At 49.8% G+C, this 136,220-nt stretch overlaps 10 protein-coding genes and 1 long non-coding RNA gene across 20 annotated transcripts in view; 5 read left to right on the forward strand and 6 right to left on the reverse strand.

Moving 5' to 3' along the window:
* Positions 1–1,599: 1,599 nt before the first annotated feature.
* LOC122184700 (scavenger receptor class F member 1-like) lies at positions 1,600–11,583 on the reverse strand. Of its 2 annotated transcripts, XM_042879846.1 has the most exons (13): positions 8,391–8,468; positions 8,046–8,145; positions 6,676–6,973; positions 5,965–6,026; positions 5,578–5,679; positions 4,963–5,488; positions 4,373–4,591; positions 4,161–4,289; positions 3,987–4,090; positions 3,754–3,865; positions 3,554–3,678; positions 3,314–3,451; positions 1,600–3,003 (listed from the first exon to the last, which is right to left on the reverse strand). In XM_042879846.1, the coding sequence occupies exons 2-13, from the start codon at positions 8,134–8,136 to the stop codon at positions 2,027–2,029; spliced, it is 2,883 nt and encodes a 960-aa protein (XP_042735780.1). In that variant the 5' UTR covers positions 8,137–8,145; positions 8,391–8,468; the 3' UTR covers positions 1,600–2,026. The 2 variants fall into 2 exon arrangements, with proteins under 2 accessions (XP_042735780.1, XP_042735782.1); XM_042879848.1 differs by lacking the exons at positions 1,600–3,003; positions 3,314–3,451; positions 3,554–3,678; ... (6 more) ...; positions 5,965–6,026; positions 6,676–6,973 and adding exons at positions 9,764–9,886; positions 10,015–10,181; positions 10,257–10,448; ... (1 more) ...; positions 10,962–11,085; positions 11,335–11,583 and having other exon boundaries at positions 7,556–8,145; positions 8,391–8,474.
* A 112-nt stretch (positions 11,584–11,695) lies between these two features.
* On the reverse strand, positions 11,696–29,574 carry PRPF8 (pre-mRNA processing factor 8). The gene is made up of 42 exons (XM_042879701.1): positions 29,465–29,574; positions 29,217–29,385; positions 28,441–28,605; positions 28,128–28,346; positions 27,353–27,565; positions 26,955–27,080; positions 26,772–26,877; positions 26,145–26,335; positions 25,838–25,957; positions 25,571–25,760; positions 25,284–25,403; positions 24,832–24,966; positions 24,514–24,643; positions 23,938–24,134; positions 23,624–23,830; positions 23,371–23,534; positions 22,924–23,050; positions 22,603–22,795; positions 22,075–22,262; positions 21,612–21,850; positions 21,382–21,528; positions 20,924–21,134; positions 20,530–20,646; positions 20,191–20,438; positions 19,822–20,001; positions 19,202–19,337; positions 18,805–18,974; positions 18,388–18,517; positions 18,075–18,221; positions 17,696–17,856; positions 17,219–17,410; positions 16,485–16,722; positions 16,120–16,248; positions 15,431–15,544; positions 15,114–15,287; positions 14,662–14,855; positions 14,237–14,476; positions 14,012–14,153; positions 13,506–13,646; positions 13,093–13,232; positions 12,735–12,937; positions 11,696–12,019 (listed from the first exon to the last, which is right to left on the reverse strand). The coding sequence occupies exons 1-42, from the start codon at positions 29,562–29,564 to the stop codon at positions 11,865–11,867; spliced, it is 7,008 nt and encodes a 2,335-aa protein (XP_042735635.1). The 5' UTR covers positions 29,565–29,574; the 3' UTR covers positions 11,696–11,864.
* Positions 29,575–30,778: 1,204 nt separating this feature from the next.
* Positions 30,779–34,630, reverse strand: TLCD2 (TLC domain containing 2). 2 transcript variants are annotated; one of them, XM_042879922.1, is made up of 4 exons: positions 34,075–34,630; positions 33,515–33,597; positions 32,877–32,959; positions 30,779–31,973 (listed from the first exon to the last, which is right to left on the reverse strand). In XM_042879922.1, exons 1-4 carry the CDS (start codon positions 34,422–34,424, stop codon positions 31,596–31,598), a joined length of 894 nt encoding a protein of 297 aa, XP_042735856.1. In that variant the 5' UTR covers positions 34,425–34,630; the 3' UTR covers positions 30,779–31,595. The 2 variants fall into 2 exon arrangements, with proteins under 2 accessions (XP_042735856.1, XP_042735857.1); XM_042879923.1 differs by having other exon boundaries at positions 34,143–34,617.
* Positions 34,631–39,668: 5,038 nt separating this feature from the next.
* Positions 39,669–45,490, forward strand: LOC122184729 (apoptosis-inducing factor 3-like). The gene is made up of 18 exons (XM_042879921.1): positions 39,669–39,808; positions 39,967–40,076; positions 40,159–40,268; positions 40,822–40,866; positions 40,948–41,029; positions 41,164–41,276; positions 41,651–41,737; positions 41,867–41,958; positions 42,184–42,314; positions 42,835–42,950; positions 43,302–43,373; positions 43,703–43,766; positions 44,159–44,235; positions 44,317–44,434; positions 44,531–44,629; positions 44,878–44,953; positions 45,149–45,253; positions 45,362–45,490. The coding sequence occupies exons 1-18, from the start codon at positions 39,747–39,749 to the stop codon at positions 45,450–45,452; spliced, it is 1,650 nt and encodes a 549-aa protein (XP_042735855.1). The 5' UTR covers positions 39,669–39,746; the 3' UTR covers positions 45,453–45,490.
* A 1,904-nt stretch (positions 45,491–47,394) lies between these two features.
* On the reverse strand, positions 47,395–49,195 carry LOC122184733. 2 transcript variants are annotated; one of them, XR_006180612.1, is made up of 2 exons: positions 49,141–49,195; positions 47,395–47,741 (listed from the first exon to the last, which is right to left on the reverse strand). It is a non-coding gene; the product is annotated as an uncharacterized LOC122184733 (long non-coding RNA). The 2 variants fall into 2 exon arrangements; XR_006180613.1 differs by having other exon boundaries at positions 47,395–48,259; positions 49,141–49,160.
* Positions 49,196–50,017: 822 nt separating this feature from the next.
* Positions 50,018–60,953, forward strand: WDR81 (WD repeat domain 81). 3 transcript variants are annotated; one of them, XM_042879676.1, is made up of 11 exons: positions 50,018–50,137; positions 51,146–54,721; positions 55,073–55,180; positions 55,258–55,448; positions 56,932–57,122; positions 57,354–57,519; positions 57,699–57,864; positions 58,157–58,855; positions 59,010–59,155; positions 59,358–59,537; positions 60,423–60,953. In XM_042879676.1, the coding sequence occupies exons 1-11, from the start codon at positions 50,059–50,061 to the stop codon at positions 60,747–60,749; spliced, it is 5,829 nt and encodes a 1,942-aa protein (XP_042735610.1). In that variant the 5' UTR covers positions 50,018–50,058; the 3' UTR covers positions 60,750–60,953. The 3 variants fall into 3 exon arrangements, with proteins under 3 accessions (XP_042735610.1, XP_042735612.1, XP_042735611.1); XM_042879678.1 differs by lacking the exon at positions 50,018–50,137 and adding an exon at positions 50,462–50,547; XM_042879677.1 differs by lacking the exon at positions 50,018–50,137 and adding an exon at positions 50,556–50,645.
* Positions 60,954–62,195: 1,242 nt separating this feature from the next.
* SERPINF2 (serpin family F member 2) lies at positions 62,196–70,755 on the forward strand. 3 transcript variants are annotated; one of them, XM_042879682.1, is made up of 9 exons: positions 62,196–62,368; positions 64,397–64,460; positions 65,144–65,206; positions 66,192–66,591; positions 66,881–67,024; positions 67,208–67,411; positions 68,219–68,361; positions 68,915–69,119; positions 69,700–70,755. In XM_042879682.1, the coding sequence occupies exons 1-9, from the start codon at positions 62,358–62,360 to the stop codon at positions 70,023–70,025; spliced, it is 1,560 nt and encodes a 519-aa protein (XP_042735616.1). In that variant the 5' UTR covers positions 62,196–62,357; the 3' UTR covers positions 70,026–70,755. The 3 variants fall into 3 exon arrangements, with proteins under 3 accessions (XP_042735616.1, XP_042735617.1, XP_042735619.1); XM_042879683.1 differs by lacking the exon at positions 62,196–62,368 and adding an exon at positions 63,217–63,325; XM_042879685.1 differs by lacking the exon at positions 62,196–62,368 and adding an exon at positions 63,876–63,940.
* A 3,179-nt stretch (positions 70,756–73,934) lies between these two features.
* On the forward strand, positions 73,935–80,771 carry SERPINF1 (serpin family F member 1). The gene is made up of 8 exons (XM_042879686.1): positions 73,935–74,048; positions 76,583–76,668; positions 77,084–77,282; positions 77,362–77,517; positions 78,278–78,481; positions 79,277–79,419; positions 79,792–80,002; positions 80,359–80,771. The coding sequence occupies exons 2-8, from the start codon at positions 76,591–76,593 to the stop codon at positions 80,616–80,618; spliced, it is 1,251 nt and encodes a 416-aa protein (XP_042735620.1). The 5' UTR covers positions 73,935–74,048; positions 76,583–76,590; the 3' UTR covers positions 80,619–80,771.
* A 483-nt stretch (positions 80,772–81,254) lies between these two features.
* Positions 81,255–87,225, reverse strand: SMYD4 (SET and MYND domain containing 4). Of its 3 annotated transcripts, XM_042879679.1 has the most exons (10): positions 87,057–87,225; positions 86,848–86,989; positions 86,607–86,696; positions 85,027–86,185; positions 84,582–84,764; positions 84,125–84,288; positions 83,296–83,428; positions 82,746–82,862; positions 82,261–82,384; positions 81,255–81,574 (listed from the first exon to the last, which is right to left on the reverse strand). In XM_042879679.1, the coding sequence occupies exons 1-10, from the start codon at positions 87,185–87,187 to the stop codon at positions 81,424–81,426; spliced, it is 2,394 nt and encodes a 797-aa protein (XP_042735613.1). In that variant the 5' UTR covers positions 87,188–87,225; the 3' UTR covers positions 81,255–81,423. The 3 variants fall into 3 exon arrangements, with proteins under 3 accessions (XP_042735613.1, XP_042735614.1, XP_042735615.1); XM_042879680.1 differs by lacking the exons at positions 83,296–83,428; positions 84,125–84,288; XM_042879681.1 differs by lacking the exons at positions 81,255–81,574; positions 82,261–82,384 and having other exon boundaries at positions 82,776–82,862; positions 83,296–83,382.
* A 134-nt stretch (positions 87,226–87,359) lies between these two features.
* Positions 87,360–108,733, forward strand: RPA1 (replication protein A1). Its single transcript, XM_042879734.1, has 17 exons — positions 87,360–87,447; positions 87,662–87,709; positions 87,797–87,875; positions 88,839–88,947; positions 89,708–89,796; positions 93,625–93,711; positions 94,719–94,851; positions 95,681–95,783; positions 96,878–96,946; positions 97,091–97,283; positions 98,459–98,598; positions 100,233–100,381; positions 101,614–101,746; positions 102,790–102,966; positions 104,183–104,290; positions 107,316–107,402; positions 107,720–108,733. The coding sequence occupies exons 1-17, from the start codon at positions 87,415–87,417 to the stop codon at positions 107,825–107,827; spliced, it is 1,845 nt and encodes a 614-aa protein (XP_042735668.1). The 5' UTR covers positions 87,360–87,414; the 3' UTR covers positions 107,828–108,733.
* Positions 108,734–133,056: 24,323 nt separating this feature from the next.
* Positions 133,057–136,220, reverse strand: part of RTN4RL1 (reticulon 4 receptor like 1) — a 27,093-nt gene continuing 23,929 nt past the window's right edge. Inside the window, exon 2 of the mRNA XM_042879441.1 lies at positions 133,057–135,163. Within this exon, the coding sequence (XP_042735375.1) occupies positions 133,827–135,163 (1,337 nt within the window). The 3' untranslated portion in view covers positions 133,057–133,826. The remainder of the gene's footprint in view (positions 135,164–136,220) is intronic.

Consider the following 136,220-nt stretch of genomic DNA (forward strand, 5'->3'; position numbering starts at 1 on the left):
AAACCCCAAAATGAATTGGGAAAGAAAAATGTATCCCTTATGGAGCCCCAGAATGAATGGGGAGAGGAAAATGCATCCCAAAGTGTCTGGGGGAAGAAAAATTGACCCTTTTTGGAACTCCAAAGTGAATGGAGGAAGGAAAATGCCCCCTCTGTGGACCCTCAGAATGAATGGGACAAAACCAACCCCATCCCAACAGGCACGGTGGGACTGTGATCCCACCAGCCCCATCGCTTGGGCACTGCCTGCAGCAATTTCCCAGCTTCTATTATCTTTCAGTGGCCCTGCTGCCATCTGAGGTCCCATCCCCAGAGAAAACACCATGGGGAGGGGGGGATCTGTTGGCCAAACGGAGCTCAGAGCAAGGAAGTGTCTATGGGTTTGTTCAAAAAAAGCTGAAGGTCTGGATGGACGGATGGATGCAGAGAGTCCAGACAGACAGATGTGCACCCACCAGTGCTGATGGGGCTGCGGTGGGTGTGCAAAATGAAGCTCCCTGCTGGGGAAATAAGGTTTGTAACAGCGGGACGGTGGCTTTGGGCCAGAGCAAATAAAGAGAAAAGGCACAAATCAAACAAACAGAGCTGTGCGGGGCTGGCGGGAGGGGGAGGGTGTTGGTGTGAGGCCACGGGAGCTCGGAAACACGGGAGCTGTGCTGGAGGGAGCGCAGCAGGATTTGGCTCTGCTGCTCTGGAAGGAAACGAGGAGCTGTGGGGTGATCTGCTGCCCTCTATAAATACACCAGGGAATGAGTAAACAGCGGGGAGGGAGGGAAAGCAGTGCTGGCACAGAGACCTTGTGACACGGAGTGACTGGGGCTGAAAGTGGGATGTGGCATCCTGGCTGGCTGGCTCACACCTCCACGTCCAGGGATAAAGCTTTGTGGGGCATTGGAGAGCTGTGCAGGGCTGTGCTGTGGCCAAAATCTGCTTGTCTTCCTCGTGCCATCGCTGTGGGGTGAAGGTACCTCAGCTTTGGGTACAGCAGTGTGCAAGCTTTGCAAGTAGCAGTGATTTCTCAAAGCGGGACGCTTTTTCCTGCACTGGGAGATTGCCAGCTGTCTGCAGGCAGTGCTCAGAGCGGATCCCCAACATGGTGGTGGCTTCAGGCTGAATGTATCCAACTGCTAAAGGCTGCATGCAAATAAACCGTGGGTCTTTCCTTGCCTTAAAATAGCTTCAAAACAAGGAGTGGCCTGAGCAGAGCTGAGGGCTGCACGTCCTGTCTGTGTCGCAGAATATCTGGTGCTACACACACGATGGTGAGATCCTAGAGAGGAGGAGTGCTGGAAGCTGCTCTGTGTGGGCCTATGGGGGTCTGGTGCCTCACACCACAGGCAGGCTCCCATGGGAAACAAAAGGAGAAGAAGCAAACCCCACTCTGCACAGCAGCTCCTTGCCCAGCTGTCCCGAACCCCAAAACCCAAATCAGCAAGGTGTGCCCTCCCCTGCCCCCCTGTGCTCTCCATCCCTGTTACTGAGAGCTGAGAATTGTTTGAGCGAAACCAGAAAATGAAACAATAAAACAAAAGCCTAAAGGAGCTGGCAGCTGCCCTGCTTGGGGGAATATTCCTAACATGGTACAGCTGGGAAACCAACCTCCTTTGGTAACATTTTATTTCCACGTTGCGCCACTTGAAATAACAGAAGGACGTGCAACAAAACTTGTAGCACCTATATACATCCGAACCCAGCTCCTGGGAGGGCTGTGGCTCCTCCAGCACCCAGCAGCACCCTCACCACCTCTCAGCACTGTGGTGATGCAGGGCAGGGCACCCACAAAAAGTCATTTCGCATCCAGCTTTTGTGGAGGACATAGAATGGAGGAGGTGGAAAACAGCTCCGAAGCACCACGACCTGCTGGGGCTGCACACAGCTGGATGCTGCATGAAGCACGGCACGAAGGGAAGGGCAATAAGGGGAAGGCTCCACATGCCCAGCTTGGGGAGGATCTTGGCTCCCCCAGGCTGGGGACAACCCAAAGGGTCCTGTGGGTCACCTTGTGCCTCAGCCTCAGGTCTGGGGGCTCAGGTGGTCACAGGGTTGGTTGGTGCATCCTCATTTCTGCTGCTCACATTCTCATATTTCGGCTCTTCCTCCTGGGCAACCTGGCCTTTCGTTTCCACGCTTAGGGCCAGCTCAAGGCTTTTGCCACTTTCTGCAGCACCCAGGCCCTCACCAACCCCATCCTGGCCCCCAGTGCTTTTTGTTGATTCCAGTGGGAAGGACTGTCTCTTCCCAGGAGGATGCTGCTGTTTTCCAGGGCACAGCTCACTGGGAGCCCCCGGCACACTCTCCCTCTGCTTGCAGCCATTTGCCGAATCCCTACGCTGTGCCAGGGCCCGGCGGGGTGGTTTTTGGATGCCTTCCATGCTCCTCCTCACCATGGGCTCCTCCTTGGCAGCCCACTTTCCTCTCTGCAAGCTGCCCAGCCGCTTCAGCACAGCCTGCACCGGACCCTCAACACCCCCCTCAGCTTTGGGGTCCTGCCCAGCCGTCCCCACTGTCATGTAGATGGTGGTGACGTTGGGCTCTTTCCTCTTCCCATCCCAGCTGCCCCTTTTTGCAGCTGCTTCCAGGGCTTCTACCCTTTGGGCCACGTGTCTGGTGCTGGTGACCATCCGTCGGCGGCCCCCTGGTGTGGCCCGAGGTGATGGCCGGTGGCTTTCGTCCCCTTTGCTGAGGGGATCAGGGCTCTCGTAACCATCACTGCCTGCCTGCTCAGCAGGGATCTCGGTCCCCACATCTCCTGCTTGCAGGGACAGCTTGGATGGCCCCCACAGGGCTTTTGGCTTCCGCCCAGGGCTGGGGGTCTCCGCTGTGCTGAATTTTGTCCCCTCAGCAAAGGAGACAGAGGGCCGCTTGGCCTTGGCGATGCTGGAGGTGCGGGGAATGGTGAAGGGCTGCGAGACATCCTCAGAGCTGAAGGTGGTGGGGTCAGGGAGCGCCTCGCTGGGGGGGGACATCCCGGCCTGCAGCTCGGCCCCTGACAGCAGTGGGACCCCTGTGGGACAAGGAGCGGGTGTTAACCCCTGGGGTGGGGGCACGGGCAGCCCTCGGCCTTGGGGATGGGGATTAGGGCTCAGGGATGAGGATGCTGGTGCCATAGGGTTGCCTCCAGGAGCGCGTTAGGAAATGGGGCTGCAGGGCACATCACACTGCATGAGGCCAAGCATGGCCTTGGCTCGTCCTTGTGGAGGGGAAAATGAGGGAATGAAAATAACAGCCTGGGCTGAGTGCATATCCTTGGAAAGCACAAGGGCTGTGGGGAGGAGGACTGTGCAGCAGGGAGGGGATATGAAGCCATGTGTCACCTTCTCTGGGAGGGACCGAATACTCTGGCCCTTCGTTGTCGGTGTCGAAGGAGGAGAAAGAGCTGTCTGAAGCCCATGCAGCTGATGGAGACTCGATGAAGCTGGGGTTGAAGGGGATTTCTGCATCGTGGTGGGAAACTGGGGAGGAGATAACAAGTAGTTGAGGTCTGGTGGCCATGCAGAGGGGCCGGGCAGGCCCCATGCCACAAAACAGGGCTGGCAGCAGGTCTGCTTTCTCACCTGTGACTTTGGGAAGCTTGGAGCTGTTGAGGGTGAAGCAAGGCATCATAGCACTGATATTGGCCAGCACGCCCTGCACGTGGTGTTTCATCCTGGCCACCACATCATCATCCGGCACGGCCGCCCTGTGTGGGGATGTGGCATGAAGGGGAGAAGGGGAAAAAAGGTTCGACAGTGAAGGGGAATACCTGCACTGATACCTGTCTCTGGCATCCGCAGGGCCAGCACCGCAGCAGCAGCAAGCAACACAAAGCAGCAGCAGGAGGAGAGGGATGAGGATGGCAGCAGCCAGAGCTGCGTGGTCTGTCACACCTGCATGGGGAAGATGGGATCAGTGTGTCCACGGATGGATCCACCGCAGCATCCCTGTCCCAGGTAAGGATGTCACAGACCCTCACCCAGCACCAAGGAGTGACTTTAGGGCTGCTCTTACTCAATATGCAGTTGCCCTGTGCAGGGTGGCAGGTTCCTCGTGAGCACTGGCAAGGGGAGGAACAGTTCACCCCAAAAAAGCCTTCTGGGCAGGTGTCGTTACAGCTGAAAGAGAGAGGAAAGGAGGAGAAATGCCCCCAGGACCAGCAGCTCCCAGCCCTGCTCCCCATTTTACCTGGCTCCCCAGTAGCCAGCCTGGCAGAGGCAGTCACCCGACACAGGGTCACAGCTCCCCCAGACACACTCGGGGCACAGAAGCTGGCATCCATCACCAAACGTCCCTGCAGGGCAGGAGCTGTTACAGCTGATGGGAGAGAGAGAGAGATGTCACCAGGACCCCCATCACCAGCACCAATGCCCACATTCTGCCCCTACCTGCTGGGTTACCTGGGTCCTGTCCAGCCAGGCTCACAGCGTGGGCAGGAACCGGTCTCTGCATCACAGATGTCCCCTTGCCGGCAGTGTGGGCAGGGCTGGAGGCAGCCTTGGCCATAGAAGCCAGGCGTGCAGCGTTCCTTGCACAGGGTCCCATTCCAGCCAGGCTGGCACTCCAGGCAGAAGCCATCCACAGATGAACAGGGCTGGTTGTGCTTGCAGTTCCCACAGCTGTGTGGTCACAGGGGCAGTGAGGCCTCAACACCCCCCCCCCCAAACACAGTTCTCCCCCCACAGTTGCATTCAGTAGCACTTGGGTTTTTGAGAAGACTCCTGACGGCATTTAAGGTTCTATAGTAACCCCAGGGCAGAAGCCTAGCAGGGATAAACACTGTATTATTGCTCTAGGGATGGTACTAGGATTTTAGGATGATGCCAGAGCTCTCCTTTGGCATTAGCAGGATGCTTCTTAGGGGCAACACCAATGCTGCAACCACTCACGGCTCTTAACCTCCACCTCCAGATGCATCTCCCTGCACAGCCAAAGGGATGGATGCAACCACACCGACCCCCACCCCGTGTCCCTGCTGTCACCAGCTCACCTGTGCACGCACTGGGACCCATATGTCCCCGCTGGGCAGGGGTCCTGGCAGCTCCTGCCCTGGAAACCTGGCTCACAGCTGCAATGCCCATTGAGAGGGTTGCAGGAACCACGCAGACAGTCGCAGTGCCACTGGCACGCTGACCCCCAAAAACCAGCCTTGCATTTGCAATTGCCCGTCTCCTGGGCGCAGGGTGAGAGGTTGCAGGAGCACTTGAACCTGCATTTCCTTCCCCACCAGCCCAGCCGGCAATGGCAGTGCCCGGTGAGGGGGTCGCAGCGCGAGGTGGCGAGGTTGCACTGGCACTGCTTCTTGCAGTCAGGACCCCACCAGCCCGGCTCACAGCGGCAGGCTCCAGTCGTGGGGTCACAACGGCCGTGGGGGCCGCAGGGGCAGCGGAACTGGCACAGCTCTCCCCAGCGCTCGGGGTTGCAGGTGCAGCGCCCGCTCTCCGCCTCGCACGTCCCACCGGGGTGGCACAGACAGCGCCGCTTGCAGTCGTGACCCCAGTACTGCGCAGGGCAGGCTGGGGAAGGAAGGAGATAACAATAAGGAGATGACGAGGAAGCCCCCAGCACCCAGGGCAGGCTGCTAGGAGGGGGGCGAAGCACTCACGGGAGCTGCAATCTGCACCAAAGAAGCCGGGTTTGCAGCGGCACAGCCCAGGTCTCACGCACACTTCTTCCGGCCCGCAGGCTTCCTCCCCTTCGCAGAGTGCTGTGGCATCAGGGTTAGCATGTCACAGAATCACAGAATCACAGAATTGTAGGGGTTGGAAGGGACATCCAGAGATCATCGAGTCCAACCCCCCTGCCAAAGCAGGTTCCATGTCACCGGGTGGGACCCCACCACCCCATCCACTGCGGGGTCTTCCCCGTTCTCACCACCAGCACCAAGAGCACTCGGGGCTCCCTGCAACGCTGCAGGGTGGGCAGCGAGGAGAAGAAACGTGGGGATGAAGATTTTAGGGGACAAAGATTCCAAGTGTCGCCCATCGCTTACCAGTTGTGCACTCCTGCCCTTCCTGCTTCCAGCCGGGGCAACACGCCAGGTTCACGGCAAGGCTGTGGGACAGAGTGGGGCACATCAGCCATTGCCCAGGGCTGGGGACATTGCCTTCAGCTTCAGGGCTTTGAAAAAGAAGCTGAAGACGAATGCTCTCCTCAGGCTCGGCCTCACACACGGGGAAGCCATGAGGCTGCGGTGGCTCGCTCAGGAAGGAAGCCAGTAAAATAGAAGGAAATTTAAGTCGTTGCTGAGCTTCAGGGCTGGGTTCTGGAGCAGCAGTGCTTAATACTGCTGCCACTGCAGCTACAGAGCCCAAATGGATCCCCCAGTGTTTTGGGAGAGCTTTGCTAGTACCTAAAAACACTGACACAAATGCGTTGTACTGATGGAGATCAATGAGAGAGGAAACACAGCCATAAAGCAGCACGGCCATCTGCCCCAAACACCATTTGGGATTTGCTTCCATTTTGCATTTTGACAGCGTTAATGGTGATAGCATTACCAACACTCCCACGTTCCCCCATTGTCCCCAGGCTCTCCTGGAAACAACCCCACGGAGAAGGGATTTGGGTGCCCAGAGCCCCCGACATCACTGTGCTCCCTGTGCCCATGAGCTGCTGGGCTCCACCCACAGAAGGACACACGGAGGATCCCACCTCACTCTACCTGAAGGCCCAGGGACAGAGGGGATGCAGAGTCACCTACCTGCCCACCTTGCAGACATTCCTGCCGTTGGGGTCAAGCTCCTGGGCAGAGCCCTGCACCCACAGCCACAGCTGCAGGCAGAGCAGCAGGCGGGTGCTCGCCATCCTGCCGGGGCAGCAGCGTCTGTCCATCCGTCTGTCCGTCTGTGGGTTTCTCTCCTGTGGCTCAGCCTCTTCCTCCCGCCAGCCTTGGTTTCTTCCTGAGGAAACGCGGGAGGAGGCGTCCCAGCCCCACGCCAGGGGTGCAGGGGGAAGGAGGAGGCAGGGAATGCCACTGCCTTGTCTGTTCCTGACCTTTGCTGCCAAGGGAATGCAGGGCACAGGGCTCAGCCCCCTCACACAGGGAACAGCACCCACCGGGCACTGCCCCATGGCCCACCCAACTGCCCCCTGAGGCTGTTTGAGCCGATGTCCTTCACGTCCCCCAGGCATCCACCTCCCCTCTGCTATCCACCCCAGGGCACAGCCAAGCCCTCTTCTGCAGTCCTGGTCCAGGATGGAATTCGGTGTCCCCCAGGAACGCAGCGTGCCCTGGGTTGGCCTAAATCCAGGCAGGCTCCAGGACCTGCTGCCGCTGCTGGCTCCATCCCACTGCACGTCCCACAGGAGCTTTGTGTCAGCAGATGCACAGGAAACACCTTTTTCCTTCCTGAGCACAGCCAGCCAGGGTTTCCCCGTATGGGATTTAACTCATGCACCTCCAACGCTGTGCCCCAGTGGCCCCAATTCCCACCATGGGTCATTAGGAGCACCCAGAGCCTCTGTCCCCAGCCCAGCTCTGTGTATGGGCTATGGCACAACCACAGCTGTGCTGGGGAAGAGCCCCCAAAGCCCACCGAGCTGCTTGCCGGGCTCCTTCCAACACAAAGACAGAGCAGAGGTTGCAGTGGGCACCTCGTCAGAGTAACAAGAGCCCAGTTTATTTTTGACTCCAGTCCCAGAGCTGGGAAGCACCTGATCCATGCGGATAGCTGTGCCCCCGTAAACACGAAGACTGCTGAACTTGTCCAATTTCCAGAAGCAGGAACAAGTCCCAGCACAAAACCAATTCACCCCACATTCAAAACGTGCTCCCAAAGGCCACCCAGCCCTCACCAGTGCGTGCTCAGCCCGGCATGGGGAAAACAGGGCAGCACCCAGACAGCTCTTCATCTTCACATTGCAGGGATGGGGAGATGTTGGGAAGGGATGATGTGAAACACCCACGTGGGGCAGGATGGGGCAAGGTGCCCGGAGGTGCCGAGCTGCTCTGTGCCAGCTGAGCATCCCAGCCGTGCACCACACTGTGCTCTGTGGCTCCCGGTGATGCCACGGTCAGATCCAACAGGGTCAGAGTGCTGGTGCACCCCGGTCTGGTTTGTGCTCTCCCACCTGCTCCTGCTGTGTGTCCAGTGAGTCGATGATTTCCCAGGTTCCGGAGCAGCTGGGCACGGGGGGGTCTTTGCTGCTGCCCTGATACCATAACCCAAAGCTGTGGAGAGAGCAGATAGCAGGCGTGGGGGAGAGGAGCCTTTCTAGGAAGCAGCTGCATCCCATCCTCCCTCCATGTGCACAGCTATGTGGCAGCCCCAAGGAAAGGCACAACCCCAGGATCCAAGCACACCCGTTCTGCAGCAGTGTCCTGGGATAGGCGCTGAGCTGCTCAGCAGGCATCGGGCACACAGCTGAGCCAAAAATCTCCACCCCACCAGCACCTGAGTGTGGGATGGAACTTACAAGCTCCTGATTTTGGATTCTGGAGGCGGAGCATCCACACAGTCTGCACCTCGAGCCGGGAGCCAGGAGCCTTCCTCTTCATCGCTGCAGCACAGAGTGGGAACAAAACCCAGGCTGAGTGCTGTGCTCCCCAATCCCTCACCATCCACTGCTTCCCAAAGCCACTGCTTTGTTCCCAGCCCACAGATTTCTTCTCAGAAGGCAGCTCCAAAGCCCAACACTTGTTCAGCAGCTGCTTTGTCCCAACTGGCCGCAGCAGCAGAAGCCACAGCCCACGCTGCAGTCTGTGGGCACCCAGCCCTGGCACACTGCTCAGGGAACTGTGGCTGCTGCCATTGCTTTGAGGCATTGAGGCTGCAATAGGGCATCCCCAGCCCTGCAGAGATGCCAGGGCTGTGCTTGAGCTCAGCCTCAGGGGTACCATCAGCAACACCAGCTGCAGCATGGGGTGATGCTGGGGACAGACCTGCAAACAGCAGGATGGCACCCCGAAAGATGGCAGGGAAGGAGCTCATAGAGCAGGAGCCACACTGGGTGGGCAGGTGGTGAGCAGTGTCTCAGACTTCTGGGCATACAAGGGCACAGCTCCCACCAACGTGTTGAGGCTGCACAAGGAAAAAACAAGCTGTGCTGACTGGGGGAAACCCCTGCTCTCCTGAAAATCTCGTTCTGCCTCTCCCACAGCTCTCATAAAAGGTTTGGGCAGGTGGGGAGAATCCATCCCTACCCTAACCAGCCCAGACCGGCAAGTCCCAGCCATGAGCGTGGCCAAGCAAACCTGCCCTGCTTGCTCCAAGCAGCACCGACAGCAGAGCCAGGACCACTACGGGCTGGGATGTGGCCTCAGCTCCAGCCACAGATCTGCTCCAGGCCGCACAGACCCCCCTGCACCCCAATGCAAGCAGCAGCTGCAGGAGGTTGGAATAGCATAGAAGAGCTCAGCCCTCTTGAGACCTTTATTAAAACCCACGCAATGCAGTGAGATACAGCTCCGCTTCCCCTCCTGGTGCTGAGCAGATCTGGAACAAATGCTACCCAAAGTTGTCTTGCAGGGAACATCCCCAGTGCTATTTCCACAGCTCACAGACTACGTGCCCCATCACCTTTCCTCCCCACTGTCACATCCATACAAGGAAGAGCAGCACACATGGAGCAGGCGTGTGACATGTGACAATGATGTGAAAGCATCAGCAAAGAGCCCAGCCCCGCAGCACCGGGCTAGGGCACCCAGCACAGGCATTGAACCTTTGCCCTCTGGCGGGAGGCAGGGACAAGGCCAGAGCCCAGGGCTGATCTCTCACAGGTGCCACAGTGCACGGAAGCACCAGGGGCAGTGTGCAGGAGGTTCCAAAGCTGCCTGCAGCTCGACTCACCTACTCGCTGACTCCTCCGCCGTCCCCAGCATCTTGGCTCTGATTTTTCTTCTCTGCTTTTTGATTGTCGACTTCATCGCGTCCAGGAAGAAGCTGGGGATTCTCTCTTCGTTCAGCAGCTCCCTGGAACAGAGAGCCCACGGGTTAGCTGAGAGCTTTGCAAGTAAATGCTGCCTGGGGCTGCCAGGAGCACTCTGATGGGCCATAAGGTGCTACAGGGACAAGAGGGACGTGGCTCTTGGAGGGCTCACCGCTGGTAATAGGCCAACTCCTCCTGCACCAGGAACAGGTTGGTCTTCAGCTCGTTCCGCTCCTGCAGGATCTGCTGCAGCTCTTCCATGGAGAAGCAGCACTGAGCCGGGCTCCTGCTCGCATCCTGGCACGGCGGCTCCTCCGCAGGCAGCGGTGCTGCTCCTTCCTAAGGATGGGCAGCATGAGGGGCGAGCGCAGCCCCCAGAGCCGCGCTCTGGCAGCCCCAGGTCCCCCAGCTCACCTGGCTGGGCTGTGGCAGCGGTGCCTCGGAGGCAGCCCTGCTCCTCCTGCTCATTTCCCTCTGGGTTTGCAGCACAGCGGCCTCCAGGTCCGACTTCTTCTCCAGAGTGCTCTTGAGCTGCGCCTGCACCACGGCCACTTTGTGCCGCAGCTCCTCGTTCATGGACATGAAGCGGTGCAGCTGCTCCTGCAGCTGAAAAGGCAGTGACAACCAGGAGTGAGGCACAGCAGCACTGCTTGGCCACCACCCAGGACCTCAGCGCAGTGTGGGAATGGCATCTGCCCCAGCGGGATCACGAGTAGCAACAATCAGCCCCAGGGGAGGTGACATGAAAGCAGGTCCCCAGGCACTCACCGCCTCCGTGTCTCGGCTCTTGCAGACAATCTCATGAGCCTGGGCACGAAGCTCATCCCTCTGCTTGTCCACCACCTCCTTCAGCCGCAGCATCACCTCTCGTTCCTTCCGCACGGTGCTGTCTGTGCCCAGAATGGGGGAAGGAGTGTGAGCGGCTCCAGGGACCCAACGACATCCACGGGATGCCTGTCCCTACCACCCTCCTGTCACCTCCTGGGATCTCAACTCATGCCAACGTGATTCTGCCCCAAAACTTATGGGAGTCTTGAGGACTCCATGGCTTGCAGAAGGCAGCGCTCCCATGGGGACAGGCGGTGGTAGGAGAGCACCCCACGCTCACCAGACACCCACCTTCCTGGTGGTGGCTCTCTGCCAGCTGCCCCAGGAGCTGCTGGTTCTGCTCCTCCAGCTGGGCCAGGCGGCCTCGCAGGGCTCGCTCCCGGCGCTCGGCCTCCCACAGCCTCTGCTCCAGGTCCTGGGGGACAGGGACAGCCGGGTCAGGGCCAGGCTCAGGGGGGCTGGCGACAGCTTGATGTGAGCCGCGCCAAGGAACGAGTGACAGTCAGCTCTAAGCCAACCCCAAGGGACGGCACTGCCCCCAAGGACACCGCCACGAGGATAAACGCCGCCAAGGAAGGAGGGCCACGCGAGGCATTTGCCCGCAGGGACGCGGCAGAGGAAGGCAGCGGGGACAGCCCCCCGCTCCCAGCATCGCCCCGCTCACCTCCGCATCCTGCTGCTCGGCCAGCAGCGCCTCACCCTCGGAGCCCACCGGTGCCACCAACGCCTCCAACAGCTCCAGCAACCGCACAACCGGCGGCACCAATCCGGCCACGGCGTCGGGTCCAAAGCGGCCCGAGAGACGGCGCAGTTCGGCGCCCAACGCCTCCGCCATGCGGTAGACGTGCGGCGGGGCCAGGCGGCCCGGAGGCGTTCGCCACAGCGGCTCCGTGCCCTGCGCTGGCTCCGCCATCGGCCCCGCCGCCACCGGACGTGGCCCCGTGAATGCTCCGCCCCGTCCCGCCCCGTCCGGAGCCGCCCCGACGAGGCGGGCGCCGTCCCACCGAGCTCCATAGGCAGCAGCGTTCAGCTTTGTAAAAAATTTATTAAGCCACTCTAAGACGGTACAACCAACGGGACGTCGCGGCTGGGACAGATGGGGGGCAACGGAGCCGTGAGCACGCGAAGGGGGGCACGAAAAGCAGGAGAGGATGTTGAATATCAACAGTACTAAGAGTTGTCGGGGTGGCAGGATCAGGCGTAGAGGTCCTCCCTGTCGGCGGAGTAAACCTCCCCCTCCTGCAGCAGGGCGAAGTTGAGGAAGTGAGAAGGACGATGGACCTCGTGGTAAAACTCCTTGGGGTTGGCGAGCTGCAGCTCGTACTTCATGTTGGGGTCGTGGCGAACACCTGGAAAAGAGTTTACATGTGAGCCAGCACCCCAGGTCCCTTCCAACTCGGGATGTTCTATGATTCTTCATCCACCTGGAAGCTCCTCCCGTCCTCGCTGCCCATCAGGAGCTTAATGGAGCCCTCTACACTCGTGAGAGAATTTTAAAGCAGAACAGCTTAAGCAGGAAGTTTCAAGCCCACAGAATCATCACACACTGCGTTCCACAGCTCCCCCCCTCAGAGATTCAGAAGCAGTGACCCCATGATCCGTTCTAGTAGAGGAAGTCGAGCATTTTGTCTGCCCAGCTCTTCATTTCTTGATCCCCTCTGCAGCTGTCTGTGGTTCACCACGCTGGTGTACTCATTCCAGGACCCCCACTACCCTCCCCTGCTGGGCACAGCTTTTCTTTTGCATTTTCCATTATCATCTCTTCTTCCTGACAGACATTAATTATTCAGTGGCAATTTACCAGACACTACAATCCAGCAACAGAAGATGATCTCAGGTCTGATTTTTACTCTCTTGCTGTCTCAAATCATTAAGAACTGACATCCCTGTACGGCCACCAAGGGAAGGTCAGACTACAATGCTAATATAACCCTGCCAGTTACTTAGAGAAGGTCAAGCTTCAGGCACATAAGGAATGCTCCCCTCAAAGAGCTATTTCCTTCTCCTCCCCCAAGCTATTCAGGCTGCCTCCCTTCCTGCCCCTTCCCTGGGCAGTCAGCTCACCCATGAAGTTGTAGTTCCAGGATCCCTGTGCTGGAACCATGAAGAAGCCAAGGAATCGATCTGACAGCAGCATCTGCACCCTCTCATAATGGGATGGCAGGTAGCCCTTGGGGTTGTTCCCTTTGTCTGTGTTCTGCCTGCCCCACTCGTAGCCACTTGGGGTCAGTTTGTAGGCTGTCAGTGTGCAGGAACCTGGTGTAAAACTGAAGGAGGGCAGAGAGATGGTGGGGGTCACGTTAATTTGAGACAGAGGAAAAGAAGAAACGAGTAAACAGACCCTTTCTGCCACGTTTTTAGATTGAGATCTTAGTGTGTTCCCAAGAAGGAAACGCAGCACAGAAGCCCTGCTGCCTCTCACCTGCAGGTGATGATGATAGTTTTCTCTCCATCCCAGGAGGGGTTGTCAGCCATGACTTTGGCATGGGTGGTGACATCCTGCGGCGACAGCTGCGGGGATTCATTGGGTTGGGTATGAATCCACCCCAGAGGTTCCATTTCCTACAGAATGGAAAGTGAAAATCATTTACTCAACAAGAAGAAACTGAAAGCCACGAGAAAGATGTGCTTGATTATGAGTGCTTAAGCACAGTACAAAGTACACAGGGACTAAAGGCTTCACCCTTTCACCTGATCCCAGATCAGGCAGACTTCAGAGGCGAGTTACTGAGGCAAACACACTGGAGCTGAGTGGCAGCAAGACTCCCCTGTCACCTGGATCTGCTATGGAAGTGATGACCTTCCACCCTCCCCGGGAGCAGAAGCTCAACTCACCTTGAGGTACTCGTGCTGAGGCAGCTGCCCTGGGAGATGCACAGTCTGGTGTGTTCCCCACTGGGGTACCATCACAATGCACCGGATCTCCTTCACTTGGGGATTATCAGGAGGACTCACTCCATAAAGGTAACCTGCAATCTAGGAACACAAACAAACACCCACTTTACAAGCCTAGAAGAGACCTCCTATAACCGTGTGACAGTTGGTAGGCAAAACCTTAGATCCTAAAGCAAATTTCTCTTGCCCAGCAGCTCCTCACTAGAGTAAGGTCACATCATAGTTATGTTACGTTCTGGACTGAAAGCTCTTCAGGCCACCTGAATCTAGCCTAAAGAAGCCTTTTCAACCTGGGATGCACTCAGCCACATAATGGATGTCTACCTCCAGCCCAGAAACAGCAGCAAGCTCCCAGCCTTTCACCACAAGGCCCTGGGAGCTGCCTGCCCAGGACTGGTGCATGCACAAGCTGCACAGACACCCTAACAGCCTTGATGCACACTCACCTGGGCTCGCAGATCTGAGATGCAGATGAATTTCTTCAACACATTCTTGGGAAGAATGTACGTATAGCCTGTTTCCTTTATGTCATCTGATGAAACATAAATGTGGTTTGTTCTCAGGTGGAGGTTGGCAGCGGAAATCGCTCTGTGAAGAAAAGGAGATGATTGTAACAGGGCCCACAGATCTCACCTTTTCCAACTGTGCAACAGCTCTGTCCTCCCTCCTACCTGACTCGCCACTCAGTCTTGGAGGAGAAAGTCTGGGTTTCGTAGTTGCTGGTTGTGGAGGTGATGATTTCATCCCCATGTTTGTTAACAGTGCGGGTCTGTGTGGCCGTCAGCTGCGACTGCTCCTTGGTTTGCTTCTCAATTTCTGCAATCTGCTGTCTCTGCTGAGAGGGGGCAGAGATCTCCATGCCCAGGATGATGTCTCGGATCTCTGATTGCGTTAGGGATGCAACGTTCACACTGAAAGAGAAAACCCATCGTGTCAGCACACATCAGATCCATCTCACAAATACAAAAGCTCTGAAGGCACTACAGAAAAATGAAACAGAGACTTTTTAGGACAAGCGGAAGGGCAAAAAAAAAAAATCACATGATACAAAGATAAGGAAAGGCTGATGGGATTCTGCAGCAGGACAGTAGCTTACTTGTTCTTCTTGCCATAGTCAGCAAGGATCAGATCTTTCAGCTGCACCTCCACCTTGATCCACTCCTCATCTGTCAGGGTTGGCCAGATGTGGTGAGGCTCTGTTATGGTTGTCTTGTCTGGTTTCAGAATAACTTTGGCTCTGTCATTATTCACATGCAGTGCTCGGAGAATGAGAATCAGACGTGAGAATGCCTTGGAGAGAAAACAAAACAAAACAAAAGATGCAGCTTGTCAGAAAGAGAGCAGTGTATTTGGTTTTCTTCCATCACACCACTCTTCTGCTTGGGTGCAATGAGAGCACGTGAGAATTGTCAGTAAATCAATGTGAAGAAGAATTCAGGCAGACCAAGAGCAAGCTTTCTGGGGCAAACATGGGAGGACTTCTGAAACCTTGGCTCTTATTTTGTGCCCGTGGGAAAGCAAAGTGCAGATTATGCATGACATCCTCACCGTGTAGGAAGAGATGGTTTTCAGCCAGTCATCGTAGAGATTGAAGAGAACCATCTGAGGTTCAGTAGCCTTCAGGATGAGATCACCAAACTTCTCCACTTTCAGGCAGGCCTGGAAAGGCAGCTGCAACTCGGAGCCTTTGATCACAATATTGGGGAAATCCAGCAAGTGCACCTGGAGTTTATTGAGAAGAGGAACTAATTCACAACTAGTGCAGAACATCAGTCCAGATTAAGCCCTTCCCAAGAACACAGAACTGTTCTGCAACCTCACAAAGATTTTATAATGTCCCTGCATTGCACTGTGTGCTTTGTTACCTCAAGTGGGTCCAGCATGCCCTTTCGAGTCACTATGATCTGCTTAGGCTGCTCCTCCACAGGAAGCGAGCGGATCAAGGCAGCCACCTCTTCAGCAGTCTTCCACTTGGCCAGCTACAAAGAGACAGTTGGGTTAGAAAAACATCTCTTAGCTAACAACAAACTCTTCACACCTCTTGGAATCAGAGACGCCCAAAGCAAATTCTAAAAATACAACATAAATTTATGGCTTGTTTCAGACTGGTGACAAGGCCTAACATTTCCCTCTCAGTGAACACAGAGGGCAGTTCCCATTCCTAGAGTTCAGTTACTCCTGACTGGCTTGCAAAAACAGCTGATTACACCACCTCCCTGGCTTCAGCACCTCAGTCCTTGCACTGCACAGGATGTTCGGCCAAGAGCAATGTGATTTGCTGTACCAGTGAGCACAGCACCATTTCTCAAGTGCTGCTTGACACAGGCTCTTTACAGCTCAAAAACATCACAACATCAGTGTCTGCATTCTTACACTTTACCTCATGCTACTGGTTGCCAGAGCACAGGTTATGCACCAGCAGCAGGGGCTCCAAACTTGTTTCAAGGCAGGAAGAAAGACCTTCAGCAATGCTTTCTGCTCAACTGAGTATTCCAAAACATCAGTGCACGTCCCTGCCTCACTGCCAAAAGCACAAAAAGCAGCCAGGTCCCACCTGCCCGAGACGCTTCTGTCCTGCCCACACAGATGTGTGGATGATCTTCAGGAAGAGCTGTCCAGTCCTAGGGTTGAAGATGAAAATGGCTCCATTGATAGGTTTTGTGGTCAAATTCCCTTCAAAAGTCTGAGAAAATATGAAGTGGAAAGTGCAGTGAGATGAATGCAGCCTATCCAAGCGTTTACACAACAGCTGACTTGTTAAACTACGCTGGAAATGCAAGGACAGCTCTGTGCACACTGCAGAAGATTTGGGTGCACGTTAATTCCTGGTTTTCCCTCAGGCACATCTCCTCAACCATCCTGAGCAAAGGACATTTACAGCCCCTATCCTTCCCCCTTAAGATGCAGCTCTGGCCTTACCTTGTGAATGGTCACTCTGTACACATTGGTGTCGTCCACAAACCAGATGATCTGGTTGGAGAAGAGCTCCCCATAGTTCTGAGAGGAAAGGTAGGGTTCTGTGGGCTCAGATGAGTACAGCTGCAAGCCTTTGCGGATTCGTTCTCTCAGCACATACAGGGCAGGATTTGCTTTCATAATTTTAGCCATAGCCTGCTGGATCAGAGGTTTGCTACCAGGGAACCAGTTCCCATATGCGCTGAAGAGGAAAACAGAGACAAACAATCGTTGCCATCAGGTCTAAGATGAAAGGACAACAGCACAAGTCTTCACGTGCAGTGGAGAGGCACCTTTCTGCCTGCTGTCTATTAGTAGATGATTTCTTTTGTGACATTCTTGGAGCTGTTCAGCTACAGCTTTTCCCTACTCTTCCACTCAGTGGGAAACCACAGCACGCACGTGCAGCAGCCCCACAAGAACTGCATCTTCTGCAACTGTCACACTAGAGAGGTCTGCCTGATGGGACACCTCTGCCTTGCTCTTTCATGAAGGACAGCTGTCTCCTCTTACAGATGGCCTTTAAACAAGGCCTGTCCCTGCACCCCATCTGACAGAGATCTCTTAATAAAACATATTAGTGAGCTGAACCATTATTACAGCAACTCCTGCCTGGAACACAGCCCAGTTTGAAGATGCACTACGAGACATCCATAAACTATCAATTACAGCTAAAATACAGACAGCGCAGTTCTTACCTGTGTAAATTATAGGCCAGATCAATGGCAATGAGCACGCCAGTGGGGGATGGATAGATACTCATGTTGTCTGTAGTGTAGTCCAGGAACTTGGCTCTTGCATAGCGCTCAATATCATGGGAATCATAATCTCCCCAGCGCAGCTGGATATCTATCCAGTACTTCTGAGTGGTGGTGCTGTCCATCACATCTCTTAAGAAGAAAGCAAGCCAGAGTAATTAGATCTTGCATAGAACTCTCCTGCAGTTGCTGCACATCTCTTTGGCAGAGAGCCCGATCACTGAAGCCAGGTACAATACACATACCCTATTGGAAAGAGAACATCTACCCATACCAGCCCTGCACTTTCCAGGCATGACTATATCCTCCTGGGTACCCAGAGAAGTATATCAGCCCTGGGCTCCCCAGATATAAGGCCTTTTGCTCAGGGACAAGCTCAGCAGCTCTTCTCTGCAGAGATAAAAGGGAAACACTCACTTAGAATCCGCAAGCAATGATGGACGTGACACGTTCCATTTGTAGGAAGCAAAGAGGAGGATATCTGCACATGAGGAATTCATCTTGTATGATTTTCTGGGATGGATTGTCTCCTTCTGCACTGTCTCAATCTCTAGAGCATCCAGCTCCTGATCAAACACCTGGGGAAAAGGCAGTCAAAGGTGAGCTGTGTTCAAACAGTTTAACTAACAGAGCCTATCCACAACGCAGACATAAGCAGGCACCCAGGAAAATCCACTTTCGTCCCCTTCTCTGTCAAATTACTAGAGGAGCTGCTTTGCTATGGTCATGAGCAGGAGGCTGTTAGTACACAAGGAGTGAGTGTGCACTGAACAAACCCAGTGAACACACTGCTCACCTGACACAAATCCATCACAATGCTCTCGTGGATCTTCTGCCACAAGTGAGCTCGGAAAATCTGAATGAGAGAAATCTTCAGCGTGGGGATCTTGCCATGCATGAATATACCTGTCAAATCCAGCTGCACCTGAAAGCCAACGTATACCTGCAAATGGAAAACAGGTGTGAGAACACATAGCAGCACAATTGGTGAAGTTTAGAAAACAGAACTGCTGCTGTTCAGAAGGCTTAGATCTACAGTTCACCCAAAGAACCAGTTTAACTGCTCTCAACTCAGCACAAGTTCCTAAAGGCTAATTCCAGATACTCACATTGGCTCTGTTAATGGTAGGAGACCACCACAGAGTAAATCTTCTGTTTGGAATCTGATTCAAACCCGACCTCTGGGCATTTGTCAACTTCTTCCACTTCATGGACTCCTCAAAGCCACTGGCCTTCTCCCTAGAAGAGACAATCAACTGTGTCAGATGCTCCTAATCACAGCTGATTTTCATGCACCAATAAAACAGAAGGGAGGCAGAAGCATATAAGGAGCAAGGACTGCAAAGAACTTCCATGGAATCACATGCATGAATCTAGTTATAGTTCAGTTTGAGGGTACCTGGCATGGCACTATATGGTGTGCTCCTGGAAAACAGAACAGCTCAGCAGAGTAAGTGTAGCTTGAGCCTAGAACTCCTCCTGGTGCACCACTAAGCTCCACAAGGCCAGATCAAGGTTGCTCTTACCAGAAGAGACCCTCCCATGTGGGGAAGTAAGTGCCCTTGAACAGAGTGTGCTCCAGGATCCCCTCCACTCCACCCAGTGCCTGGATCATATCAGTGCGGTAGTTGTTCAGGTTCCACAGCTTCCCATCGTGGCGTTGATGTGTCCACCAGAATGGGTTCTGTTTCAGGACCTGTAAACAACAGCCCACCAATGAGCAGCTCTGCATTCACATCATTTAACCACGCTGCATTCATTTCAGGAACAAAGCGATGTCAGCTAACAAGTAAAAAGCCTCATACACCCACTGTGGAAGATACAGCTCATCTACAGGTTTGGCTAGTACCTAGCAGGCAATTCAGACTGGGCAGTATCTAAGATGATGCCTGAAATTCACACTGAGAAATTCCCTGTCAGTACCTGGTATTGCTTGAAGTCAGTCCTGACTCTCCATCCTTTATCATAAGCTAGGGTATGCCGGTCCTTCTGGAAAAGGGTATTAATACGAGGAATTCCTCTGTCCCAAGAGTCCTCCAGATCTTCCAGTGTCAGCCGCCTGAAGAAAAAAAAAAAACCACCCCCACACTCTGTTACCTCTCAATTTTATGGCAGTGCATTCATATTTCAGGCAATGAGATCACAGAAAGAATACAGACTTCAAGGCTCTAGCAGGAGAGGTTCTAAAATGACTGACACTCAGACGCTCAGAAAAGCACCCACAGCCATCACTATAAACAGGCTGATGTCAAACAGCCAAAAGGAAAAGCCTGTCCTTGTAAGAGAGCAGAACTAAGGGAATGGGCCTGACATCAGCTTTTCCTGGCACCACCTGGCCTATCATTTGCCTTCAGTTGTGCCAAGGCTGTACTGCTTGCAGAGTCCATGCCCTCCCCAGAGGTAAGAGCGTGCTTTGCAGGCAGTTTGTACCACATATCAGAGGTCCAGCAAGGTCTGCAGAACTCAAGCAATGCAAGGCTTCTCACCACTGTCTGCTCACCCCCCCCAGGCACACACAGATCTAACTGAACACAGAAATATACCTGTTCTGGGCTATGGCCTCCTGTCGCTTGAGAGCATATTCTGCCCACACTCTCTGTGAGTCAATGAACTCACTCTCCCACGGCTGGATGTAACGATACAAATTTGGGATGAGCTGGTCCTCCTCGTGACTCATCCCTGAGCGAAAATGAGTAATGCCAACATCGGTCTGCTTGGACCACCTGGAGCACAGATGCAGAAGAGTGAGGTAGGAGCAATGGGACATCACCAGTCACATTGGTATGACCTACAGCAAAGACCTGTCTCTGTAACAGGTTGTGGTTTAACATTCTCAAATATTTTAATGGGAAAAGATACCTAACAGAACTCTTAAATCACGTGGGCATTTCAGATAGGGCAGTATTACTCACCTCAGGTCAGATTGTGGGATGAGAACATGTCCCATAGAGAGCATGCCCAGACCTCCCAGCTCTTTAGGGGTGTAGAACACCACAGGTGGAAAACGGCTAGGCATTTTGGAATTCAGACCAATTTTGATTCGAGTCTGGATTTTATTCTCACACTTCACCAGCAAGTCAAGCAGCTCCTGAGTATTTACAACAGCTTCCCGGAAATATGTCATCAGGCCAATCAGAGCTGTATTCCACTTATTGACAATCTAAAAATGGAAGGCAAGGGATCAGTTTGAGAACTGATCGTTCTTCAGGCATCTGCAGGAAGTTCTGTCACACAGCTCGCTTCCCCCTTACCTTGGTGAAGGTTGTAGAGCCAGACGCCATGAGGATCTGCCTCACCCTGTTGTGAAATCTCTGCATAGACTCATCATCAACGCGCAGGAAGCACTGAGCTGTGCGCTCCTTGGTGACCTGCAAGGGCACAGGGCTATGGGTCACTTACAAAGCACAGGAGGGGAAGAGTCTAAGCAGTTTTGGGTCCTCCCTTATCACTCCCCAAGGATTTCCCATCCCTTGCAGGAAAGAAAGCTCCCGAATTCATTTTAGTTCTACCTGTCAACGTGCTCAGCTACACAGCTGCCAAACACACGCTGCCAAGTGCTCCTCCAGACAGGTACGAGCCTTGCTTTGATGCTGGGTACAGACAAAGCAGGGACTGCTTTCCCAGCCTGCCAAACTCTCCCCCTACCTCATTCTGCAGGTTCCAGACACCATCCTTGTGGGTGAACTCCTCATAGCTGGTGCGACACTTGGGCAAAATGCGACACTCAAAACCACACATGTTGAACAGCAAATTGGGGTTATCCTTGCTGTAAACAGACACGAAGCTGTTCTCCCACTGCACCGTGGTGACGGATCGAGGCAGGCGGTTCTTGATATCCCAGAACACAGCACGGCCACTGAAACAGAAGGCATGCACAGTGAGGCCAGGCCCTGGAACTAAGGTGAAATGCAAACTAGACGAGTTCTCACTGCTTTCTCAGCACTACGGTCTCTCACACCGATCGCTCTCTGTCAAAACTATGACACAAACCTCCCCATCTCTTCTTCCTTTCCTGATTACCCGCCTGTCAACCTCGAATACTTATTTATCACAACTGATTTTCCCACCACTCTGCTCCTTGTGTTTCCAGGCTCATCACTCACAGGTTGACATCGTGCTTCATGAGGCGCATCCGAGCATCCCGAGGCCAGCACTTCTTATTGTTGTAGCCTACAATGTTCTCGTTGTTGGGATCCGGATGCTCTGTCAGGTACCGTTGAATCAAGTCCCTTGCCTCATCTGCTGTAAACCTGAACAGAAAAGGACCTGTGGTGACACAAACATCTTCCTCAGACGGACTGCCCACACAGATGAGGACCCACAGAGCTCTCACCTGAAGAAGATGTGAATGCGGTCGATGTATCTGCAGAAAAGGCGAATGGGATGGGCCACCTCAGTTGCAATGTCTTGGAAGCTGAGGAAGTCATTGGGCATCTGGGGAGGTCCAGCCATTTCACTGGCACGGTGCAGACCCAGCACCAGCAGGTCCATCACGAGCCCATAATACTGGACAATGAAGGAAGCAAACTGCAATCCACGAATAATCCCGTAGGAGTTTGTGTGATTCATGTCCTGAGGAAAAAGAAGTGTGAGAAACCTGACTGTCACAAACCCCAAAAGCATTTATCTGAGCAGCTGCTTTTCAGCAGGGCCCAACAGGGTTTTCTTACTCCCTAATCACCTCTTTCCCCAGCAAGTCTTGTATCCCAGTTCCCCCTTCAGCGCCACCACCACCACCCATGGGTCACAAACCACTCAATTATACAGTCCACGCATTTTCTGACAGTAATCATCACCTTGTAGTTGATCACCACGTTGTTTTTTGCTGTCATGTAGTCAGCAATGTTGTGATCAACAATAAGACGCAGCAGCCTGTTGAGTAAGGTCAGGTCAATCTTCTCATACATCTTCTCAAATCGAGATTCCAGCATCACATTGCATTCACCTTCACTTGTTTCCCACACATCTTGCAGATTATTAATGCCTGAGGAGACAAATGAATGCGTCCTGTTATGTCATGTGAAGTTTTGAGTGCAGAAGCAGATTTCCAGGCATAAAATCAGCATATTTTCTCTAGTGCTTTTCAGCCTCTTTTTTCCTTCCAGTCTACCCAGAAATTGGAACAGAAATATACATAATCAACCACAAATGTTACAGAACTTCTCCAGTGTTAACCTACAAAATACAGCCTCGGAGTGCAGCAACAAATTGTATTACTGCTGCAAGTATGAAAATTCAGCTTTTGAGTGGACTCTTCAACAGCAAGCTCCTGATAAAAAAACCAAACAAACTCATTTTACTATGGAACACAAGACCTCACTAACCTTGGCACCACTTGTACACTAACAGCGGAGGAGGTTCAGTGTCAGCAGGCTTGATCCAAGGAGGGAAGAGTCTTCTTTTATCAGCCTCATACCACAAGTACTGATCCAGATAAGCATCTGTGATTTTCTCCAAGGGTTCAACATCATAAACAGGAACCAGGTGGCTGTACAGATCCATGAACTCAATGCCAACCTAGAAAAGAGATGGTAAATTTGAAGCCTATACCTGACAGAGAACACTTTTGATAGCCTTGCTGCCATTTTGTACCTGAACACAGTGCAAGTTTTTTTGTATTCTCTGGTTTTCACCACGATCCTTACCTCCTTGAAGGCTCTCTGAGTTAAAAGGTGTCGTTTGATTCTGGACAGAGCTTCGTGAGGATTGTCATAAGCCTGTTCAATCAAGCCCAGCTCCTCCCTCTGTGACTGATTCAGACGAGATTTCACACTGAAAGTGAGAAAGAACAACAGTTTGTGCACTCAAGCACAAACAAATCCCTGCTGCATTGAACTGATGAAAGATAAGTGCTCAACCAAGCTGCTCAAGACAAGATCTCTAATTCCTCACAATTCACAGTCAGCCCCAATTGGCAGAGTCCATGAAGGCAGCCTTGGCAGTACCATAACCCAGGGGCTCAACCTGCCCATTCTGGGTAAATGTTACGGTGCACTCGATTCCAGGAATAATGGACAACAAAATAGTTTCAGAAGCCTTACCCAGAGCAGATGTCTGACCTTTAGAGAAACTGGTCACTTCCCAGTGCTTACCTGTAAGCTTCCTTCAGCCTTTCCAGGGCCAATATGAGCAACTTGGTATCGTGCTTGTAGGACAACGGGGGGAATGGAATGGGTGAGAACCTCCTGCTTTCCAGCCAGTGCACTGTGGTTGTGTACACAGCAACGGCCTCTTCTGCGGTGATGTAAGGCCCATCCTGCACAACCACAACACCATGATTAGTCAGTGAAAGTTTGCCTGTGGAAACAGCACCAACTTGGGCAACCTCAGGCAACACAGAAGTACCTTCAGGTAATTATGCTGTCGCTCCTGCTCAGCTTTTAAGTAGAGTCTGGTCAGCCGGCCCAGATTCTTCTTACAGACAGTCTTGTCCACAGTGGCACCCCGACGGATACGCTCTCTGTTGTAGTGAGCTGTGTTTGTCCACCAGTCAGCTTTTGCCTTCACATACCTCAGGATCATGTTCTCAATAGGAGTTGGCAGCCCGGGAACCTGGGAAGGGAGAAGTAACATCAGGGCAGAAGGAGCAGGAGCCTTTGTCAGAGCAGTTCAGCCAGACAGATGTTACAATTGAAAGAAAGGCTAAAAGAGGGACTTACTTTCCAGGGGATATTGGCCTTCCAGCACCGCCAAGCCTCACTCAGATGCTGCAGGATGGTTCTGGCTTTGTTCTGTTTGATCCCTTCTGGCATCATGTCCAGAATGTCATGCATAACAGCTGCCCTCAGCTCCAGGTCAAAGTGAGACTCCACACGCTGCTTTGTGACAGTCTTTGCTACACCCTTTGAGTGACGGCCTGCAAAAAGCAAAATACTTCAGCAGTTCAGACATTACTGAGCAGTGCTGCTCTTCTTTGTATTAAAGGAGCGTCCTCCAGAGGTGCAGGATGCCAGAAGAAATTCAACTGCTACACCATTGCAGAGGTTGGAATACATGATCAGGAGGCTATTGACCCCAGGGTGCTATGGAGCAGGGAATCCCATTTCCATTTAGAAACTACTGTGGATACACTGGTGTTGTAAGAGCTCTAAACAGGACAATAGCCATTGGGACTGATGTGGAATATAGGCACAGACCACCACTTGGGAGAGAAATCTGGAGTTTAAGCTGGCAAGCAAACAGCATTAATCTTTACCAGACACCCCTCGTGTCCAAGATTTACACAATGTGCTGACCTTCAAACTGCCTGGCCAGCAGATTCCCCAGCCAGCGTTCCAGCAGTGGCGTGATGCCCCTCATGAAAAACAGCCACACTCTCCAGCCTGGAGCCCAGAAGCCGCAGCCTGGACCTTTGCCCACAGGCCCCTGGAAGAAGAGAGACATTGAACAACAACTCATAGAGAGACATGGTAACAACAACTCATAGAGAGACATGGTAACAACAACTCATAGAGAGACATGGTAACAACAACTCATTTGCTGACACTCCAGAACACCCCTCTTGTTGGTCAGTTTACTTGGAGTCACCACCTGACTGGAAAAGCAGAACTTACTGTGTTAAACCTGTAGTAGATGAGATGTTTCAGGTCCTTGCACATACGAATCTGCCTCATTAGTTTGTACTTGTATCTGTACATCCCTGTCAGCTGACCGACATGGGCAAAGATGTACTGCAAGCCATCTGCCAACTGGAACACAATGAACACAGTCAGAGATAACAATAAATGCTACACACATTGCCTCAAGAAGCCAGGCTTATTGTGTAGCCAGGAGTAGAGTGCATCAGGCTGCCCAAAGCTCCTACCAGTCACTCATGAGATAACCAATTCATGTAAGCTAAGCTAACAGCACAGCATTTCACACAACACTGCATGCTTTCTCCACTGCCTTCTTCTCCAAAACGCTGCAACAATCAGTCATTCTGTGCATCCTGTATAACCCCATCCTGACATTCCTTCTCACAACTTCCCACCTTTAAAAGAAAAGAAGAAAGAATCAGGCCTACCTGAAATGCATCTACATTTCCAAGCCTGTACTGGACGTGGCTGTCCACCACCAATTTAGTCAGCCGCAGAACCTCTCGGCACAGATGGAAAGCATTACCAAAACGGGACTTTTTCCTTTCCTGGGAAAGAAAAAGATTCAGCATTTCTGTAACAATGTTGCCTAAGAGTCAAACAGCTCCAATTTAGTCTGAACAACAACAGGACAACTGAGTCATTGCACTCAGTATTACATTAGCTACCACTTAAATCTTCAAGTAAACTTTACTGTTAAGCACCCAGGTTGTACCTTAGTGGTGAGGGTCTTCACTGGCTTCAGGTTAAAGTTGTAATCCAAGTGAAGGTAGTTCAGGTTCTTTCTGTGGATCAGCAAGTTCAGCATATTGTAGCCCTGGCGACACACCTGCAGGCCTACTTCCACCCAGTCCAGCTTTGTTGACTGGAAAAACTTCGTAGCCTTGAAGGAGCGGAATAGGTACCTGAAGAGAGAACAGTCTTTAATTAGCTGAATCCCTTACATAGCTCAGCAGTTCCCCACTGAATAGGTCCCATTTACCTCTTCTTCTGGGCCTTAGGGGGTCTGTGCTTGAGGGCATTTAAAACGTAGTATTTCAGCAGCTTCTGATAGGAGACTCGTACTTTCACTGGCTGGCCAGCTGGGCAGTGCTCACGATACCTAGGGGTGAAACAGACTTTAAATTTTCAGATAACTTACATTCCTTCAAAAACGAGTCTACAGACTCTACTAACAACTCTAGAAACCAGGCAAACTTCACAAGATCACTTTTTTCCCCCCACTGTAGCATAGCACTAATACTAAGGTCACAATCACTAAATACACTGTCCCCACAGGCAGAACTCACCAGTTCTTGACCAGCGGGATGTCAAGAGCTCTCCGAGTCCTCCCAGACCTCAGATTGAATGGCCGTGGGGCCCACAGCAGGGCAATGCCATTGGCTGTGTTGTCTGTGTAGAGTGGGGTATCCTTCAAGAAAGGTTCCACAAACTCTGGTAACTCAAACTCTTCATCATCATCAGGCAGCGGCTCCTGACTCTGAAACCACAAACCACACAACGCTTGTTTCCTGGATGATTCAAAGCTTCAGCTTAATTTTCTAAGTTAACCGAGTAAAAAGCATTTCTTTCTTGTCAGGGAATAAGTGCAACAGTGCTGATTATCTGAGAAGCAAAAAACACTCTAGAAGGTGTCAACAGAATTACCTCTGGCTACCTGTCAGAAGACCATAAAACAACACCGCAGTTTAGGCACTGAACTTTATCCTAGAGACCACAGGACACAGCTTTGAGCAATTACAGAAGGCAGAAAACAGCTGATAACTGCGTGAAGTTTTTCTTTGTGAAAGCACTTGTGCTTTCTCCTAAAGAGGCATGCATCCACGCTGTTATCAGAAACGAGGCTACAGAAAGATGCCAAAGTCCCACTGTCTCCACACAGGTTTTATCGTAGGTTCTCCTGGACAGTGACTCACCTTAACAGAATGCCTGTGTGAAATGGGGTTTATCAGCGGGTCGAAGTAAAATGCTGGGAGATCAGGATCTTCTGTTTTAATGAAAACAACGTTTGGAGTATGATACCTGCAACACATAACGAGTATGAGGGCATGCTGGTGGCTTCTCCCTCCTCTGCTCACCCTTGAGACTGCTGCGCTTACCAGGTCAGGTGGACGTGGTGGGGAAGGTTATTGTACAGGTATGGGAAAGCAATTTTGTACTCTGTCCTGATTGGCTGCCTGATGATAATTTTGTTGATGTCATTAAACTCATTCCAGTCTTCATCCCTCAAATAAGGCAAAAAGAAATTGTCACACAAGCAATTGGGGGAGACAGAAAGACAAACATTCCTGACCAAAGATGCAGCATCAGTGCCTTTCCTTTCGCTTATTCTTCACAGTAAGAACCACTGTCCAAAGCAACAAGCACATCACAATGCTAAAAAGAGCAAATGCTCAGAATTAACAAACCCAACGAAAGGTACATGACCACGGATCAGTGACCCTCGTGATCTTTTCCCAGATAACTGCCTATCTTTACTCCGAGATTTAACACTCACTGCAGATTGATGTCTCTAACAAGAGGCTCAAACTTGGGACCTCCAGGAATAGCCATGTTCAGCGCCTTGGAAGTGAAAAATGCTTTCAGGTCAAACAAATAGAAATAGTTGTCATCCACAAGGTCAGTGAGCAGCTGATTGGCCAGCCGATACAGCGTGGACATCATGGGCAGAGTGAACTGCCAGCGCTGGTAGGTAGAACCATTCACATACCTGCAGAGAAACAAAGCACTCGTTAAATACAGCCAGAAGACAACTCATCCTTCACCTTTCTGCTATTTGCAGAAAATATTAAGGACAGCTAACTCTTGTCCCCCTTGAGACAGGAAAGTAAAATTTACAGGCTTGTTGAAGATTTCTATGGGCTACATCTGCCCAGCTCCCCTCCATCTCCATATCCAAACTAATGTCTGACAAGATTCAAGAGCCTCCAGTGTGCAAGCATACTCTATATTTAAAATATAAACTCAAATATAAACTAGATGATCCAGGTTTTCATCTTTATGGCATGGCAAGAAACTTTTACCTGCCTGGATAGAGGCCTTGATTGCCTTCCCTCAACACTGAAGACAGGGGGATGATTTATAGCACTCAGTTTGCCCCTCCTATCCTTGAGGGAAGGTCTTCTCATCCCATCAACACCACTCATAGACCAACATTACACAAGCAAAAGTAATGCATTTCTGCATACATGTAATTTGCATCGTGCATAAACATTTTGTTGTTTGTTTTCTTAAATCCCCACAGTGAATTGTGCTACCAGGCAGACACATACTTTCTATTGTCTTTCAGCGGCTGGTGGTCATAGAACCAGTCCAGTACTGGGGCATCTTCCTCTGGATCCAGTTCAAGCTGAATTGCTTCCAGGGGCTCCACATCTAGGATGTTATCAGCATAATCCAGTGGAGGTTCTTCATCATCAAATGGGGGAAATCTCATTCTCTTGAAGTGACGTCTGTCCCTTTTTTCTCTCCTCATCATAATCCACATGGACCTGGCAGAAACCAGAGACCATCACATGCTGCCTTTATTGTGGAAGCACAGTTATTCACTCACAGCACCCCCCCAGTTAAGGAAAAAGCACTTACCCCCACTGGGCAATGTACACTGGCTCTATAACCCACGGAATCTCATTCACAAAAGAGATGGCTCCTGTGATGTGATACAGGACTGGAACATCTCTGATTTGCTCCCAGGGCATAGGCATGTTCTCCAAGAGCTTCAGAACAGCGTGAGGCATGTACTTCAGAGCACTACAACCAGAAATCAAGGAAGATCACAGCTCGAAGGCATGTCCAGAGAGCAGTCGCCTCTCTGCAGCAAGTTCAGTTACCTGTATACCTTCCACTCCTAAAGACTGCTCAGCTAACTTGCTCATAAAGGCCTTCAGTGATGAACCCACAAATTTTCCGTACTATCCTTCTGCTTCACAGATTTCACTACCAAAAGGATTTTTCTACTGGTTGGCTTCAGAGAGACTGTTACAAATTATAAACGTTCAAGAATAATAACACTAAAAAATACTGAATGAGTTTTTATGGGTAAAAACTACACAAACGCAACAGACTGTGTTTTGCACAAGACAGTTCTCTGGGCCCAAACAACAGAGAAATGCTCACAGAACATTTTAATCACGAAATAAAAAAAAAAAAGCTGATTAGTTCATAATCTCCCCCCAAAACCTCTTTTAAGCTACATGCTATTCAGAACGATGCTTTCCCTTAAGAACTCCAAGCATCGACTTCATCAGCTCATCCTCTCCTGCACCCCGCTGACATCCTCGCGCTGCGATGCTGCTGTCTGAGCACAGCTGCCCCCGGGAGCCCTGCGCTGAAGGCGCTGCCCCTCAGGGGGAGCTCCGTACCCCAGATAGACGCGCTTGTCGTGGCGGAACTTCCTGTTGGTCATGTCGCCGTGGTCGCGGATGATTTTCCGGACGTGTTCGGGAGGCATGTCCTCCTTCTGCGCGTCCACGAAGCCGAATTTCCTCTTTTCCGCATAGCGCTTGGCCTGCAGCTGCTGCCACTTGCGGGCTGCGGGGACAGAGAAGCAACGGGATGCGGTCAGGCGCGCCCCGTTCAGCGAGGCGGGATGGGGAAAGGCCTCACGCACCTTTCTCCTGCAGCTTCTCCTCAGACATGTAGTCGGGCAGCGGTGCCATCGGGGTCGGCACCGGCGCGCAGCCGCCGCGGTACGGGAAGACGGCGGCCATGGCGACGCACCTGCGGAGAAGGGAGAACGGGATCAAAGCGGGATCGCGGCTCCCACCGGACCCTCCCACGTCCCTGAGGCCCGCCCCACCCGCACACACCGGCCGCTCCGACGTCCCGCACTCCCCAACAACAATGGCGGCGCAACCCACCGCCACCGCGCCTGCGAGACCCGGATGTGGGCGATGCGCGCAGCCAGAGGGCTCGCCCAATCAGCCTTCGGGTAGCCTGACAGATAGGGGGAACAGCCTATCAGAGTGCGGAAAGGGCAGGAGGCGGGATCAACTGTGGAAGAGGAAAGGAAGCTGTGCCTAGAGTACACTTCCGGTTGAATGCTACTTCCTTTCCAGTCCCGCCCTCTGCCTATTTTGATTGGTGGAGAGGGATAACGGTGACAGCACGACGCCGGCTCTGATTGGACAGCCGGGGGCTGCAGACCCCAGCTATTGGGCCCAACAGCCCCGAGGCCGTAAGGCCGTCTGGGGTTTTCCTCAGGCAGCCCCCTCCTCGTACCTGGGTTTCCCTTGTGAGAGAGAGGCCATCCCTTGTCCTTCTGCCTCTGTCCCCACAGGAGGGGAAGGTTCCTCTCCCAAAGCTGGCCCGTTTCCTTCAGGAGAGACACACAGGGCATTCCCACAGTGTGTTCCCATGCACTGGGCTGTGCAGAGCTGCCAGGCCACCACTGTGAGACATCCTTGCAGGCTCCCAACCAGGCCCGCAGTGTGAGGCATTGGCGTGGCAGCAGGAATGTGGTGACAATCGGGGCCTTGAGCAGCAGTCGTGGTGTGGGCAGCCAACACTGCTGACAGGGGCACTCTGAGCAGTTTCAGCCTCTTCCCACAGCTTTCCAAAGCAAATGAGTGGTTTGGGGGTAAAAAGTTGCCTGCTGTGCAGAGAGCACGACAGATCTAGTGGATTTCTCAAAGCAACTACATGCGGCCCTGTGCGAGGTGGGCTCATACATGCTGCTAGGCTGATGGGAAGGGTTCTGTGTATGGGAATCAGTGGGAAATGTAAAGGGAAACAGCATTCAAACCTTCCAATTCCTTGCACCAGGAAGCTGCCCCGCTTTACTGCACACAGCATCAGGCATGAGCCAGCACACTGTGTGTTTTTATCCCAGAGCAAGGAGATGGAGGACAGGAAGCCAGTGACACCTCTGGAGCAAGCTGAGATGCAGAGTTTTTCTTTCCCTCTAAGCCTCTTCCACTTGAGCTCTTTCATTTGCTATTTATTGAAAGCCTGTGTTAGTAAGAGCTCTTGCTGCTGCTTGAGAGCATTACACCGGGCTCTGCAGCAGGACTTCTGGTTCCTCATAGATGCCCATATCTGGCCCATCTGAAAACATCCACGGGAAACAACTATCACACACCATCCTGGTCTGCAGCTCACACATTCCCACACTCATTTATGGGGACTTAATAGATCTGGGAAGAAAACAACACTAGAAAATCTCCAGTTGTCTGAAGTTAGCAGCAGTCCCCAAGTATGGCACTATGGCTCCCACTGTCCCTAGTCCAGCGCCAGCAGCATCTGACAAGGACAAGTCCAAGCCTTCATCTCTCACCTGGCACAATCTCATCAGGGATGGGTGCAGGATTTGGCTTTTACCAGCCCTGGCCTCAAGGGCAAAGCCTTGGAGCTTCTCTTGCCTGGTGCTTTCCCATGGGAAGTGCTGGAGGTAGCACAGAGTCCCTTAGGCAATAGGACCCTGCAGGGTGCAGCACCTAAGAGGTTAGAAACTCACAGTGGTGTTTGCATATCCAGAAAAGCGATGGGGAAACAATGCTCTTCTCCCTGCTCCCTTCTCAGTGGTGTCTCAGCGCTGTTAGAGCCTTCAGAGCTTCTCTGAGCAGCTCCTGGTTGTTCGACCACATCATCCAAAGGTGCTGGAGAGCAGAGCCCCAGCGCCTGGTCCACCAGCACCTTCTCTGCCCAGGATCCACAACCTTAAGTCCAAGCAACACTGAAATAGCCATTCTTATTCCCCACCAGCTCTTTGCTGTCCTCCATGAGCTCATAGCTGCTCCATGCTATTTCTCCTTCTCCCTGCGCGTGTCCCGGCTGGACTTGAAGAAATCACTACGTAGCAGGCGATAGAAGAGGATGATGTTCATGGGGGTCATGATTGCCATGCCAACTGTGCCCACAGTGTATGTGGCCAGGGGCACGTGCTGCCGGTTGAGGAACAGCCAATGTGTCATCCAGGCCAGCGTGGCAATGCGGAACACCACGTAGGTGCCCAGGTTGATGATGCTGTTGAGGCGGTAGCAGGCGGTGTGCACCAGGTCGGCCATGAGCAGGATTTGGCGCAGGTGGAGGAAGATGGAGTTAATCTCCACCAGTAAGGCCACGAGGGCAAAACCCACGTACTGATGGAGCAGCACTGCAATGCCAAAGCAGACAATCACCTGGGAAAGAGAAAGAAGAGAGGCTGAGCACAGGCACTGCTTGCTGTGCAGCCCTTCATGCTCAGGCACAGTGGTGAAGCAGAGCTGGAAACAGTTGTCATGTTGGAGCCAAGCCACTGGTCACCACTTCACACAGCTCTGCAGCCCCATAAACAAGATAAAGTCTCCTCACCATTGCACAAAACCTTAGAATGTTGCTATTTTCCAGCAGGCCAAGTGGAAAACACTTCTATAAACTCCAGGTTGAAAGAGGAAATCCAACAGCCAGCCCTAACCCTGCCATTATGGCCTGGGGCATGCAGTGGATGGTGGCCCAGCAGGTTTTTCTGCACACTGCAGTAGGGAGGGAGACATGTAGCCCAGGGCTAGAGCTGCTGCTGGCTCAGAAATCCTCCCTGAGACAGGTACACTGCAAGGATTAAATGGCTTTGCTGCATGACAGCCCTTGTGAACTCCCATCAGGAAGCTCTGGGATGCCTCAGGATGGAGCTGTGGGGGCAGAGCGGGTACAACTCCTGCCCTGCATCCTCCCTGTGGTGACAGGGGACAGGCTCTGCCTGCCTGTGCCTTACACCACTCAGACTTTTCTTCAGTTTATACCATTAATGCTGTTCTGTGTATTGGTTCTATAATGAGATTATCTGCTTGCTAAATCACTGTCTCAGCCTGAATTAGCTCTATTGTGTGGATGACCTTTTGACTCATGAGTTGCAGAGTTGCAGGGCTGAAAATCGCCTCCCCCAGCTGCGTCCCACCACCACCTCTCCTGTTTTCCCTGCCTGGGCCCTGCAGAATCCTGTGCCCCCTGCAGCCTGCTGGAAAATTAAGGTAATGGATCTGTCTGTTCCTACTTTACCATCTCCCTGGGTGTTCCCCAGACCCACTCCCACCCAGCAGACTCACCACGGAGTGATGGAAGAGCAGCTCCCAGGACTGGTGGAGTTTCTGATTGCATAGCATGTCCACAAAGTCTTCTAGGAAATAACCTGGGAACGGAGAGGCTATAAGCAAGGAAGGGGGTGGCCAGGAAGGTCTGTAGGGCAGCACTTGTACCCTCACCCGTGTTAGTACCCTAGGGTTGGATCCCAATTCCTTGCGGCATGGAGGATTTACTGCCACCAGAACAACCCCACATCAGCATTTCATGTACTTAAACCTCCTTGCTGAGCCATAGCGGTGGTGGGGATCTTGCTAGCACTGACCACATGGCTGGTGACAGAAACACAAGGTTACAAAGAGAGGAATGGCTATGGGACTCAAAACTCCTAGCAAGTTCAGCACATGGATTTGCAGGGAAGCCACACCGATCACATATCACAGACAATTTTGGGATGCTCCAAGCCCTGGCTGCCCGATGAGGATGGTGATGGGCAGCTCAGTACCTCCCAGCTCTGGATGTGTGGGCACAAAAAGGAGCCTCTGTCCTTGCCAAGAATAAGGCAATTGTCTGTGGTGCCTGAGACGTCGCTGCCCGGGACGTGGGTGGGGGGCTGGCATTAGGCACCAACAGGGACCCCCAGAACCACGTTCCCCCATCTCACCTACAGACACGGCCACCAGGCTGTGTGCCCCAGGTGGATGTGTGCCCACCAGATCCTCGTGCAGCCCAGGGTAGAGACAGAACCTGTGGGGAGATGGGCTGTGAGTGCCAGGCAGTGCCTTTGGCTCCCTTCCCTTGAGGAAGCCCTCAAGGCTTCCTTCCACTCTGCTCAGTGGGCACTGCTGACACCCTAGAACCCTTCTTTCCCCTTTGCCTCCCCCCATAGCCATGTTATCCTCCTGTCCTCCACAAGTCTTCCTATCGCCTGCTACCCCAGTATCCCCTTGCACCCCTCATTTCCTCCTCCATCACTCTGTACCCCAGATTACTTCCCCATCTCCACATCCATCCCTTCTCCACCCTGCCCTCCTACGGTTCCATCCACCCCATCCCATTTCCCTCTAGGATCTTCTCCTCAGCACCACCCCATCCACCCCATCCCCATTACTCCCTAGGATCCCATCCATCCTTCCCCAGCACCCCCTAGGGCTCCATCCACCCCGTCCCTCCCCCTCCCCCAAAGCCCTCCCGACGCCCTTTCCCCCTCCCCATACGCACAACCTCCCTCGTTGTCCCCTCGGCCCTACGTTCCCATCGCGGTCCCTCGCTGTCAGATCCCGGCTGCTCACCCCACCAGCGCCCCGCCGCCGCTCAGCACGCTGTGTGCCAGCGACGTCCAGATGTTCCGCCACTTCCAGCGGTTCCGCCGAGCCGAGGGCGGCGGGGGCATCAACCGCTCCACCCCGCGGTTCAACAAGCGGAAAGCGGCGAAAGAACCGGCGACCAGCAGCAAGTCCGGCCCCAGAGCCATGGGCATCCGTTGTCTCCCATGGGGGGCACCGAATGCGCTGACCGACGGCTCCGCCTCGCCCCGTAGCCTCCGCCCCGGGCACCGGCACCGCCCCAGGCATCGCATCGCCTCGCCCCGTTACCGGGTATCGCCGTGTAATCGGGTGTCGTTACCGGGTATCGCCGTGTCCCGGTCCGGAAGTGAGTAGAGGGAAATGCGAGAATGAAAGTGAAGAGAGGAGCTGGGGATCGCGGCACCAGAACTGGGGACACCGGGAGGTGGGGACATCTGGAGATGGGGACGCTGGGATGGGGACAGCGGGTGATGAGTACACCTGGAGATGGGGATATCTGGAGAGGGGGACGTCTGGAAAAGGGGAACAGCAGGAGCTGGAGACACCTGGAGACAGGGACACTGGGAGGTGGGGATGCTAGGAGCTGAAGATGCCTGGAGATGGGGATATCTGGAGACAGGAACATCTGGAGAGGGGGAGACTGGGAGATAGGGACACCTTCCTCATCCTGCCTCCACCTTCCTTCCTCCTGCACCCCAATGGCACCAGGGGACTTAACAACATCCACCCCCAATGCTTCACCCCGAAGTATTCCTGGTGCTTCCCCTCTGTACCATCCCTCACCATGGGCACAGATTCTATGCAAACACCACATCTCTCTGTGGGTTTATTGACCAAAAAGCTCCAGTCCTTCTGCCAAAAAAAGAAATATGAATGCTGCATCCACCACACTGCTGCCCTCCATCCCTTTGTCCTACATCCCATCCCACGAGCAGCTCCCTGTTCTCGAGGCAATCCAGATCTGCTCCGTGTAGAAATTCAGGGTCACATACCCACACTTTCCTCAGCTCCATCCCACCACGGCACTGCTTTTCCTGCTGCTCGTGATCTGATGATCTCTTGTTGCTTTTTGATGTCTCCGCCAGGAGCGAGGATGCCACGCAGACCTTATTCAGATGAATCACTGCATGCACACTGGGTGATGTCAGGGGCTGCCTCTCCTTTGAGGTATTAATCTGAGAGGAGATCATCTGTTCTTTTTGCTTAAGTACAAAAAGCGTGGAGTCTGAGCTCACTGTCACTGCTCTGTCTGGGGCAACAGGCACTGAAACTGCAACAAGTGACGGGCTGATGGGAGAGATGTTGCAGAGGGAATAAATCAGTGTCAAGGGAAAGGGGTGAGATAGTCCCTGCTGACAGGAGAGCATCTCGTGCTGCAGAAATTTGCTTAAAAGCCAGAAAGACAAAGGAATTTTATCACAGTTGAGTGGAGGGGGAGACACAGCTTGGAGTAATCCACAGGAGGTTATATATAACCTCATGCATTAGGACAGAGGGATCACACAGGCTAATCAGCAGTGGGAAAGCCAAGCACAGAGCTCATTCTGCTTAGCATTAAGGGATGCAGAGGGATGGGTGCATTGCCTACGCCCAGATGGAGCTGCACACCCGCTGGGCTACCAAGTAGGAAAATCATTTACTGACAGTGTTTTAGCCTCAGAAAAGCTGTCTGTTTCCAAGGGGAAACTCTGACCCTGCAGTGCCCCGGCCCCTGCAACGCTGTGGGTCTGGCACTGCCTGTCCTGGTTGTGACGCTGCCCCACGTGCTGCTTTGTTCTCTGGGTTATGAAACACTTTGGCCCCGTTCAGGAACAGTGAGCGTGTCTCCGGGCGCTGGAGGGCTCTCATGGCCACTTCCTCGTGGAAGGAATTTAAGCTCTGATAATAGCATCTCTGATTGCGGGGCTCTGATCCCACTGCAGAAGCACCACCAGCAGCCACACACATTCTATCTTCCAGCTACTTTTAGCTTTTTAGGTTTTCCTTGATTTTCCAAAGACTTGCCGTGGGATTTCCTACAAATCCCCTGTTTTCAGCCTTGATAATGCTTTTCTCCCTCTTTCTGCAGCGATGCCATTAACCAGAGATGGTTTGAGTGACAGAAGTTCCCAAGTCCGGTTGCAAACAATCCTCTGACGCCGGATCGGAGCCCAAATCGCCCTCCGTGCCCCGCACCCGCACCGGGCTCGGGCAGGGACAGGCGCTGCCGCCAGAGGTCCCCGCACACCCGCAGAACAGCCGCTCGCGGCGACGCGCTCCGAAAGCGCTCAGCATCCATCCGCACCTTATTTGGAGATATGGCCTTTTTTTCACCCAGATTTAGCGAAGTTTTCCATCAGTTCCTTCGAAAGCCTCATTCTGCGCCGGGTCAGCTCACACCGCACCGCTCCCAGCAGGGCAGGGACTCCCTAGGGGACTCGGCCATCCCATAACGCTGTGGGGACACAGCTTGTCCCACGGCAGGGACTTCACAACAGCAGCTCCTGACACCCCAAGTCCCTCTGGCCAAAGCCCTGCTCCCGTTGTTGGGAAGCTTTGCTCCCTTCATCTGCTTTTCTCCAGCCGGAAAGGTGTAAAGCCTGTCTGCTTCTCTTGGCTTGCAGATTATAATTAGTTGTCATCTTCTATCCTCTCCAAAGTGTGTCACTGCTCTGCTGGCTCATAGGAAGTCAAATGATGCAGGAAAGCTCTGCATCCACCACTCATCCCTCCCTTTCTACCTGATGGTGAGTGGTAAAGCCCAGAATTCGCCCTACCAGACCTGAATGCTCAGGAAGAATACATGAAACAGCACAGATAATGATTTTTACCCTATGAGCAAATCAATTCCTACTAAATATTTCCTTTTTCATGCTTCTCCCCCTGTAAGCTAAATATGCTTTCTGCGCCGGGTTTACAATTTTCAAGCTTAAGCCATACCTGAAGCCATATCTGACAGATATTGATGTGCTTTCTGGTGACATTGTTATGGGGTATTTATGAACCTATGTTTTTGGTGTTTTTTTTTTTAATTTTTTTTGCAGTTCACACAGGTTCAGAATGAGCCCTGCGAGGTGCAAGCACTCTCTCCTTGCACATGGCATGTTGCAGAGCCCACTCAATCACTCCTGCATTGCAAATAGAACTTCACAGCTCCTGCTGCTGCCGGCTGCACAGCTGGGCACGGGGCATGTTCCCTCCTGAATTCTCTCATTATTAATATCACAAACCAAGCTGCTCTGAGCACAGTGTCCCATTAATCATTTTAGCTCTGCTGCCTCCCCACCTCGCTTGCGCTCTGTTCTTCGGAGGTGTTCAGCCCTGTGTGCTGCAAGGAAGGGCCAATGTGAGCATGATGGGGGTGAGAACACATCTGCACAGCCACAGCTGCATTATGGCATGCTAGAGCATGCAGCAGGGGCTCAAAGGGAGGACAGGCCTAACAAAGAGCCAAAAGATGCTTACAGAGCACCTTACCAATATGGCATAACATCCTATTCCCTGAGTCCCCCAGGGATGTATTGCATGTTCCTAGGCGTGAGCTGTCAGAGCAGCATCCTACAACAACCCCAAACCTTTATGCTCAGCGCCCTTCCCAACCTTCAGAGCGGGACGAGATCCTTTCACCGCCACCTTTGCACCAGCGGAGGTGGGGATTCTGCTTTGCTTTTCGAGTCCTTTGCCAGGCTGTTGGGTTGCATCCAGCAGCCTCTCAGCCCCACTGTGTCAATGCCACCAGGCAGCACTGTGTCCCACCTGGCTCTCACCCCTGTACCTTTGCACACTGCAGCTCCCATCCCCGAGCAAACACTTCCCAGCCGTTTCTGCTGAGTCAGAGAATGCCTCTGTGAGGGCCGCTGCCGCTTCTCCACGTGGGAATGCGCTCCCGGGGAATAATTACAGGGAGTTTAAACAGGGCCGTTTGGCAGCCAAATTGCTTCACGCTCAGGCGCCTGGCCAGCAAGGCAGAGTCCAAAAGCAGCTTTTTGGCACTGCGAGAAAACACTCTGCACCTGCACTCATCGTGGGTGTGCAGCACCCATGGGCTGGGAGCGCTCCTGGCATCGCAGCACCCAGTGTCCTTATTGCTCTGTGGGCCCAACAGAGCAGAGCACTTTGCTGGGTGCAGTTGTACACTTACTGAGCATCCACGTGCACATCCTCTTCTCAGGGTTGTGCCCATCTCCAGGAGGATTTTCAGCTCCCCTGCGCTGGGTTTGGGAGCACGTTGCATGGCAGGATGCTGCTGCCTGTAATGGGGATGATGACAGAGCCGGGGATTAGTCCCCACTCTGCGTTTCGAGGCATATTTAAAGGTTTTGAAACATCTTGACTGTGAAATAGAGATAAGAACTGGAGGAGACGCAAACTGCGGAGGCGTCACTCCCATTTTTTTCACAGCTCCCACCCGGCTGCAAAAAATAGCACCATCAGCAGCACCCAACCCCGTGCAACACACACACATGGACACAGCGGTGCTGGGACGCCCAGAAACCAGCACACACTCACACAGGAGCAGAGCAAAGTGCAGCAAAACCAGCGGGCACTGAGCGACAGCTCTTCCCACTGAGAAACAGGAGGAGTTTCTCAGCATTGACTCAGTTTGTTTCCGAAGCGGCACAGCCCTCAGACCACACCTGCCCCATCAGCCCTAACTGCCCTTAATTCCTCGGCGAGCAGTTTCTAAACCTGAATTAGGAAGGAAAAAAAAAACAATAAATAAAAAGGAATGAAGTGGTGGAGTGATTGCAGTAATCAGATACACCGCGTCCCCGCTGCCGCCCATCGGCCGGGGGTGGTGGGCACGGCCACGAGAGCATCGCCCAGCGTGGGCTGGGGGAGCTGGCTTTGGGGACAGACACACGGACGGGAAAGAGCTACATGGATGGTGGCAGCTCCCGACGAGGCTGTGAGTATCTGTCAGAGCTTTTCCCTGGGATGAGGGGTGGTGATGGGGGAATTTGCTGAGGTGTTGGGGCTGGTGGTGAAGTTGCTGCTGTCTGCCATCCGCTTGCCTATGGGAACGCCACGAGCAGCCCTTCTATCTCCATTTTTTTCCTCCAAAACAGAGTGGAAAATCTCCAAACACACAGCAAACAGCCAAGGGGCCGTGCAACAGCAAGAACCAAGATTTGTTGCTCCTTCTTCATCAACTTCAGGCAGGGATTGCTGCTTTTCATTACGATTATTATCCTAATTCCTTCTTTACTTACCCCAGTACCACCTCATCACCAGCATGGGAGGGATTTTGGAGGTGCAGACCCCAAGCCTTGTTGACAGCATCATGCCCAGAGTGGCCATAAATAATTTCAAATCATTTTACTGATTTCTGGCACAACTGCTGGAAGCCTTCCTTGCTTACTCACAATACGATCTGAGTTCAATGGGTTGCCATATGCAAACAAGAGCTGGCTGAAATCAGAGAAAGAATGGCTGAATGGATGGGTTGGGAGACCAAAAAATGAAATAAAATAGGGAAAATGTGTACTTTCTGCTGATCATAGCCTTTTTATTTCAGCTGAGCGTGGAACCCTCTGAGCGGCACTGGCTGCACATTTTGGGGTGGGATCTCAGAGGCACAGAGGCCGACCCCTCCCTGTGTCCATCAACATGGATTGCAATGACATCGTCACTGCAGAGGTCTGCAAGGAGGACGACATCGGGGATGGAGAGTGAGTAGCCCATGGAGAGCCCACCACCATGAGCCATGCAGGCCGCAGGGCCAGCGCTGCCATGGCAACCGCCGCCATGTTGGCTGCCGCCATCTTGTTGGTGGAGGGAGCATCGCCATGGCTGTGAGGGGCTGATCCCCGCTCCCTGCCGTGCCCAGACTCTGCGAGGTGATGGTGGCTGGTTACCCGGTGCTGCTGGTGAGGAACAAGATGGAGTTCAGTGCCCTGGGCAGTAGGTGCCCGCACTACGGCGTGCCACTCAGCAAAGGTAGTGCTTATGGGGGGCAGTGGGGAGAAGCCATACTGGGGGGGAAGTTCTCACCAACTGGCTGAGGGGGGTTCTATTGCAGGGGTCTTGAGAGGGCACAGGCTGCGCTGCCCCTGGCACGGCTCCTGCTTCAACATCCGAACTGGAGATATTGAGGAGTACCCTTCTCTGGACTGCCTGCCTTGCTTTAAGGTAATATCTGGTCTCTTCCCCCCTGCTTGGTCCATGTCCCCTCTGCTATCCACTGCCTACAAGCATGGCGATTGAAAAGGCCATGCCCTGGCCACAGTGCTGGTCACACAGAGCTACACATGGAATGACTTCAGGCATCCTATAGAACCTTTCAATCAACTCATCCCGATATCCCTCACAGCCAGAAAAGCTCGTGAGCTCCCCAGCACCAACAGGCACTCACTTGACATTTAAAAACCCTATGTGCCGCTCTTGATGCATCAGAGTTTGCTGTCCTCCAACAGCTCAACAAATCAGGACCATGAGTTCCTGTTGATGCTGATTCTCTCTCCTTAGAGCTGGGCTCCATTATCTTTCTGCAGTTTTCCACCCTTGCATCCTACATCCTTTTCCAAACAGACCCCAAATTTCCAGACAGCTCGCTGTTACCAAGACCCCCAGACTTGTTCTGCACAAGCTCTTAACACACCATCTGAACAGACTCTCCCACGAGAGCTCTTATCACCACCCCATAAGCACAGTGCATAAATGTACTCTTCTTCCCCCCCTCCAGGTAACAGTGGAAGATGGAAAGGTGTTTGTAACAGCTAAAAAGAAGGTACTGACCATACCTGCTGCCAGTAAGCACCATCAGCACCATGGGTTGGGTACAATTTAATTATCTCTCACTTTATTCTAGGATCTTGAAAGCAGCCTGAGGGTGAAGGACATGAGCAAACGATGCCTTCTCAACCGGAACACCATGCTTCTCCTGGGGGGAGGTCAGTGAAGTGGTCTGTGCCACATCCTCACTACAGACACTGTGAGCTGCCAATCTCATCCCCAAGGAGGACTCATCTTCTGCCTCCCACTCTGCGGTGATGCATAACAGGGCTGAGATGAGCATCTCTCATAGGTGTGGCTGCCCTGACCTGTGCAGAGACACTTCGCCAAGAGGGCTTTACTGGCAGGATCATCATGGCCACCAAAGAGAAACATGCTCCATATGACAAGTCCAAACTGAGCAAGGTTTGTTGGTGAGAAAGGACTGTGCCTGGGTACTGTGTGTGAATTAGGGGCACAGCCCATGCTCAGAACCAGGTTGAGTGATCAGGTGATCCATTCTGGCAAGGCAGCTATCAGGCAAGAAAAATGGGTGTCATTTCCAGCTAGTGTCTCACTTCCTCTTGATCAGAGTACATCATTAGCAAATGGTTTTATCCTCTGGCTGAGTTCTTCCCACTTTGAGGAGGAGCATGGAACTGATGGGGATGGGACAGTGCGAGTAGCCGTGATGTGCTAGCGCAGGATTTGCTTCTAATGCAAACCTACTTCCCAGTAAACTGCAAGAGCATTGCTGACTGTAAGAACTGCTTTATTTCATACTTCTGCTTTGCTTCCAGGAAATGAATTTAAAAGCTGAGGACATCTACCTGAGGAAACCTGAATTCCTGTGCGCTCATGGCATAGAGCTCTGGACAGAGAAAGAGGTGCAAAAGCAGCTGAGATCAGTCCTCAGTGGATGGTTCTCTTCCTGCCATGAGGAAGAGAATTGATGTAACAGGACAGAAGTGGACCAGGAAAATGCCTCCTTGATCTTTACCTCCTGTCTCCTGCAGGCAGCATCAGTGGATTTCCAGAAGCAGAAGGTTCGCTTCATGGACGGATCCTCTCAGAAGTACAACCAGCTGCTCATTGCAACAGGCGGACAGTGAGTGCACAAAGCATTTGTCACATGCACCTTTTCTGATGGGACAAAATGGTTCATTTGTGGGGATTGGAGCTCTTCTAGAAACACACAAAAGGGAGGCAGTAGGAAATGATAGAAAATGATGGGATCAAAAGGCCAAGAGGCTGCATGGGGTTGTGTGCTCCCTTCTTATCATCCCAGTTTTATTTACAATCATAAGCCATACCTTGGTTCTCTCTCTCTCAGCTCCAGCTTCCTCAAAGTCCCAGGTGCAGACCTGCAGAACGTGTGTCATCTTCAAACCCCAGAGGATTCTAGCAAGATCTTAGAGCTGGCAGCTGGGAAGAATCTTGTGATTGTAGGAGCTTCATTCGTAGGTACCACGCTGGAGGGGCTATTAGGTCTTGAAAAAGTGGGCCTTGAAATGCACTTCTGCTGTGTGAGCTTTTAAATTAAAGGTCCTCAGGGAAGGGAGTCATCCACTGCCTGTCTTGGTCCCACACCGGAGTTCTGTACCTGGGGCTTTATGAGTTACACAGCAGAACCTTTCTCTTGATGGCCAGAAACTTTGAGCCATATACAGTTCCTGGACCAGGGCAGAGGGAAATGTGCCTTGTGAAAAGGTCTGTCAGAGGAGCTGGACTGTCCAGAAGCAAGGGGGTAAGGTACAGAAGGAAGCTATGCAGCTAGGAGCTGCTCTTTGTATTTCCTAATAACTGGGTCCATAGTGCACAAGAACAAAGTGAAATATAACAGCCCATAAATGCAAAGAAAAGCAGTTAAGCATTGGCAATCCATCAGATCTGTTCTTGTCTGGAAGGGGTAAAGATTCCCCAGGAGGAGGGTGCAGGTTCCTACTTGCAGCAGACTTACCTGGAACATGCCATTCACTTGCAGGAATGGAGGCAGCTGCCTTCCTCTCAGACAAGGCTGCTGTCATCTCGGTGGTGGAAAAACATGAATTCCCTTTCCAGAAGACGCTGGGTCCTCAGGTTGGAGGCGTTGTCTTGAAGGTTAGGAAAACCCAGTGCTATCCAAACAGCCCTGCTATCCACCACCACCCAGGAACTGCAGCCTGGTAACGCCTGGCCACCTTGCTCAGAGCTCACATGTAAACCCCCAGCTTCCCTCATGCACACGTTACACATCCTAGCTCAATCCCTCCCTAAGCCCCATCTCATGCTGGTGCTAACTGGGATGGCAGAGCAGAGGCAGACTCCCAGCGCACCCTGCAAATAAAACCTTCCTGCAGCACGGAGCAGCAGCTGAGCTGTCTGCCTGCGTTCTGGCTGGATGCTGCTGCTGTTTTTACGAGCTTGGAATTTCCTAGTGAACACTCAAAGCAGCTTCCTCTTCCTTTTCAGATGCTGCAAAGTAAGGGAGTCAAGTTTTACATGAAAAAAGAACTCCGTGAGCTGAAAGGGAAGGATGGAAAGGTCAGTCATGCCACTGAGGTCTCTGAACTTCTATTTTTAGGGGACACCCCCCTCAAATTGAGGTGTATCCCAGTGCCTATGCCTAGGCTAGCTCCTCCCATGTCTAGACCCTCATGTTTCCTTGCACTGAGCACAGCTCTGAGCTCAGAGGGCAACAGCATGCTGCTTTCCTTGATTTTCTCTTACGTTCCCAGCAACACACATTAGCTGGACAAGGTCATCTCAGCCTGAGAAAGACAATAGAGAGCAAAGAATAAGGCAGCGGAGAGGCTACAGGGATGAGGACAGAGTTTTTAGCCCTTTGTTAATGATCCTTGCTTCTTCCCCAGGTCACAGAAGCCATTCTTGCCAGTGGAGAAAAACTACCTGCGGATGTGGTGGTGGTGGGAATAGGTAAAGTGAGCCCAGCTGGAGAGGGAGGCAGCTCTGGAAATGGGGAGAGCATCTCAGTCTGTTCTCATTACCCAGTCCTTCCTTTTGGTCCCACCCACTTGAGGGGCTTATGAGCAATAGGCATGAGGAAAGGAATGACTTACAGCCTTGATATGACTTTGGCACGCTTGCTGAGCTCTGTAGGTCACTGCTGTGTTATCAGAGCACGCCTTGTTCTGGGTCCTGGTTTTATTGTCGCTGGGTTAGCTCAGCACCAGCCCTGGTCACTGCTGTAGGCTGCCCTGGTCCAGGCAGGCTGAGAAGTACCAAGGCCACACGTTCACTTCAGGGCCAAAATTACTCCCTGCCTTCACAGAGCCTTGCTGCATTTGTCCTTACTCCTTTCCTTGCAGGGGTGACCCCCAACTCTTCATTTCTGAAGGGCACCTCCATCGCCAAAGACAAAAGTGGTGCCATCCTGGTGGACCTGGTGCGTGCCAGCTGAGTACCCACAGCTAATTCTGAGTCCTTTCCTTTTCATTGTTGCATTAATGGTTTTTTGTCCCATTAGCACATGCAAACCAACATCCCAAACGTCTTTGCTGGGGGGGATGTTGTCTCCTTTCCCGTAGCGCTGCTCAATGGGAACCACTCCAGCATCCATCACCAACAGGTGGCAGAGGCCCATGGTGAGGCAGTGCTTCCCAGCTCCCCTCAGACAATCAGCAGCCATTTCAGGACCTCCAGGAAACAAAAACGTTCCCACTGATGGTCCGTTGCCACAGGTTCCATCGCTGCCTTTAACATGTTGAAGAAACAGAAGGAGTTGCACACCGTCCCCTTCTTCTGGACCACGATGCTTGGGAGAAGTATCCACTATGCAGGTAGGATGGGGCAGAGAGAGAGGAATGAAAGGGCACAGTTGTCCCTCTCCAAACCAAGGAGGAACTTGGGACCACGTGCAGTCCTGCTCCTCTGGGTCAGCTTTGCTCGGCCAGAGTCTCTCTGCCTGCTCCCAGCCCCATGCAGAGTCACATCCCCTCTCCTTCTTCCTGCACTCCAGGTGCCATTGAGGTGGGGTGGGTGGCACTGCTGTACCAGAGCTTCCTGACCCCATGACCATCTTCTGCAGGCTGTGGTAAGGGCTACACAGACACCGTTCTGAAGGGCAGCTTGGAGCAACAGAAGTTCCTCATCTTCTACCTTAAGTGAGTGGAGCTGCACTGTGGTGTAACAATGCAGGGACCCCGGCACCCACCCCCATTCCCTCTGCCCCACTGCTCCCATGCCTGATGCCCCATGTCCCCCTGCCCTAAGCTCTCCTCAGCCCACTGTCTGCAGGAGGATGCTGCTATGCTATGTCACGTGCACCAAGGAGCTCTGCATCCTTCTTTCTCTTCCAGGGATGGCTTTGTGACAGCAGCTGCCAGCCTAAACTGTGACCCCATAGTGTCTCTGATTGCTGAAGTTTTATACTTGGGGAAAAAAATATCTAAAGAAGAAGCAGAGTAAGTGATGCCCTGAGCAGCAGGGTGTTGCCTTCCCCTGCAAACACAGAGCCCATAAGCACAGTGCTGAGCACAGTGCTGGAACTCCCAGTGCCCCTCTTGTTGCAGGGCCTATGATATCAACAACATACCCTTGCGACAGCAAGCTAAGCTTCATCCGTACACTGCCACGGGGAGCACAGCATCAACCAGGAATTAAAGCTCAACTTGTTGCGAGAGAAATAAAGTGGAAGCAAAGCTGGATTGAGCACATGCATCTTGTGTTCGCACAGCCCTTGGCTGCTCTTTGCACTCCGGGGCAAAACAGGTGTGCTTTTTCCTAACCAGGGACCTGCTGGGCTGGGCAAGAGGAGATCACACAAGGCCCCCAGTCCACCGCCTCCATCCACCACCTCCAGCTCACTGCTGGCAGGGAGCATTCATTCAGCACACCCCCGGTCACGCTGACCTTCTGCTTTGCAGAAGTACATTTTCCCAGCGAGGGGAACTCTGAGCGAGGCAAGCTGCTCTCACAGCTGGGAACAAGACAGTCTGTGTGCAAGAGCTGATGCCAAATAACTCACCCCTAAGGACAGAAGGCTGCGAGCCGACCTTTGAGCGAGCAGCACCTGCTGGCATTGCTACAGCTGTTGTGAATATTGCATTAGCTGCTGCAGCGACTGCTTCCCAATCCAGCAACCCCAGCCCAGCTGCACGCAGCATGGCATCCCCAGTGCTGGCTGCTTCAAGGAGGAGGGTGGATGCTGCAGGAAACGCAGCCTCAGTGCTGGAGGAAAGAGTTGCATGGTTTTGCAAGGCAGCAGCAAGTGAGGCTGTGCACTCTACAGGAAGCACTGCACTTACTCACCGGTCACATGGCACTTCACAGGAGGAAGGGTGAGCTCTGAGTGTTAGGCAAGTTCCCACAGGGACACTGTGTCAGCCTCAATCCCTCTGCTTTTATGCTCAGTGCAGAGCTGAGCCCGTTTGCTCAGCAGGTGAGATAACATTGCACCGTTTTTGTGTAAAACACTGGAAGTTGCACCCCAGCACCTTCTCACATATGAAGCTAGAACAAAATCCCCGAATTCTGTGGGTTCAGTGCTGCCGTGCAGTGCAATTCTCAACCCTGAAACTGCCCCAACTTACCCAAGGGGAGCACATCACAGCAACAGGAGGAAGCAGCGACCCTAAGCACTCCCCACGTGCTGACACACAGAAGGGCAGAGACGCAGTGGCAGGAGCACACAGCTCCTCCATACCACACACCAACAGCTCTGGCACAGCCATACCTGGGAGCTGCTCATCCTCCCGCCCCATGCGCTCACTGCAACTGCTTTGTGCCCCTCATTTTCCTCTGATTCTGTAGGAACTCGCCGTTCTGCATCTGGGCTGGGAGAGCACAGTGCTGCCTGCAGCCAGGGGCATTCCTCCATCATCCAACACTGAGCAGGAGTTGGTCCAGGGGGGCTCAGTAACCCTGTTCCTTGCAGTAGGCAGCAGTAACTCCCCCCCCAAAGAACTCCACTTCCTGCAGCCATCAGCAGATGCACGCCAATTTCTTATCAGAATGAAGGACGTTGTGCAACAGATTCACCCCACTTCTGCCAGTTAAGGGACATCAAACTGCTTTCTGCACATCACCAGGTGCAGAAATCCAGCAGCAGCCTTACACCCAAACAGGGAAATTGAACCTGAACTGTGCAGCCTCCAGCACGAGGCTCCTGCTCTCCTTGCTGGGTTCACACACAGATGTTTTACCCCATTATCTTGGATTCCTGAAGGCTTTACCCAAACCCCTCCTGGTGCCACCATCAGCTGCTCAAGCAGGAAAGGCACAGCACACCCAGCATACCTGAAGCCCTGGCACTGCCCCAGCACAGGCCATAGAACAGGGCAGCCATTCCCTGGGCTGTGCATGACTCGGCCCTGAGTCAGCAGCTCCGCAGCCCATCCCACCCAGGCAGCCCCATCCCACCACCCAGCTCTTTGCACTGCCAATCCCTGTAACAGCACAGATCAGCCCTGCTGTAACTGAGACGGACCCAAAAAAACAACCGTCTGCCCACTGACCCCTGTGGGACAGAGCTGCCACCCCTCCCTGCCACCCCACAGTCCAAAGTCACCACCATCCTCCCACCCCACAGGCAACGAATGAGTGGTTCAGGAAAACACAAAGTTTAATGTCTCTGGCCGTCTCAATTCAATGCCATCCCACCATGGGGTGGGACCCCATTCCCTGTTTTATAGCCCTGGCTTTGCCTGGAGGCTCCTCATCCCCACCAGGCTCATCCTCAGCTCCCTTGGGGTGCCTCCATGGGATGCTGTTGGCTCACTCATCCCGGTGGCTCAGGGCACAGCTGCAGCTGACATCCGACGACGTTGCAGCGATGAGCGTGGCTACATTCAACAGTTCTTCAACTGGCAGCTTTAGCTACTAGAGAAGGACATAAAGCTTGCCACTGAAGAACTGCTGCCGGGCAGCCAGGAGCGGGCAGAGGAGCAGCAGCTGTGGAGGAAACACCACATCAGAGCCAGCACACAGCACTGCCTGCACCAAATGTACCCTCCCAGTGCCCTCCAAAGCCAGGGCTGACATCCCATGGGGGTACAACAGCCCAGGGAACGCGGGGGCAGCTCCATCCCTCCCTTCCCCATAGCCAGGTGCCACAGAGCAATCCCCTTTACCACACAGGGAACCAAGGCCGTTCCAGCTGGAAAACACCAGATAAGAAGCCCGGATCATAGAGGCTGCCACAGAGATGGGGCTGTGAGGTTCTGCGGGGAGGATGGGGTGGGTATGGTGTTTCCCAGGCTCTCACCTCCAGCACCGTGCTGGCAGGGTCCCACCAGGCCGGGGGCCAGCAGCATTCAGCCAAGGGAGAGATTTGGTGCCAAAGGAGCACCGGGGGAACTTCAGAGTCACCCAGGGGGTGCGTCAGGCCCCAATTCTTCTCTCTTCCAAACGGGAAAATCCCTTTTTTCCCCTCACTTTGTCTGAACTATAGGGCGAGCTCTGGGAATCCCCTAAGCAATAGGAGGGCAGTCAGTCCCAGTTTGAAGATAACCGGGCTTAAGTGGGGGGCAGCACACGGGGAACACCCCCCAGCATCCTCCCACCAATGTACCCCCCCAAAAAACGTCCCGGGGTTCCCCACGGGGTCGGGGTGTCCCGGGTGGGGGCGGCGGGGCCGCGGGGATGCCGCGCATTCCTGGCGTGCCGGGTACATCTGGTCCGGATTCCAGCGCCGGTCCCGGCCCTGCTCCACCCCCGCTGGGCCGTGAATCAGCACCCGGGAGGGGCCCCGCCGGCACCGGAGGGGGAGGCTCTGCCGGTAACGGGAGGAAACTCCCAGCCCAGGAGGGGGTTCAGCAGGGTTCGCCCCATCTGTAATCCCCACCGTACCCCCAGCGGGTGCCCAGCTCCGATTTCACCGGGCCACCCAAGCCCGGTAAAGACAATCCCCGCAGCCAGGACAGCTTCGCCACCCGCCCTACGGGGAACCCGGTTCCCTCCTCACCCCCCCTCCCCTCCCCCGGGAACCCCACGGTCCCCTCTGCCCCCCGGGATGCTCCGCTCGGTGTCCGCCCGAGGAGCGGCCCCGGGTCAAAGTCTGCCCCGCCCGAACCCGGACTGAAGGTCACCCCCGGGGGCGGCCACCGCCCGGCGCGGGGCGGCCCCGACCACAGCCCCGCCCGCCCTACCGGGACCCCCCGCAGAGGTAACCGCGCCCCCCCGCACCGACGCGGGGACGGCGCCCGCACAGCCCTACATAGAACCGAACCCCATCGAACCCCCACGCTGCACCCCGGGCAAAGGTGACCTTTCCTAGGGAACAGAACGGGGCACAGAAAGCCTATCACACCCCGGCTCCGTACAGCGCTCCCCGCGGTGCCGCCGGACCCACCTGCGCGGAGCGGCCCAGCCCGGTACCGGCACACCGCGGCCCAGCCCGGCCCCGCCGCTCCCCCCACCGCACCGCACCGCCGCCGCCGGCTCCCGTCTCGGATCAGCTGGCGGAGTCATGACGCAGCCACCCACCGGCCCCGCCCTTAACCAATCACCGCCCGGCACACCGCTCCCGCCCCCTCCACTATCCCTGCCAATAGGCAACGCGTTTAATCCGACACTCAGCCAATAAGGAGAGAGAATCGGCAGTCCGCCCCGCCCACCCCGCTGGGCGCTGGCCGGCGGTTGCCTAGGGAACCGACAGCCCCGCCCCGCCGCGCGGCATGCCGGGATGTGTAGTGCGGCGCGGCGCTCCCGGCATGCCCCGCGTGCTGTGAGTTGGCATTTTCCAGGGGGTGAGGAGGCGGCGGGGAGGGGGGGGGTCTTAAAGGGCCCGGCCCCGGCGGGGTGCGGAGCTGGTATTGGGCCGCCCCCTCCCTCCCGGGGCGGCACCGCCTGCGCCTTTTAGCGCTCGCGCTGGTGACACAGCCACGATTCCGAGAAGTTGCTCCAAGTCGACGGCCAATCAGAAGTGAGCGCACGGTCCGCGCACCAATGGGAGCGCGTGGGGGGCGGGGCTTCGGGAACCCGCCTGACCCCGGAGGCTGGCAGCGCCGCGCGATGACTGGGCAACTTCCTTAAAGGGGCCGCGCCCCGAAGCTGGGAGTGCTGTGCGGGCGGCGCCGCGGTGCCCCTTTAAGGCAGTTTCCTGCCCTTCGCCCCAGTAACAGCTGATTGCAATGGAAGGGGGGTGGGGAGCCAATACGCTGCTTCCACGTCCCGCCCACGTGACTCCCACGCGCGACATGCGGCGGGAACCTCCCGCGGCCTTAAAGGGGCCGCGCGGGGAAAAGCTAGGGCTGATGCCGGCTGTCGGATGCCTTTAGCAGCCTCGAACACCCGGAGGGAGCGGGCTGCTGGAACGTGCCCAACCCGGGGGCACCCCGGGGATAAGGGTGAGGACTAGGGTCGGGGCCACGCAGCACCCGGTCAGAACCAGCTCCGCAGCGTTCCCCCCGGCGGTGTTCGGGGCACGGACCTCAGGGCAGGGGGCTCGGGGCCGCCCCGCACTCACCTGCCGCCGGTGGGGTCCACCCGCCGCCTCCCCCCTGCGCGCCCCCTTTAAGGCCGCTGCCCGCCGGCGCGCCTCTCCCCGCTCCAGCTGACGGCTCGCGGCGCTCTGACGTCACCGTGACCTCAGCCGCCGCGCGGGGCCGCGCCGCTCTGCCCATGTACGGGCACCGCGCCCCGGCCCCGCTCCCCCCCCACCGACGGCGGCGGCTCCGCAGGCGGTGACCGCTGGAGGGAGCCCGGCCCCGAGCGGGGCTCCCCCCGGGGCTGTTTCCGTGCTCCTGAGCCGAGCCCGGTACGGGATGTGCGGGGGGTACGGGCGGGCACATGGTGCAGTGGCGGCCGCATGTGACCGCCGTCACCTGACCAACATGGCCGCGGGGCCGCTGCCAGGTAACGGTGCGGGACTCCCCGGCGGCGGCGGAGCCCGGAGATGCGGAGGAGCTCCGGGAGTGGCTTTGTGCCCGGCTCCGGCATGCGGCTGCCTCTCCCCGTGGGCCCTTTCCCCAGGGGGCTCCTTCGGTGTCTGCTGTGTCTCCTCTGCGTCCCTTCCCAAATCCCCCAGATACGGTGCTTTGGGCCACTTGTAGGGGGCGGGAGGGCAGCGAGAGCCTCCCCGGCATCCTGTCCACCACCCTAATGCTGCCAAGGTCCTGTGGTTCGCTCATCCTCTCCTGATCTCCGTCTGAGCCTCCCCTGCCAGCCCCATCCACCGCTGTTAATGCTGCCAAAGCCCTGTAGCGTCCCCATCCCCTCCTGACTCCCTTCTAACAACACAGTGTTTGGGTGGGATGGGAATTTCCCCCTTCCAGAGTGAAATTTGGGGTTTTATGGGGTCGGTGCTGCAATCTTCCGCTTACCCCCTGTGGTTTTTTTGGGCTTCCCCTCTTCAGGAGCCACCATGGATGCCCTCCTGCACAGCGTGGAGAAGGACCTGAGCATCGACCACTGGCAGCTGGCAGCCGCCTCCGAAGGCACCCACGTCACCGCTCTGGTCCCACACAAATGGTTGGCCAGCCTACGGGAACGCCGGGCGCTGCCCGCTCTCTGCCCACGTCCAGAGGGGCTGAGCGAGGTGGAAGTGAGGACGTTCCTGCAGCGCTCCGTGCAGAAGCTGCCGGCAGGATGGACCCGGGTGGAGATCCACGGGTTGCGCAAGGAACGGCTGATGCGGCCCCTCCGTGTGCCGCCTGCTGCGGACCCACGGGGCGGCAGCGCCGAGACCCTGCACGGCTTCATGCAGCACGTGGCATCGCAGAATTACCGCAACCTGTGGGGCCGGGCTCACTGCCTCTACGTGCGGCCCTACCGGCACGCTCACACACCGCCTGCCGTGCCGGTGTTGGATGCACTCCGAGCAGCCCTGCAGAAAGCATACGGCTGTCCCATCCTCCAGGTGGGCAGAAGCGTGCCTTGTGCTTCCCCGGCCAAGGCGGTATCCTCCGTGCCCTCCTCCTGCCCCAATGTGCTGCAAGCAGAAGCTCTGCTGGAGTCAGCTGAGATGCTCTATGTTATCTATCCCTACGTCCAGTACTGCTTGCATGACATTGTGACTTTCAGCCCAGCGAAGCTCACCAACAGCCATGCCAAAATCCTCTTCCTGCTCTTTCATGTGCTGCAGGCCATGAAGGCATGTCACCAGGCAGGGCTGGCTTGCGGGGCATTCTCCCTTCGCGACGTGGCTGTGGATGAGAAACTCTGCAGCCGGCTCCGGGTCAACTTCAGGGAGTATGAAGGTCCCAGGAAGGAGGAAACAAATGCAGAAGCCGATCTGGAACGAGTGAATGAGCAAAGCAGTGCTGGGATGCGAGGGGACACGGCGAGGTGCTCCACCTGCCAGCAGGAGCTGCGGGACCTGGTGCTGCAGTGGGTGCATGGCCGGGTCAGCAACTTTGACTACCTTATGCGTTTGAACAGTTTGGCTGGGAGGAGAATGGGAGACCCCAATTATCACCCGGTTCTTCCATGGGTGGTGGACTTCACAACCAAAAATGGCAAATTCAGGGACCTCAGGAAATCCAAATTTCGTCTCAATAAGGGAGACAAGCAACTGGATTTCACCTATGAGATGACCAAGCAAGCGTTTGTTGCTGGTGGGTCAAGTGGGGAGCAGCTCCATGTTCCCCACCACATCTCTGATGTCCTTTCAGATATCACCTACTACGTGTACACAGCTCGCAGGACACCCAAGTCAGTGCTGTGCTGTCATGTGAGATCCCAGTGGGAGCCCAACGAGTATCCAGCTAGCATGGAACGCATGCAGAGCTGGACCCCGGATGAGTGTATCCCAGAGTTCTATACAGACCCATCCATCTTCAGATCCATCCATCCTGACATGCCTGACCTGGACGTGCCGTCGTGGTGCAGCTCCTACGAGGAGTTCATCGAAGTCCACCGCATGCTGCTCGAGAGTCGGGAAGTGTCTCAGGACCTCCATCACTGGATCGATCTCACTTTCGGGTACAAGCTGCAAGGGAAGGATGCTGTCAAGGAAAAGAATGTCTGCCTCCATCTGGTAGACAACCACACGCATCTGACGACTTATGGGGTCGTACAGCTCTTTGACCAGCCCCATCCCAGGCGCATGGTGGGACCTGCCTACACTCCTGCTGAAGCTCCGGCCATTGCTCGGCCTCTCCTCCAGAATATCAAAGAGACTGTGATTTTGGAGGACATCCAGTGCCCCGTGACTGATGCAGTTAATGGGCTGGTCCTGGAGGCTACTCCTACTGAAACCACTTGGTCTGGGGAGAAACCCATCGCTGGTGAAGATGATTTAGAGCAAGGCACGGAAGCACTGGATTCCATTTCTGTGAGTAGCAGAGCTCCTGATCAGCCCAGCAGCTCTTCAGCACAGCCCTCCATCATCCCTGCTTATCCCACTGAAGGTAAAGCCTCGGGTGCCCGACCCCTCCGTCGGAGCAAGGCGGGTGCTGCAGATCAGGCAGACAGGGATGACATGAAAATTGCACTCCCTGAAGGCTTCAATCCGCTCCAGGCCTTGGAAGAACTGGAGAAACTGGACAATTTCCTGGTTAAAGGCTTGAGCAGCGATATGCAGCTGATGGAGCAGCCTGGGGAAGAGCCCCTGCTGGGTCTCTCTGACCTCTTCCAGAGGGATATGCAAGCACTGGGTATTCTGATTGCTGAAATAATCTTTGCACCGAGGATCCGTCCTTCAAAGCCTGACGCGTCCCTGCTGGAGCGGTTCCTGATGGTGCGTAACCTGTGCCGCTACCACCCCAAGGAGATCCCGGCCCCGCTGCAGCACGTGCTGCACATCCTGCTGCAGCTCAGCGTGCCGGTGGAGAAGCTTCTAAAGACCACATTGGGCAAGGACACTGTACAGCTGTTTGAATACAAACCCATTTCCCAGGGCCTCCCCCCGCCTTGTCCCACGCAGCTCCTCAGTCCCTTCAGTTCTATCGTTCCCTTCCCCACATACTTCCCAGCTCTGCACAAATTCATTTTCACCTATCAGGCGAAGAAGATAGAAGATGAAGGTCAGGGCCGGGAGCTTGTTTTCCAGCTGTGGCAGCAGCTGGAAGGGATTCTTTCTGAAATCACTCCTGAAGGCTTGGAGATTCTTCTGCCCTTCATATTATCTCTGATGTCTGAGGAGAATACCGCTGTCTACGCGGCGTGGTATCTCTTTGAACCTATAGCTAAATCCCTAGGTCCAAAGAATGCCAACAAATACCTCCTGAAGCCATTGATCGGAGCCTATGAGACCCCCTGCTCCCGACACGGCCGGTTCTACCTGTACACGGACTGCTTTGTGGCCCAGCTCATCGTACGCCTGGGGCTGCAGTCCTTCATCCTGAACCTGCTGCCCCACATCCTGCAGATTCTTGTTGGCATCGAGAGCTCACGGGAGGAGAGCAAATCCCTCCTCGGTGCGGCTGAAGATGACGAAAGCGGAGGGGGCAGCCCCATGTCGTGCGTGTTCGGGGAGGAGATCAAAATGGATGTGGAGCACAGCTCCGCCGCGCTTGACCTTCTTGACTATACCTCCGGGGTCAGCTTCCACGACCAGGCCTACCTGCCTGAGAGCGAGGACTTCCAAAGTGGTCTCTATGTCGGGGAGTCCCTGCAGCCCCAGGAGCAGGAGTCGCTCAGCCTGGGGCGACTGAGTGATAAAAGCAGTGCTAGTGAGGTGTCGCTGGGAGAGGACAGACCTGCAGACGGGGACTCACAGAAGGACAAGAGCAGCCTGAAGTCAGTGGACAGCAGCCAGGACCTGAAACAGAGTGAGGATTCGGAGGAGGAGGAAGAGGAGCGCGAAGAAGAGGAGCACGGTGACACTGGGGCTGATGCAGAGCAGGCAGGGGCTGTGGATGTTGGTGTCTCGGTGGATGCTGGCACCTCTGTGGACGTCAGCATGGCTGATGACGGCAGTGAGCCAGAGGATGGAGAGGGAGAGGAACTGCCAGATCACTCGGATGACAAAGAGCAGACAATACTCCTGGGTAAGGCCCTGCAAGTGTTTTGCTTTTCTGCTGGGTGTGGTAAAGAGGACTGGGAAAAGTGAAGAGCCAGACCTGTGGGGGAAGAAGTGGATCCAGGTCTGGGGGGTGTCTAGAGTCCCATCTTGGGGACAGCAGTGAAACCAGCATAAAAGGTCCAATCCTCAGTAAAGAGTGCAGGCTTTACACGGCTGCAGGGCTGCTGTAGGGTGAGAGCACAGCTCTCTCCAGTTTGCCAACAAAGCGGAGACCCAGGGAGCTGCCCGCGGGGCAGGCAGGGTCTGGGAAGCAGCGGGCAGCAGCTAATCTGCACCGTGCCAGGCTGTTGTCCTTGCGACTGGTTTTGTTTTGCAGACACAGCCTGTAAGATGGTGAGGTGGCTCTCGGCCAAGCTGGGCCCCACTGTCACATCCCGCTTCATCGCCAGGAACCTGCTCCGTCTGCTCACGTCCTGCTACGTCGGTAATGTCTGCTCCTGGGGTGGCTGTGCTGGGTGCCTCCTGGCTGCTGCTTCAGCTCTTGCTGTTGACTCCTTGCAGGCCCCACCAGGCAGCAGTTTGTACCCAGCAACGATGAGAACGGCCCCCTGAGCACAGGGAACATCTACCAAAAGCGCCCGGTGCTGGGAGATCAGGTGTCCAAGCCGGTGCTGGCTTGTCTTCTGCACGTGGCATACCTGTATGGAGAGCCCGTCCTCACCTACCAGTACCTGCCCTACATCAGTTACCTGGTTAGTGTAAGCTCTTCTCTTTCTGTGCCCGTTGGCATGTGTGATCCTGGAGAAAAACTGTGCTTTGCAGGGCAGCTGGCGTGGGGTGGGCTGGTGACCGTGGGCAGTCAGAGCAGCTCAGGCTGCTGGAGCAAGCAGGGTTAGATGTGGGTAGATGGGACAGGCTGGGAGAGGTTAAAGGAGGGTTTTCAACTGTATTTAAAAAAAAAAAATACTGGCAAGGTTTACAATTTTTTCAGCTTGAAATTCTTTGCTGAATAGCGAGAAGAAAATGTGTGTAATGCAGCTGGTTGAAAAACAAACTGATTTTTCATTAAAATTTTTCTTTGAATGTTTTAAACAGGCTTTTTTTTGTTGTTTTTTTTTTGTATTGCTCCTTTTTAGCGATTGCAAACGCTTTGGTTGCTGACGCTTGTTTAAATGTGGGGGGGAAAAAAAAAACCCAACACACTTCAATAGCTTTTTGATCATTTAAAACTTCGAAGGAAAAAGGCCACAGCTGTTCATTGAAAGAAAACAAAAAAAGCACTGTCAGTTTTTCCAGTGTGGAAGGGGAGACTTTTGATGGGGTGGGGGAAAAAATCCCATTTTTTTTTTCAGCAGAATCCCTCTCCACCCAGTTGCAATCGTAACTGCAGCTGTTGTGCTTTGCTTTACTCAAGTTTACTTGGGGGTGATGGGGGGTTAATGCTCCTGTGAATAGCATTTGGCAACCTGATATGAGAGCGATGAAGCTGGAGGATCGCAGATAGGATAAAGTCAGTCCTTCTTGGAGCATTTGGCAGAGTGGATATTTTGCGAGGGGAAGAGCCTCTGTGATGAGCTGGAAGATGGCAGGTGTACAAGAAATAGAGAGGAAATGGGGAGTTGTTTGTGGCTTTTGTTATTGGCACTCTTTTCTTGGGTGTTTGGTTTGTTGAGGAGTTAGGGATGAGGACAACGCAGACAAATGTTCTGGTCTGATATTGTGAACTGTTGGGCATCGCTGTCATCAGTGGTGGATCTCAACCAAGAAAAAGAATGTGCTCCTGGCTCACAAAGTTCTTAGCACCTGGATTTCCAGAAGTTGGTACGTTTGCCCAGACTTTGCCTTGGATATTTCATGCAAGGACTGGTCCTCAGCAATCTGTGTGTCAGGCTTACCGTAGCACGCGATGAAGACATTCATTCTTGCAGCGAGGCATTCATTTGTCATAGGTTTGCTCTGTTCCTGTGTTGTCCAGGCTGGTGGTGGTGCTCTGGGCTGGTCCAGGATTGTCTATGAATTTCTCAACTGCAGGAACAGCCTGCAGAGAGACTCCCCCCAGATTATGCATGTGATTTGTAATTCAGCTCTCTCCACGCTCCTTCTTTTGTCCTGACATCCATCCATCAGTTCAGGCTCATCCTATGAGTGCAAGCCTTAAAATTGCTGCTTGGGTTCCTCTCCCATTACCACTGCCATGCTGGATTTTGAGTCTGAGCTCAGATGATTGTTTTGCAGGTTGCACCTGGTGGTGGGTCCAGCGGCGGCCGGCTGAACAGCCGTAAGGAGGCAGGGCTGCTGGCTGCTGTGACACTGACACAGAAGATCGTGGTGTGTCTGTCAGACACCACACTCATGGATATTCTCCCCAAGATCAGCCAGGAGGTGCTGCTCCCGGTCCTGGGCTTCCTCACCTCCCTGTCTGTCGGGTGAGTGCTGCACTTGGCTGTGCCTTCAGCCCCACTTTGCACAAGCTTGCACCCAGATGAGCGTGTCCTTGCTCTGGGATATGGTTCATTTGTAGAGCCTGTGCTGCTCAAGACCTTCTGATAATGCCAGAAAACACAAAGCAGGAGGCAGAGGAGGGGAAAAGGGATGTGTGTAGGGCAAGCTGGTAATGGATATGTGTATAGCAAGCTGGTAATGGATGTTGTCTTCAGTTTCCCCAGTGGTGCCCAGGCCCGTGTTGTCCTGTGCGTTAAGACAATCAGCCTAATTGCCTTGATCTGCCTGCGGATCGGGCAGGAGATGGTGCAGCAGCATTTGAGTGACACGGTGAGAAACTTCTTTGGAGCGTTCTCACTGCTGCAGGAGCTGCAGGACCAGGTCAGTGAGATGCACAGGGTGCTCCTGCCACATCCCAGCACACGGCCGCAGAAATGTGGTGGGCATACCTGCTGCATACACCAGCACTGGTATCAGCAATGCCCAACCCAGGCTGTGCTTGTGTAATGATGTGGTTTGAGCATCTGATCTTGGGAATATTCCTGTTTTCTCCTGACCAGGGATTGACAGTGGAGTCGCTGAGCGGCTGCGAGGTGCCGGTGATGGAGGTGCCCCTCAAGGAAGGGAAGCTGCTGGCTCTGGATCCGGCAGTGCTGATGGAGTTACAGAAGGTGTTTAACCCTGAGATGGCCTACATCACCTACATCCCCTTCTCTTGCTTGCTAGGTATGGCTTGGCTACCCTCTTTCTTAGAGCTCCTTGTTCTGTGCGCTCATGCTTGACCTGAACTTGGGAAGTCAAAGGGTGTAAGTTGGCTGGGGAAACCCACAGCTTCTGCATGGTGGTTTGGTCTGCTTGTGGAGTCAGGAAGCCCACTGGGAGTTCAGGCTGCTTTGGCTGGGAGCAGCGTGTGGCTGACTTGGTGGAAGTTGTATTCAATGGCCACGTGCTGACCATTGTTCTGTTGTGGGATGATGAGGAGATTCCTTCCCTGGGAGCTATTTTATCTCTTTTTCAGGTGATGTGATCCGGACGGTTGTGCCCAACCACTCGCTGGTTGAGAAGTTGGCCAGTCTCTACCTGGAGAACGTGAACCCAAAGAACCTGCAGGTGGTTGGCCTAGAGCAAGCGCCGAGCATGGCAGGCTCAGACCAAGATATGCGAGGGACAGAAGCGTTCTCCAGCCCCCAGGAGGACAGTCACTCTGGTACTTTTGGGAGCGTGCTGGTAGGGAACCGCATCCAAGTTCCTGTGGACACGCAGCGCGAGGGCCTGGGCTTACTTCGCCTCAGTGCTGGCACTGATGGCTTCATTCCCAGCGCATCCAGTGAGGAAAACACCCTGAAGCATGACCTTCCTCGCAGCACCCACATGCTGTGTGGGAACTGGCTGGCGTATTGGCAGTATGAGATTGGGGTGAGCCAGCATGACCCCCGCTTCCACTTCCATCAGATCAAGCTGCAGAGTTTCTCAGGGCATTCGGGGGCCATCAAGTGCGTGGCACCACTCAGCAGTGAGGACTTCTTTCTTAGTGGCAGCAAGGACAAAACTGTCCGCCTTTGGCCCTTGTACAACTATGGGGACGGTACCAGCGAGGTGCCACCACGGTTCACCTACTCTGAACACAAGAAGTCTGTTTTCTACGTGAGCCAGCTGGAGGCATCGCAGCACGTAGTGAGCTGTGATGGGACTGTGCACATCTGGGACCAGTTCACAGGTAAGCAGGGAAAGGGCAGCCTAGAGTGAACTGGTCCAGTCCTTGTAGACAGGGGGGCCTTAATTCTGATGGCTCCCCACTGTAGGGACTGGAGATCTGCCATATTGCTTCTCCATACATTTACAGCTCTACCATCTTTCTCGTGTATTCACAGGCAAACTTATCCGGACTTTTGATGAGTTAGATAGCAAAGCCCCCATCACAGCTGTGACCACCATGCCACCTCCTTATCACAGCATTTCTGTGGCCAGTGCAGACTCTGTGCTGCGTTTCATTGACCACAGGAAGCCAGGATTACAGGTATGGAGGCTTTTTTGCAAGCCACATTCCTTCAGGCTCCTCCGTGGCATTCGTGTGCTTAATAATGCAATTGTGGCTGATCCAAAGCCAGACGTGATGGCTCCATGAAAGCCTGCTGTGCCCTAGAGTCTTTTATCTTATAAGTGCTGGATCCCCCAAGATTTCAGCCCACTGGTAGCTGGATTCTCTCTCTGTCTTGCAGCATGAGTTTCGCTTGGCCAGCGGGGTGAATGCTGGGCTGATCCGCTGCTTGGCTGTCAGCCCCAGCGGGCGCAGCGTTATGGCTGGCTTCTCTTCTGGTTTCATCGTGCTGCTGGACACCAGGACGGGACTCATCATGCGGGGCTGGCCTGCCCACGAAGGAGACATCCTGCAGATCAAGGTGAGTGGTTCAGCAGGGATCGGGGCGGGTGGCTGCTTCCTGGGCCTTGCTGATCCTTCTGACATGTGCTGCTTGGCAGAGCTTATCGGTCCATCCTGTGGAGCTCAGGGCTTTCCTCCATTCTTTGCTGTGTCCATAAGTGTCTGCTCAGGCTCTCATGCCCTGTGGCTCATGCTATGAGCAGATGCTCTCGGTGCAACCTGTGCTGGACAGACAAGCATCTGCAGGTCTGCAGCACAGGCAGGGAGTAGCCACGTGTCCTGGTGGAGGCTTTCTCCTTGGGGCTGTCAGCTCCCTGTGGGGAGCATCACTCTAATGAATAACTCTTGTCCATATTTACCCACTCGGGGAGCAGTGGTTTGGGCTCATGTCCTCGACCCAGTGCAGTTTAAACAAAGTTCAGCAGAGTGGGTTGTTTACTCTCTTGCTAGCTCTGCTAATAAGCATGCCAGGCTTCTGTCTTCAGCAGTGTTTTCTGCTTAGCTCCCTGGTTCCTTGTCCATGAGGAGGAAAATAACATGGCGGGTGGCTTAATGGAGAGGGATGCCATGCAATAATCTCTACCTGCTGCGGTAGTAACAGGTGATAAAATCAGAGGAATATCAGCAACTTGTTGAGAAAAGCTGCAGCCCATCTCCTGAACACTTTGAATAGTGCTGGAGGAGGTGAACAGCAACCAGAGTCCTGTCGTTTGTGGTGTCCACCTGCATGCCTTGTTAATGCTGTCTAGTACTGCCAGCTGCTTGGAAATGGCTGGGGCTGTCCTAGGGGATTGCACTGGGGACTGCTGGACTATTGGCAGCTACCTGCTTATCTCATGTCCAGGGTGAGCTTAGGGGTTTTTACTGTAAGAACGTTGATTAAGTGTCTCTCCTTCTCCCACAGGCCGCAGAGGGCAATGTGCTAATCAGCTCTTCTTCAGATCATTCCATGACCGTCTGGAAGGAACTGGAGCAGAAACCACTGCACCACTACAAATCTGCATCCGAACCCATCCATGCATTTGACCTCTACGGCAATGAAGTGGTGACTGGCACCGTGGCCAACAAGATTGGTGTCTACTCCATGCTGGAGTCCTCAGCTCTGCCCATCAGCACAACCAAGCTGAGCTCAGAGAATTTCCGGGGGACTCTGACCAGCCTGGCAGTGCTGCCCATGAAATGCCACCTCCTGCTGGGCTCAGACAATGGTGTGATACGCCTCCTGGCATAGCAACCTCAGCCCAGAAGCTTGTGGCTGTCCCACAGCTTTGGTAGTAGAGCTGAAAGCCAGCAGTGTTGCTGATAGAAGAGCCAGAGTTAGGTGTTTCTGAACGGAGGATGCAGAGGGAGGTGTACCTGTTAGTGAGCACTCGGTTAAGTGTCCCTAACCTCTTTCTCTATCTTAAAGAAAAAAAAAAAGAAAAAAAAAGAAAGCCATAACTGAGAAACCTCCACTGCTGCTGGGAGAAATACTGGGCATTGTAGGTCACTGTTACCCCTGCAGAGAGGTCTGGAGCTTTCCGTACCGTGTGTGCCTGATCCCCAGGGGACTGTGAGCTGCCCTCCAGAGAAACGTGGACCATGGGCTTCCCCTCCCTTCCGTTAAGGGGTAAGAGGTTGCCCTCAACACAAATAGAAATGTATAGCTACTGCCATCTGCACTTACCCTTCACACTCTGCTCCTGAACCACTGAGTAGTCCTGCAAGGACAGCATTAGTGGGCACTGCCTCCTTTGGAGCTGCGTGCTGCTGGGCACATCCCCTCTGCCACGTGTGGGATCAAAGCCCAGAGGATCCACTCTGTTAACTTTAGGTTCTGCTGTCTGAGTGAGAGCCTGCATAGGAGGAGGAGAGGTTAACTAGAGCTCTTTTGTTGCCTTACTGGCTCCAGAGCAAAGGCAGGAATGCAAGTCAGCCAAGGCACAACCCCCCTATCTGCTGTACTGCTTCATCCTGTGATTTAGGAATGAACTGCAGAAGGGTGGTCTTGAAGGCTAGAACTGGATGCTTCTATCAGGATTTTTGCTTCTGGAGCTGTAAGGTAGGGATGGATTGTTGCTGGTTCCTACCCTAGCTGCACTGCATCTCGTTATTATCAGCAGGTTGAGGAGTGCTCTGTGTGCTATGCATTGGCAGCATTCCTCAAGAAATTCCCTTTCTCATCCTCTCCACTCTCCTTTGTGCTGATCTTCTGGGGAAAACAGAACAGCAAAAAGGTCCTCAATTTTACCCCTTCCCACCACAGTTTGAGAACCTGAGATCACAATCTAGAATGGCATTCCTCTGGCCTTCCCTTAGGGACAGCACTGTCTGCTCCCACTCCTGTGTGACCCAAAGGTGAGGAGAGTGCTCTTTGACCCAGCAGCAGGAGCAGTTGCCTCACTTTTCTTGCAGCCCTTTTCCCATCCATCCCTCTTGTTATCAGGGGAGCGGGAAGCTCTTATCTTGAGCAGAGGAGGAGCCTGCCATGATTTGTCCTGAGAGGAGAATGGGGGGCACCCATCCAGCTGCCAGGGAGCTGGGAAGCTGCCCTGTGCTTTCAGGGAGGGGTGTGGTGGTGAGCAGTTGGCCCTGGCTATCCTTCCCCATCCAAGGGAAGCTCCTAGTCCCGTGTTGCCTATTAACCATTTGCAATAGATGTAAATATTGACTTCTAATAAACTCTTTGAAAGAGATGCAGAGAAGTGCGTGTGGGGACGCTGTGTGCAGGGCTAGGTGTGCTGGGGGAGCCCAGGAGCAATGCTGCACAGTGGCTGTAGCTGTGCTTTGGCACCCAAGGCTAAAGCTCTGCATTCAGGCATCGCTTGTGTTCCTGGAGGAGGGATGCTGTGAAGATGCCATGGATGTAAGGTAGGATTTTCCATTGCAAACGATCTGCTTTCCAAAGGGAAGTAGCTCCCCATATTGCAGTGCTACATCCTGGTGTAGTTTCTGGTAGCAGAACACAGATCTGTGCTTTCCATTCCTTTCCAATGCTTGGGGTGTTTGGAAACCGTGAGCCTATCGCACGAAAAGGATCACTGCAAGCACTAAAATCCTCCTTAGGATCACACCGAGGACAAGGCCAGAGCCATATCCCATGCTGGGAGGGGATTACTGTTCTTTCTGCATGCAGCACAAAACCACATACGCCTGGACAGCCCTGCTGGAGTTCTGCCTGGCCCTGAGCCTTTTCCTCTATACAGTGCAGTGCTGTGGGGCCTTGGTTCCTGCTGTGCCCTAGGGAGGCACCAGCTGCTCTCAGATGCCTATGCATGCTGCCTGGGTGTGCTGCTGTGGGGCCTTGGGCACCCAGCATCTGCTGAACACAGAGCCTCGTGTTTGCTGCAGCATCTGGGCCAGAGGGAGGAAGCATCCAAGGCTTTCTGCAATGAAAATTCCAAAACCAGAGAGCCCTGTGGTAGTAAATACCAAGCCCTAGATTTGCACTGGAGTTATGAATAAAAGGGTGCATTCCCAGCACAGGGAGCAGTGGAAAGCAGAGCTGCTGCTAGGAACAGCTGGCATTTCCCATCAGCACAAATGTGATTCAGTGCTGGTAAACTCAAGGTTAACGTTGCCTTGCAATGACAGCATCATAAAGTGTCTCCCCATCCCCAAATACACCACAGGCTCCCTCTCCTGCCCCAAACAAATGTTTAACGGGATGCTGTAAGTCAATATTTGCCTGCCAAATTCTGAAATAGGAGGTGGTGCTGAAGGTCGGCGGGTAGGAGGGCTGGGCTGGGCAGGAGGCTGTGCCCCACACAGAGCTGTGTGTCCAGCTAACAAAGGTGCCAGCTCCAAGGTGGACACCAACAGCCTCAGGTAAGGAGAAACTAAGGAGAATTTGATGGTAAATGGGGGCTCTTCCAATGAGCATTTGTGGTTTTATCAGGGAGAGAGTGAACCTGGCAGAGAGTTAAAGGTTTGGCACCATGGAGGGGGGATAGGGGTGTTTGGAGGGAGTTGTGGCAGCAGGATTTTGGGTGAAGGGGAATTGAAGGTCTCAAGTTTTGCTGCCTCTGCTGGGCAAGCAGTCACAACCCAGTGAGTTGTGGGTTGAAGCTGGGATTGCTTCGGGAGTGAAAAGCAGCCCCAGGAGTTAAGTGGATAGCAGCCATGGCGACGCCTGGGTTTTTGGCATGTAGTGTTTAAGTTAAGGAGAAGATGGGTTATTTCTGTTTGAGCAGGAAAAGTAGTTGGTCAAAGCTGTGGCCAGGGAGTGGGTGGGGTTTCATTGACTGCCCTGGAAGCTCCCACTGTCCCATACTGGAACTGGAGCGCGGGGGTGGGAGAGGCTGGGTTTGCCAGCAAAGGGGGAAGGCAAGTGCTGGGAAGGGGAGGACTTTCTATTCCAGGACCAATTGCTGGTAAATCCCTCTGGTGTCTTTCTTGCCTTCTACCTGCAAAGCCCCTTCCAGGCAGCACTTGCTGAGGCAGGTCAGTAGCTCTTCTCTCCCAGCCAACACGATGCTGTGCCCGCACCTCCATAGTTTGCATAGGGAAGGAGCAGAGGCTCTTGTCCTCTCCCACATGCACAGCGTGTGTAGGACTGATTAGGGAAATACCATTTGCAATCCAGATGAATGAGGGTGTTGGGGTCAGAAGCACAGGTTCCAAGCACCACAGGGTCATGTAAAGAGTCCGGCTGTGGTTACAGCTCTGCTCTGGTGCAGGTCCCTGTTCCTCTCTGATTTCGCTGCCTTGGCATTGGACCCAGCAGTCCTGTGTTGTTTCTGTGCAGCATTGTTCATCTCCTTCTTGCTTTCTGCAAGCTCCTGCGCCAACCTGTTTGGCCAGGTTGATAATTTTCTCCCTGTAGACCTGACTAGGCTCAGCTTGCTGCTGCCAGGCAGCTGGAAATAACTCCTCTCACGGCTGGTCCTTCTGTTCCAGAAATATGGTGTTGCTCTGGGGTCTGTTGCTGCTCTCCCTATCTGCTCTGCACAGTCATCCAAGGGTAAGTTGTTCCCCTCCAGCCATCCTTGGGTTCTCTCCAAGCCAGCATAAGGCAAGGGCAAAGAAATTGTGCTCCAGCCTGCGGGGCAAACACTGCCCAGTGCTTCTGCTGAGTGGTGGAGGAGATTGCTCCTCTGCTGTGGAGTGAGCCTGCACCCCAGCAGGGAAAGCTTTCTCAGGTTTTCCCATCTAGGATTACTCTAGATATCTCCATTACCCAAGTGGATTTCTGCAGAAAATCTTTGGAAACTTGGCTTCAATTGTTTGTAGTGACCGTGACATTCACAGTTTAGCAGGACATTGTTTTAATAACAGCTTTTTTTTTTTTTTTTTCCTCTCTCTCTGTTTTAAACCTGGATCCCTGTCAGATCTGAGATTGCAAAACTGTCTACAGAATACATTATTTTGTACTCTTCTGACCCAGTCTATTTCTAAACAAATCCAGCGCTTGCAGCCTCCCCCAGCTCCTGCTCCTTTCCACGTCCCCTCAGTGGACCCCACAGTCTTCATTTCTGCATCCTAAACTTGCCCCTGTTTTCCTATAGCACCTCAGGACTGCTGCAGCCAGACTGGTGCCAGTTTCTGACCTGGCCCCAGGGAAATGTGTTAGGAGTGAAGGCAGAGTCAGCTGGCTCTGGAAATTCAGAGGAAATATCTGAAAGCTGACTTTGTTTTTCTTTCCAGCTTCCTTTGGCACAAGCTGTTGAGCAACAGCATCTCTCCTCAGACAAAGCTGTGGATCTGAAGGTAAGCAATGACTGGTTCCATCCAAAGGACTTGCTGTTATACTGTGATACTTGCAGTGGTTTTCCAGGATGAGCCCAAGCAGTGCAATTGAGCAGTGTCAGTGCAATAGGAAAGTCCATTTTGTGCACTTCTCTTCCTGCCTCACGCACTGCTGCTCTGCTCCTCTGTGTTGGAAGCTCCAGACGAGGCAGCTGGGCAGCACACGGAGTAAATGTCAGTGTTTGACTGCACAGGGATGGGTAAGTGAAGTATTTCACCTTTGATAAGGGAAGAGGAAGAAATGAGCTAGATATGAGGGTGAGAAGAAGGAAGACTCATAGCTGATGCTACCCATTGTGCCTGGCTCTGATAGTGCAGCGCTCCTGCAGCAAGGGAAAGTCATCCGGATACTGGTGGGAACAGAGAGATCTGATGGAAAAAAAAGAATGTGTTTAAGGGCATACAAAAGTGAGGACAGTAGCAGCAGTGCTGTAGGCTAAAGCTTAGACAACTGGAAAATGAGGAATCTGGAGAGAAAAGGGATGGAATAAACCAGACGAGTCAAGAAGAGACAGATGCCTGGAGGAGGATCTGAGCCAAAAAGGATCAAGGCTGTGACAGCAGCACAGGGTGCTGACCAGTGCATGAGGCAGATCTGCAGTCCCAAAATATGTGAGAAGGTGAAATCAAGGTTGAGGAAGATGAATCTATAAACAGTGAAGCATAGGACAAGTGCTGAGCAGGTGGTGGCTCTTACCCCCACAGCCTGGAGGGGGTCCTGAGGGCAGGAGAGGAGGAACCCCCACTCATGTCCATTTTCCTGGCATAAAAGACGTGGTTTTCCAAAGTCATCGAGGTGCTCTTAACATCAGGGTTAAAAGACGAAGCAAATACTCCATGAGAGCAGAGATGTTATTTTCTCAACCTGTTTAATTATACAGTCAAACCTATTAAGGAGGTAAGACTCCTGTTTTCCCAGTTCTATAACCTCCTCATTTCTCCCCAGAACCTGAAAAGTGATGGAGATGAAGAATCTGCTCTGCCAGGAGCCATCCCAAGCCTGCCAAATGCAAAGCTGGCAGACACCTGGGAGATCTATGGAACATCACCTTCCATCTCCACATCAGCTGAAACTGGGGATGATGAGAGCCCAGGAGATAAAGCCACAGCTGGGGCTGTCAGCTGTCGTGAACAGGAACCCTTTGGGAAAACCATCTCTTCTGAAGAGGAAGGAGAGGATGAAGAGGAAAGCTGTGACATAACTTGGAGGAAGAGCCAGAAGTTAGCGAATGGGCTGATGAGGTTCAGCATTGATCTCCTGAGAGAGGTCCAGCAAGGGTCCAACGGGAACAACGTGATCCTGTCTCCCCTCAGCATCGCCCTTGCTCTGTCTAACCTGGCACTAGGTACTCACTGTAACAGCACTTGTTTCTGCCCTTCCCTGTACCCCTCCCTCCAGATGGAGGCACTGGGAACCAACGTGCAAAGCTCAAATACGTCACCTTCTACTTAATCTCATTCTTGCAGCTTTAATTAGGTACTATTACAACTGAAGCTGCCCTCAGAGGGCTCCTACTTTCACATTTCTCTAATCTCTTGCACGACACAGTATGTCTCTAGAATGAGGCACTCAAATTAATGTCCCTGTTTTCTACTCCATAGGCATGAACTAACAGGGATTTCACTTTGCTTTAGGAGCAGCAAATCAGACAGAGAAGCACCTGCTGGAGGCGATGCACTTGGAATCCATGCCCTGTCTCCACCACATGCTAAGCAGCCTTCGCAGGAGGCTGGCAGCATCCATGCTCAGCCTCGCATCACGTGTGTACCTGCAGAAAGGTGAGAGCTGGCACAGGGCAGCCATGGGGATGCAGGACAAAACTTGGTGACAGTGCAGTGCCATCCTGGGGAGGTCTGTTTCCCTGGGTGCTCTCCCTGGGCAGTGGCATGTCACTGGCTGGCTTACTGAGTGCATTTTTAGAAGGTCTTGTGACTTCCAATGCAATTCTTCCTCTCTGCCAGGATCTGAGGTCAAAGAGAAGTTCCTGGAGGAGTCGGAGAAATTCTATGGGGCAAAGCCTGTGACCCTTTCTGGGAGCAGTGAGGATGACCTCACGGCCATAAACAAGTGGGTAAAGGAGGCAACTAATGGGCAAATACCCACCTTCCTACAGCAGCTCCCTGGAGACACAGTGATGCTGCTGCTCAATGCAATCCATTTCCACGGTGAGCCTTACTTCTCAAGCCTGATCATCTCGAGGAATAGTTAGAAATCTCCTATTTTTTCCCACCAACGCTGTAGCTGCATGGCATCTCCTTTTATTGCTTCCTGATAATCAATCTGCTTGTTCTTTTCTTGTTCATCTGCTGTTCCTCTTACTTTGATTTCTTTACAGTAATGATCCCCAACTGTTTCACAAGTGCTAAAAATGTTACTTGACTGCAGAGCCAGAATACAGCAGGTGGAACCTGTGGTATTTTTGCATCCTGGGTTCAGGATCCCAGACAGCAGCACATCACTGCTCAACTTAACCAAACCAGGTCACGTGCAACCCACTGTGCACCAACCAAACAGCTCAGAGGCAGCTTCTTTGGATTCCTGACTACAGATGGTGGTTGGGCACATCATCCTCTTTTAACTTCCTGAGGGCTGTGCATCAAAACAAAGGCCAAATGCTTCCACGGTAAATCTGCAAATGTTTTTGCTTGGTTTCGAAGCACAAAGGCAACACTCCTCACTTTCTCAAAGCACTTAAACATACATTGCTTATCTCCATAGCCTTCAGTCCCACGCTGGGGCATTAGGATTAATCCTAGTTCCTTTTGTTATTCCATAATACCTCTGGAAGATAAGGGCTTCCAGCTGCTAGGGTTCTTGCAGCCTTGGTACTGCCTTCACTGCTTTCCTACCTGGCCACTTGCTGCTTTGTCTGGGAACTCATGACAGGAAGGGTATCAGCTATGCAGTTCGTAGGTCCTGTTTTCCTGCCCCAAAAGGAAACTTCATTGGATTCTCAACTTGAATTTTGACAGGGTTTTGGAGGAATAAGTTTGATGCGAGTTTCACTGCACCAGATGCATTCCACCTCGATGATAATTTTGTGGTTTCGGTTGAGATGATGAAAGCCCAGCGGTACCCCTTGAGCTGGTTTACACTGGAGTCCCAGGACATTCAGGTGCATGCAGGTTTTGACTGGAATTTCCACTTGCTATTTTATTTCACAGCCTCCAGCTATTCTTTCCAAAAACCAAGTACTTTTTAGCAAGGATAGCACACATAACATTTTAATAAGTATCCTTTGTCCTTACTTCCAGTAAGAACGTTGAATTTCTGCTTTCAGTTCATGGAAAAAAACACAAACAGGTATTCCCACTAAGTGAGAACTAATGGAGTTTTAAAGCTCCGAATTAAAAATGAATGAGGAAATAATGGAAGGAATTCCCCTAAACAATGTGCTGTTGGAATCCTTCGTGATGCAGCTCAAAGTATGGCTATGGTGTCTGTGAGCTTCCATCCTGACACATGTTCCTTCCTTACCAGTCTGTGGCCAAATACTAAAATCTGATGCTGCTATTCCACCAAACCTCCCCCCCTAGAAGAAATTGGACACTTTCCCAGCTGTCCTATATCTAGGTTGGCTCTGTAGACAAATCAGAGTGAATTCAAAGCATCGCTTTCTGGTGTTTCCTTCTTCTTCCATAAATTCTTCTGGTTGGTTTTATTTCCAGGTGGCCAAGTTTCCCTTTAAGGGTAACATGAGTTTTGTGGTCATTGTACCAAACCAGTACAGCTGGAATACCTCTCACGTGCTGGAGAACTTCCCTTATGGACAACTGTGCAGGCTTTTCCCCAAAGAGGTGCCCACCACAGTGAAGATACCCAAAATAAAACTGGATTACCACCTGGAACTCAACAGTGTTCTCAGTCGCATGGGTAAGGCCTCTAACAGGATTTGTGTAGAATGAGTGAATCTGATCAATCTCTGTGGCATATGTTCGCTAGCACTAAAAACTGCCATCCTTGTTTCGAAAGCTGTGCCTCACAGCTTGCTCCAGATAACATCAAAGCCCTTCACATTCCTTATTCCTCTCCTCCTCCTTACTCTTTGCTTGCCTAGCACCAAATGTTTTGCTTCAATGAGATGATACTATAGAGAAGGCAGCATTCACTTCCTTCCCATCTTTACAAGCTTCTCCTATTCGTAGCCAAGACCAACTTCCTGCCATGTGTCAACTTATCTCTTTTTTTTTTTTTCTAATTGCAAAATGGATCCAGAGCATAAAAACTGTCAAGAGAGATTGCAGATCACAAAACTTAGAACTGAGAGCTTACTGAAATGAAACACTGTGCTCTGAGTCCCAGCATGAGAATAAACAGAATTCACTTTGCTTTGCAAGCTGCTTAAAAAGAAATAATAACATGTAACAACAGATGAGGGAACTGCTTTCTTCAGCCAGCTTTGACACGAATCAGAGCTGGTGGGAGAGGTTAACTTAGACTCATTTCTCTGCAGGCCTCCAGGAGCTGTTCATAAGCCCAAATCTACAGAAGATCTCAGATGAGCCTCTCTTTGTGTCCAGCATACAGCATCAATCTGCCATGGAGCTTAAAGAAGATGGGGTGGAAGCCTCTGCTGCTACCAGCGTCATGATATCACGCTCGCTGTCGGCCTTCAACTTAGACCGGCCCTTTATCTTCATTATATTTGAAGAAGAAATGGGCATCCCACTTTTTATAGGCAGTGTAAAGAACCCTAACCCCAGTGCTGCCCCCCAGATAAAAGATCTACAGGACTTACCTGATGCAACAGATGACAACGAGTACCCCATGCCCAAATAAGAGAGGAGCAAAGCCTGTGTTCTGGGACTGCTACTTGACCCTCTGGACCAGCTAAGAGAGGCTTCCTACCACTGGTGATCTCCCTTTGAGGCCACAGAAGGCAATTCCTTGCTTGTTTTCCTTTCCAGATCCCTACAGACCAGTCCTGGGATATCCCATTCCAGCCCTGATGAGCTTTTCTTGGCTGGAGCTTCCCTCTGCTGACCCTGAAAAGCTTGCTTTGCCTCTCAGTCCTGGAAGGGAGATTTCTGTGTCCCCAGACTCTTATTAGAGTCTTCATTAAGCTCTTATTAGAGTCCAGCATAGCCTGAAATCATCATTAGCATCTGGCAGCTTGGACAGCAGCCAGAAATATTAATACGGCTCTTCCTTCCTTGGTTCCTGTGAACATGCCTTCCTCACAGTGTTCCTCTATAAACTGTCTGTTTGTACCCACCTAGGAAATGACCTCTAAATCAAGTGGACTAGTAACCAGTTGTCTTCTCTGGGATGAGTCAGAGCCACTTCAGGCACGAGCTCTTCTCAGACACTGCCTTTTCCCACTCCTTGGCTATTAGGATCTGCTGTGGGAGGGTCTGCAATGAGGGACTCAGTCCCTTTATCTCCAGTCCTGTTCCTGGAAAATAATTCTGGTTTCTTGAGCAATGCTAGATTTTTCAAGGCTTATTTTGTAAAGCATTTTTTAGTAATTTTTATGTTGGCAGAATAATAAAGAGTAAAGCAGAATGCATTTGCTTATGGTGTTGCCTTGAAAGACTCAACAAGGAAAGGGAACAGGCAAGCAACTTGAATAACTGCAAAGATTAGGAGAAGAAAATAGCCTGGGCATGAAAGATACAACGTCAGGAGGGGCCCTGCAAAGGAGCTGCTCTTTGCTATGCTTTGTCACAGAGGATAAGGGAGGCTACGAGGTACAATTGCTAATCAGTGAAGACTGTCAAATAACTGCTAGCTCACTTGCTTGACTCACTTGTTCAGAGCTGGCTCTGCGAAATGGGCAGAATTCCTTGAATTAAGGCACAGCTCCCTGGCTTCTTGTTCTAAGGCAGCTGTGCACAGCTGCAGCAGCCTACCAGGTAGAATTATTGGGAACCCTCCACCCCACAGAGCTAGCCATTACCACTTGAAAACGTTCGGCCAACTCACCATTGCCTGCCATGTTGCAGTTATTTATATGTAACCCTATGGTTGTCCATGGCAGATTCTGCTTCCAGACTCCCTCAGCCTCTGGATGAAAAGTATGGTGCTCTGTTTTTGTGAAATAACAGTTACACAGCACAAGGGCCATCCTTCTGGCAGAGTTTTCCTAACTCGGGAAGTCTGTCTTCCCTCAAAGGAAGGAGCAGAATGCTTCTGGGAGCCTCCGTCCCTGAATAGTCTGCACCATCTGCTGGAATAAGAGAAGGACTGACTCACTAACCATGAATTCCAGGGACGCAGGAGACTTTGGAGAATAAAAAGTACTGGCTCAAAGCTGCAATTACACATTTCTTGTAGTCTAAAAGAGGAAAAATGGCTAAAGATAATGCCCACCCCTGTGACCAATGCAATGACACATCCCCTTCAAAATGAGGGTATAATTATGGGGCCACATAATTCCAACAAGAAAACCCACAAGAATCTAGCTCTACTCCAAAGGCACAGCTCTAGCCCACAGGGTACACTTCAGCTCATTTATTTATACAGATTCATCTGGAACATTCAGAAATACCATCCCATGCCTTGGGTAAGTCTTGCTTTCCTAATGCAAGGTCATTCCACTCTGTTGCACTGCAACCTGTGCGAAAGTGCAAGCCCTCCTTTACACAACTCTGCCCTCCAGTGCCCTTTACTTCTGTAAGGTTTTTTCCCCCTCATTCTCAGGTTCCTGAACAGCTTTGGTTTTTATTTCCTATCTTCCTTCTTTCTGCCATTCCTCCTCCTCCAAGCTATTCTTGTCAAACTATTAATTTCATCTTATTTGTCAGTAAAGCAGCCTCCCATGACTGTGCTTTGGTGCACAAATGATGGGTTACACCAACCTTAAGACTCCACTGACTCTGCAGAAGAGGCACTTTGTAAAATGCAAAGTAATATTAATGTCTCCACTCAGGAATTTCCACTTCGCTTTCCTAAGCCTTCATGTTGACTGAGCTCCATTCTGAAGCAACATGACCAGCACAGAGCATCTGCTCCATAACTCACCTGCACCACCGGCTGAGAATACCAAATAAGCCTGAGTATCTTTAATATTACACAGGTTTTTTCTCACTAAACCAAATTCATATCAATATCAGAGCTTCCACACCGCTGTTCAGGCAGCATATTGTCTGCTCTCTTGAATCCAAAACAACCAACAGTAAAATATTTCTATTGATTTAACAGAACTGATACTTATGTAATGAGAAGCAGGGGATTAACAAATCCACCACTTCAGGGATATGCTTGCTCTACCTGCAGGAATAAAGCTTGCTGTAGGCTATAACATTCTATGCAATCGCTGCTCCAATTTAAATGGTTTTACACCAAGATTTTATTTTAAAAGAAGGGTTTTCATTTGGAGATACACAAAGACACAAAAATGTTCTCTGTGTTCTTCCACAAAATGTATTTTAATACCGAATTTGTATCCAGAAGTGACAAACATCAGAAGTGATCTCCACAGCTCACGCTCTCATCTTCCAGCAGACGATGGAAATCTAACAAGTGCAAACATCTCTGCTGATGCCTTCTCACTGAACAAGCCAAGAAGCAGCTGAGAGCAGAGCTGCTGCTCTTCGTGTCAGAAAGGGTCACCTTTGAAGCACTGGCTAATTGCAAAGCAGGCTTCCTGATTTGCTTTTCCCACTTGCAAAAACAGCTGCTATTGCTCCTCCAAAACCATCCCTTCCTCTTATCTGAGGGACTGTGCAAGGCCAGCGCAAGCATCCATGAGTAACTCCTTGTTACCTCCTAGCAGCAAAGCTGGCAGCCCAAAACGTGTCCCAGTGCAAACCTGGACTGGGGACACTGATGTTACTGCACAATTTGCTTTCAGCATTTCAGAGCAGGCAAACAGCTGTACTGGATCAGGCAGTCACATGCCCATCTCTCCTAGTAGCTAAGGTCAAATGACTGAGGAATAAACCCAAAAAGTAGAACTCAAGACAGAAAAACAACTCTTCTCTCATTGCGTCTCCCAGGTGCTGAGCATGATGTGACGACATCTGACCATCGTTAGACTGCAATCTGTCGTCCATTAATTTATCATTTACTTTCTAAAAATCCATTTATCTTTCATCTTCTTCAATATTGAGGTGCAATGACTTTTACTTATAAGTTCAATACTTATGAGGAAAAAAAACCAAAAAACCTCACTAAAAACATACTGATCTTCATGAGTGCTCCCCATGGCTCCTCTATTATGAAAAATAATGACCTCTGCCTCTTCCCTCCTCCCAGTCACTTATCACTCTATAAGCTCCTGCAACATTCTCTTCATTGACTTCCTTTTTTTCTTTTTAACCAAGCCTACTTTTCTTTTTTGGCCAAAAAAACTTTAAGACACATACATTGATAACTTCTTCACTAGCAACTAGCACTGGGTAGAATCACTTCTCGAGATCTTCCCCTTAGCTGCTTTAAGCTGCAGATGAATCCTGCTTCCCCTTCACAAGCCTCTCCATTAAATCTTTAAACAATGCTGTATTAACAGAGAGAAGAAATTCCCTCATGTGACACGGGGCAGCAGTGAGGGAATAAAAGGCTTTCTCAAACACCGCAGGGAAGAACAGGCTGAACACTTGGCTCAGCCCCACATTTCAGCTGTTAGAAAGCCCTTATCACACAAGGCACATTTGCTTTGGAAAGTTAAGCAAGAGGATCACAGCAAAAGAAAATGGGAGCAGAGCACTTTAAGAGCGCCCTGGGAAGCTGTAACCTGAAGCCTGCTGAAGGCTGGGCTGGGGAGGCAGCAAAAAGCAGATGTGGCTGCGCTGATCCTGCACTGTCCCCGGCTCACACTCACTGGGATCCTGCGGCAGTGGCGGCCGAGAGGAGCCCAAGGTAAGGGGCAGCAGAGGCTGCATGTGCTGCCCACCTCAGCAGCCGGCAGCCAAAGAAGCAGAGGGCACAAGGATGAGGCTGGGGGCTTCTGGGTGGGCGCTGGGGCACAGGTGTCAAAGAGTGGCACTCCCATCAGGTGAGCAGCACCACCAAGGGTTGGGAGCCAGCAGCATCCTTGGGCACTGCTGTGCTTCTGGAGCAGAGGTGTGCTCAGGGAGCGGGCCTCCTTTTTTCCTACCTTGTCTGCCCTGCTAGTACCTGTGTTGCAGCTGGGAAGAGGCTTTTTCTTTTGGCAAAGGTAACAATTTTGGTGGGAGTCAAATCCTCTAGATCTAGTGGTTGCACGATGCTTCAGAAGTAGCCAGTGCTGAGGGGTGGAGCAATCACAGAGAGCAGTGTGAACTCATCAGTGCTACTTCGTAGGACCCCTAAAATCAGAAGTATTTGTAAATGACTTTGAGACTCGTATCACTGTAGAAGGAAAGCAAAACATTTCACTCAGCACCTGCAGGCCTTCACAGATGGACAACTCCCTGGCACAAAATTCCTCCTCAGCTCCTTCATCAACACTTTCTTTCTGTATCTTTCTTACTGTAACATCAGATTCTGCATGCTGTTGCTCCTCTTCTTTCTAAAGGCAGCTACAGATTTTCATAGCACTCCTGAAACCATCCCACCTTTGCTCCACCAAGTTCTTCTCTCTCTGCATTACTGGCTGTGTGCTAAAGGACATGCAAATAGAATCCAGATGTTCAGACTAATTCAAGTGCAAAAAGGCTTTGTCTTTCTAAAATGGAAATTGTTTTTTGGCAAAGTTTGAGAAATACGAAGCTGGTGACAGTGCTGGCAAAAACAGAACAGATCTGCAGAACCAATCTCCGTTGCTGTACTCCCAGGAGCTCAGTATAGTTGGAAGCAGGGATTGTGTTGAGCTTTTTGTTGTTTTTTTTTTTTCCAAGAGAAAAGGTTATGGTCTATGGAAAAGCTTCATCTCCAGACTGGACTGTGCCAAACCTCTTCCTCTTAGCGTGTGAGGACTGCTTGGTGCAGGCATCCTCACAGAGCCCTGGCTGTGACCTGTCTTAGATGCACGCTGAGCCTCTCTGCTTCAGCACGGTGCCTGTTCATTTTAGACCTCTGCAACAATAGAAGCAATCCCAACATTGTACCCACTGTCATACCACCAAATACGTTGGTTTCTTCCAGCATAGTAAATCCTCTTGATAGAGTTGCATTTCCTGTGCCAGAAAAATCTCATCTACTCAACAGCTGGTATAGGAAGAGGCCACAAGATACAAGAGCACAGGGAGAAGAAAGTACTACTTCTATGTTGCACTGTCTAAGCTTATGTGAAAACTTATGATCTCCACTGTGATATGGTTTTCTCCAAGGCAGAACTACCTCTAGAAGAAAAGGGTTTTGGCAGGAAAGAGCAGCAGTGAACGGCCTTTCACTGAAGGAAAGCCTCTGCCTGAGCAGACCAGGTCCTGACCTGTGGCTGTTGTAGCCACGTGGCTTTAAGTTGTATTTCTACCAGTAGGCGTATTGCCTTTATAGCTGCAGTTAATCTGAAACACATGTTCTTTCTGCTGCTTCACTGGATGCCTGGATCACAGGGGTTACTTAAACACAACTCTCTTCCTTTAATTTCTGGGAATCTGTATAAATATTGCTTCAGACCAGCCGCAGCGGCGTCTGTTCTCTGGGGCATGATACTTCTGCAGTAGTTCTGCACCCACAGTGAAACCCTGGCTTACACGCTGCCCTTTGCACCAGCCCTGGCTGGAAGAGTCACATATGCCAGCAATGGAGTGATTCAAAGTGGCTTCTACAGAAGGAACAAGCTTACCAGCTTTGGGTACTTCTCTCTCGCCTCTAAAATACTGAATAAGCCAAGCTCTGACTTTCATCTGTTAGCCAGATTTGGCCCAGCATTAGGGATTTACACACTGCCCTTTCTTCACTGGCTTTTAAGAAAGCTCTTCTTGGTCCTTTATCCAACTGCAAATAAGAAGCAAAGGACTTGTATAGGCTCTATAGCCTTCCAAGTACTTACAGACACAAGAATCATGATGAACTACTGCCTGAGACAGGAACTTGTTTACCAGAACAGTAGATAGTTTTTTGTCTTCTACCTCATTTAACAGTATAGATTTGCTAGCTTCTATATGTTCTGATGTATTTAATTTTTAGCCTAGAACTGAGAAGTTATGATTTAATGCTTTTCTGGACCCTAGCACTCAGTAGCTGCCAGCATCAGTGTGGTTTGGGCCACACACATCTGCTTATGTGTTTAGACACACCCAGGCATGAGTGCTTGCCCAGTTTTGAAGTCCTCAGAGCCAAGGCTGGCTGAATAGTTCAAGCTAGAGAAGAAAACCCAGCAAAAATCAGGTGTGCATTTCACAATCAAGAAGGACAAGCAGCAGCATGTCATCACAGCTCCCATCACAACGAGATACAGCAGCCAGCAGTGGTGGAGATGCATTCCTCTCAGTGTTACTCAAACTAACTGCCATGTTCTTACTCTGTAGGTTCAGGCATGCAGATTCCAGCGATTCTCCTTCTCCTGGGTCTTCTAACGATCCCAAGTAAATCCCAGAACTCACCTACTGGGCAGGTAAGTAGAAGACAGCAACAGAGAATGAGGGAGAGATGCTTGAAGAAGATTATTTAATTTTAGAAAGTCTTAAGGAAGGATTAAGCACCCTCCTCCTAAATTAACTAGGTTTTCATTTAGCAACATAATGAGACTAACTACTGCTTTACGTAGTTAAAGCCACAGTGCTGACATCAGGAGATGACTGTGAGGCAGATACAGTGGATTCCAACCTGAGCACCACCTCCAGCTTTATTGGGACACTTTAAAGTGAAGTCACTATTCCTGCAGTCTCTCTGTATCAGTAAGATCAAGCTAATATTTCTGTGGATTACAGGAGAGTATCCACAGACTGTTTGCCTTTGAAATGCTTAAAGTAACCGTACCTGTTCTTGCAAACTTCAAGTCTAAACACAGTGCTCCCTGTACTTGCTAGAACTCTCCGACCACTGATGGGACTGTTGGTGAGGTTGAGGAGGAAGATCCATTCTATAAGACCCCTGTAAACAAGCTGGCAGCTGCAGTCTCCAACTTTGGCTATGACCTGTACCGCCAGCAATCCAGCCGGACAGCCACTGCCAATGTGTTGCTGTCTCCATTCAGCCTGGCGACTGCTCTCTCTGGTCTCTCACTTGGTGAGTTCCTGCCCCTTTTCCTCACATGCTCTTTGATTTGACAGGCCCTCCTTTATACTGTTGTCCTTCTTGTTGGCAGGGGCTGGAGAACGAACAGAAGATGTGATTTCTCGTGCCCTCTTCTATGATCTACTTAACAAAGCTGAGGTCCACAACACCTACAAGGACCTACTAGGCAGTGTGACCGGGCCAGAGAAGAGCCTGAAAAGTGCCTCCCGTATCATCGTGGAGAAAAGTAAAAGTCCTTTCCCTCCCTCAGAATTTACCTACGTAACTAGCAGCAGGTAGAAAACACTGAACAAGTAACACTACACAAACAGCTTGGCTCTGATATAACGAGCCACAGGAGCACAGTGCATGGAATGTGCTCCTGCTTCAGATAAAGCCTTGGAAAGTTTGTGCACATGCAAATAAATGAGAAGACCAAACATGCACCAAAAGATACTGGTGAGAGCAGCTAGCACGCAGAAGACACAGAAGAAACTCACTATAAGGATTCTGGTTTCCTAGCAGATGCTGCTAACTATCAGGAATCACAAATTACGTTTTCCTATTTGGTGACAGCATTCAGCCAAGTATTCTGTGTTTAGTTCCTTGCAGAAATGTTTGAGATATGCAGTCAACATCTGAAAAAAAAACTAGCAGCTATCTTGTGAAACCAAAATCTAATAGGTTGAGTAAGCTGTGCTCATACAGAAAGCTAGAGAAAGAAGATTGATGCAGGAATAGCTGTACCCAAGCCTTCTGTTCATCTCTCTCTTCTTTACTTTTTAGTACAGAGTTGTTCCATACTCCAGCACGGATGGTTTTAGGATTTGGTTCAGTTTCTTCCTTGCACTGTCAGTCATTCCTTTTGATGGCAGGTTTCAGCATACTCACAGCCACAGATCTCTTTTGAGAGAACTGCTGCTGAGCTTCAGACTGCAATTTGCTGCCTTGAGATCATTTTCACAAGGGCGCTAATTAACTGCAACATCCATCTTTTTGTTTCCCAGGACTGAGGGTGAAATCTACTTTCCACAGCCAGCTAGAGAAGTCCTACAAAATGCGTTTGAGGGCACTAAGTGGCAACACCCAGTTAGACCTCCAGGAAGTCAACAACTGGGTACGGCAGCAGACGAGGGGGAGGATTCTGCGGTTCATGAAAGACATGCCCACAGATGTCAGTATTCTCCTTGCTGGGGCTGCCTACTTCAAGGGTAAGGTGTGCACTTTGTTACAGAGGTCTGTTAAGCACACATTAGAAGATATGTGAAGGAACGACCTCACTGCCAACAGTGAAAATAAAGTGCCAAGGTACCGAATGTAAGAAAGTGATTGAGCACACGTTTAATAAGCAAGAAAAATATTCATGCTACCTGAGCAGAACTAGTCGTCAGCGGAGGAATTATTACTCTTGGGAAGCTGAATCTTGACCTGTTTGCAGTAACAGACCAGAGGAGAAAGCTTAAGCTTGCAAAACTCAATGGCAAAAGATAGAGCATTAACATTTAGGGAAGGCAGAGGTTAAAGGCTGTGCTGAGCCTTACTGTCGCTGTGGAAGGCATGTAGGGAAATACTGGAGGGATGTTCTAGAACACACTCCAAGCCAGCACCTACACAATCCAGTGTCCCAGAGAATTATTGCTTAGAGACAAGGAGCAAAACAAAGGTGGAGAGAGGAGTGCTTTCTGTGCATTGACACAATTGTTATCCTTTAAAATAGTTTTGTCATTACATAAGTAGACATCAACTTCCCAACAGCTACTCCACCCATACACTGGCTTGATTTTTTTATTTCCCATTTAGTCAATTCTCAGATGAAAAGGAGGGGCCTAAGAACGGCAGTAAATCAATAAGCTCAATCAGCCTACTTCCATCTCTATCATTCACTCGTGCCTCAACTTTTAAAGAACAAATACTACATCATACATAAAGCACAGCATTTCTCAGCCGCATATAAGACTAGTTCAACATTCCAGAAAATCTTTCATTTTATCTTTTCAAAAAAACAGGGACTTGGAAAACCAAGTTTGACACCAAGAGGACTGTCCTGAACGACTTCCATCTGGATGAGGACAGAACTGTGAAAGTGTCCATGATGTCAGACCCCAAAGCCATACTGCGATACGGTTTTGACTCAGAGCTCAACTGCAAGGTCAGACAGCAAATATTGCACAAGATCTAAACCTACTGAGGAACAGGCTCAGCTACACTTAGCTGTTAAGCCATTCCACAAGACAGCATCGCTCCACCCATCAGGCTAGTTTTGCAGTCCCTATTTTGAAAGGCAGTTTGTTGATTCTTAGAATATTCTTTCTGCTTTTACATTGCCTAGTGCAGAATTTAAACAGTGCACAGATCCTACTAGCCTGTTTTGGTCTACTTAAAGCTGGGCAAGAGGGGCAGGACACACAACTTTTCAATCTGTGCTTGTTTCAAACAAATCTTTTGCTGTAGTATGAGTTCAAAGAAGGTGCACTGGTCCATGGGTTTTATGTCCCTTTCTTATTTACAACTGGTCTTCCAGATTGCCCAGCTGCCACTGACAGAAGGAGTCAGCGCCATGTTCTTCCTGCCTACGAAGGTGACCCAGAATATGACTCTGATTGAGGAAAGCCTCACTTCTGAGTTTGTTCACGATGTAGACAGGGAGCTGAAGACAGTGCATGCTGTGCTAAGCTTGCCCAAACTGAAGCTGAACTACGAAGAGGCACTTGGCAACACTTTAAAGGAGACAAGTATGTACATCACATTCTCTCTACAGACTGTCAGGTCTGAAAGCAGTAGGCAAGTTGCTTCCTGCTCACAAGGGAATATGATGCTGGTGGGTTATTAGTTAGGTACCACTCTCAGTCTGTACAGACTTCAGCAACAACTAAACCACTTCAGTCCAGGACTCCTCAGCTTTTTATCAGATATTTCCACCAAGCTCATACAGTGTTTCTGAGGTTAAGAGGGAGAAGCACAGTACAAACAGATGTAAGCTTCTCTCTGTTACCTCTGCCTGAACAGCCATGTCCTCCTGGATCACAGCATTAGCAGTGCTGCTTTCCCACCTGCTTTTAGTTAATGGAATTTTCTTTCTTTCCTCCAGGGCTCCAGTCACTTTTCACATCACCTGACTTTACTAAGATTTCTGCCAAACCTATTAAGCTATCTCATGTGCAACACAAGGCAGTTTTGGAGCTTAATGAAGACGGGGAAAAATCCACACCAACTCCTGGGGTGAATGCTGCTCGTCTGACCTTCCCCATAGAGTATCATGTGGACAGACCATTTCTTCTTGTGCTGCGAGATGATACCACTGGAACCCTCCTCTTCATTGGCAAAATCCTGGACCCCAGAAGTGTTTAGATCCCTTCACAGTAATCTGCAGTGGTAGTGCTTGAGTGGAAAGGATGGTACTGGGAGAGATATTGGCTCCCTGCTCTGCTGCACAAAGACACAACTTGCAAATCTTATGCCTTTATGCTGCAATAAAAGAGCTTTTGCTATTACTCTCCACAAGCCCCTGTATTCTCCCTTGAAAGACTGTCCTGTTTATGTCACATACCTTCACGCTCCCATTTTCCCTAGATGGATCCCCAGTGCAGTTCTCTCCTATATACAGACATTACTCTAGTGTATACTGCATCTGCCCCTAACACATCCACCAAGCCGAAGCCAGTTGTTAATCACTGCTGGATCTGCTCTGGTAGCCCTCCAAGTTCTGCAGTGTCCTCTCTTACAGCTCTGAGTTTGCACTTCCCAGCCAGCTGCCTCATCCATCCCAACCATTTATGTTTCGTGCTGACAAGAATGGAAGTCCGTCATTAGAAGAAAAAGGCACTTTGGTCTGGATGACTGAACGTTCATGACCAACAAAATACCAACACGGGAGGTTCATATCTCTAGAAACACACATACACATAAGCATCTCAAGCATTTGCTTCACCCACATGCAGAAATCCTACAGCAGCATCTATTTCCACTACACCACACGCAGACCCCTCACGTTAGAACCGGTCATTTTATTTACAATTGTATCTCTAAAGAGCATCTTGGATTTCACTTGAGTTATCGTTACACACAATTTTCCAGCTTGTACTACATGACAACCTTACCACACGAAACTTAGCTTTGATGAAAGATCACAATGAATCTTCCTTTGATAGGGAAATTAAGTCCTCTGAAGGATGCTTCTGGGAAGCTCTAACAGACAGGTCTTCATCTCTTGTAGTTCCTGGATCTGAGTACTCTGCGGACCACAGTGCACTGATAAAATCTCCTCTGCTCTTTGAATTGTGCTCAGAGCTTCAGAAACTGCCAATCTGAAATAGGGAAAGTGTATACAAAATAATGAATTCAGCTCCCTCAAGTTGCACAAGCTTCAAACCTTCTCCCCAAGAAACCTCACCCTGTTCATGGCTATCAATCCCACCCTCCACCACCCTTCAGCAATAGGAAAAGTAGGAAGTGTTTCAACTGCAAAGGGAAGATGGGCAAAAATAATGAATAAGGAAAGGAAATGGATAAAAAGTTAAAACATTATCTTCGAGTATATATACCCACTTCTTCTGCACTGTAGCTCATGCTAAAATTCAGACAGTTGAAGGGATGTGTTGTTAGAAGATTTGCAGTAATCAGGAGATTAACTGGAGGGCCAAAATAGAGCAAGATTTTATTTCCTTATTTGAAAAGATGTCAACAACATTGTTCAATTGAAACGCAAACACCAGGGGTGACTAGTTCTCAGAATAAAATAGGACAGGGAATAAACAGAGGCAGGGAATAGAAAGAGTAGACAGATAAAAGGCTGAGGAATGGGTCCAAAGAGAGTCATAAGGCATAAGTGAACCCCGTTGGGTTCTATCGACTTGCAGTTGAGTAGTGGACAACTTCTGTACCTGGACCAAACTGCCCAGGGCCCTGCAACATGCCAAGGACCAACTGCCACAGCGCTGTGTTGGACACACATGAGGCGCAGGGATGGGAGAGAGAATGAAAGCAAATTTACCCATTGAAGAGAATTTGTGCCAGTTTGAAGAGTTCATGACCCATTTCTACACTAGATGGCCCATGATGCATTTCCACAAGCTGAATACTCCTCTCCAAGTGTCTGGCTGCTTCCTGCCACTTTCCTAATGGAAAAATAAACAAACAAACAGAACTATAAATAATTACTTTCTACAGCTACTGTCATACAAAGAGTTTGACAGCATAATGCAAAACGTGGTGAACTGTGCCTACAGTATTCTTGGGAGGCTGCTATTCTCTGAACCAGGACAAGGAAACATGACAAGAACATGAGATCACATTATTGGTCATTGCCTGCTGAGAATGTAATTTTGGCAAAAGCAGTCTTTCTGAGAGCTCTGCTGTCAAAACTAGAGAAATGGAGTAGTAGAAAAGTAAAAAAGCTAGTCAGGGAAAACACTAGCCAAATTAAATCCCCAGTTCAGAAAACTGAAGACGATTTTGAGTGAGAAGACAATGCCGTACCAAGAGCAGCATAGATCTGTGCCAGATGGTCCTCCAGCTCTCCCATCAGCAAATGCTCTGGTGACAAGAAGTTTCTAGCATCCATTTGACACTTCAGGAGCATTCTGATAGCTTCATCTATAAAACAGAATATGAAAAATTCATCCTACTGGCCAGTCCCCAGCCTGCCATGAGTCATGTAATAAACTCAGTCATCTCTGCATCTTACACAACTATATCTGGATTTGGTTAGGATTCAACATCTACTTCCTCTGCAGCCCTGCTTACTCTTAACACAGAGCTGGCCAGACTCACTTCAGGAAAGCGAGGCCCAAGAATGCATAACTCCAAAGTTATCCTGAGTTCTTTTAGTCACTGTGGAACAACGTGTGACCTAGATTAACACCCGGATCAGGGGTATAAAAAAAAATAAAGCTCAAGTCCCCAGGGACATCCGGCTTCATGCCAGCAGATCCCAACTACATAAGCAACAGTGCCATCTCATGGCTATAACAAGCCTCCTGATGCGTACCAAGAGCTGCTGACCTTAAAGCAGAAAGCTGAGCCTTACCAGCCTTGCTGTCTCTTAGCAGCTCTAATGCTTTCTCCATTTGCTGCTGAAGGTCCAGTAAGCGCCGTGACAATCTCCCTCTGCTGACTGAGAATGCACAAGCTTCGTTTGAACAACAAAGCATTTCTTTCCCCTGTGAAAACATCCCTGTGGTCATTCTTGCTCACATTCAACTCAAGCTTGCTTTCCACCTCCATACCTCTGTATTATGCTACAGAGATGCTAAATATAGTTCAGAAACCAGGTGGCTTGCTTGTAAACTGCTGCTAACTTACTCGGGTTTTAGGTGAAGCTTCCAGGAATAGCTATGACTGCTATGCAGGCCGGTCTCAGCCCCCCATACGTTAGGTTGAAGCAAGGTCAAGAAGTATACAACTAATGTTCATACAAAATACAGACCCTGTTGGCTTATCATCTATGCTACATTTGTTTTCCATTTATATCCTGTGAACTGCAGACAGTGTGATTCTGATCACACATAAACCCTGCAGGTAACATCTTGTGCTCTAGACTCCAGGACCCATTTTCTTTCCCAAACATCGTCCTCCCCACAAACCACAGCCATGATATTATCAGATTCCTTCTGCAAGTTCAAAGGGATTTTAACTCCCTGTTAAGGGCAGAATTTTCACTATAATGCTGGAAGATTGAAAGCAAGAACACTGCAAGGAAGCTGGTTAAGAACAGTGAAATACTGCTTTTACTCTGCAGGGGCTTTTACTTGCACAGCAGAGGTGATAAACTCAGGCCTTTAAATCTTGACTTTCCCAGAGGCCCAAACATTACACATCCTGATAAAGTTAAACAATCATAACCATCGAAGAACTACCTGCATTGAAGCCTGGCAGTTAGGGCAGCAGAATGAGTTTCTCATGGACACACTCTCGACATCAGACTCTAACTCATCAAGGCACGCCTGACAGCGGCACTCAAAGAAATACTGACTGAGAAGCTGTTGTCTCTCAGCAACCCTCATTCTACAGTGATGAGGCCCTGCAGAAGGACAGCAAGGGTAGAAAGCACTTAACAAGTACAGTTCCTAAAGATCCATCTTTGTTAAAACTGAGACAAAACGCAACATCTTTTGGATAGCACAGAACTGGAGACTGAAAGCACATTGGGTTCAGCAGATAAATACTTAGTGTGATGCCTCTGGTCAAGGCTCATACATAAACAAAGACTCTAGCAGCATTACACTGGGAATTATGATATTATTAGCAATCAGTAAGCACGCCAAGGAGGGGAGAAAGGATATCTGTGCCTTGAGACAGAGACTTAACACTTACCGTAGCAATGGAAAATCTCCTGGCCGCTTGGGATTGGCTGAGATGCCCTGACAGTGGCAACTGTCCCACTGAATGACACACTGATATTGGGGCTGCACGAATGGTTCAGAAGGCTGAGGACAGGAAAGAAGGCTGTGGCCAGGCGCACAGGCTTCTTATTTACAACAGCACCATCTCCAGACTCTAAAGACAAAGAAAAAACACTGCGTTGAGAATGAATGCTCTGTAACCCATGCAAATTATGCAATTACAGATACCACTAGATAGCTGGTACAGTAAAGGACAGCTGAATACCATCTATGTGTGCACCAAAGAACAGGCTGACATGAGACAGGACATGAAATTTTAAACAATTACTTCCCCTCTGCAATAGGAGCTTTTTACAACTCTCTGCTTCACACAAATGAGATGAATTACAAGGAAGAGCTTAAATTTTTTATCTTACCTAACTCCTGCGTTACAGTGACCGCTTGTGCATTACACTGTAGCTGCAACACATGCCTCAGCATTGCTTCTGCTGTAATCATCAGTTCTGGAGACAGTTCCTCAGATGTTTTTCCATACATCTTCTGTTCTGATCCCATTATAGATGACTCCCTGTTCAGAACAGCAGCCTCTAGACCAGTTTCTTGCAATTTTTTGCATATAGCTATTATACTCAGCATGCAAAGGAACTTATGTTCAGGACTATGCTTCTCAACATGTGGCAAAAGGTTGAACACAGCTCGGTAAGAACTCTGGTACTGGCCATCATCATTACAACCAGGGATACCTTTTGTTCCAGCTCTTGTATCCAGTGCCTCACTGGAATGTTTATCTCCTGCCTCAGCATTGCAAAGGTCCTTGTTGCTATCATCATGCGACCACTCCACCAGCCTGCTAACCTCTGAAAATCCTGCTAGTAGAACAGTCCTTAAGGCAACATGGCAGAAGACCCCTAACATGAGCAGCAGTGCTCCCAAGGGGCACTCTGTCCTGTGGTACTGCTCCCATGCCACATCTGCACAGTTTTGGCTGCAGTACTTTGCATAACTGCATCCACAGCACGGGACAGAGGCTAAGAGCTGCTTCAGACAATGGTGGCAATAAAGATCTGCATTAGTGACTTGAGTATCCCACACTGTTTCACTGCTGTTCTGTAGAAGAAGGCTGTCCCCTTCAACTGGGCAGAGCACACAGACAAAAGCCTTCTCTTTCAACAGGTTCTGTCCTGGCAGGATGTCCTGGGAGGCCACCAAGTGACGTCCTCTCTCTGTATTGAAATTCAGGCTCAAAGATGAAGATGCACCTGAAATACTGCCATTCTCTTCCCAGATCTCTGACTCCCTTTGAATATCACCATGTGCTCCTCGTGAAGGTTCTGAACAGCTCCCCTGATGTATTTCAGTCTTCAGTTGATTTAACTTTTTCAGTAGCGTAAGGTGGGTAGAACTAGTCATAATTCCATCTACAGTCATTTTATTTTCCACTGCAGTGAGGGTGTCTGTTGCATCCTGTAACCTCCCCAAACGCAGCAGGCATTCAGCCTTCCGCAGCAAGACCTTGGGCAGCAGCCTATCTGGATAGCCATGACTTTCAGCCCTGGCAATATCTTCCAAACAAACCTAGAAACAAAGATAAGGACTTCTAAGGCCACTTGAAAATGATGTACTCTTTTATTCCATTTAAGATTCAGCACATTTTAATAAGACTCTTTACTGGCTATGGACAAAAAGTTTGCCTATCTGTTAAGCAGATAAAACTTCTAACATAGATCTAGAAAGAAAGCAGCAACAGATGGGGCCTCACGAGGGCAGAGTGGAGGGGGACAATCCCATCCCTCTCCTTCCTGCCACCCCTCTGCTGATGCAACCCAGGATACAGCCGGCTGCTGATCTATAGCCTCTCAAAGAGACACCACTGTGGGGTTTGCGGGAGCAGCGACCTGAAATCTGACACGCAAACACTTCGAGGCAACACCTCAGATTCTGCTTGTGCTCTTCTTTACCCCGTTCCCCACATGCTCACATCGCTGCCCCGACTTACCTCAAAGCGCCCGAGATGGAACAGGGCTGCGGAGCGGTTGGCGAAGCACAGGGCCACCTCAGGACTGCGGGGAGGTTCGTGGGCCGCGGCCTGTAGGAGCAGAGCGGGCTGACAACTCGGGGGGAAGGAGGGCAGCCCCCACCGCTTCTCCTCATAGAAACCCCTCAGCAGTTTGGCGCACGAAGCGCCCGGCGGGGCCGCAACTCTCACCCCAGCCCCTCTTACCGGCGTTCTCTCCTACCTGCGAGTACAGCCTAGCGGCTTCGCTGTAGCGGCAGAGGCCGAACCGCCGGTTTCCCTCCTCCCGGTAGAAGCGAGCGGCCGCCGGCTCCTTGTCCGTGCGAACCCGGCCACACAGCCGCCGTAAGGCCGCCACCTCGGGCCTGCGGGACACCGGGATCAGCACCGCGGCCAACCCCACCTCAGCCCTGCCTCTCCCATCCCGCTCACCCAAAGAGGCCGCAGCCCACCCGTAGCGCCTCGCCCAGCGATGCCGCCGCCAGCTGTTCCCTTAGCGCTGGTTCCAGAGCGGCCCAGCGCCGGGCAACGTTCTGCCGCCACTCCTCCACCGGCAGCGCCATGGGCCGCTCCCTGTTCTACTTTCTAATGGCGGCGCCCAGTGGGGCAGCACTGCGTTCCCTTAAGGTACTTCCGCCGTACGGCGACTGGGCAGCCAATAGGAGCGCGACTCTGGGCGCGCGCGTGGCGTGACGTCGGAGAGGCGCCGGAAGGAGGAGCGCGGCTCGGGGCGGCGGGAGGATTTGGCGGCAGCAGCGGGGGAGTGTGGAGGGCAGAGCGGAGCGCAGCCATGAGCGGGCGGCTGAGTGAAGGCGCCATCGCGGTGAGGGACCCTGAGGCGGAGGGAGCCGGGATGGGTCCGGCGTGTGAAGGTTCAGGGGGGAACGTGAGGACTGCGTCATGTCTTGGCTTGTGGAGGAGGGCCGGGGGGGGGGTGCGGGGAGAGGCCCGGCGCTGCCCCGTGGGCCGTTTCCCCTCAGCGTTCGGTCTCAGAGCGCAGCGTGGCACCGTTCTCATGCTCTTCCTCTCTTTTCTAGGCCATAATGCAGGGAGAGAACGTCTGCAAGCCCGTGCTGCAAGTTATTGTGAGTACTGGGGTTGTTAAAGGCATCAATGTGTGGTTTTGAAGGGCTTGAGGAATTAAGAAATTCAGAGCTGGTGTTTTCCCACAGAACACACGGGCTATCGCCACAGGAAATGGGCCTCCTCGGTACCGAGTGCTGATGAGCGATGGGGTGAACACGCTCTCCTGTGAGTATGAGGTGTTTGTAAGTGTGGCGGTGCCAACCATGCTACAGCTTTAGTGTAATGTCAGTTTCCATAACAATCAACCCATTACTGAAGAAAGTAGGGTGTATGGGGAGCACAGGCTCTGCCTGAAGTATGCAGCTGCATTGTAACGCTCAGGCAATTCTAGATGTGGTTTTGTAACACTGATTTTTAATGTAATTTATCTCGGTCTTCTTCTGACGTTAGTATGTGATCGTGAAATCATATTGTTTAGTTTAGATATTAGAAAGAAATTCTTTACTGCGAAGGTGGTGAGGCACTGGTTGCCCAGAGAGGTTGTTGATGCTCCCTCCTTGGAGACCAGGATGGACAGGGCTTTGAGCAAGCTGATCTAGTGGGACGTGTCTCTGTCTATAGCACAGAGGTTGGAACTAGATGATCTTAAAAGTCCCATCCAAACCATTCTATGAATCACAGGAATTGGAACGGATTTCTGGAGATCTTCAAGTCCAGCCCACCTCCTAAAGCAGTTTCCTGACAGTAGGTTGAACAGGAAAATGTCCAGGTGGGTCTTGAATATCTCCAGATGAGGAGACTGCACCACCTCCCTGGGCAGCCTGTTCCATTGCTCTGGCACCTTCAGTAAAGAAGTTCTTTTGTGGGTTTGTATGGAGCTTCCTGTGCTCCTTTCCAGTTTTTGCCTGTTGCTTCACACCACTACACAGAGCCTGGTCCCATCCTTTTAGCTCGCACTCTTTCAATATATATAAACATTGATGAGATCAGTCATTGCACTCTTAGAATTTTGGGGAATGAATACAACATAATTTATGTTCAGGGTTGCAACTTATTAGCTGTTACTCTGTTTTCTATATGCTATTTAACTGAGCCAGTCGTAGATCTAATGTAATGCTTGTGGACTGGGACTGGGCAGCCCCTTTAATAGCATGTGTTAATGTATTTAATGTTCTTCTGTCCCTGTAGCATTCATGCTGGCGACACAGCTGAACCCCCTTGTGGAAGAGGAACGTTTATCAGCGCACTGTATTTGCCAGGTTAACAGATTCATTGTCAACAGCTTGAAAGATGGAAGGTACGTGCATTTCTTTAAGCGTGGATCTACACAAAGGCAGCTGTGCTAATGGATGCTCTGTCCTGTGGGACGAAGTGAAGGCCAAATCTTTTTGATTAGGCATTTCTGAAAATAATAAGTGCAGGAAGGAAAGCACACAGCATAAGCACTTGCAGAAAGTAACTCAGTAATTGAAGGCTTCCAGGTGGAATACTCCAAATTGTACTGCTTCGTTTCAATTCACTTAAAACTACCTGCTGTGGAAAAGAAGCAGTGAAGGTTACGTGGTGTGAAATCTTTGATCTTTTGTGAAACTTTGAGAGAACTGAGGTAGGTACTGTAAAACGAGAAGTGATCTGAGAGAAGTGATTGTCTGAAAATGATGTATGTGTGGGAGAACACGATCTGAACTTCTGCATTTGTTTTTTTTTTTTTTATTCCATGTTTTTGTGTAGGAAATGCAACAACTTTTGAGGCAGAGTGGATTCTCTTAAGAAATTTGGCATGGTTTTAATGCTTTTAAAACGCTGTTGTTTCAAGGCATTTGTGTGTGCCCATTCAGCCTGCTGTCAGTGTCCTTGGTGATATGTGATACTTTTTCAAGTCTTGTACTACATGAGCAGGTTAAATTGATAGTGGAGAGCTTTTGTTTTCCATATTCCCTTGTACAAAGAATCAGCCCCTAGTGGATGGTTCTCATATCTGCTCAAGGAGGATACTCAGAGCCTGATAGACTTACAGAGGGCGTGAGTCTTTATTACTGTCTATTTTGTGTTTGTAGGAGAGTGGTTATACTGATGGATTTAGATGTCCTGAAAACTGCTGATATGGTTGGTGGGACTGTTGGCAACCCAGTGCCTTACAACGAAGGTGAGTTTCCTCTATAAACAAAAACCTCTTGTGAGCAGGCTGCCTCTTATCACACTCTTTCAGCTATCTGTTCCTTTCTTCTCATTTAAAAAGAAGCAGTCAAGCATGTGCGACTCCCGTATGCTTGGAACAGAAATGTTCCCATCTTGAAAATCCTTGCTGTCTGTGTGACACAAAGTATGGTTTGTTCATATTTTTGTAAGCTCTGCATCTTGGCTGAAGCTTCCATCTCTAAGGAGTATTGAGAAGTGTCTGTGCTTTGTGTTAGCACTGACAGGTTTGTATTATGTGTTAGTGGGCTTTATGTAGGGATGCAGTGAGCATGTGAAAGCTGTTCTGTATCTCTTTATAGTGAGTAACCAAGGAAGGTAGGATTTCTTCTATCTGGGAAGAAAACGTCTGGAAGAAGACGTAATAATGATCTATAAAACTGTAAGATGGCACAGAGGGGATGAGTAAAGAATGATGAATCTCTTTCTTTTCTACATCCATTTGATACTCTTTAGTTCTCGTATTATCAACTAACAGTTCTAAAACAAAGGCTGTACTGCACCTCCCAGGCAGCACGTAGCTAAATCACAGAACACGTTGCTACATGAGGTAGGTGCCAGAAACTGGCACAGCTTCAAAAAGCAATTGCATGCAAAAAAAATAATGAAATAATAATCCATTAAAGGCTGTTAAACATAACAATGCATCCTCTGCATGAATGGAAGCACTGAAACTGAAATTGCCCAAAGCAGGGAGGTGACTTACGGTTATGAAAACATGGCCAGCCTGCAGGCTGTCCTGAGTACCTGTTCCTTCCCTGCCATCTGAAAAATGATGCTGTGCTGGATGGCCCTTGGTCTGTGAATTATTAGTTTTACGTTGTGTCAATAACCGCGTTCTTCATTTTCACGTGCTGAATGAATTCTTGGGCAAATGTCTTTTTTTCTTTTTTTTTTTTTCTTTCCAAAATAATGTATTTTTTTTCCCCTGAGACATTCAGATGTGTGCCCCCTTCTTGGAGTTTTCTTTCCTGACAAGAGAGAGGATAATAAATGCTTAAAGAAAACATTTGAGTTTCTCTGTTGCACGTAGGGATAATGGCTGAAACTCTACAGCAAATAGCTTTTTTTTTTTTTCAGGGAATTTTTCTGTTTGTCTTTCTGGTGGAAATGAATCAATTTGTTTTTACTGTTAAGGAACCACAGAGTAGTGACAGCAATTTCTGTAAGATATTTTGCACAAATGGTGGTACGTACTGCAATTCTGGTTTAAGATCTGCTTTGCTAACTGAAGTAGAAATAAGACTTTGTTGCCAAGACATCTTTCTTCATCAACTTTTCTTTTTCCTGGGGAATTAGAGATGCATTTGTTAAATGAGCCTAAAGAATCCTTTGTTCCTCTGGTAGTTACTTAGCTAATTGCTGTTTAAAAAATGTGTTGACATCTCGGATTTTATGGCTTAATCTCACAGTTGCTGTAGAGACCAAGATGTTTGGAACACCTCTTGAGCAGACTGTATTGTCTTCCTCCTATCACTTGCCTGTATGATACAGGAGCACGTTTCTTGTGAACTGTGGTGTTCTTGTCATATTGTTGCTTAGAAACAACAGAGAAATCTTCTGTCTTACAGAACTGAGCCAAAAATACATCTTTAAGAGTATAAATTCTGGTAAAATTCAAGTTATTTTGGTGAAAGTTCTGTTCTTCGCTTTGACACACAGGAGTACTCAGCAATGAAGGCCTCAAATATAGATGGTGAAGAGATGCCAGATTTGCTGCAGGGTATGCTTTGTTTTAACACCAACACAACATACACACAGTGATGGTGTTAGGGCTTGTTTGTTTGTTTGTTTGTTTTTAACATTAAACAATATTTCAGTTACAGAAAACAAGTCTTACTTTAAATACTGATCTCAAGTTGCCAACCTGGGATTAAATGATATTCCTTCCTACCCCAGAAGGACCCAGGCAGTGAGGAGATTGCTTTTGGCCACTTTGCAGTTGAGCAGTAGGTGGTTAATCTGCCTAACAAGGAAGCTGGAGATGCAATCTTCTTGATACATACCATAAAAACTTCTCAGGCAGCTTTTCATTATAGTATTGAAAATTAAGATGGAGCAGTTTAGTTCTTTGTACAAAGCTACATGGTAATGTTATTACTGTCATTAATCTCATTGAAATTGCTCTGATGTTGGGCTTCATTCTTACTGTAACAATTACTTGCTACTTATATTTAATTTCTGTCATTAATCTTTCAGTGCTGAAATGCTTGTATACTTATACATTTGCTTTTCTTCCTGCTCTTTCCACTATTGCTTTTTGGTGTGTGTTCTTTCAAAGTGCATCTCCTCCTCCTTCCTCCATTTGTGCTGCAGCTCAGCCCTGGGACAGGGATGTAGCAGGGCCTCTCAGTGGCAGATTGTTTGGACTACAGCTACCACCTTAGACTGGGCTGTGTAGCCAAAGTCTTGGGTTCTGTGAAGCCAACATATATAGCAGGAACATGATGAGGTATTTCAAGCGTTGGCTTTCCTTTGTTTGCACACTTCTGTTCTTGTCACTTCTTTCCCTGGCCAAGCATATTTTCTCTGAAGTGTTGTCCTTTTCCTCTTCTCTTACTTGCAAGGAATTTGGGGTTGAGCACTGACTCAGTCCTCTGAGTGAGGCAGCTGAAGGAGGGGGAACTCTGGTTCCTCCATCTAGTGGATTCTGCAGTAAGTGCACGTTGCTGTTTGACGTCACGCTGTTGCTAGGGAGACTTCTGTCTCTGCTGGGATGAGAGGAGCAGGGTGGTTTTGTGCTGTTACCTCGGTCTGGGTTAAAAGTAACCAGAGGGCTACCTGTGCAGAGTTAGCAGCATCAGGCTGTGCTTTACCAGGGTAGTAGTGTCCTTCTGTGCTATCCTTTCTTGCCATTCTGTTCTGGGATTCTCTGCTTTGTTCCTTGCAGTGCTTATGGGTTCAATCTCACTTTTCCACTTTCCATCCACTTTCCACACTCCCTGATAAAGAGACTTTGCCTACCTTGGCCAAGGATGTCCTGCAAACTGGTGGCTGAAGTGTTAGCTGTGCCCAAAGAGACAACGGTGTTGGGTGTTGACTGACTTAGAGGCAAAATACGTTGGGAAAATGATTGTTCATGTTAATTTTCTCCAGTTTTTGACCTATGGGTTATTTCTGTAGTGTCATGTTTTCCTACATATGTCACTCTGTACTTTCTCTTGTAGTTTATTAGAGACACAATTCAAGTAAAAGCCCTGTAGCCTAAAAAAAATACATAAGATGTATTCAGTGTGACATGCTCCTTATGCAGTGGGCCATTGTATCCCAAGAACCTCCATCACCTCCCATCACTTCTTCATGTTTTGGAAATAAAATGTAGCAAGTGTTTTCTATAACTACAGGTTTGACTTTACCCAGTGGTTTTTTGGCCTCTCTGAATTTTAAGGAGTTCTCCCTATGTTTTTTTTTTTTTTTTTAAATGCTGTCTGTTAGATAGTAGCAGAAACTACCTGTCAGAGCAATGGAAGCCTATAAGAAGTGAGAAGTTGTCAGGGTTACTTCAGTGCTGTCCTTTTAAATAACTGTCAACGCTGAATTCTTCTTAAGTAGAAAGCAGTTGCTTGAGGAAAGAGATCTGACTGAAATTCCTCCATGTTGATATTGTTGAGCAGATAGCTTACTGCTGCTGTGCCCTGTGACACCTGAGTTTTAGCGTGTGTTCTGTGTTTAAAATCTTGTTTTCATGCAAACCTAATTTCCTGAAAATGCTGAAGGGTGGTTTTTAATTACTCTGCTCCCTGCTGTCCTAAATGGTCTCTTTCAATTTGATTACCAGGGCAGGGACAGCAACGTTCTTCAGCTCCAACAGCCAACACAGCACCCAACAAACCACAGCAACAGAATGGCAATTTGTCAGTAGCAGGTAAGAATAATCCTGGGTGGGATTTCTGCTTTCTAGATGTGCACAGCAAAAATTAAAATTTAAAATATAAAAAAAAGAAAGAAAAAGGCCCTTTCCATGATAATGTTGCAGAAGAAACCACATCAGATGAACCTGTAGCTTGAAGAGATGAGTTGTCCCAAGAGGCTACTGTCATTTGAAGCAGATTTCTTTATTTTTAAGCTTCATTTTCCCCTCCTCCCCCTCTTCCCCAGGTAAAACAAATAGGAAACAGCTCTGCCAAAGCAGCATGAACTGAACATCTACTCTGATGCAATTCTGCATTCTTGAAAAGGTGCTCTGTGGGCACCCAAATCAGCTACAATTTGTAACTGGCTGAAAGTTGTGTTGTCAGTGCTGAGCTATTGAGGCCAAACAGCTTATGTGGTGCAGGACATGTTCTGATCAAGATTTTAAATAGCAAGGTGCTGAAAAAGGCGAGTGACCTGTAGGCTTATTTTTAAAGCGCTGAGGTTATCCAAGTCCAACCCTTGGTGCTGCTTTCACCCTGGTGTTTAGGAATGATTTTGGTATTTTGAAATTGCAAAATTTGGACACTTGCTATTCTAGCAGAAAACAAGTTATTGTCAGCTTTAAGGACAGGAAGGAAAAAAGTCCTATGTTTATAGGCTAACGAGGTTCTGTTTACAAGTAGTAGTATTGCCTGACATCAGGAGGTGCTTTGATTGTTGGGTGCCATTCCTACTTGTTTGTCCAAGTGTAGATCCAAAATGTGCCATATGTACTGCCAGGTGGTTGTTTGCCACCAGACTGACTGACCACATCTCCATCTTCACTGTATGTGCTCTTAGGGTCTGAGTGAGTCTCGCTTGCAGGCTAAAAAACTGGTGTGACCAAGAGTAGGAGTGATTCAACAAACTTTTATATTATAGCATGTTGAATGTGTTGATCTTCACCTACATTTTTTGTCTGCATGGCTGAAATGCTGTGTGCTTTGTTGTGTTTGTTTTATTTTCTCTTTTTGGAAGGTTCTGCTGCTCCAAAGTACCACGCGCCCTCAAACCAGTTTAGTAAAGCCAATGCTCCCAGCTCAGTGAAGACACCAGGGGGAACTCAGTCCAAAGTGGTGCCCATTGCCAGCTTGAATCCATACCAATCTAAGTGAGTTATGATGGTTTGCCAGGTATTTCTGGCTTTATCATATTTACAGAGATGTATGAAATCTCTTGAATCATTCTTTATTAAGTTCAGTCTTTATCTGTTGACATAGGGGAGAGGTACAGGGCAACAAAAGCATAAAACCTACAGAAATAGCCGTGCAGGTTTTGTTTCATCAGCACTTTGAGAATCTCAAAACTTGGTGAAGTTACCCTGCTGAGCTTGGTAGCTTTTTAATATTTCAGTTGAGAAGCAGTTTGACTCACCTTTTTTCCTGATCATCTTTTTGGTAAGGTAATGACAGAACGTCTCAGTAAGCTGTTCAGTGTGGCTACTGTTTTGTTGAAAAAGCTTGAGGAGGTAATTATTTTGTGAATGACAGTTTTTAAATTATGCAGAGTGATTTGATTACCTAAGTTTAAATGCAAATCGTATAATTGGGCTCTTGAGTTCTAGCATGGATTTTCAGAACAGACAAGCTGTTGTATGAGAAATCTGCCCTAGAAGAGTGAAAGATTTGAGGTGTGCTGCTCTGCAGAAAGATAGTTTGCTGCTGTGTCCTACTGGATGTTTTATGATTGGCTTTGTTGTTGCTTTCTATATAACTTTCTGCCTTTAATGGTCGAGGACATTAAAATAGCAGCAGAAAGGCAGGTAGAATTGCTGAGGCGCAGTGGAAAAATTGTGGCTTTTTAAATAGTGTCATTCCAGTTCCAAAGGTTGGTGAATTCAATCTCTCCTAAAAATAAAAAAAAAAAACAAACCACCACAACCAAAACATATATAAATAAAAGAAGATATGGAACAGCTCTTATTTCTTGCACAATTTCAGGTGGACCATTTGTGCTCGTGTTACCCAAAAAGGGCAGATCCGCACATGGAGCAACTCCCGTGGTGAAGGGAAGCTCTTCTCTATAGAGCTGGTTGATGAGAGCGTAAGTGTTCTATATTGAGAAAAAGATAATGGATGCCAGAAGCTGATGAACCCTTCATAAAGACAGAATAGGAGAAATAAAGTGTGTTACAGAAAATGTGGTTTTTTTTATGATTATGACTGAAGTTCATATTCTATATTCATTAACTCGAACATCAGTGATCCAGTCCTTATCCAGCGTGAAGTCTTAAATGTATGGTGTTGCTGATTATTTTTTCATCAAAGTCTGTAGTATGTGACTCAATTTTTGCAGCTTCAAAATATGGTTGTTTAGGGAAACAGACAACCTAATGCTTTGCTTGTCATCATTTCCTTTAGATTGAGAATGAGCTCTCACCCTTACTTAGATACACGGTACAAAACAAGGAGTGAAAGGAGCGTCGCCTCCAAGTTATAAGCTTTCGTTTTCATGAGGAAATCAGGCTATAAATTATTGTAACACTCGGAAATTTCATCTGTGGTTTGTTTGGGGAATGGTATCTGGTTAATCCAACTAAACTGGTAGTTTGTCAAACCTCTTATCAAATTACCGCCTTCTGTCGTGAAAACAAACAAGATTCTGCAAGATTATATTTAGTATAAAATGTGAGGTTAATAATGTAACATGTTGTCATCAGCCATTTGTTTTCTCTGTGTGCTCTTAGTAGACAAATGTAAAAACAAAAAAATTAGGGAATTTATAGTTGTTATTAATAAATACTTAAGGACTTGGCATTGTTTATGAGCAGGACTTAGCTCAAGATACTGCGTGCTAACTTGTGGAGCTAGGTGATCTGTTCAAACTTTCCTTTCCTGTAATGTCAACTAATGCTAGCTTCAAGAGTTCAGTGCTGTCTGTGTGATGGTAATTCCAGAGCTCTAGGGATGCTAATGAGACCTGAATCTGAGAATTGGTGGTCAGGTGTGGAATATGTCATTCTAGCTATAACTGTAAATGTAAGGAGAGTGTTGTCTGTTTCTCAGGTGTTCAGGCTAGCCTGGCAGCCCGTGCTGTCTGTAGAACTGATGCCACTAAACACTGTTAGGGATTTCTTAATGTAATTTATTTACTTATGCTGAATTTCAGTTCTGACCGCCTCTCTTGTCTTCCTGCAGGGTGAGATTAGAGCTACAGCTTTCAATGATCAAGCAGACAAGTTCTTTCCTCTCATTGAACTGAACAAGGTACGGTAGTGTTGTGCTTTCATGGTCTGACATGAGCTAGAAAAGAGGCACTTCAGCATAGCAAGGATTTTTAAAGGTGAACACAATCTATTTTCTCTGTCTGACTTCTGATAATATCCTCTGTTTCATTGCTTTCTCCTCTAGGTATATTATTTTACCAAAGGCAATTTGAAGACTGCTAACAAGCAATATACAGCTGTTAAGAATGATTATGAGATTACATTCACTAATGAGACTTCAGTTGTGCCCTGTGATGATGCCCAGCATCTTCCATCTGTTCAGTTTGATTTTGTATCCATCTCTGACTTGGAGAACACACCCAAAGACTCGATTGTCGGTCAGTCTGAGCAGTGAAATGACATGCTATAAGACTTTGGAACTTTATTTTAGTATTGTGAATACTGGGGAGGCAGTGGGCAATAGGAGATGAACTTTTGGGTGGATTTAGCTTGTGGTGGTTGCTGTTAAAAATGCCTTAGGCAATTTGATGGTTAAGGTGTCTTTATCCTCTTCTGCTAACAATATATACTGATTTCTCTGCAAAATTGCTTTTCAAGCAAAAGACAGTAAATGCTACTTGTTTATTGTCTTACAATCATTGTTTTCCACAGAAAAGGGTTGAAAGAAAAGTGTCCTTGCTCAGCACGTGTGCGTTTCATACCTTCCATGGTCTTGCTTGCTTTCACTATCTAATTATCTCGTAGTGATTTTGGCATACTGCATTGCATCCGAGTCCAAGTTGCATGACTGTTTTGGCTTGCTTTGTGAAGTATTGGAGGTTTGTTTTTCTGTAATTCGTTGGGCAGAGTACTCCGGAAAAATCAGAGGCTTGGGTGGGGGCGAGGGAGCTCAGGTTTCACAGGCACAAGATGCATGTGATTCAGAGGCATTCAGCTAGGAATTTTAAAGGTAGACCTATGATGTTCAAAATAGGTTTTTATTGGGGAGTGCAAAGGACTCTGCTTTAGCTCTTGCTGCCAAAACGTGCCGACTTCACAGGAATCGCAGCGTGGTTTGGATTGGAAGGGACCTCTGCAGGTCATTTAGTTCAGCCTCCAAAACTTGTTCAAGTTGCAGCTTCTGGTCTTGGGGGCTGCAGCAAGGGCAGCAGCCAGTTCCTTCTTTGTGTTAGTCATTTTGAGGCCACGTGCCCAAGAGCCTTCTGCTTAACCAGCAAGGGTGTGTTTAAGCACAGCAGGAACCCGGGCTGAAGTCCTTTGGCAGAATCTGATGGAGAAATAGATTGTGATGCCTTGATCTCTTTAATGTGGTGAGGCTTGCATTCATGAATATCTTAATGAATTCGTCAACAAAATTAAAGCACTGAAGAATTCTGTAGTGGAGCACTCCTGCCATAATACACTTAATTTCCATATCAGATTTGATTTGAATAGGGAGCTGGGATATTACAAGGTAAAAATCTGACACTAGGAATGAATTCTTCTCTTGTGGTGTTGTATTCCCCAACTGTGACCCTTGAGCAACTCTAACTAAATTGTAACTCTTTTTCAGATGTAATTGGAATTTGTAAGAGCTATGAAGATGTCACTAAAATTGTAGTGAAAGCTAGCAATAGGGAGGTATCGAAGAGGAATGTGCATCTGATGGATACATCAGGGAAACTGGTGACAGCTACGCTATGGGGAAATGAGGTATGTGCTCTCTTACCTGTTCTTGAGCAAAGGTTTCTTTGTGTAGGGTAAAGAAATACACGCCGTTGTCATCTAAGATGGGCACAGTGCTGAGACAGAGTCCTGGGTGTTGGAGGATCTGGGGTAGAAAGAAGGTGAAAGACTGTCTGGTTTCATTCAGGTGTGATGTTCGTAACCTTTTTCTGACAGACTGCTGACATGATCTGACTAATGTGTTCTGAACAACTGCAGACATGATGTCTCAGGCACAAAGACTGTAGATAACAGGTTTCTGGTTTAGAAAAGGATACAAGATGGGGTTTGATCATGGAGAAGCCCGATGGCTACAGATATCTTGTTTGTGAGTTTTATTCTTAGGGTAGGGTACTTGTTACCCTGAATACATTGCTGCTTAACTAGGGGTTTGAAAGGCTGTATTTCAGACTAAGAGTTTAAAATGTCAGAGTTTTGGGAATGGAAAGTTTGTGTAGTTACTGTGAACTGCTCCTTTATCTTGGTAACAAATTGCTTTGTTTAACAAGGTGTAGATACTTAGGGTTTTATGTTCTGGTCTATAAAATGGGAGTCATCCTGCCAGCCTGGCAGTGGTGCCTCGTGGCTAAATGATCAAGTGCTCTGAGACTGGAGGTGGCTGAACATTGTCAACCATCTGCTGATATAAACAAAGTAAACTGAGGTTCAGTATCATAATTTTATGGGGTTGAACCAGCTTGTTACTGGAGGAGTTACCAGTTATGAACATCTTGTGTAAGTCTCAGATCAGGGATCTGTATTTTAGAAAGTTAAATGTTTGCTTTGTTGTAAAGGTAACATAAGCATTAAGGGGAAGTGACTTATTGCTTGCAGCTGGCACACCTAGCGTCAGAATCCATATCTCCCCAATAACTCACTGCCTTATCTGTCAAGATGTGTGTTCTTTTTGTATCTCATGGATACAGCAAGTGCTTTGGCTAACTCCAGCTCATTTGTGGTCCGTAAGCACATGATCCTTTCCTTGCTTGTTAAGTGGTGTGGTGCCCAGGAAATCTATACCTTTCAAAACCTCTCTAGTGCTGAGAGATTCTTTGTTAGTGTCAGACTTTAGTTGGATAACAAACTGATAGCAACTGAACAGCATTAAAGCAGCTTTATGAGATTAAAAACAGAAAATAGAAAGCTGAGGAAAGTGTTTGGTCAGCATACCTGTGCTTCTTAAGCTGTAGGTGAAGAGACACGATTGGCTCAGTCAAGCCAAGTGAGTTATTTGATGTCCCATAGAGACTAATGTGATCAAATAACTCCTGGTTGGAGAAACCTTTGTTCCCATAGCCCATCTCCCTTTCTAAAATCCTTGTTTAAAACTCTTACAGGAAATGATCAGTCCCTTTTCTTTAAACTGGTGGTGCACAGCTGCTGCACTGGTAGGATTCATTGGTTCCCCAAGAAATGGGGTGTTAGGATTATAAAACTGTTAGCTGCCTTTCCTAAACTCCCAGTGCTGCTGTCTGAAATCATACCTTCCAACTACACTAAGATGGTCTGACGTGGGTTTGGTTTTTTGTCATGATCTGTGAATTACGACTGCAGCTGTACTGTAGCATGCTGATGAATGCTTTCTGTTGTTTGTTTTTTGTTTGTTTGTTTTTTCCACACAGGCTGAGAAGTTTGATGGTTCCAGACAACCTGTGATAGCCATCAAAGGAGCCCGGGTCTCTGATTTTGGTGGTAGAAGCCTGTCTGTCATGTCATCGAGTACAGTGGTTGTCAACCCTGATAGCCCAGAGGCTTTCAAGCTCCGAGGATGGTATGACTGTGTGCTTGTGTCGACTCATTTCTCCTGCTGTGGAGTATTTGTTTTATTCTATTTATCTACATTTGAGCAGCCTATAGAGTACTGAAGAAAGGGAGCATAGGGTGTGGGTTCCAGGCTTGTAGAAACTTCTCTTCCTTTAAAGCACTGTTCAGTTTGAAAACTTGTAATTCCGTGTCAGAAAATAAAATAGGAGTGTAGCTCATGCTGACCGAAAGTCTTGGAAGACTGCATGAAATGAGGCTTTTGACCAACTCTATTTTCTGATTAACAGAGAGGGCAGAGTTCTGTTGTGTCCTCCGTTAATATGAACTGCAGCAACTATGTTGACTTCTTAGTGTCTATTCCTTAACAGATATTTTCAATTAGTGAAATAACACTTTTATTTTTATCAGGAAAACCAAGTGACTTCTCAGTGCTTCATTCTAGCGTAGGTAGTTGCTAAATTATCTGCTACAGCTCCTAACACAGTGAGATTTGGTGTGTGTGCTAATGGGGTGAAGTCCCTACAGCATTGCTTCTTGTGAATCCTGGGCTCACGTTCTGCCTCAGTCCTTTAAACATGCATAAAATATTTGTTGGCGTTCTCCATTATTCAGATTGAGCCGAGCTGCTTCTATACTTCAGAGGGTTGTTGAAGATGGAATTGATTGTGGGTCTTAGCTATTGCTGTCACATTTTAATTACATTCTGGTTTTGAGTTCTATTGGCGTTTCTCAAATCACAAAAGACGCTGAATGGGATGATAGTACAACCTTTTTCAGAAAAGGAGTGCTTTCTTATTTTAACACAGGAGGCATAATTTGTTCAATGCTATTTGCTTTTCCTTTTGAAGCTGCTGCAAAGATAATGGTACCGTGTAATTTAATTTTAATTATGGAAATATCTCGATGCCCTTAAATCTTGTTATCTGACTGCCTTTAAGAAGCATGCAGTGCGTGGTCTGACCACTAGCTGGCAAACAAATTGCAGTTATATAGAACAAAGCTGCCCTCCTTTTGTGGGTTTATAAAATACTATGCTAATTAAGTCAGAGTATTAACTTATTCTGAAATGCTATTTTTGTTTGCAGTGTGCACAAATTACTGTAATTGTTTCCTTTGCAATCATTGATTTTTTTTTTAAGGAAAAAAAATCCTTTGTGTATTAAGTACATGAAACTAAACGTAAGTTTATGATAAGCTGGACTGCCATCCAAAAATAGCAATGCATCTTTGTGGTTCCAGGTTTGACTCCGAGGGACAGCTTCTGGAATGTGCCTCCATCTCTGATGTGAGGGGTGGGTCGGCATCAGGGGTGAATACCAACTGGAAAACTTTGTATGAAGCCAAATCAGAGAGGTTGGGACAAGGAGATAAGGTAAGGCATGGCAGCTGACTGCAAGCCTTGTGTGTTCGAGGTGAGGGGGAAGAAAACCTTGGTGTTCTGCTTATTGGGAGAGTCCAGTTGTTGGGCCGTGTGTGCTTGCTCTGTGTACAACAAAAACCAAACAAACCGAAGCTCTGGAGCCAAGACCCCTGCTGATGTTGCAACGTGATCCTATGTGTGCAAGAGATTTCCAAGTCTTGGATAAAGAGTGACAAATAGACCAGCCCAAGATGCTAATGTGAGTAGCACAAAGTGTTGTAGGGCAAACAGGTGCATTTGGAGGAAGGGTTTTCAAGGCAGACCTGCTCAATAGGAAAGCTAGACCCAGGTCTAGTTTTCTAGCATTCTGAGGCTTAAAGTGCTTCTTGACTTGTTCCAACCTATTTTTAAAAATGTATAACTGTTTTTTTTTTTCTCTTTTCAAGATTTTAGTACTAAGCCATTCAGGGTAGAGAAAAACTTTGGTCTAGATAAAGAACTTCCACAGGAAATAGCTGAATTACTGGTGCCTTTCTTGCATGTGGTTCTTAACCCCTGTTCATCTGTTGAAAGACTTGGCTGTGGTCTTAAACCATTAGGGTGATGATTTTAGTGTGGTGAGTAGGTATTTTGTTCTGTGGGCTATAGTTTAATCAAACGCTTATCTGTAATGCTACACAGTAGGCTTTCTAGTTTTTTTTTTTTGTCCTGACTCCTAAAAGAAGCATAGGAAAGTGCAGAATCTTAATCCTGTGAAAAAGTAGAGATTTGAACAGACACAATGGAGAAGCAAATGTGCTTTATCTGAAGGAAGCCTAGCAATCGGAGTTCCCCGCAATGGAAACACAGAATAATCTTGCTCTGGGGGCTTTATTTAACATCATGGAAGCCTGGAAATGATTGTGACAGGGGTTGATTTACAGTTTCCCAATAATCCATAGCTGTTAAGCTTCCTAATCCTAAATATCCAAGCGTGGACGCCTTGCTTTGTAGTTAATTCAGAATTGGAAAACACTGAGTATTTTGAGGCTAACGTTGCACACTCACTCTCCTAGGCGGATTATTTTAGCTGTGTGGGCACAATAGTACATCTGCGCAAAGAGAACTGCATGTACCAGGCCTGTCCCTCTCAGGATTGCAACAAGAAAGTGATAGACCAGCAGAATGGACTTTATCGCTGCGAGAAGTGCGACCGCGAGTTCCCCAACTTCAAGTACCGCATGATGCTGCTGGTAAGTGAGCCGTATGGGCAGGCAGGGCTTCTCCCTGCTCTCCACTGGGCACTGCAGGCTGAAGGCTTTGGAGAGAACGTTAGGCTGCTGTGTTTGTCAGAGGTGCCCGTGGGTTAGAAGCGACTCGTGTCTGTACCTGGGTGAGGGGTGTTTCATTGAGCTGCTAAGCAGTTTGTTTTCCTAGCGCTCCAATTAAAAGCTTTTCTCTTTGCCAAAAAGTTGATGCTAGCTCAGTTGATTCTGGTTTCCAAGTGTACTATGCAGTGCAGAGTACAGATGGCCTACGCCTCTTCAGTAGTGAAGATAAACTGAAGTAAAATGGCATTTCTGGAGAGCAGTAATTGCACTTTTACAGCTGCTACCTATATTTAGTACGTTTTCTTTTGTAGGTATTGTTCTGTCTCAGGCTTTAATGGAGCCTGCTTCGGGAGGCAGTGAGGATTATTATTGTGATATACCCCATAAGCATTGAACCTTCTTCTGTTTTTACACTGTACGTTTGAGTTGTATCTGCTTCTTAGAAATGCTGTGCCAGGTGGGCATGCAGAGAGAACTATCCCTGCAGTCTCACTAAAACACAAACTGCTTGAATAATTTCTAGCAGATAACTTCTAGGAATGCATGAACTACTTAATGTAGCAGAGTCGCTCTCCTAGAATGTAAAGGGGATACTGAGGTTAAAATCAAGGCCTTAAAAACAGTTTGTCTCCTATTTTTGCATTCCTAATTGTCAAAGCAGCCTCACGGGTGAGGCTGGTACTTGATCTGTTTATTGCTGTCTTGTTTTTGAACATTGTGATAGTTGTCTCATAGCGTAGCATCACAGGTATTTATGCCCACGTTCTAAATAAATGCAGGTCTCAATCTTGCTGGTGTCACCCTTGGCTGTTACTGTTCTGGGCTACCTATTCATGCTTGCAGCTCATCAGTGATAGAGGAAAAGGAACTGAATATCCAACAGTGTTTGTTCACAGCGATCTTGTTGGCCTCTTCTTGCAATACAACGTGCTGACAACACTAATATGCTTTAAACGACTCTGACGTTCTGTTGAGCTCTTTTAAAAAGTAAAATAACAAGTTAATTGTCTTCCACCCTCAGTGATGGAAAGTGCACAGGGTTCTTGAGCTGTGAAATAAATACCACTTGTAGCTGGTGCTCAAAGAAGACGGTACGACTGGATGGAATTACTTTGGTTTGTTGTTGTTTTTTTTTTAGGTGACCATTGCAGACTCTCTAGATTACCAGTGGGTGACTTGCTTCCAAGAGTCAGCAGAATTCATTCTTGGGCAAAATGCTACTTTCCTGGGAGAGCTGAAGGAAAAGGTCAGCCAGTTAACTTATTACATTTGTAGTAAATGCCGAGAAGTGAGTCTGTGTTTTACACCTTGCTGTTGAGCAGATCTCAGATTTCCTGCATTCTGTGATCCTCCCAGTAAGGAAATATTCCTGTGATGTTGACTTAAAGCACAACTTGGGCAAGATGCAGTTTGCTTGTGGAGAACCAGTGCTGATGCAGCAGAGAGCGTGCTCTCATCCCTGTGTGCGTACCTGCTGTACTCATAACCCTGTGCAAGGGCACTGGGTTGTGTTCATGTTGCTGTAGTAGAAATCAATAGCATCATTAAAACAAATACAAAATGCTCATGTGAAAGGAAGGGATTTTCTGACGAGAAAAGGGATTTATCTGAGAAGAAGCTGATGTTGCTCATGCTCTGAGCTGATAGGCCAGCTCAGAGGTCTGGTGGCCAAAGACTTTCTCCAGATGTTGGACTTCAGAATCTTTTACAGGTTCACAAATCATCGCTTCTCCCTGTTCTGAAGTTCTTAGCAGGGACTTGTTTACTCTTCTCAGGATTATTTTCCACAGGCCATCTGCCTGGAGAGCAGAGATTTGCCTGGTTTCCCCCGTGGTTTGCTCCCACAGTCAGTCTGTCTACCTCTGAGCTCTTTTGGCTGTTAGATTGAAGATCAGCTTGTCCCTGTCACCTGGACCTTGAGGGGTAGCTGTCTTCCTGTCCGTAGCCTTTAGAGGGCTGACAGCTGTAACCCACTGACTGCAGCAGAAAGGACAGACTGTTCTATTGTACCTAGATTGGAAAGATCTGCACAAAACTGTTCTAGGCATGAATGCAAGCAGTGCTATCCCTCGTGTTCCAAAAAATTGTTTACAAAACCAAAAAGCTTCGGAACACTTTGTATGTATCTTTGTAAGTAGGCAGGAAGCTTTTTGGACCTGTGTGTCAGGCCATTTCTGAAGGCTCTTTTTTCATCACATATTACCAGAAACTTTGAGGGCAGTGCAAAAACCATGACTTTTAAAATAGGTCATTTGCAGAGATGCTTAAGTAATCTTTCTTTGGCAGATTAGAATGGTTTTTAACATGGCTGTAAGCCATTAAATGCTAACAGACAGTATTTTCTTTGCTCTGTCTCTGTGCTTCTCTCCTGTGTTTTCCTTTCTTCCCACCAAAATAATCTCCTTTTGCTTTTAGTTGACTACTACACAGTATCTGTGGGGCTTTGTTTTATATGTTTTCATACTGTGGAAAATGCATTAAGTTACTGTACTGTCTATGAATGCTGCTGTGCTCCCACACGGAGGCTATGGTATGGCTGATATAAGGGCTCCACAGTTGTTCCAGTCCTTGCTCAGCCCTTTGCTTGGCTCTGGGATCCCAGGAGGCTGTAAACCTGGTGGTCCTGAGCCATTTCTGTAAAGCAGGGCTAGTTTCCCCATAACCCCACACTTTTACTCTGGATTGTAAGTGGTGTAAAGCTCGTGGTCTGTATGCTACAAGTTTTTGTAGCATCCTGCAGGCTGGACACCTCTGTTCTGTAGGAAGATGTATTCCTAGGACATTCTAATTAGGTGTGCCTGCACTTCTGAATTTCCATTTTCAGACATTATTATCTTGTCAATATTGTCTTAGTTCAGTCATGCTTAATCTGTGCTAGAGTTCAAACAAAACTTCTTAGTCACTTTTAATGCCAAAGAGAGTGGAGGAGAGACAGCAGATCCTATGCAACGATACAAACATGTAATGTCTTTTGAAGAGCTGCCTAATGGAAACGGCCGGGGATAGAAAATGGAGCATAATATGGAACGAGCCCTTGAGCAGGAATGCTTTGTGTTCCGGGAGAAATTGTTTTTGATTTGACACTTTTACGAGCTTTAAATTTGGTGCTCGATGCGTTTTCAGTAAGCTCGTCTTAGTGGTTTTTCTCTGCAGACCTCATCCAGTGCCCTGTGAAGTCAGTGGAAATCTTTCTGCTGCTTACAGTGTCTATTGAGTCCACGTACAGCCAGGGACTGTGTGAAGCATAGGCATGCCAAGTCTTTCATCTCCTTTTCTACCACACTTGTTACTCAGAAAAGTACAGTGGGGCAGTGACTGGTGTGCTAGCAGCATTTTCCACTCACTAATGGTTGGTGTAGCTTGTGGCAGGAGTGGAAATGGAAGCCAAATCCTTGATCAAGTGACCTTCCTTATCCTCTAATCTGTGTGATGGTCTCAGGAATGGGTTTTCAATATTCAGGAAGGATATGCCAAAATTTGGCAGTCTGCAGCTTGCTACTTCTGTTTGCTTTCATTTGTTGCACTTTCTAAACCTTAGAAGAATCACAATGTGGTGTAAAATAGCACTGCTCACATTCAAGCCAGCAGCTTTAACGCTCAGAATGAGAGTGAAGGGGGATGCTCCACCTTTCCTGGATGCACTGATTGAGTGTGTTTGGTAGATGAATGTATCAATGTATCATGCTGTGGATGGAGCATTTTTGTGGAACATCAGCAAAGATTTAAGCACGTTTTTACAACGACAAACTTTCCAGTCTTCAACTTGTCTGATTTTCTATTGTTTTGACAAATTGTCTGTAATAAATGATGATTATGTTTAGTGCTCATATGGCAATTAGAAGTAGCTTATGTTGTAAATGTGACATGGCCTTCTGATGGCTATAAAAGATGTTCAAAACATCCACTCTTTTATAGATCATTGTTTAAATGGGTCAGTCAGGATATGAAGGATGTGCACAGCTTCAATGGATAAGAAATTGAACGACTGATAACAACTAACAGTGAATTAGTTAGCTCTGTTTGGCTGCAGGCTCGCTGCAATTCTGCCTTATTTTGTTTAGATCTCTAAAAAGTTTGTTTTCACCTTGAACTATAATTTCAAAAGCTTTAAGCTGTGGTGTTGGCGTGTAAAATTTGGGGGTCTGTGTGCATGAATGAGTTGGTTTGTATATTTTGTGATTGCTAGCAAAAAGTAAGCTGTTGTGAAGGGTCAGGGCACTGCAGAAGCTTGAGTGTGTGCAGCTGGTACCTGTTCTTTGTCCTCCTCACAGAACGAGCAGGCGTTTGAAGAAGTCTTTCAAAATGCAAATTTCAACACGTATGAGTTCAAGATCAGAGTAAAACTGGAGACGTACAACGTAAGTATCCTCCACAGTGCTGCCATAGGAGATGGCTTCCACCTCTCGTCTTTGTGGGCTGAAGTTTCAAGTGGCTTACAGCAACCACTGTCAATCCTGGGCATCAGAGGAGGATCCGCTGCCTTTAAAGCCGTTTCCTCTCTGGTTCCTCCAGTGTGACTCGTTCCAAATGAAAGCAGTGTAGCTGCTCTGGGAGTTGTCTGCTCTCCCAGCTAATCCTGGTACCACGAACAGTGAGTTACCAGGGCAGAGAGGTTAGAACCAAACGCCTCGGGCACTGAGTATTCTTTCTGCATGCCATTTTTTCTCTTTCACAGGATGAATCTCGTATTAAGGCTACGGCACTGGACGTCAAACCTGTAAACTACAGAGAATACAGCAAGAGGTTGATCGCGAGCATCAGGAGAAATGCTCAGCTAGGATGAAAAGGCTCGTGCTGCTTGATCAAAGCTACAGACTTCCAGGAAAAACTCAGAGGATGTTACATTGGCTTTTTCCTTGCTCTGTGTATGACAATTTGGCATTAGTTACACCACGAGTGGTGGCCCAGTGCAGTGGGCTGAGTGATTTAATGTGTTTCTCTGAAGATGTGCCCCTGGTAGCTTAAGAGTGCACCCGATGGCCATGACGCTGTAGACTCCTGTGGTCTATTAAACTGTGACAGCACTATAGAGGATCCTCTAGACAGATTGTCAGTATCTTTAGACAAAGCATTCAGAAAATCTGAAGTAACTTTGCTTTCTTGCTATACATAAACCTGAATTACATAACCATTGTGTCGTCTTTGCAAGAAAATAGTGACAACCTTGGCACTTGGACTTGTTCTGCAGAGGATGGGAGGGGGGGTGTCATGCAGCCTTCAGATCTGGCCGAAGGAGAGCAGGTCTATTAGCACGAGTTAGTTATTTTCTGTAGAATTCAAAGGCTTTTTCTTTCCACAGGTGCCATGCAGTTAATGCTTGGAATGGCAATATGGTAGAATTATTAATCAAAGACATATCTTTTATATCTGAAGAATATCCTTCCTTCAGGGTTTAATAGACTGAGTCAGATGGGTCTGATATTAATCAAAATTGTCTCTTCTGAGGAAGGCAGATAAGCATTGACTCTCCATCCCCCAGGGAAATCTAGGCAACTACAAAGCATTGCTTTAGTTTTCACTTCAATTAATACTATAGGTTTTTGGCTGATTTTAGCACGCGTTTCCTTCCTATGTGTGTTCTGTATCTATGTTCAGTTTGTTAGGTTTTATTTGTAACGATGTTAATCCAAACCTGGTCTTTCAATGGGGGGGAGCTTTGTTTGAATAAACACTGTTTAATTCCTGCGTAGTGAATTTTGCTTTCTTTGAACACCAAAGGCTTCTCATTACTGGAAAGCAATTAATTAGCTTTCATAATAAGCATTCACTTGGGGGAGACGTTACCTTATTGCTAACTCTAAGGTTAGACTGAAGAAAGGAGTCTTCTTTGCCTGATGTTAACGGCATGGAAATGCAGTGATATTTTCACCATTTCTGTGCCTGAGAATGCTGATGAGCTGGCACTTCTGGGATTTTTATTGACGTTTACACAGCAGTCTAAAACTAACCAGGCTTTGAGATTTGTTCAGACATAGAGCTAGTACAGAAAACAGTAATTATGCTACTGGGCTTTTCAGTCAGCAGAGCATGCTAGCTCTGTGTGCTCCTAATCACATTAATTATGTGTTCCCTGGCTGCAGCTCACAGCTTGGCATTTGCTGCACAGCTCCGAGCATCCAGGCAGTACTGCAGTGGGTCTCTGGTAGCAAAACTGGCATTTATTTATTTTGCACTGTTTCCTCGTGTGTTCGTGCAGTGCCCTGATTTCCTATTTGTCTTCTCAAGTCTTTATGCTTAGGAGCTGTAAAATGCCACTTCCACTGATGGGCACGGAGGACATTATCCTGGGCCCATTAATTGCACAAACAACCCCTTCTTCTTTTTCAGAATCCGAGGATCGTGGCTGGGTCCTTCTGCTGATGCCTTGAGTTTTTGTCTCCAAGTATCTGTTCCCTCTGACCTTGCTTATAAAGCGTTGACGAGGAAATCACCGTCTTCAGCACAGCCCCGGATTGACAAATGGTGGGTTAGCCGTGATCATCTATCTTTCCACTCTGCTAACCAGTCTTTTACTTCTGCTCCTCCTTTCCACTTTGAGAGCTGTTTGTGGGTAATGCACAAACATTCCCTGAGGCTGTTTCCAAGTCTCAGGCCCGTAGACAGGGGGAAGGTTTGCGGGGTTGGCGTGCAGCTGCTGGCTCTGCAGCTTTATGAGCCGAGGTTGCACACCTGGGGCGGCTCATTCTCCTGGGGAACGGCTGCGCATCCCTCTCGTTGGGTTTGAGGTGGCAGGTATCAGTGCTTATGAGCGTTGAGGTGTCTTATAGGAGGAGCTGGGTGACCTTGAGAGCTGCGACAGAAAATCAACTTTAACAGTTGGTGTGAAAAGTCGTTTATTTGAGGGCTAATAAAAAAAAGAAACGTGCTGTAAAGTGGGTGCTCATTAGCGAGTGAAGAGTTGGAGGGTTTTAATCACGCTTTAATCAGCTAGTATATGATAAAAAACATCAAGCTATGTAAAGCAAGGTATTTCTAGTGTAGCTATACAAGTACGATGGGATTATATAAGCCTCTAGTGTGAGATCTCATCTCGAATGCAATGTACGGTTCTGGTCTGCTGCATATAGAGGCAAAAAAGAATCTCAGCTGGGGCGAGTACAGAGGAGGACTATGCGCTGAGTAGGAGAACAAGGATCTTTTTTAGGAGGGGACTGGAAGAGCTAATTTAGCAAAATGAACCCTGAGGAGGGGGTATGGCTTCCTCCTTACATAAAACATAGATGAAGGCAAACGCAGATGAAGGAGCGTGTAAAGCTGAAGGTCTTGGCTGTTGCCTTCCCCTGATCACAGGTCGGAGATGCTGAAGGTGTTTGGTTAACGAGGGGTTTGTCAATTAGGGGTCCCACAGCAGCCATTGGGTGGAGGAGGATAGCAGGAGAGCTATGGCCGTGCCCTGGTGCTGATCCCAGAGCCTCCTCCATCCCCACAGCCACACCTATGGGACCATGGAAAACGGAGCTCTTCGCTCTGGGCTCTTGTGCCTGTGCCAATTAAGGAGAAGTCTGTGGGCTCCCAGTGCTAATTGGGATTATTGGCAAACAAACCCTGCTCTTCTTTCCCTTCATCATCAAGCTCCCCTGCTAGTGGCTGTGTTAGTGCCGGGTGGCTTCAGCTGTTATCCAAGCAGGATGTGAAAGTGTGTTTGCTGGAGTGAAAGGATGCTGGGGTACCTCTGCATGATGGGGTGAGGAGTCCCACAGCTGCTAATGCTTCACTTTAACATAGTCATACAAAGCAAAGCTGGAACTGGGTGGCTGCTGGTTTCGGGCAGGCAGGTGTGAAGGCAATTAGATGGGAACATGGAGTTCTGTGTGGTTGAGGGAAGATGTGGAGCGTGCTTTGACATCGTGCTGCACTCAGCTATCTGGCTGTTTGTGTTGATTCCCACCATTACAGTTTAACAGTTTTCACCATACATCAAGTTGAAATTAATTCATAGTGACCCTTACGAGGCTCTGGAGGAGAGGTTGCACTCGAGTCAGGTCTTATTTTTAAGATCCATCCGTTCTTTGTCTTTTTTTTTTTTCTTTCCCCCAAAATAAAGCCTTGAGCAGTCATATATTCTAAGAGCTGTTGTAAAAAATAAACGGTCTTCTTGCACTGATCTGAAGCGAACGCTCTGCATGTTTTTGGTAGGTCGCTGCTTTGCACTGTGTATGCTACGCCTGGCAGCTTGCATGAGTGTGTGTGTGTGGGATTCATGTTCCAGCACGGCAGGATTGTCCTTTTAGTGTAACGGGTGTGAGAGTGGAAGTTGATGAGTCTGATGTTTTGATTCCTAATACTCCGTGATATTTGCATTTGCTGCCCGAGATACAGCGTAACATCTTGAGGGGGGGAGGAAGGCTTGGTGCCCTTCCATGCCCTGTTTTGTCATCTTCCCTTTACTTTTGGGGTCGTTTTTTTTAGGGGTGCTTCCCTTCTGCCCTGATCCCTGGCGCTGATTGTGATGGCAGAGGGAAATAGGAATTGTGCATCTTGTGTGAAGCAGACCCCAAAAAGTGCAGCGAAGCAGTTCAAGAGCTTCCCCATCTCCTACAGCTCCAAAACCCTGTTTGGGAAAGGGCTTTGTGTGCCATATTACACCTTATAAATATTAGAGAAGCGCAGTAAATATTGCTAATCTCATTACAGGGGAGTGGAAATTCTCTTTAATATATTATCTGCTAGGATGCAAAGAGGCCCAGAGACCTTGTCTCACTTTCTTGCTCTGTTTTTCATGTTTTCATTTTTACATTTCATTCATATACATTAAAAAAAAAAAAAAAATGTGGTTTGAATCACCAGATGGATCTTTTGTGAGGACTGTTGTGCATTTCTCTCCTGTATTTGAACAGTTAGGTGTCTGTGTTTGGGGGGTGGGGTGTTGTTTGTTTTTAGGGGTTTTTTTTTTTCTTTTCCTGTTTATAGTGCATTGATTTGTTGTTAAATTCAGCCTCTCTACCATGCCAAAAGCGTGCCTTTGGGAGCGTTCCTAGCCTGCTGTAGTGCTTTCTTTTTTCCATCCTTGTATATTACTGCTCTTGCAAGTTATTTAAAATAGACTGCATCCTTCCAAAGGCTTTTTTTTTTGTTTTTAATTTGTTCCAAGCTTCTTGCCCTTTCGAGGCAGCTATGGGGTAGTGTTTAATACAGCTTCAAAACAAAATCCTTCCCAACTCCTCTTTCTTGATGTGACGCAGCTGGTTGTGCCCAGCAAAGGTCCCGTATGAGCCTGCAGAATGGGCCTCCATGGGGAACGGGCCTCCATGGGGAGCACCCATGTATCTGGGTTGGTCCTGCCTATGAAGAAGGCACCTGGAGCCCTGCACATCAATGGCCAGCCAGGCAGAGCTGCCCCTGCAAAGGGCTCTTTGCTCCCAATTTGTGCCCCCCAGCAAGCTGGCCGAGCAGACCTTGGGTAGGCTGCTATCTGATAGAGAAATGAAGGATGGGAGCATTTGTCATGTCCACTCTGACATCACTGCCGAGCAATTAAGAGAAAGAAATCTAATTTTTTTGGCCATCGCTTTAGCTCTTGGTATTCCCTTGTGGCTTATTGTAGAAAAGGCTGAAAAATAAGAGTAATAATCTGATTTTTGTCTGTTTCTAGTGTTTTATGTTTTCCATTAGAGCCTTGCCGGTGTGCTGCACTGACTTTTTGAACTGCAGGATCAAAAAATACTCCTTTTTTTTTTTCTTTCTTTTTTTTTTTTTTGGTGAAGACTGTCTCCGAGAAGGATAAATATTATTGATTGAGGTATTTAATACACTAATGAAACCCGCAATTATTGACTATGTAATTAATATACTGTCTAAAAGTAAAGTTTGACAGCGCATATAGAAAAGCTATATTGACTTGCGCTTCTTTGGCAAAGTGCCTTGCAGGTTTTTATTTATAGAAATTGAAACACGTTCTTCAAGTAATGATTCAATCCCACTTTCTGCTTGCCACAAGCTAGAAGGCTGCTGTTCTTCTTGCTGACTGTAAGGCTTTCATTTATCTGTGGGGAACTAAAATGTTCAGCATTTAGCTTTTCTGCCTATTGTATTAGATTTCAGCGCTAAGCTGCGGCGTTAATGTGCGCAGTGCTATTTCTCACAGCTGGGAAACCAGGCTTTGCCAATCGGCTTCCTACTTCTTTTTTTGTGAGTGAAATTGCAGAAGGAGCTCCTGACTCGCTAATGCTGGGTGGTGAAAAGGCATGGGGAACCCAAGGGGCATCCTGATAGACCTGGGAAGGTGCTGTTGCCGAGGATTTTGCGCCAGCATTGCTGTGTATTTGTGTATTTAAAGCATCCCTTGTGTGAGATGGCTGTGCACAGGGACTGTGTCCTGCCTTAGGGTCAAGGTGACATGTGGCTTTGTTCTTGAGTTGAATCACAGTATCATTAAGGCTGGAAGAGACCTCTCGGATTCCCACATCCAACCCCAACCCACCCTACGATGCCCACTGGCCCTCAGTGCCGCATCTCCACAGTCCCCGAACACCTCCAGGAATGGGGACTCCTCCACCTCCCTGTGCAGCGGTGGCACTGCAGCACTGCTCTGTGGGAGAAGATTTCCTAATACACAACCTGAAGAACGGGGTGAAGGAGCAAGGTGGAAGGTCTGCATGGCCAGCACGTGGTCCTGCATCATCCCTCACTTTGGTATTGCAGTCGTGCCTCCTTCACTGCTTACGTCTCCATAAGCTGCAATATGCTGCCAGGCAGCTGGAGCTCCACTTACAAATGGCTTTCAGTTGTTCATGTGCCCTGTGAAATGTTAAAGTTCTTAGCACCAGGTGAAGTTATTTACATTGAGCTCAGAAGCTGATAATGAAGGTTTTTTTAGATTTCAAGTGATTTTAAAAAAAAAAACCTCCCAACTCCCAAGTGTATCAGCTATCTGGTAATTGGCGCTTGTGCTGTCATTAAGAATGACAGCTTTCTCCAATAACATTCTTAGTGCTTGTAAAATGCAGCTAACATAACCTATATTTAACTTGTATTAGCTAGAATTTCCTTCCCATGGCTGCTTCCTCTCAGAGCTTTGGTGTGCATATCGAGGTCCTCCTCTACTTCACGAGCCACGTGTGATTTCACCACCTCAGAAAGCTTTTAACCAGGGCTGGGCAGCCTGCTGGCTCTTGTGGCTTCTCCTGTAGAAGTCTTTTTTTGTGTTTTGGGTTTTTTTTTACAGCCAGAGTTGAGCCAGAAGCTTCAGAAAGAAATCAACCTTGAGCCACAGAACCATGGAATTGAAAAGGACCCACAGGGATCACCGAGTGCAACCCTTGGCTGTGCCCTGGAGAGTCTGTTCCATGCCCATGTTTTCCATAAAGGTCCCTCAGGTCCTGTTGCTGTCATCAGAAAGCAGAGATCTGCCCCGCCGTGGAGAAGGGGCAATAGGTAACCATGGGAAGGGGCAATGGGCCGCCTGAAGAAGGGGCTGTGTGCTGCTGTGGAGAGATGGCTGTAGGCTGCCATGAAGGAAGGGCAATAGGTCACCTGGAAAGGGGACAATAGGTCACCATGGAGAGGGGCAGTAGGTCACCATGGAGAGATGTCTATAGGCTACCATGAAGAGGGCTGTAGGCTACCATGAAGGAAGGGCAATAGGTTGCAATAGAGAGGGGACAATGGATCACCGTGGGGAGGTGGCTGTAGGATGTCATGGGGAGGTGGCTGTAGGCCGCCGTGGAAAAGGAGCAATAGGCCACCATGGAGAGATAGCTGTAGGCTGCCATGAAGAAAGGGCAATAGGCTGCCATGGAGAAGGAACAATAGGTCACCATGGAGAGATGGCTGCAGGCTGCCATGGAAAAGGGGCAATAGGCTGCCATGGAGAGGGGCTGTAGGCTGCCATTAGGCCTCCCCACTTCCTCCTCTGGGCTGCGAAAAACCTTCAGCTCGCTGCTAAAGGTTGCTGCTGTGAAGCTCTGTCCCTTAACCCTGTTGAACAGACAAAGCCCTGTTTTTTTTTTCCTCTGCGGTCACTTAAAAACATTTGCATGTGGGATCGCCGAGGCGCTGCCCTGTAATTGAGATGCTGGGTGGCAATCTGCTCCCCTCCTCCGCCTGGAAGTGTTCCACGCAGAACCCTCTAATTAAACAGAAAATGGTTTGTCATGTGTAACTGCCTCTTCTGAATGTAACAAACTCATTTCAAGAGATGCCAACACCATCTTTATAGCTGTTTTAATAATCTTCACTTGAATCAGAGAGGGCTCTAACCTCGTATTTCACTTCACCAGCTGTTTATTTCGATGGGATTTTTTTTTTCTTCCCCCCCAACATCACATGAGGAATGTGTAGATGACTTTATTTTATTTCTTTTTTTTTTCCCTCTTTTCCAGTGTGGGAATCCTCATTAGAGTCACCGACTTTAAGGCTGTGAAATCATCTCTTCCCAGCGCCGCTATTTGCAGTGGGAGCACGTGCAGGCTGTGAGCTCCGAGCCCTGTCGTTCAGCAGCCCCACAGCTTTGCACGGCAGCGGAGGTGTTCAGGCAGTTCACAAAGCTCCCATCCATTCTGCAGACAGATGTGTGTGCCACAGCCACCCTCTGCACGTGCCCATAATAGAACCATTAGCTCCGCCGTTCCCCGCGCGCCGCAGCGCATGGCAGGGATGCAACGCGTTCCTAATGCACGAAGTGTGGTCTGGGTAGGACACAAATAGTGTTGCAGATTACCAGGTAAAATTGGCTTTTCCCTCTCCCCCATCCTTCTCAGACAGTTCCCTGCCAAACTTCAGCTTTTAAGTCGGCACTCAAAGAAATTCTCCCTGCGTAAGAGGCCTCTTGCTGCCTTTTAAATTGGCTAATGTTTGGCAGAAAAGCTGAGGAGCCGGCGCTGTTATTTAGTGCCTTCATTACTTACTGCCTTGAGACTTCATCTGGTATTCCTGGCTCCTGTTTGTTCAGGATGTGCTGGGATAGCGGTGCTGTCCGCATCCCTCCTGCCTGCCCCTGGAGCCCGGGGGGCTGGCAGTGATGTGCCAGGTTCTCCCTGCCCTGCACGGCTCCAGCAGACTTGGTTTGTGGTCCAAGCCCAACCCTGGAGCTGAGGACAAACACCCGCCTTGCTGCTGGTGGAAGACAAGAAGCAGCATTCCTCCAACCGGGAATGTTGTTAGCATCCAGCTGGGATGTGAAAATCACTCGTAGGTTTGTATCTCTAAATATTGCCAGCCTGATGCCACCATCTTCAAAAAGGGAAGGAACAGCAAGCCGACTCCTGTCAGTTTGTTAGAGCATATTTATAACTCAAATGCTAATTCCTGCTCTTGACTCATAATAGCTTCTGAATTCTGAATCTTTAAATTCCGGATCTCATGTTTTGAGGTTAATCCATTCAGATGGATGGGGAAGTCGAATTTATAATTTGGAGAAGTAGTGTCAGTCCTTCTTTGCTTCAGCCCATCATTTCACGTCGGCACCGGGTCCCACCAGCCAGCCAGTGCTTGACCCTTCCTTATAGTGTAGTCAGGAGCAATGCATTCATTTTATCTGACTTGATAGTGCAGTTTCCTTCATATTCTTACCTTGGCCTATAAGCTTAAGAGCGGCGATGACTGGCTGTCAGCATACTTGCCTGCCTCTGATTTAACTCATTCAGCTTATTGTGAGCCTTAACCTATTTTCCGTGCTGCCTCCAAGTGTAAAGAGATTAATAAGACCCAAAAAAAAACCCCAACCCCGTATCTTTGCTTTTCCAATTTCTCCCAAGGAGCACTGCAGACCTGCGGGCTTTGGAGGCAGGAATGGTGTGAATGCATCACGTTGGGCACATCCTTTAACAGCAGCCTCTGCAGAAGGCACTGCCTGTCCCAGTGCTCTCCTGGTGACAAAGCTCCAGGAGCTGCCTTCACCTTGCATAAAGCTTTGCTTGACTTGCTCTCATTATGCTCTCGTCTCGTATCAGATTGTGTAGAGAGATGCTCATTACAAAGCAAGACAAAAGAAAAGAGTAACCTGCGTTTTGATGAGAATTCTGCCTTTTAATCACCGTGGTTGGAAACAATAGCAAAATCACAAAGCAGCGGTTGTAGATTTCCTTCTTGAAACTTTCATACTTCTTTTCAGCTTTTTTTTTTTTCTTTTTTTTTTTTTTTTCCCTCAGCTAAGTGTGAGAGATCACAGTGTTTTAATGATGCCTGCCAGTGTTGCTCCCTAGCACTAATGAGGTGTCACCTGGCAGTGAGGACAGGGCCAGACCCCAGCAGCAAACTCTCTGCTACCCTGCCACGTCTGTAGGAAGGTGCTCAGTGCCAGGCTTTGCCACAGCATGGGGCAGGCTTTGCGTTCTGGAATCGCATTCATTCAAGTTGGAAAAGACCACTGAGATCCTCGAGTCCAACCACCAACAGAACTTCAGGCTCTGCCCGTATTTCTCTCTATCAAGTTGAGGGCACCGGTCCCCATGTGCCAGCCGTGCCACTGTGCCCATAAATCCCCACTCCTTGCAATGCATATCCATCATCCTGCCTTTGCTTAATGCACAAGGCTTTGGGTAGGGGCTCCTCACCAATTCTTCAGCTGATCCACCCCTCCTACTTGGCACAACTGACTTCCAGTGGCAACGTTTTGTGTCTCAGTTTTAATTGCGCTACAGGAATGACTTTCTGCCAATAGATCATTAGACTTCATGAATGCTTGAACTGAAGAACAGTCCCTCTGGATTAGCATTGCACTCCAAGATGCCCTTCTTGTTGGATCGCTGTCAGACAAATTGATAAAAGAATATTTCTGGTTTGAGCAAAAACAGGGCTGGTGGTGAAACGCAGCCATCTAGATTGAGGCTTCCAGGCAGAGGAGCCAAAAGCAGGAAGGCAGTGCTTCTGCATTCAGGGGTGTCACAGGCATGGAGGGAGCACAGAGAGCCCAGATTACAGAGGAGCTTTCTTTATTCTGGAGACGGGAGGAAGGCAGAGGGTTTGGTAGCAGCCAGGAGCAGGAAGCTGTGCTGCTGGAGGAGAACATGACACCATGGCAGAAACCCTGCAAGCACACCCAGGGTTGTTCACTTGGTGCAGATTTCCAACGCTTTGAATGGTGGTGGCAGGATTTAGCACAGAGAGTCGTGCAGCTGCGTGTTGTCTGTGCTCACCCCATCCCCAAAGCTGTCAGTGACCCCACTGTGTGTGTGAGAGGGGCACGGAGCTCAGTGCTGCTGGGGGTTATTCTGCAGCCACTGGAATAACCTTTGGAAATGGAGTTTAAGCTATAAAGCTCGTTTCAGCTAGCTCCTAAGTGCTGCTCATCCTGGGAGATAAGTCATTCCGTGCCCGTCTTTAAAAATGACTGGCTCAGCTATTGTCTGCATCAAATCACCTTTGTTTATGGTGCACTCCGTAATGGATCGAGCAGCGGAGTAAAATTTAAATAAGTAATTACGGTGCAGGAGGCACACGCTAAATGGAGCCATTTCCCCGGCTGTGCTGCCCTTCGGGCCGCGCTCTGAGCACGGGGGAACTCCCTGCGGTCCTTCCTTAATCAGGTGGGTTCAAACAGGCAGGCGCTGGCAGCTCGCACACCTTTGCTCTGAGCACTGCTGCTGTTCCTAAGCGAGCTACAATTATCGGGACAGCTCAAAAAAGACCCCGCTTTTAGGGGCTCAGGGAGTTTGCTTTGTTTTTAAGGCAGAAAGGGAAACGCTGCGCAATCAGGGCTTGGGTTCTGGTGATAACAGCTCGCTGTAAGGATCCCAACCTGCCGTCCCTCCTCTCAAAAACGGACCGAGAGCCATTGGCGCATCCTCCGGAGCCAGCAGGTGGAGCTTTAAGAATAGCATCCCTTGCAGCCCCACGGAGTGGGAGCTCACGGCGCTGCGATGCCGCTGGAACCCAAACGCTTTGCTCTGCTCGGGCGCACGGCGGCACAGACCCCGAGGAGCCGCTTCCTCTTTCCCCCAGACTAAAGCACGCCAACCGATGATGTAAAACCTCATCACGACACCAAGCGGAGGTCTGTTGTCCCCTGAAATCTCCTGTCGTTCCTCATCGCTCCGCACCCTCCGTCCCACCAACGCTCCACCAACACTCGGAGCCCAACTCGCCCTCCCTCCCCATACAGTTCCCTCCCCGTTCCGTGCTGAAGTTTTTACTCACTCTCAAACACCACCCTGTGACGTTACACACTGTTTAATCCCTCGCTTTTTTTTTTCCCTTTTGTTTTTTCTTTCCTTTTTTATTTTTTTTTTCCCAGAGCTATTTATCATTTTAATGGAACGCCGCGGAATATTGCATTGCGCCGTGTGTTTAAATTGATAAATTGTATTAGGAAAACATCGGATGGGATTTTTAATGGTAAGTGGAGCTTTAGTAGATATATTTTCTCATTAACAGACTAACTGCACGCAGACGGCATGGGGCTGGAATGGTAAGGATTTGGGGATAAGCTATATTTATGACTTATTTGACTAATTAAGGCATAATTTTATCGCAAAGTTTTTTCCCAGACTTTGCTGAGCGGGATGAAGGAGGAAAACTTCCCCCAGTGCAGTTACTCTACAACATCAGTTGCCATAACAACTTCATGCAATACTATATTTTCACTCGAAATTCCTTTTAAGACTCAGTTGCTGTAATAATTTGTTTCAGCTGCTAAAAGGCATGTTTCTCTTTGTGGTGGTTTCAAGGCTCTCATTACAGTAACAAAAAAGTGGCTGTGTTAATATAGGCTCTTTTCATTTCAACATATGCAAAAGTTCAATAGGCTCCAAAAATAGAATTAAAGAGTGGAGGTGATGGATCTGCTATCAAACCTCTTCCAGCCCCTTTAGGAAAGAGGAATGGGCTCAACTGGTGAAGGTGAACTTTATGAACGGCCCCAAGGAGAGGTGCAGCTGCTGCTCCGTACCCATTGGTATTGCACTGATGGGAGACTGGAAAATGCAACTTCACACCGTGCATCTCCACAGCAGAGCTTCTGCAAGGGATGAGGGCTGTGTGTGCTGTCCCGTGTGCTGTCTGGGTTGGGGATGCACAACAGTTTGCTTTCCAGCAACGCTGCTCCTATTTTACTGGCCGCTGCTCCGGGAGGATCTGCTCCTCTAATGGCTCTGCTCCTTGACTTCATTAAATAATCACCTCACACCAAATGTGTATTGTCTGGTTTTGGCCACGGGCATACCAGAAGTGTAAAAACAATTTTCAGGCAGCCTGGAATGTAGTCTGATTTCTGATTCTGATGCTAATTTAGTGGCAGGCGAGGAGTGCATGATGAGAGAGAGCTGCTCTGCCTGCTTTTAACCCTTTCCCCCGTCTTGTCAGTGCTGCTTTCTCCAGCAACACACTGTGCTGATGCCCCTGGAGCCGTCCTTGCTCTGTTCTGAATCCCCTATCTGCTTTCTGGCATGGTGCAGTTGAGGCAGCAGCTCCTCAAACAAATCCTTCTAGTTCAGCATATGGACTCTGTTTCTACCAGCGCCAGGCAAATAACAAAGTTTGAAGCTGTTTGTTTAATTCAGGCAGCCAAAATATGGTTCCTTCAGTGCAATCCCTGGGCTCCTTAGGCTCAAGGAGATCTGGGCACTTACCCAGTGTTTTCCCTGGGGACAGAAGGGGAATCCATTGTCCCCAGAGCTGCCAGTCCTCAGCTCTGACTGGAGTTGAGTTTTTGGCTCACATGGGATGCTGGGGAGATGCAGAGAGCCCACAGGAGTTGGACTTCAGAAGCTGGTCCTGATGGGGCCCTTCCAACCTGGGATGTTCTATAGAATCATAGAATGGCCTGGGTTGAAAAGGATCACAACGATCATTCAGTTTCAACCCCCCTGCTGTGTGCAGGGTCACCAACCACCAGACCAGGCTGCCCAGAGCCACATCCAGCCTGGCCCTGAATGCCTCCAGGGAAGGGCCCTACGATTCACACTGACCCCAACTCCACGAATGGGGAAAGGCACCAAAGCCTTACAGGCTGCGTAGATCCCACCTTCTGAACCAATCACTCTGAAATTATTCTGCACTTACACCATTTTAACAGATAAAGGTCTCCAGTTGGATCCCAGTCTCCTCATAGCATTCATGACTCCCTGTTTATTCCCGCACAGTGCTTTTCCCCCCTTCTTTTCTCATCTCAGTACTTTACGCTGGATGGAAAGGGTTAAAAACGGAGGCACTTTGCATCTGTTCCCTCTGACAACTCCATGGCCAACCCTTGGATTTTGGGCAGCAGTGCTGATGGCCATTTAGCACAGCTCCCCGCCTGCAGCACAATCTTCATCAAGGTCTTCCTCCCCCCTCCCCCGGCAGCTTATCTTGTTGTTTAATTGTCTTCACGCTTTCTCACAGCTTCCTATTTTTCCTCTATTTCCCTCAAACCACAGCGGTGGCTCCGGAGTGACCCTCATCCAACTCCACGTCTGTCAACCCCGGCTGTGAAATTTGGGCCGGGCGAATTCTTTTGGGTGAGCAGAGATGATAGAAAAGGCCACGTCTCACCGTGAAAGATGAATCACTCTTTCGCCTTTTACTCCTTGTTGTAGTAACATTATTCCCGAGGAATTTTTTTTGCTATTTATGTGATTGTCAAATGCGATTCCGTCAGGATTACAAAGGAGCTCAGCACGAATTAGCGGCCACTTAATGTTGCAGCAGGCAGCGATGTAAATGTACTCCATGAGCTCATCTACAACTCGGTCCTTAGCGGATGCTTCAAGGTAGATTTTTTTTCTAAAGTGGCCATAAATTGCAACCAGTCATTGGACTCCTTCCAGTCCTGGAGCAATTACTGGGCCAGTTGGGCTGAAGGGTTTGATCAGGTGTTTTACTAGCAGGGTTTTATTTCACTAAATGAACATCTCCTAAAGAACCGGGAATGTAATATTTACACGTTAAAGTGCTGCCGTAATGGCACTGCATTTAACTTCACTAGGAGACCAGGAATCCTGTGGTAAAATGCCTGATAACTGCTGCATTTACCAGGGGAATGAATTTATAGCGGTTGAATTCCTCCAGCAGAACAAAGGGCTGCGTTATGAAAGCTCTGCGTCTCGCCAGAGCCAACCTTGCTCCTTCCTCCTGCTCTGTGCCATTGCGTTGTCCAGCCTGTGGGAGGGTTTGGGGTGATGTGATGGGATCACAGCCCTCCTTCCTTCCCAGCCACCGTGAGCTGCATAATTTCATAGAGAAATTCTGTAGAATGGGGTTGGGTTGGAAGGGATCTCAAAGGTCATCCAGGTGCAGCCGGGGGTTGACAAACACTGGGTCAGGCACCAGATCAGGTTGGCCGTGTCCCCATCCAAATTACCCAACCATGAACGCCCCCAGGGATGGCAGTCTGTGCTGCTGGAGTTAGGCTAACTTGGAAGGCTTGTGAGAGGTTCTGCACGCAGTGGATTTGAAAGGAGGTTGTGGTGAGGTTGGGGCCGGCCTCTACTCCGTGGCTACAGTAATAGGGTGAGAAGAGTGGCCTCAGGGGAGGTTCAGGTTGGAGATTTGGAAGAACTCCTTCATAAAGCAGTGCTGCAGTGGCACAGCTGCCCAGGGTTTGGGATGTTCCCATCCCTGGAAGTGTTCAGGAACCGTGGAGATGTAGCAATGAGGGCTGTGCTCTGTGGGCAGCGCTGGTGGCATGTTGGACTGGATGATTTTGGAGCTCTTTTCCAACCCGAATGATTCTATGATTCTACATGAGGTGTGGAAATGAGGATGCAATGGGCTCAGTGCCATTCAACAAAAGGCCACCCTGTTTGCTGCTCTGTCCTTGCTTTCTGTGCCACTTTGCTGCTTGCTTGTGTTAGGCACCTCGTATAAATAACTTGTCTTCAGCGGTGCAGCTTCCCTTCCCTTGTTTTTTTTTTTTTTTCCACTGGTATTAATAGTAGCTAATTATTGCTTTTACTATTAGCTCATGTGTTGTAAATACACTTAATGCAGTACGCATCCCTCACTCTCTGGCTCGTTTGCTACTGCCTATATTCTGCCTCCTAACATGCAGCCAGACTAATTGGTGACTGGCACTGCTCTGCCCAACGTGCTATTTTTTGGGATAATTGCACTCAGAATCTCAGCATTTCTATGTAGTTGGCCATACAGGATCCAGCTAAAAATGGTTCCACACAAACCCAACCTCGGTGCCATCCCATAGGGACGTGTCAGAGGGCCCTGGGAGAAGCAGCAGCTTTGCTCTCCTTGCTCATTGGGTTGGGTATTTGGGGAGCCAGTGGGATGCAGCCCCGTCAGCCCGGTCACCGGTGAAAAATCTTTTTAATTATCCAAGCAGTGGTAAATGCCTGCTCTTATTGGTATGTGCATAAGCTGTAACTCTGCTAATTTTCATCTTTAATCTCTCCTGGAACAGCTCAGCTCCTGCTCCCCTCGGTGCTGCTGTTCCCAAAGGCACCCGGAGGAACCGCTCCGTGCGTTGGTGTCATTGGAGCCCTCAGCAAATCCATTTCAGAGCTCTGCCCTAAAAACACTCAGGGTTATTTGTGAGCCTAATGTCAAGGCAGCCTGATGGGACATACGTGCTCTGCACACTTTTACACCGTGAGCTTCCCAGGTGCGACGCTGCTGCTGATTTTGCCTTTTTCCCTCCTTCCCATCTGGGAGATGGAGAGGAACAGAATCCTTTGCAAGGAGATCATCTCCTCTGCACTGCACCGAAGGAAACGCTCTCATTCCTCGGATGGGATCTTCCCTTTTGCTGCCCCTCCTGACCCGGCTCTGCTCCTTGCAGCAATGCCATGCACAGCTGTGCTGGGTTGGGCAGCAGCTGGCAGGAATGGCAGCAATGCAGTGCTGCTGCAGAGCACCGCTTCTCTCTTTCACGCCCTTTTGGGCAGAGCAGAACATATGTGCTGTTACCTCTTCGTTCTTCTGCAGAGCATTAGGGCTAATAAAAACCTTTCAGGGCGGCTGATAGCAGAAGCAGCTGATGTTGCACGCTAAGAAAACAAAGGCTGGTTTGGAATAAAGCCCCCAGCATCTCCTTCTTCCTGTTTTGTTGGCAATGAAAATGAGCGTTGACCCCCTGCCACGGCCACCGCCCCTCTATGCTTGGCTAATTGCACACGATCTGCATACCTGGGTGCTAACAAGGGGCTGGGGGCACCGGCGTACCCTTTAAATAACAGCACATTGAAACGTCATTGCTTTCATGTTTGTCTCCTCGCTTCTAATTACTGGAGGCAGCTGCCTTTAAAGCATAGGCCATTTCCTCCTCTTCCTGCAGTGGGGTCATAACAGCTTGTTTATAGACTGCCAGGCTGCTTCGCTGCAACAGATTGCGACTTTAAATAGCAGGGTTGCTAAGAGTGAGGTAAGGGTGGCGAGAGCAGGGAGCTCGCTGAACACAAGGCGATGGGTGCTGGGGGAGATGGGAGCCACCAGCAAAAGCGCAACGCCGGGGGGCGGGCAGTTGTCTCAGCTCCATGTGTAGGGACTGAGCTCCTCTACACGGGGGAAGGCAGCGTGGTTGTGCCAGCTGTGTCCTGGGGAAACCTCTCCTTGGTTTCTTCTTGGATGATCTCACACAATGGCACCGTTACCCGTCGGTTATTCATCCGCAGCAAATGCCAAGAGCTCCTGTTTGGCGTCGGGCTGAATATCAGAAAAGTTGATTCACTGACTTCAAAACAACAGAAAACCTACACTGGACAAATGCTAGAAAACATGTGTTGGTAAAGAGGTGGACTGAGTGATGAACATGTTTTCTATCTCTTGCATCTCTGACTCATGCAGCCCCAGCTTAGTGCAGATTACATTATCTTATCAAACAATTAATTACATACATCCGTTAATTTCATATATATGCAGCTGGAGATTGTTGTTTTTGTCTTTGAATGCCTCTTCTCCTCTCCCCAGCGGAGTTTTGCTGCTCAATACAAGGGATTATTTTTGTGGTGGCCATGCCAGATTTATTCATCCTGCTAAGCTTGCTTGAGGAACCGGGGTGAAAGCGAGGGAAAAGAGGAGCACAATGATCACACTGAGCTCACCCCCTTGGATTCAGTCCCTGACACACTGCTGCTGAAGTCCTGGGAGGAAGAATTCATTAGATAAACCTTAGCATGAGTTTTCCATGGCTTTGATTTTAATCAAAGTGCGGGTCTGGAACGGTTTTATCATTAGAATCTGTTGACTGAATGCCAATGTGAAGCAGTTCCCCTTTCCTACCCCAACTCATGTATAGATGCATCTCGTGTACTTAAGGGAAATCCCAGGCTGAGAGCACGGGGCAGCAGAAATGAGCCCCCAAGGCTTCCAGCACACTGCAAGCTTATGTCTCCTTGCATTTCAAGGACCAAAGTTCAATTGCACCACTGCTATTCTGCTCCTCCATAATGGAGCTAATCAATTAAAATGCTCCATCCTTAAAGCATTGCAGGAGGGAAGCCTCGTGCTGAATGGCTGCCTTGTAAGGGCTGCAGGATGCGAGTTAAGCATCACAGCCTTTTACCTCCAAATCTGCAAAATCCAGCCGCTGTGTTAACCCAGGTGGCCGGTGGAGCTCTTCAGTTGGTTGCTGAGGAGTGTTTGTGCATGCGGCGGATGAGCTCTTTCCCTCTGAAGACCAATTTGCACAAACCCCAGTGGCTGCGGCGAGCCTCCGAGCCCCAAACCTCGAGGCTGCAGCTCAGCATCCCGACCAAAGTGCTGCTGGAGCTGTGCAGGAGGAGGGCTGCGTTCTCCGTAGCACTGCTGAAATCCGCCACGGGTGCGCGTGTTTGAATTGTAAAGAGCTTCACTTTCCAGGTCAGCGCAGCGCCGGGTTCAACCCCAATGCATGAATGGAGGATAGAAACGTAGCGTGAGCTTTCTATGCTCAAGGATGCCAGGCTTGGCTGCCCGTGGAAGTGTGGGTGCATCCTTGGAGAGGGCACCTGTCCATGTAGGTCCAACATTTGCAAATTGTGGGGCGCTGCAGTTTTCTGTGCCGGATGGACAGGGTGGGTTGGAGAGTCCTGCTATTGCAATTGGCCTAAATAAATTGAGGTCGGGGTGGAAACGGCAGTTATGGCAATGTCAGGGGATATGCAGCAGCAAAGCAAAGCCAGATCCTGACTGCACGCTGCCTGCACACAGCATCCTGCATCCTGCCTGCAGCTCCCGCAACAAAGGAAAGTAGGTCAGGGCCGGTCCCGCAGGCACGCGCTGGAGCACGGCTGCATCCTGCAGCAGGAATGCACCGTGTGTCTCCTCTGGGAAGGGGCATGGAGAGGGAACATGGAGCCCTGCAGTGCCCAGAGCTGTGCCCTGTGCCCTGCTGCAGCTGAGTGAGCCCAGGGCTCCAAATGTTGCAGGGGATGCTTGGTGCTTTGTACACCCCAAAATGTTTCAGGGAATGCTCAAAGCAATGTGTGTCTGAAATGTTGCAGGGGATGCTCAGAGCTCGGTGCACCTGAAATGTGGCAGGGGATGCTCCGTGTTCTTGGTCCCGGCCCCAAGGGTCCATTCCTGCTCATCCCCACAGCCATGAAGCTCCGGTTCTACTCGAGTGATTACCCAACACGTTAATTGGGACTCCCGCTATGATTAAAAAGAAATTTCAGATTAAGCCCGCCATGCTGTGTAGCTCAGGAAGAAAACATCTCTTTATAAACACAGCAGGATGGCGGGGACTCCATTATTATGATTTTTCCAACTTTGAAGGATCTGGCTCTCACCACTGTTTTGACCACACGATGACAGGCGCGGCAGTCACTCAGCTCCGGTCGAAGCCAAACGGAAGGGATGCTACAGGGAGATAAAATTGCAGGGTGTTTTTCCTCCCTTTTATTTTTATTTTTTTCCTTAAACCCATTATGATTATCACATTATCTCTGCAGCTCTCACATGCCATCCATGTAGGGCTCCGCTCAGAGCAGCATCCCTGGGGAGGGTCCTCATGGCTGCAGCATTCGGGATTTGGTCCTGAGCCTCTGTTTCAATGGGGAAATGCTGATGGCCGGGCAAGGGCAGCACTGGATTATCCCCCATCCTTATGAACTCACCTTCTGGTGTTCCAGCTGAAGCAGCATGGGGCGAGTAAACTCCGCTGCTCAAATGAGAGTGGATCAGCTCGGTTTGCTTGCATTTATTCATGACTTCACCACTCCGCTGGGGCCTGCAAAATCAGAGCCAAAAGGAACTGCAGCGAAAATTGGCCTACATGTGACGGCTTTAAATAATCTGCCCTTTTGCTCTAGTTCTGTGTTGAGATGTGCTGGAAGCCCGAGGAGCTGGCGTGATGCAGGAGCTGTGTTATGTTTTCTTGCTCTGCTGTCTGCCTTTGGTTTCCTGTGCATCGGGGAAAGTGATGCTGCCAGGGGAGCAAAAACCTGTTCAAGAATTCCTGTGTTCGGTGCATGGCTCGAAATTATGAGAATCAGCACGGTGGATTAGCTTTTAATTCAAAAGACAGGAAAAATAAGAAAGGAGGCAAACAGAAATAAACAGATTAGTGCACGATAGCAGTGCTGACACCCAGGAGCAGGGCGGTGTTTTGGGCTTGGAAGCAGAGGAGCGTTGGATCCATCTGCAAACCAGGTCACCGCTGCTGGCGTGAGCTCTCTGGGGCCCCTTTGGATCACACCATGATTTCTCTTCCTCCCAGCTCCCAGCAGCTGGGATTACTTCTCACGTACTGCACTCACATAATTGCCACAATAATTTCTGAGATCCTGTCCCTTTTCCTTCCCTTTTCTTCCATTCTCCTTCCCTTCTCCTTTCCCTCTCCCTTATCTGTCCCTTTCCTTTTTTCTCTCCTCTCCTCTCCTCTCCTCTCCTCTCCTCTCCTCTCCTCCCTTCCCCTCCCTTCTATCTCCCTCTCCCTTTCCTTCTCCCCTTCCTTCCCCTTCCATTTCCCTCCCCCTGCCCTTCCCCTTCTCCTTCCTCTTTCCCTTTCCCTGTCCTCTTTCCTCTTTCCCCTTTCCTCTTCCCTTTCCTCTTTTCTTTCCTTTCCCCTTCCCTTTCCTTTTTCCCTTCCTTCCTTTTCCCCTTTATGGGATTTCACTGCTGCCTCCTGTCCCACTTTGGCATCCCACAGCACAGGGCTCATGCACACACACACAGAGTGCTACACAGCACAGCTGCTGCCTGTGTTTGCCATCAGGATGCTCACACCAAAATTTCAGCAACCATCACACCCCGAGCACCCTGGGCTGCTCACAGTCCCACTTCCCACATTCACCCTGCAAAATCCCAACCAAGAACCTGTCGGTGCTGGCACCCCGCGCCAGCTCACGGGTCAGGCTGTCAGCCTCCTGCAGTATATTTAGCACTGGTTTCGTGGGGGCTCTGTGCATTCCCATCTCCTTCACTCCTGACGTGCTAAGTAGATGCAGGAGGCAGTGAGCAGCCTGCGAGGACACCGTGCGTGGTGATGGGATGTTGGCCTGATCCCCGGGATCCCAGGGCGGCCCACACGTGGAAAGTGTCACTCTGCTTTTCCTTTTTTATTACTATGATTTTTTTTTTTTTCTTTTTTAAGAATGAATGAAAAACAAGAGAGGTGCTCAGAAAAGCCAGTTCACCCGACAGCCAGTCTGGAGACCAGCGAGGATCCGAATGTTCTGATTCCTGGATGGCTCAGCTGTAGGATGACAGAGACAGCAGCCATGAAAACTTGTCCCAGCGAGAGCAATTTACGTGCACTATTGAGAAAGCAGCCCTGAGACAAGTTCCTGTGGGTCTGTAAGGGAACAAAGAACATGGAGTTAAGGCTTCGAGTGGAGGAGAAGGTGAGCTCTCAGTGTTCTGATCGGTTTTTGCTTCTGATTTTTGCCTTCTGGGCATGTGGGAATGAGCCCCCAGAGCAACCCAACACAACTTCAGGCTCCATGCCTCCACCCAGCACTGCTGGCCACCGGTGAGGACCTGCTGCATCAAACCCTTTCATCCAAACAGGATGCATGGCTCTAAACCTGCCGTTTAGCTCCATTTGTTCAAGTGGAAAACACAGAAATCAGAGCCTCTGGCAGGTAATGCTGTGTCGGATGGGGTGTGGTGAGCACTGCGAGCAAATGGAGAGGAGAAATGGAATAGCTGGGAGATGAGCATTGCGAGCAGGGGTGTGCACCCTAAACAGGAGGGTTAACCAGGGCTTATTCAGAAGGAAGGCAGTAATTGCAGCCTGTGTGAAGCAGTAATATCCTTTTGTGCATTATTTACCCGGGAACATCTGCTAATACATATACATTCTACGGTGCATGTAAACAACCTGCGCAGGAAGAGGATTAGGAGATTTATAAAAAATTAGAAGCGAGTTAAAAGGGCAATTAGAAGAGCAGAAAGAGATATTGAGCAGTGAATTAGAGAGGATATTTTAACACACAATCAGAGCTTCCCGAGACGTATCCAGAGCAGAGAGAAGGTAAAAGAGAAAATTGGTCAATTACGCCATGATAGCGGGGAATTGGTGACATGGGAGAAGGTAATGGCTGATTTGTTAAACAGTTATTTTGATTCTGTTTGCAGAAAGGAGGAAGAGGATGGAGGGCACTGCAGGAAAGGACTCAAGCTGAGCAGATGAAACAGGGAATGAACCACGGAGAAATACAGACTTGTTGTAGAGCAGATGGATGTGGGCAGAATTTCACCCGTATCCTCCGGATGGGGGGAAAATGCATTTATTTATGTTGTTTGGATGCACAGAGCTGGCTTTGGCCCTCCAGCCCCAGAGCTATCGAGGTGGACCCAGAGACAAAAAGTCCTTCTGCCTTTGGAGGAGGACGGAGCATGTAGAAGGACAGATGGATGAACGTGCATAGCATGGTGCTAATGGTGCGTCCTCTACGTGGGGATGGAGGTGGTTGGGTTCTCGGCGATGCCACCACACCACCTTCCCAGAAACAACTTTTGTCACTGCTGTGGCCATGTGTCCTTTTGTTGTATTTGCTGTTGTTTCTCTTCCAGCCTGCAGACCTCAACATGGCAAGCCATGCAAGCATGTTTCCCATCGCTGTTCCCATCTGTACACTGGTGTTGGCCAAGTCATGTTTTACTGGGGCGAGATGCAAGGGATGGCAAAGAGGAATAATGTCATCCCACGAGATCTCAAGGAGATTGTAAGCAGCAGAAAAAGGAGATGTTCGCAAGCATGCAATGGAAAGTGTGATCTTGGGCTGAGTTTGTGGGGTTGTGCTGGAAACTAAGGCAAAATGTGATGGAAAGCATTGGTGCAGGGTGGATTTAAGGGGAGGCTGCACTTGATGGACATCAGAAATTGGTCCATCGGTCCACCACTTTGGCTAAGGAGAAATGTGAAACAATGTGTTAGTTCTGCAGTCCTTCTGAAGTGGGGAGTGCATCTCACAGCAACTTGCTGAGGCAAGGGAGGTAAATTGGAAAAGACAACGTGGGCGCACAGCGTTGTCCAGGCAGCGATGGAGAACGTGCCATGTGATGCTGCTTTCGCCTGGTGCACTGAACATTTATTCTCAATATCTGAGAAGGTCTTGGTTTTTGTCCTGCCTGGAGGATGAGAGAAACAGCGTTGCGTGTTTTGTGTTTCCAAAGCATGTAGGAAAAGCTGTGTATTAGCAATTACAGGATGAAACTGTGGAAGAATGCTACAATGGTTAGAAAATTGGCTCCGACTCAGGAAACGGGATTCTGCAGCCGTGAGCGCGTTTCCAGAGGCACAGTGTGGGGTCTCTTCTGGGTTCTCTTTCATTTATATATATATTTTTTTTTATGGGAAGGATTTGCATGAACAGCCCAAAGTGAGAGTGTTGCAGCTTAGTGATGCAAACAAATAAAAGCAGGCACACTGGTAGAGCCTTCTCTTTTCTGACCTCTTTGGAGTGCCACCTCCTCTTGTCACCTCTAGCCTAGCTCTGCTCATCCCTGCCTCCACTGAACTGAGGGGATGAGCACTTTGGGATGGGAATTTTTGGACATGCATTTGGAAATGGGCACTTTGGGATGCATGCTTTGAAATGGGTGCTTTGGGATGCATACTATGGGATGGGTTCTTTGGGATGAGCACTTTAGGAGGCATGCTTTGGGACACGCATGTTGGGATGGGCACCTTGGATGCGTTCTTTGGGATGGATGCCTTGAGATGTGTTATTTGGGGTTGTGGGTGCACTGCCTGTGAGAAGATGGGATTTCTGCCAGCCTCACATCAGCCTTCACAATGCATGAAGACAACACTGCACGAAGAGATCGTGAGAACCACACGGGAGCCAACCAGGGGCCGCAGCAGAGCTGCACCATGCAGATGGGAAGGTAGTTATTGAGGAGAAGTGTCAGAGCGTGCCAAAAAGATTTAGTTTATCCTCAGAGAGCTGTGGTTGTAGAGGAAGAATGGGCACAGGGGGGATGGAGGCCGGGGGAAGGCAGGAGGAACATCAGAAACCTGAAGTCTGTGTCAAGTGACACTTCCTATTTAGCAGTGTATCATGTCTCCCTTCTGGTTTTTAAGCAGTAGCCTTTATTGCTAGGAGTTAGAGCACCTGATTGACAAGGCTCGTAATACACGTTGGGGTTGCCTTTATTTTTCCTACATGTTAAAGGAAAAGATACTAAAAATACAATTATGACTTGGAGCCAGGCGGTTCTAATATAATTCATCTCAGAGAGGCTCCATTTTGCCTGCTGCACCCAAATCATTTATAAAACATTAGCATCTCCAATGCTGACATCTCACTCTTATATTGTAGGAGTTACACACAGACTTAAAAAAAAAATAAAAATTAATAAAGTGCTTCTCCTCTTCATTCTCCCACTGAGAGCTTTGATTTCCAGAGTACGAAGCAAAATAACTGACATAACAACATTCTCCACTTCTAAGGGACAGTGCCAGACTCATTCAGTTGCTATTGGTTATAGAGAGTAGGGCGTGAGGGAGCTATTTCGGATCACGGATTATTTGTTCTGGCTGCATTGGACATCCCTTTAGTGGAGGTTTAGAGCCCTGTAGAAGGAGAAGTTTGGATAGGAGCTGGAACTGAGAGGGATCAATGGAGCAAACCCTCCCTTCCTCTTCCCTGAATCCCTCCTGCTGTTTCCCAGGACCTCTTTTACAATTTGGTGCATCTCAACCTTTGGTTTTGCAGCTTCCCCGGGCATCTCCAGACCCCTCCAGGGGACCAGGTGTAATTGCCCCCTCCCCATCCAGTTTGAGGTCCCAGGGAGGGTGGTGTGGGCTCAGCCACACAGCATCTGCCCCAAAGAACAGTATTCATGCCCAGGGACTGCATGCTGGGAGTGCGCCCCCTGAGCTGGGATACCATCACGAAATGAAGAGCAGCCACTTCTCATCCAAGATCACTTTTATTTCCCTTGTTGCATTAACCTCAGTGTGTTTTATCTCCAATATCCACGCTGACAGGGAACTGACACCGACTGCAGAACTGGGGCAGCACCATGGGCTGCGCTGCGTGCTGCTGCCAGCTGCGCTGTGGCCCCGACGCAGAGCGGACCGGTGAGCACATCTGGACCAGTGAGTGCATAAAGCCCAGTGAGCACATCCCACCCCAGCGTCCTTGGTGAGGCTTATTTAGGGCCAAGGGGAACGTGCAGTCTGCTCCTCATCCCTCAGCTGGCCATTACCTCTTCCTGCAGCTGTCTGGGGCTATTCTCTTTCCCACCGTGGACCAGAAGCATTGGGCACAGTGCTACTGACAGGTCCCGTGCATGCTGCACTTCTCACTTCTCCAACTCCCCGTGCCAAAACCCGTTCCTATTAAGAAAAGAAAAAAACCAAACCAAACCGCTCCTGATATTGTCAGGGCCACCTGCATCCCACAGACCTGCTGCTTGAGTGAAAACCTTAGTCCAGCTATAAAGGTCCTCACGTAACCAATGTGGCTGGAAGCCTTCAGCCCCTACATCCCCGTGGCATCGGGACCAGATGCTGCTAAGCCGCCTCTCTCTCCCCTCACTCAGAAATTAGGACATAAGGGTGAGCTCTGGCTCTCTGCCTATGGTCTTTGTTGCGTTGCGTACAGCCCCCTCCCACCCCTCCCAAAGTTTAGTGCTCTAAATTGCTAAGAACATTGGTCCCCCGCGCGCACTGAGGCTGCCGGATGGCTTTCAGCATTTGTAGGCACTGCTGCCGATTGTGGTCTTGAGAAAAGGATATACTGTTCTGCTATAAATTCGACAATACAATCCTTAGTTCTGAAGATATAGTTTCCATATAGTTTATAAACATTATAAGACATACATATGGATAATTGAGGAGAGGGGAGGGCCTGTGCATTTGTCGGATTTGTTTGTTGGATGTGTGAACGCGGTTACAAAAAACGCACCTCCTCGCAGGTACTTCATCTCCTTAGGTTCTTTTTTGTGTGTGTGTGTGTGTTTTTGTTTTTCTTTGCTTTGTTTTAATTATTCCACCTCTAACCAGTCTTTCCTTTGGTAGTTGGCTACTCCAAGCCCAGCAGGCAAGCCTTGTTCTGCTGTAGTGCCTGAGATATTCAGGGTTTTAAGATTGTCTTCTAAGAGATTTCCAGCCAATGTTGGCCTGTGGGGTTGGAGCCAAAAGGGCTAAAACGTGGGAGAACCAATGTCCTTAATACAATGAGTAGAAGTGTCCACACACTCACTTTCAGAGAAACAGTGTAGGCTTAATTGGTGATTGTTTTTACAGCAATTATGTTCCTTGCGGTCCTCGGCGGGGTCGCTCAACGGGAATTTGCAATTTTCCATTTTGTCCGGCCGTCGTCGCCGGCGGTCTCCACGATCCGGTTTGGGTAAGGTTGGCTTTGTCTCGTGGTGCAGGGCTCGGCTGTTGGCCGCAATGCGTGCTAACACCTTTCCATCCGCCCGCCCGCCGCAGTCCGCGCCCGCAGACTTCTCCACGTACAAAAAAAGAAGAAGAAAAGAAACTCTGGTCCTTCGTAGACGGGTCGCAGTGCAGATCCACTCCGCCGTGGCCGAGCTCAGCGCATGATGGCCACCAAGACCAGCACAAAGGCCAGGCGCGAGGCCACGAGTCCTGCACAGCCACCTGCCGCCTGCTGCACCCCACTGGGCGTACGGATGGGCGTCCGCCGGGTGCACTTCCCTTTGCGTTTCGGGAGCCCGGTGGGCATGACGCCGAAGCTGAATTTGTGCTGATAGTCAGGCACGTAGTCGGGAAACTCGTGCCCGCTTTTGCGCGGCCCCAGCGATCCCGGCTTAAGGGTTCGGTTGCGGTTTTTGTGGCTGGTGCAGTTCTTGGCAGGGCGGCGAGGTCCCGGCCGGGCTGCAGGATGGCTGCTGTGCAAACCCTTCTCGCCACCCTTCTCCTTGGAGGAGTGGTGGGGATGGTGGGCTTTGGAGGCTCCTCTGTCTGCAGCTGAGAAAGTTTTGATCTGGTGGAGCGACTCCGAGCCCGAACAGTTCCTAAAATCTTCCGCCCTCAGCACTTTGAGGTCCTTGCCGTGCATCCGCTCGGGGGATTCGCAGATGACGTTGGAGCTGGAGCCCCGGAAACGGTGCAGCCATTCCCAGAGCGAGCGGGCCTTGCAGTCGCAGCTCCAGGGGTTTCCGTTCAGCCTGAGGAACTCGAGGGCCCCCAGGTGGGCCAGGCAGTCCCCCTGCAGCTCCGAGAGGCTGTTGTTGAACAGGAACAGGGTGGTCAGTCGCCGGAGGTCGTGGAACGCCCGCCTGTGAATCCACTGCAGCTGATTCTGATGGATGAGGAGCCTGTCCAGGTTTATTAACCCCCGGAACGTGTTCTGGTGGAGGCTCCAAAGCTTGTTTCCATGGAGAAAAAGATGGCTGAGGTTTACCAAGTCAACAAAAATGTCGTCCTGGAGGAACTCAATGTGGTTGTCTTGCAGGTAAAGGTATTGTAGGTTGTGGAGGCCACCAAAAATCCCACTGGGAAGGGAGCTGAGCCCACACTTGTACAGGTACAAGGCATGGAGTTTCACCAGCCCTTGGAAAGTGTTGGCTGCCAAAGCCCTCAGGTAGCGGTTGTCCCCCAGGTCCAGCTCTTCCAGGTTGACAAACCCCTCGAAGGTGTTGGGGTCGATGAAGGTGATGTTGTTGGAGTAGATCCAGAGGGTGACCATGGAGGGGCTGAAGTGGCCCCGCAGCAGCAGGGTGATCTGGTTGTTCTGCAGGAAGATCCGCTCGCTGTCCTCGGGGATGCCCTCGGGGATGGTGACAAAGTTGTGGGCCTGGCAGCTGACGGTCATGGGTGAAGGATAGCAGACGCAGTCGGTGGGGCAGCTGGCAGCCCCAGGCACCTTCAGCCCCAGCAGCACCAGCAGCAGCTCCGCGAGGGCCCCTGTTTGGAGAGAGGGGAGAGTGGTGTCAGGCCAGCTTTGGGGACACAGAGCCCATGTGAATTATCTGTGTGCAACAGTCCGAACATGATCTATGGGGTGTTGTCCACCTCCTCATGCTGAATCACCCCAAACTACATCTGTGCCACGCAACCACACAGCACACCTCAGCACAGCCCAAGGGTTGGGGCAATACAAGGTGGGTGTACAGGCTGGGAAAAGAACTCACTGAGAGCAGTAAGGAGAAGGACTTGGGGGGTTCTGATGGATGAGAAGCTTGACATGACCCAGCGGTGTGTGTGTGCTAGGTCAGCTGCATCTTGGGTGCACCAACAGAGGGATGGCAGCAGGGCAAGGAGGGGGATTGACCCACTCTGCTATGCCCTCGTGAGGCCCCATCTGGAATACTGCATCCAGGTCTGGACCCCCCCAACACAAGAAGGATGTGGAGCTGTTGGAACGGGTCCAGATGAGAGCCACGAGGATGCTCAGCAGGCTGCAGCTCCTCACCTACAAAGACACCCTGGAGGTGTTCAAGGCCACATTGGATGGAGCTCTGAGCAACCTGTTCTGCTGAGTACAGCCAACCTACAGCAGGGGGTGGAACTGGATGGGCTTTAAGATCCCTTCTAACCCAACCATTCTACAATTCCATGAATTCCAGAGGAGCTGGCTGCTTTCCACGCTGTTCCTACGCCCATGCCCTGTTAGCACCAGCACATTCCCCTGCAAACGAGTGATTTGCAGAAACACACTTTCAGCACTTGGTGGGACGGACCGAGCTGAACGCCCAGTTTGGAAGCTGGTGCTCAGACGTATTTTAAATGGATGTCCTATGGCAGTGCTACAGCCTGCCTGTGGCCAGGGCTTTCTGGCTGCAGAGCAGGGAAGCGAGCAGGCAGCAATCATCCCTTCTCGGCTCAGCGCCCAGCGCCAGCCTCGCCGCCCAGCTCCCGTTGCTCTCCCACTCCTCACACCATGCCTGCTTTCAGGCGATTCCTTCTGCGTGGAGTGGCTTTTCAGACTCATTGCACCAGGCTGTCATTTCTCATTCAGATT

Source organism: Lagopus leucura, unplaced genomic scaffold, assembly GCF_019238085.1.
Source record: "Lagopus leucura isolate 7727_CA_CO unplaced genomic scaffold, USGS_WTPT01 Super-Scaffold_100024, whole genome shotgun sequence".
In the NCBI taxonomy this organism is placed as follows: domain Eukaryota; kingdom Metazoa; phylum Chordata; class Aves; order Galliformes; family Phasianidae; genus Lagopus; species Lagopus leucura.

Coding starts and splice junctions, on each gene's coding strand:
- LOC122184700 (XM_042879846.1), bottom strand. CDS start 8,136: ATGGTATCAGGGCAGCAGCAAAGACCCCCCCGTGCCCAGCTGCTCCGG. Junction 4,091..4,160: donor GCTGGCTACTGGGGAGCCAG/GTAAAATGGGGA, acceptor TCTCTCTTTCAG/CTGTAACGACACCTGCCCAG. Junction 3,004..3,313: donor TTCGGTCCCTCCCAGAGAAG/GTGACACATGGC, acceptor CTTGTCCCACAG/GGGTCCCACTGCTGTCAGGG.
- PRPF8 (XM_042879701.1), bottom strand. CDS start 29,564: ATGGCCGCCGTCTTCCCGTACCGCGGCGGCTGCGCGCCGGTGCCGACC. Junction 14,154..14,236: donor AAGACTGAGTGGCGAGTCAG/GTAGGAGGGAGG, acceptor TTTTCTTCACAG/AGCGATTTCCGCTGCCAACC. Junction 12,938..13,092: donor ACTATCATCATCACCTGCAG/GTGAGAGGCAGC, acceptor GCCCTCCTTCAG/TTTTACACCAGGTTCCTGCA.
- TLCD2 (XM_042879922.1), bottom strand. CDS start 34,424: ATGCCTGGGGCGGTGCCGGTGCCCGGGGCGGAGGCTACGGGGCGAGGC. Junction 33,598..34,074: donor CCGAGGGGACAACGAGGGAG/GTTGTGCGTATG, acceptor ATCTCCCCACAG/GTTCTGTCTCTACCCTGGGC. Junction 31,974..32,876: donor TGCTCTTCCATCACTCCGTG/GTGAGTCTGCTG, acceptor TCTCTTTCCCAG/GTGATTGTCTGCTTTGGCAT.
- LOC122184729 (XM_042879921.1), top strand. CDS start 39,747: ATGGATTGCAATGACATCGTCACTGCAGAGGTCTGCAAGGAGGACGAC. Junction 41,030..41,163: donor CATGCTTCTCCTGGGGGGAG/GTCAGTGAAGTG, acceptor CATCTCTCATAG/GTGTGGCTGCCCTGACCTGT. Junction 42,951..43,301: donor TTGGAGGCGTTGTCTTGAAG/GTTAGGAAAACC, acceptor CTTCCTTTTCAG/ATGCTGCAAAGTAAGGGAGT.
- WDR81 (XM_042879676.1), top strand. CDS start 50,059: ATGCCTTTAGCAGCCTCGAACACCCGGAGGGAGCGGGCTGCTGGAACG. Junction 57,865..58,156: donor CCCCTTCTCTTGCTTGCTAG/GTATGGCTTGGC, acceptor TCTCTTTTTCAG/GTGATGTGATCCGGACGGTT. Junction 58,856..59,009: donor CATCTGGGACCAGTTCACAG/GTAAGCAGGGAA, acceptor GTGTATTCACAG/GCAAACTTATCCGGACTTTT.
- SERPINF2 (XM_042879682.1), top strand. Junction 67,025..67,207: donor ACGTGTGTACCTGCAGAAAG/GTGAGAGCTGGC, acceptor CCTCTCTGCCAG/GATCTGAGGTCAAAGAGAAG. Junction 69,120..69,699: donor CAGTGTTCTCAGTCGCATGG/GTAAGGCCTCTA, acceptor ATTTCTCTGCAG/GCCTCCAGGAGCTGTTCATA.
- SERPINF1 (XM_042879686.1), top strand. CDS start 76,591: ATGCAGATTCCAGCGATTCTCCTTCTCCTGGGTCTTCTAACGATCCCA. Junction 76,669..77,083: donor AGAACTCACCTACTGGGCAG/GTAAGTAGAAGA, acceptor TGTACTTGCTAG/AACTCTCCGACCACTGATGG. Junction 79,420..79,791: donor ACTCAGAGCTCAACTGCAAG/GTCAGACAGCAA, acceptor CTGGTCTTCCAG/ATTGCCCAGCTGCCACTGAC.
- SMYD4 (XM_042879679.1), bottom strand. CDS start 87,187: ATGGCGCTGCCGGTGGAGGAGTGGCGGCAGAACGTTGCCCGGCGCTGG. Junction 86,186..86,606: donor TCCATCTCGGGCGCTTTGAG/GTAAGTCGGGGC, acceptor CTTTGTTTCTAG/GTTTGTTTGGAAGATATTGC. Junction 84,289..84,581: donor GGAGATTTTCCATTGCTACG/GTAAGTGTTAAG, acceptor GTCCTTCTGCAG/GGCCTCATCACTGTAGAATG.
- RPA1 (XM_042879734.1), top strand. CDS start 87,415: ATGAGCGGGCGGCTGAGTGAAGGCGCCATCGCG. Junction 102,967..104,182: donor AGTACCGCATGATGCTGCTG/GTAAGTGAGCCG, acceptor TTTTTTTTTTAG/GTGACCATTGCAGACTCTCT. Junction 107,403..107,719: donor TAAAACTGGAGACGTACAAC/GTAAGTATCCTC, acceptor TCTCTTTCACAG/GATGAATCTCGTATTAAGGC.